Genomic DNA, 123,347 nt, shown 5'->3' with positions numbered 1-123,347 from the left:
AAATGAAATTAAAAGCCCTTTGTAGGGAGCGGGTTAGTTTGGTTGCTGTACGCGGTTCATTTTGGTGTGTGTAGACAGAGCCCACAGATGGTTGTACCTGAAGGAGAAACAGCACATCGGAGCGGTGAGAGAGGATCTGCTGGAGCAAACATCTGCAAAGGGAAGATCCACCATCAGGAACTGTAACGATGGTTTTAGTGGCCAACCTCTCTTAATACTTAAAGGGAAATCTTTAGTTTGTACTTCACTGTTTTATTATGCCTCCTGATAAGACCTGCGTGGCCTCATTAACTTTGATCTCCTCTTTTAGAGCAGTTTCATGTTTGTGTTTTCTTTTTCACTTCTCACCTGCCCGTCCCTCAGCACAAACATTCCTTTCTTGTCTTTGAGCTATAACACAATATTTTTGCCAAACCACAAAGCATGTCTGCTGCCTTGGAAAAATAAAAAAAAAAAAAGTAAGCTGTCTAAGTCTTTGCAGACACACAACACATTTGCTTCTTCTAATAAAAAAATAGGATTTCCGTCATTCAGTGGAACAAAATTAGCTAAACCTCCAAGCTCCCGGCGAAGGAGTGTCAGCTGTTTGTCTTCATAAAAACCTGAGATACCGGTGCTTAGGTCAACTCCTGAGGTTGCTTGTCAAAATAACTTTAAATCTGAAACACCTCATCCAGGCAAGAATTTGGTCCAGAATAAAGTAAAAGACCAGATGTGGTGTTGTAGGAGCTTTGTTCAACAGCTTTCCGGAGAACAGTGGTATTTTTTTTCAGTCGGTGCTCAGAGCAACAAATAACAATTCCCTCTTTAACCGAGGAAACAAGCCCCACGTTGTTTAGCTCCGAAACTTAGGGAAAGCTGTCAAGCCATCGTTTAATTAAAACCTGAAGGAAGGCGAGAGGCTGACTGGCTGCACGCCTGGGCTCCGATAGTATCACCAAATTACTCTGTAAAGGGAGCCTTTAGCGAGGCTGCAGCCCCGCGTGTGTTACTTACACGGGCCTCGCGACTCTCCTGTAAGGACACGCAGAAGCTGCGCCGCTGCCTCGGGGCATGCAGCCTGCGTAAACCTGGCTGGATTTTTGCAACTTAGCAGTGAAAACAATTGCCACGCATGAATTAATACCGACGTGTGACACAAGTGCAGGTAGCAAAACGTCAGTGCCGTGGCTTTGAACGAGGCTTAGCGTCCCCGTGTCGGCTGCAGACGGGCCTGGGGAGGCTGCGGAGGTGCAGGGCCCAGGAAGGAGGCAGGCCGAGGAGCCCCTCCGGTGAAGCAGCCAGATGGGAAGTCTGAGAAGGGAGAAGTTTCAAAGGGTACAGCTTGACAGGAGGTTGTGGGGCTACCCATACTCACTTCTAGCAGTTTTAATGATAATCACTTCGATAATACGCATACAGCATCCTTGCATTTCTTCAGCGTTGGACCTTCAGCCAGCCCTCTTCCCCCTCCTGCCTTCGACCTACTCACTAAAGCCACCAAATTTCATTTGTTACGGGGCACTTTCAGCCCAAAAACATAAACTAACCTCTTAAAAATTTAGGTTAGAAATGCAATTTGCTTGCCGAAAGGAAAGAAATGCCAACACAGTCTTCAGCTGGGGAGGTTTTATCCACATCCGACCAGGCCCATGTGGATTCATCACCTGTGACAGCAGAGCCTCGTTGCTGTCTCAGACACACTACTGCAGATACTCAGTCTCCAAAACAACTGATCTTTTGTCTCTGCTAGCGATGGTGTGGACAGTCTTTGTCCAGGAAACTGGAGAACAAACTGCTTGCAGCAGGCAACCACAAGAATTTGTATTCTCTTGTGCTTATTTGTTTGAACTGATAAGAGGTTTATGAAAAGAAAAGCGAGAGTGAAAACTTCCTCGTCTAAGATCTCGCAGCAGGAAAATCAGGAGTAACTCCACAGAACATGTTGGTGTTAGACCCTCATCGCTCTGCATGCTTACCACGCTAATAATGTTATTTCAGACAATATTGCATTCTGTGTTTTAAAAGAGAGATTATTCTGAAAAGGGAGGAGTGAACATAATGTTAATATAGTGTTGTCACAGATATTACCCTGGTACTGCTTACTGTGCTGAAGTTGGTGAGTCTAGCTGTTATTTATAGAAAAAATGAGGAAATCCTGCCAGAGTAATTTCCTTGATTGTGAACATATTTCAAACCCATTACATTTTTTCTCCAGCTATGTAATTGAAGGTTCTCGGGTCCATTCCTGTACAGTGTCAATCACCTACAATTGCCACTGACTTCAAGCGATGCTAGAAGATGCAGGTGATCATGGATAACTTGTGGTTTGAGTTATTCATGTAACTATTTAAAAATCTTAGAGCAAGGACTTCATAGAGAACAGCACGTTGCTTACCTTTTCTTTCTATTCATTGAATCTCTTCTGAATAATAGTTGTTTTCTTCTCTGGAAATCATTAAGGCTTGATTTCAGGAGGGATACACTTCTATTTTTGTAAAGCTCCCAAGTGAACACCACGCACTAGTTTCCAGAGCATTTGTTTTGATCCTGAGAACTGCAGGCGCCAAGTAATCACGCAGCCCACTAGTTCAAAAACATTGCTATCTCAGTCTTGAATCATTAGAAATACTATAAACTGTGTTATTGTACTTTAATACTACAAGCTGGAGAATGAACAAAGTAACTGAGACGAAAACAAGAGTCAAAAATTACTCAGGTGGTCAAGAAACCATTTTCTTGTATTTTAGGTAATTATTTTAAAAGCTGAAGCATCCTTCCTCTTAGTGTTTCTGCCTGCAATTTTAAGGGCTTTTACACTTAACATGTTGCTACAGTAGATGAGTTAAATTGGCCAACTGAGTGAACAATAGCACCTAATTTTCAGCTGTGAGAAGTAATAACAATAAGATAAATGATGGGATAAAGAACTGGGGGAGAGAAGAACATTGTGGCTTGCAGTGCCCTGGACAAATTGCTGCCACTAAAAGCATAACAAAAATGCATTTGAGTATCTTAAGGTTCAGATTATTTTAAAATGTATGTATATATATGTATATATTTTGGAAAGTGAATGAACCTAGAAGCTGTTTTTCTTAAGATTAAAAAAAAAAACGCATTCACAATATACATTCTCCAGATTTTAGCATAGTGGCTCAGCGGTAATATATTATTCAAAACATAGTATTAACACTGCAAATCAGCATCCTGAAGTGTCAGGTAACCAACATTTATATAGGCAGTAGAGGTCAACAACCACTCTTCACATTGGTTTTGGAGGCAACCAACAGCTTGAGCAGCATTCCTCTAAAATGGGAGCAGAGGTGGACAGCTTTTCAGTCTCTGCGTTGTTCTTGCAGATGGAGGGAGACAGGAGAAGGACGAAGTCCCACGCTTTGCTGTAGCAGGTCAAGCAGCGTGTCCCCACGGATCCATTTGTGCGCTGCTCAAATGAGTCTTGCTCTTGTTTTTCCAGTGCAGCATTTGGGCAGTGGCTTAAAGAAAACAAGAAATAGACCTCACAGAGTAAATTGCTGGCTCCCGAGTATGAAACTGCTTGCATTTTAATACCCTTTCAATGGGTAAGGAACAAGTAGGTAGTCACAGGAGTGACCTTAGAGGTGCTACCGGCAAACCCTGCTCAGCAGACACCACTGGAAGAGACCAGGGTCCCTTCACCACAGGGGCATCTGCTCAGTGGTCTCACCTGCTGTCTTGAGAGCACAGAACGCCTTCCGGATGTCAGCTTAACAAGAAGGTACCTACTAGGGATATATTTCACATTTTGTGTTTGGAAGGGCTTTGGCTGAGATGGGGAAGGGATGCAGCTTAAGCCCTTCACAGAAGTACATCTGCTGGGGCTTCCAGGCTGCTTTGCAGCTCCAGAGCTGCCCTGGCATCCCACGCTCCTCTGACCAGCCACGGCTGATCAAAGGCTGCCAGTGCCACCTCGGGCATGCGGGGTTGTGGAGAAGCAAAAAAGCTGCAGTGCTGATGCTGTAAATACAAGCCCGGTGGTGGCAGGGGCGCCTGGAGTGGCCAGCCACCCAAAGAAGCTGCATACAGCTAATGAGGCTGGGAGCTAACGAGCAAAGAGTCGCTTTTTGAGAGGTGGCAAAGGGAAGACCAACATCCCACCAGCCGGAGTAGCAGTCTGTGCTATTCCTGTTGCTTTCTCCAGACTTATCTGTACAATTACAGGTGAGCAGATGATTCCCCCCTCCTAGCCCAGTATCACTAGATGAAAATGCAGCCTCGGGGTCCGGATCCGCCCATCATCAATGCCGCTTCATTTTGAAGTGAACACACGTGGAAGCCAGGAGGGCAGCTCGAGGCCTTTGCCAAGGCCTGAGACAAGCTTTGGGTGCTGTTTCCCAGAGCAATACCAAGGAAAATGCTCATCCTAATCAGGGAGTTACTGCAATGCCCAATTACCTTACCTTTATTTCTGCTTTCATAGTTATACAAGTTAATGAAAATAAATCTGGGAAAGACAGTAGCAGTGTCAGATTCTTCTTGGTGCTTGAGATAGCTATGTTTGCGTTATTTCATCATGCTGTATTAGCTCTGCACGTTACCAGAAAATATTACATGCTAACTTTGTTAACAACTTATGGTTTCATTATAATATGTAGTTTAGTGTTTTAGTCTGAATTCTGTTTTGGTTGTTCTCTGACACTCACTCCTGTTTTGCAAATCACTTTTATTAAAGTACACTGAAAGAAAAATCCTTTCATCCATTCATGAAAATCCGTTTATGGATCATTGCTGTAGTCTTTTTTTCTTGCTGCTTCTTAGAGCTTCATCCTCAAATGCTTTACAGCAGCAAAACTCTACAAAGGACGTGGATGAATCACTAGCGATCTTCCAGCACAGTTCCAAGGCCACCAACAAATTAAAAATAAAGCTCTCTGGGCAGATTTAAATTACAGCAGCAAATGTTAATATTGATACAAAGGATTTGTATCACCTAAAGCAAAAAATGGGAGCAATTTAACCCCTCAACTAACAGTACTTGCCCCAGATATTCAAACAATTCTTTAAGGTTTCATTTGAAAGCAGATATAAAAGAAAATACACATGGCCTTTCTTTATAACTACAGACCTAGCATACATCCTTTAATCTTAGTAATCAACTGAGTGGGCAGATCACATGAATGATTCAAGAGTTATTAAGAGCAAGATGAACTGTCACTATGGAAAATATTAATATACTTCGTTATAAAGTACATTTTCTAATTTTTTAAATTTTCACCAAAGTTATGATTTTAAAAAATGTATCTGCAGAATGTTTTCCCTCATGTTTCACAAGAATACTGCAACTCCAAGCAGGTCACTTTCCAGGTAGCAGCACGTGCATTTAGCTTGGAGAGAAGATGAGCATTTATGTTACGGGTAGGTTACAGAACACATCTCACACACTCAGCAGAACAGTGTCTACTGGCCATGGCTCAAGTTCTCTTTTCCTCATTTTCTTTCTCTTTGCCAAGTAATACCCCAGAGAGCTGAGGCCACACACTGGTTTATATGCCGTCACTAGTGTTTTGGATGTCATAGTCTGGATGCCCTCACCTTATGGCTTTTCTACCACTGGCCTACATTTCTTCTATGTATTGGCAAGACCTCAGAAAGCGCATTAGTGTATGGCAAAGGAAGCAATGGTGCAATGTTTTAAGGCTCTGAGAATTCCTTCGTTCACTATTTCTGAAGAAGCCTGTAAACATCTCAGCACAAATTAACACATAGGTATTTTTAAAATTAGCCTTATTTTTTTTTGCTAGGAATAAAAAAAGCTAAGAAACAAACATTAAATTCAGAAATGAAAATGTATTTCACCTTTATACATGCTATACATGTCATGCAAATAAAGAAATCTACAGGTTATACAATGACACCATAAAATATCATGTGACATTTGTCAAATACAATGTATCACAGCAAACCAAATGGTTTTGTTTGTTTATCGTTTAAGAAATAAATGTAGGACTAATTTGGAAGACACAGTACCATGCTACAGCTTACTGCACAGTCAAAAGAAATTATTTTTCTGAAGTACACCAACATAAATAACTGGATTGCTGTAGGTATGCTTCCTGTATACATCGCACATAATTTCATTGGTTACATCCCCACTGCTGGCTTTAAAGAGCGCAAGAATGGGTCTACAATTGAGCTCAAGCTACATTTTGAACTCCCTTGCACAGGAAAAAAAACAAAACAAAAAAAAACAAGTTTTCACTTCTTTTCATGTTAGTTTCCAAAGAGAGATGTATTTATAATTTATTTTTTATAAGGAACTGGACAAAAGCGTCCTCAAAGCAGCACAGAGTCTAGCATAAAGTTATCATAGTTTACCAACAGAAATAAAGTTAATGCTGTATGGCACGTAATGTCTACACATTATACATCTTGATGTGAATTCTTCCATACAGATGCTTATAGGATATTAAGTAGGCTAGCAGTGTTCACTGTGTGTCTCCCAGCCTTTGTATTTCTGCTGCAATGTTTGAATATTATTTTGCTGCTGACTGTACCTTGTTTTGTTGAGCCTCTAAGGAAGACAAAATGCTTCTCCACATGACAGCAAGCCTGCTGGTATTTATCAAATGTCCACATCCTCAAAGGTTAACATGTTATCTGCCCCCCAACATACTCATTTGCATCTACTACAGTTATACTATATGTATTAAAGGATTATACTAGGCATTCTGCCTATGTTGTTCACAGGTGTTACACAAGTATGTTTTTAAACACATAACTGATAGTCGCTCCAGGACTATAAGTATTGACCAACAAGTGCCACTAGTGACTAAAACTGCCAACATAACCGCAACGTGATAACTTCCACACTCCACAGTCAGTAAGAAGGCTCTTCCAATTCCAGTAATTCTGTATTTTTCAAGCCTTTTCACTTATAGATTTGAATTATACACCTGCATAAATGTTGCCAATAATTCCTTATTAAAAAGGAAACAAAAAAAGATAGGCACAAAACTAAAGTACAGTAGATTATTTCATTTCAATGCACCGTGGGCAAATTTCTTCACTATTTACAAGAAAAAGACATCTAAATATATGTATGATAAAATTAAGGAAGAATGATTTTAAAATAAAACGCACAAGTAAAAATCACAGTGAAGTGTTCAGATGGATTTTAAATTAAAGGAAATTTTAAGTGCTTTACTAGCAGCTAAAGCTCAGATTCTAATGCATAGTCTTCCCTGAAACCATCGAGGTTCTAGATCACTGTTTGCCACCAAAAGCAGACAGTTATTCAACATATTCCCTGGGAAGACGAAGTTCTATTCAGCTCCGATTATTTGAGATCCAGTGTTCAAGGACTGCAGAAGCTTTTCCAAGTGACAAGCTCGTATTTTACCGTCAGTAGCATCACAGGAATATGTATCCTCCACAGATCGCTACCTCTGTCAATTAAAAAACAAAAGAAGAAAACCAAGTCAGCTATGCAAGTTATATGACCTCAGTTCTGTAATTTAGAACACACACTTAATAAAATTAGCTGTGGAAACGTACTTTGAAATTGCCATTAAAGTCTACCATTTTTCTTCCCCACGTAGTTTGTCAGCTTTCCAGGATAAGTGACTCTACATCATGCTGCAAGTCTTTACAGCAGCAGAAAAAAAGCAAGCAGCAACAATAACTACTATTTTCTAGGTTGGCCCCACTTTTAACTGTTTTTTGTTGTTGTTGTTGTTAATGTGCTCCGAAGACTTACAGGAAAGGTATTTTATTAATGTTGAAAATGAGCAGCTCTCTTCACACTACATTCTGAATGGAAAAAGGGAAATGTTTCAATTTACCAGATACTTTCAGTTGCTATGATACATGCAGTTTACATATGATGCCCATTTAAAAAGAGCTGCAAATGTGAAAGATTATGCTACATTTAAATATCTCAGAGACCATATGTGAAGAGAGGAAGAAAGCTGGTGTTTACAACTGCTCTATCTTCTGGGAAGCTCATAAGTAATCACAGCAATTTATCACATCTAAGTTGTTTATCACAATACTGTACCTTTTTTTGTTCTGCTGAAAAGCGAGGTTGTCAACAGATGGAATTAAGTGTATTTTCCTGTCCTGGGCTGTTAAACCCCTCAATCAAGTTTTTGTTACAGTCATCTAGGCTAATGGTATCACTGGACGTCTTGGAGTAAGTAGCTTGGCCTGTGAAATCCAAGAGATCTTCAAGAGCCTTGGCATTACTTGTCCCGTTTTGGTCCAAAGAAACACCGGGCATGAGTTCATTCATGGGTGAATATTCAGGGATGGAGATAAGTTCTTCTTTTGAAACCGGGCTATAGAAAAGATATATGAAAAGATGATGCAGAACAACAGCTGTGTAAATTTTCATTAAGCAACAAATTAATCTTCTGACCATCTAAAACCTACTACTAATCTTAGGGCCAGCTGCAGTAAGCCTTTACCTAGAATATGTCCCAATCCAAACAAAAAGAGATCATCCTGTTCAGGAAGAAAGGTCACACTTAATTTACACTCCTTAAAGATTAAGGTTTGTGGTACCTGTGGGACATGAACACTCATCCCTAAAAAACACATCTCTGGTAGTTTACTGAACTGAGTTTACTGACCGCTCATTACAGCACCTGCACCCTTCCATTACCTAAATATTAATCGCATCTTGCAAATTTCTGTCCCGCCCCTGCAAGTATTTACCTAAAGCAATTCACAATTTAAATAAAAGGATATTTCTTAATACTTTATGACATAGGTCAGACATAGAAATGACAGAATTTAATTTAAGCAGCACTGCAATCAGCTGATGCTTTACAGAGACTACAACAGCAAGTACCTCTCAGTTCAGAGAAGAAAAGGCAGAACTTCTGTGCCTCAGGTTCAGTAACACCAAATCTAGGTGGTGCTCAATGATACTGGTAAGAGACTGGGTTTAACACAGCTCAAAGAATATAATTTACCTCAGAGGGACTGAGCTGTAGAATTTGCTGCCAGATGAGGTCATAGAAGCAAATATTATTAGCAGGTTGAAAAAGGAGTTAGATAAACACATGAGGAACAGACTGATCTGTGGATATTAAACATGGTAACGCAGACTTCTACCCTGCAGCGTCCCTAATATACTTCTGTGTGGTATTGGATTGCAGGAAGTGGTTTAGGCTCAGGTGCTCTCCCTAACTAGATTTTCCTATTCATACTTGCTCAGACAGAACAATGGCTTAGGTGGACTTTTGGTCTGGCCCAGTAGGGCACTTATGTATTTATGCAGATTTACTGGAAATATGTAAACTGTTTGAGAGGTTAATTTACCTGATTGGTTAATGAAATGTAGTAAAATTTTAAATGTTTAAAATTCAGAGCTAGCTTTCTCATAACAACCTTAAAATTACCAACTTCCTTCTTTCCTGAGTCCTTCAACCAAAATCCAAACAGTATTTAATAATTACTCATTTTGATAGACTTGTTCCAATAAAGTACTTAAAACTCTGAATTCACAATTTTACGTTATTCTGTTTGTATGGGCAGAGAAAATCTTGTACCATCCAGTCTTGATACAAATAAAAGTATAATGGTGGCATCTGAATAATATTTATTGTATCCATTTTCACAGTAAGACATTCTGGGTTCTGGGGTCTATCTGAAAGGTTTGGGAAAATTTGTATGGAATCCATACAACAATGGTAGAAAGGTTTTGAAGTTCCCCTACCCCCAAATATGTGAGAGTAAGATGAGAGTCAGACTCTTGTCTGAAACAACCAATTTGTATCTTGACAGAACTGGAAGACACCACAGCAGTTACCACTATCCTGATGCATTGTGGAGTAGGTGAGAAGTAAAGGAATAAGTATTAACAAATGAAACAGGAAACTGTTTGTGTCTAATATGAATTTCACAAATTCTGTTTGTAGATATGGTCTGTACCTCACGTCCATAGACTGAACCTCATCTGTTGAGTCTTCCATGCTGTTAGACTTCCCATCAACAGCTTCCAGCTGAATAAGTCCTGGAACTGACTTTAGTCCATTAGCAACTACATCTTGGGAAGGGACTACAGAGGCAGCACTTTCTAAGCTTTTATTTTTTAGGCAGGTTGCCAGTCCATTGATCTCTATAAAAGAAGGTTAGAAATTATGACAATAGCAATATTTTATTATTATTATTATTTAATCAGAAACGCTTTTAAGTTACAGAGTAGAAAGGAGAACTGACAACGAAGGAGGGACTCAAGTTCATCTATGATTCACACTACACTTTCAATCCTCCTTTCCACTCTAAAATTGTGCTTTATGTTACAACTTTTAATGAAACAGGAAGAGGATGTATCATCTTTTACGCCATTTACTAAAAGCCTTTAACATAGGAAAGTAAACAAAACATAGATAAATGCCACAACTATTTTTTTTAAATTAATTCTTAAAAATACGTGCTGTTTTCAACAAGTCAAATTAAATCTTACTTTCATCAAGACTCTGAGCAATGCTATAAAAAGCTTGCAAGCCTGGTTGCGTGCTGAATTTTTATTTATTTTTTTTAACCAACAAAACTCCAATGTAGGTTGCAGCAGCCAAACCAACTAGCAGACTGGAACTTTTCATTTACAGAAATGCTATGTCAGATCAGAAATGCTATGTCAGATACTAAACGGAGAAGAAACTTTCTTCTGCTTCTGTTTACGTGGCTAAACAAGGGTGAGTTCCCAGTCTCTAACATTTGTGACTGACATAAACCTAGCTATTCTTTTTGAGATAAAAAGAACGAACCTGTGGTAATACACAGTGTTATGTCTGAGAAAAACTCTGAAAAGAGACAGTTATTAAAAGAGGTCAGAAAAATACAGCAAGCCTCACCTGGCTGGTTGAGAACAAGGACTTTTGGTTGCTTTTCCACATTCAAAGTTGATGGTATCTCCAGTTTTGGCTCTTCCTTCTGTAATCAAGTAACAAATCAACTGTATTAGACAAAGTAGTGTAATCTTCATGGAACTGATTGTGTTCCAAACCTGTGGGAGTACCCCCAGGGCCAGGGGGTAGTCAAAGTTCATCAACAGTATTAGAGAAGTGTTTTTTTTTTTCTTTTAATATTGGGCTTAAAAAAAAACAAAAAAAACCTTCAAATATTCTCTGAAAGTAACTGAACAAATTATTTTCTTAGTAGAAAGTTTACATTTTAAGTGAAAACTTAACTGTTCATAACTTTCTAGCTGCACACACCTGCCTTGTTCTCAAAAACTACATTCCTGATAGGCTTAACATGGAGAGCTTAATAACTAATTCACTGGCTGATACAAAGCAGAAGATACAACACATCAGCAAACACTACAGCTCCAGCATTCAGTACTACCACCAAAGGATGGGTTCTTCCCACCTCACTAGGAGGTACAACACTTGCATAAAGCTGTGTCTCTGTTGCAGTTGCACAACAGTAAGTCATTCTCAATTCTAAAATGCAACTAAAATTTGGGTGTAGGGCATATCTAAGTATACTTACTATCATAGAACAATGCTAGGGTTTAATTTTCACGAGTTATAAACCAAAATAAATCCTGAAAAAATAATTTCATACCTTTATTTCTGGTGTTTCACTCCTCCTTGTTCTCTTCATTATTTCATCTATTCTCTAGAAATCAAAATAAAATGGTGTATGAGAAGGCAGGCAGAATATTTAACACAAAAGACAAAGGAAGAAAAGAAGATAAAAAGTTGTGTCTCTTCACGACTTCATCCCTGCCTCTCCTGAAAAAGGGAGGATAAATAAGTAAATAAAAGATAGCAAACAGCTGGTAGCTGGCTTTCACATACCAGAGCTCACAAAACAGGACTTTCTCACTAGATGGAATTTATAGGCAGACAGATATTTTAAATACAAGGTGTTCGTAGTTTTGAGTTGTGCTCAGCTTTAGACAAAGAGATTTATTTTAAAACAACAGCTATTATTTTAATCTAGTTGCTTTTCCTATTTTCAAATTGTTGCTTTAAAAATAGTTAGGGTTTTTGGGATGGAGTAAATGAAACATCTGAAGTTATTCTTGCTAGGAATGTGCAAGGAGCTACCCTAAAACCTCTTTTTTCATTAAAAATAATGAAAACCCACACAACAACAACTCCCAGCAAGCCTTGTTTCTTTGCACTACTGTGAAAGGAAACTATTTCAGATGTAAAGACATTTTGCTTTGGTATTCTAATCTGCAACTGCAACATGCCTCCAGCTCGGTGGTAAACTGTTAAAAATAACATATTGGAATAACATATATGGAAAGAAAGCTTTCTATAACCAGAAAGAGGCTCAGCAGCTCTGCAGCTGTTGTCTCTTGCCACAGAGCTGTAGGTAAAGCTAAGCTATGCAGTTCCAGCCTTGCTTGTGCAAAAACAGTTGCGGAAGACAGCCCTGCTGCCTCTGCATAATGTAACCAGAGACAAGCCAGGTGGGAAGAAACCTGTTTATCCTATTAGCTTTCTCAATTAAGAACACAGAGCTTTTGTTGAGTAAGTTTTAAAACAAAGTCACTCATGTTCCTCAATAGTCTGTGATGTCCTGGGCTGGGTGGCAATCAACATTTGCCTTGGCATGCCATTCCCTGTTTGTCTCAGGCATTTAATTTTGTGGGTTGAGGCTAATTCTGTGTTTGCTACTTAGAGGAAAGTAATTTCTTCTAAGTTGCCTTAGGCAACTCCACTTTGTTATATATGCTGATGCAGACATTCCCCTAACCTGTAAGAAGAATACTAAATTAAGCATAAACACTAATCTGTAATCCCCCTCCCCCCCGCAGTGTTATTTCTGGATTCTACTGAGTACTTCCCAGGTTATATATTTAAACAGGACCTGAAATAAGCATCTTAAACAAGACACAAATACCTACCTTCTTCCGCTCCAGTCTTTCTTGCTCAATTTGCTGCATGATTTGCTCCCTTTCAAGACGAAGTTGTTCAGCTGCCTCACGGGCTTTGATTTCCGCTTCTTCCCTCTAATCAAAACGTGCAAAACATGATAGGTCCACTATTTATTTCAGGATGATTAGTGGATAGTGTAAAATATTTTATTTCTATGTATATATAAATATATGTATACATATCTGTGTTTGAGATTATACCTGTTTCTCAATTTTGGCCTGGAGCTCCTTTTCTTGCTTTTCTTTCAGCATTTGTTCTTCCTCAGCTCTTCTCTTGGCTTCCTCTTCTGCCTTTTTTCTAGCTGCTTCTTCTTCACGTCTTCTCTCCTCCTCTTTCTTACGAGCCTCCTCCTCGAGACGAAGTCTTTCTTCTTCTGCCTTTCTTTTCTGTTCTTCTCTTTCAAGCCTGCAAATATACATGAGAACATTTAAAAGGTTTCATCTTGTTTAGCATGAATCTTGTGGTATGTATGGCATACAGTCATCATTAGCTGTCTCTGCATCGGTGGACATCTTCTTGAAAAATACCAAGAATACAAGGAAGAGGTTGAGCACGTGCCCAGAATATCAAAGGTTTATTCCAACCTTAAATATAATAAATATATTAAATATAATGTCTCATAGAAATTATATTTCCCTTTAAAAAAAACACAAACAGGTTTGATCAAAGAAAAAACAAATCATTTCCATTCTAGTTTCCAATGGAATATAAAGAAATAATGTTCTGTAAGCTTCAATAATAAAAGACATCCCTCTTCCCCAGCACTTCACTTAGCTCCCAGAACACTGGTATCTATACACAAGCATATATTTCCGTCCTTCATTTTAGCTAAAGATAAACACATTGGATAAGTAGCAGCAAACAAAATCCACTGAACAGTGATATGCTCAAAAGAGTGGGTCTAAATATTCCACCTGTGCTGTTCACTGGCCCACTCAAGGACAGCATGTTCCTTCACCATCACAATCAAGTGCTGTTTTAAGAACTGAACAATCTTATCCCTGCATATTGGGGATATGGGAAATATTTCTGCTGGGCCAAACTGGCAGACACTAGCGATTTTTTTCCCCAAACATTCTCAGTAAGAACAGGCACAGTTGCATTTAGACATGTAGAGAGAGTTAGAGATTTAGTATTAGGGAAGGAAGGCATGATTAGTTGACATATGCAACCAGTGTCCAATATGGAGAACAACTCAAAAACTTGCTCCAGGAACAGAGCTGGAAATCCACTGTTTAGCCACAGCAATGTTCATTGTGCCCACACTCTTAAAGCCCTCAAGTGTACTGGGCAGGGAGATGAACTTCAGGTAATTTTTCTGAACACAAGCCTTGCAGTTTAAGGCATAAACTGTTACCACACGACGATTTCTTCTACATGAACTAGCTCATTTAAAAACTGCCTCAGATGTTTTTACAAGGTACTGCACACTGCAGTGTGGACATACCTGAAGTATTTGGATGAGTCAGTTTCTTCAGGCTTCTTGAAGGGGCAAAATTGCTATTTTCTAACTTCACTAGTCATAAAGACACTAATGAATTATGGATCCAAATTTAAATAAATTAACACTTAAATGTAAGCTTCTGCCTTGACTCTAAAAACATCACAGTTTCAAGCACCGTCAGTGATACAAGTCAAATTATTAGCTAATAAATTTTCACAAATCAGCAGTGATACCTTTCCCGTTCTTCTCTTTCTTGTCTCTCCCTTTCTTCTTGTTCTTTTTGCAGTCGGGCCTGTCGTCTTTTTTCAGCTAGAATTTTTGCAGCTTCTTCTGCATCAGTTGTTCCTGCTGTGATCTTCCCTGGAAGAAGACCAAGGGTGGAAATCAAAAAGGGAAATGAGAGAGTGCCCAGTGCTTCCTCACTGGCACAGCAGCTAAAATGGGCCAGGTTTACACTGTTATGCCACCTTTGCTTTTCAAAGCACACATCAGCATTTTCTGAAGATAGAATATGAGACAGGTAAGGGCATCCCTGTATTGCAACATTTTCACATTCGTGTTAACAGACATTTTTCATACAGGGGTAACCCTGGTGAAAACTATACATTACTGGTTCCAGCACGTGCTTTTAAACTTATTCATAAACCCATAGCCAAATACCTTCACAAGAACAGTTCTTCACTGTTTGAATGCCTGCCCCATCGACCCGCAATACCTTGCAATGTGTTCTTGCATTAAATCTCACCTTCACTGCTTTCAGTCTTCCCTGCAGAAGGCACGTGCTTTTCAGAAGCCACCTGGCCTGCCTCATCGGGGCGTGCTCCTGGGGATTTTTGATGACTGGCATTTTCTTTCTCTTTATCTGCTTTCTTTTTAGGAGTTTCCTGGTTGAGATTAGAAGTGGCACGATGCTTCACAGGAGAAGCTGGATATTGTTTGGCATTTTTAGGAGACTGAGGATAAGTCTTTGCAACTGTCCTGATGAGGGAAGACAAAAATCAAAAACTGTCCACACATTGTGCAACTTCAAATCAAGTTCCATCTTTACATAGATCTTTCTTCCTTCTTCTTGGCTCTGGTTACATAGGAGTATCAGCTGTTTTGCACAATGCTGCATAGAAATTACCTGGATGCAAGCAATCAGAACCTGAAATGCAGGGAATTGGCAAGCAAGTGCAAATGACTACAGACTCCTTTAGTAAGACCAGTAATACTGTCTGAGTTGTAGGAAAGCAACCACAGACTACCTAAAAACAATTATTTTCATAATTCCATAATCATTTTATCAACACTACTGTATTCCAGAGCCTACCTCAACATTTAAAGTGAAGCTATGACTACTTTCTGTCTGCAGCAATGATGATGAGCCGCAAGGTGCTGCTTTCCTCAGAATACAGCCTTCTCAAACACCACCTTTCACTAAGTAGTATCTTTAAAATGCTTTTTTTTTTAAATAGCACCAAATATTATTATATACCAAGGTAAAGCGAGGCAGTGCAAGAGAGACAGAACTGACCAAACCGTTCCACAGCCCGTTCCACTATTTCAGCTGGTGCTTTCTTCAGCACCAAAAAGCAGGACTCAAGGCTCAAAGCCCAGACCGTGTAACCTGCTAGATGGCCACACTTGTGGAGATGGGATGGCACAGCAGCAGTGCTGCCAATGGATAGCTCATTTGGCTGCTGCATGCCTTAGATTACCTGATAACCCTGAAGTCAATTGCGGGAAAATGAAAGGGCAAGGACACACATTTTCAGTAAATAAGAGAAGAAATTACGAGGAAACAAAACTACACAAAAGAATCCTTCATTATTTATCTAACAGCAGTAACTAGCACTAAACACTTCTAACATTCAGAAACGCCGGGCTGTGTGGCTAAGTGTTATGGAAGTAAGGAGATTACAATCTTAAAAAAGTGATTTATGCGAGCCCCATTAGAGGAAGCAAACCTATATTAAAGCAAGCATTACACAAGCAGTTTTAACCTTCCTTATGGATATATACAATTACGATATAAACACATTATCCCCTATCACTTTTTTTAATCTGCACAGTATACAGTTTCAAATGCTACAGCCTATTTTCTGTACTATACACTCATTCTGGCAGACCACAGGCATGAAGAGCATGGGCAATGCCTTAAAATTAATGGACTAGAGTGCGAAGCTCTGTATAAACTTAACTATAGTATTGCGTGGCCAGAGACTATTACAACCGGAACAGGATTTGCATTACAGAGCAGATGATAAAAATTACAAGTCTTTCAACTCCCCCTCAATTTGTGAATTCAGGAAAAGAAATTTATGTTGCACTTGAAAAAGGCTGAGCCACCAGAACACAGGGAGCTCACTTTAAGTTGCCCAATTTATGAGGGAAAGACTGTAGAGCACTGCCTGCACGCTCTTGTTCCCATGAAGAGCCACTGCAGACTGCAAAAGCCCTTGGGCTAGCGGAACAGTAGCACCCAACTAAATGTGAAGTTCAGCTCAGGTACCCTCTGCCCTCGGGTCCAGGAACTCCCTGTAAGCTCAGCTCCTTGACCTTGCTCCTCCCGTGAGCTAAGCTGCACAACTGCACCCAGCCTCGTACCCTGATGATCCTGATGTCCTGGTTTGTCCTTAGACCTGAATAATTATTAAGGCCTTTGCTGTCCGTCACTGGACTCTTAGCTGACTGGTCACCAACACCTGACATGCCCCGGTCACCTTTTTTGGGTGCTGTGGGATGGGGCCCTGTGAGTGAGCTCCCTGTCCCTCCCTGCCCTGCTGCCACCCACAGCTCCTGGATTGCCTGCCATGCGGTGCAGCCCGCTCCTGCTGGACAGAAACAGGCATTGGAAGATGCAGAGAGGCAAGTCAGCATTTCCATCCCTTGCAATAAAGAGCAATGGAAAAAGGTGATTAATATTGGTTGGTGTTAGTCTAGTCTGCTTTTATCATTGCCTTTAGTTTTCTCTTCATGATACAAATGCAATTCCCAAAGAGATGCCAAAGTCCCTACCTACTTACGAACAGTCTCAAAGAAGCGCCTCACCATTACACCATTTCATTTCATAAAAATATAATGTGTAAGTAGAAAGCAAACAACCTTTATGTTTCTCCAGAGCACAGAAGATGCTTCTTGCCAATCAGACACATCAAAGCACAGTCCCATCTTGCTGTCTTACATTTGACTTTGCCATGTATTTCCTGCAAGGCTTTCTATTTAACTTGTTTTGACAGGAGCAGCAAAACAGTCGTAACTAAGGCTGAGTCATTTTCAGTATTAGCACAGAAATAAGTAATTGCTCTCTAATAAAGACGTGACAATCAAATTAAAGAGGCTGGTAGGAAGGAGTCTACTCGTGACAGCTATGTATCTTGGACTGCATAGGAATTAGTGCAAACTGACTGTACAACTTACCTGTTGGACTAGAAATGTGCCCTAAATGCATGAAGTAAAACATCTTGAACTTTAAGACCTACAAGATTTTTCCATATAACTGTTTGGCCAAAAGAACACCTATGGCTTCGCTTGTTTTAAAAGAAACTAAAAGGGAGAAGCATATAAACACCAGATTACTGTAAGGACAACAAGAGCGTACTGTGAGGAGTGAAAAGCTGAGAAAGCCCATCAGGAACAAAAAATCTTTTTTTTTCCAGAAGCTTAAGATCATTTATTTGATGCCAGAATGAATTATTAAATATAGTTTTTCCCCCTTGTATTTAAACATTGTCAAGTTAGCATTTTTAACATTCCTAAGCACAGGCAGAACTGTTAACGTGTAAAGCTTTCCTACTACTAGTATTTAGATTGATGCCACTTTTTTTTTTTTCCTCCACCAGAAAGGGACGAACTGATTGTGAAGACAGAGAACAGGATCATTAAGACAAACAGATCAATGCTTGCACTGGGGTCTGCCCGGGTTTAAAAATCATTCACTTTTTTTTTGCCTTGGGAGAAAGGGAAGGGAATGGAATGAAATGCTGGTAAGACTGTGGGAGCACAGGAAGCATACCAGATGAAGATTAATTAATTAAATAGACTCCTGAAAATCCAAGAAGTGGTAACACATCAGTTGTGTAGAAGTTAGCTAATCTGAGCCACAAGATTTTACAGGTGAATGCAGAAGCACAAGAAGCATCTTCCTGCCTCCATGAAGCCTTACCCTTCTCCTCTTGCCCCCATGTTGACGCAGGGGAAGCCATTTGCACCATGACCCCAATGTGCACTGCAAGAATCTCTACCATGTCTGAGAACCCACTGGTGCTTATGTTAGAGAGGCCCTTATTTCAGTTAAAGAGAAGTAGTAGCAGCCCGTAATGCAGAATAATGTCCCATGAACAAGTAAGCCCAGCAGAGGAGTTCTGACCTTATTCTGGCTAAGCACAGAAAACAAAGCACATGTAGCACATGAGTCAGAGGTCACAACCAATTTTGTCCATAAGAGGCATGAGAAAGAACAGCATGCTTTCTTTAAAAGCCAGGTACATGGCAGGTCATCGGTTATGGTAGTTAAGGAGGCTATCTTTAAATCAGAGATCAGCAGAGATCAATGCCAGTGCTGCCTTTTTCTTTTTTTTTTTTTTTTTTTTTTTTCTTTTTCTCTCCTATCTCCCTATTAACTCAACAAAAGCTCTGCTGGAACCATACCAAGGACTTTCATGTTCTCAAACTTTTCTTCTTAGATTACTCTGATCAAACACTGTTCCTGGGTTCTGACATTTTTGCTCTATCATTTGCAATGCTCTCTCAAAAGCAGTTCCTTTTTACTCTTAATTTTGATCTTTTCTAGCCACAGACAGATTTATTTCTCTTAGATTCCTTAAAAGAGCATAAACTCAGCATAGGTCTATTAAATATTACTGTTTGATAGCTGCATTATTACCAGTTTTCAAAACCTTCAGCTGGCCCATCCTTTAGGCTAGCTGCTGAAAAAAGAACTCCAAATAATCGCAATCTAACGTTTTAACAATAGTTTTCATCTTTGCAATGCAAACCAAAGATTGATACAAATAAATATAGTGGGTATCAAATAAAAAAATTAGATCTAGGTTAGTGGGGTCATAGAAGCTAGTTCTATAAGGAATTCACCACAAAATATATATCTTGCTAATGGGCCATTTTAAAAACTTTTAAAAGTCTGGGTATTTTTGTAATACCATACATTCATATTTAATCACTTTTCCGTAATTTGATTGCACAGATGTATTTCTTTAGTCACAGCGATGTCCCAGTGGCTGCAATGGGATGTCACTTACCTGAAAGAACCAGCAAGTTGCAGGTTCAGTTAGTGAAACTCTCAGCAAAGGGTAGTGGTACAAACAGAGCTGGAAACTAACAAGAATGACTAGCAGGGTTGCATTCCTCTTTCCCTCCCCCTCCCCTTTTTTCTCCTTCTCACATGAGATAATGGTTTGGCATAGTAATCTAATGTAGGGGCCTGTCAGAGCTTTCCATTTCTATTTGCTATGGCTTATCTGAAGGCACTTAAAACTAAAACCTACTTCCTCGATTCAGTCAAGTCCCATTGATTTTGAAGGGACTATTTACCCAAAGACATGCGAAGGACACAAGCATTATTGCTTTGCCAATCTATAAGATGGGACACTTACCAATTCTCTGAGGGACGCTGCAAGAATAAACTGATTAATGTATAGATCTTTGAAGATGAAACAACCCGGGGGAAAAAAACACTCTAAAATCTACGTATTATTGAACTTGTGAATAGATCTGAAGAACAGAAGCATTTTACACAATTGTGTATTCAATAGCAATTGTAAAAATTAAAGATCATTTATCTATTTTCCTAGCTCTCTAATGCATTAACTGTCATCTTTGTCAGCTGATCTACACTGGATTCAAAGCAATAGCTTTGTGTTTCTTTCTTGTGTGGCGCCTCTTAATATCTTTATTAAAGATAAATTTGTCAAATTTCTTCATCCTTTGAAGTCCTTCCTTGCTTGTAATTATTCTTCACCATATACCTTTTTCTTTCTTTCCTCTTTTTATGTCTGTACTCGTTTACTCATTTTTTCTTGTGTATTATGCTTTGAGTTCATCTTTTTTTGCACCTTCATAAACATTTTTATTTTATTTATGCAATTACTGCAAATCCATTCTGCCATCAATCACTCTCTCTGTTCAAGTTACAGCTTTACTGTCTCCTTTGAGCCTATTTCAGTTACTCTACCATGACAAAGAAAGCTGTTTAATTAATAAATAATGAAACAAGATATCAAGAAGAGAAGACAGGCAACAACCACTCCCGAACCAAGATGACAACTGTAAAGAGCTAACAACTAGCACAATACCAAGTAAACTGGAACGTCAAGTCACATGTTTTTGAGAAGAAAAATGCCTACATCTAATTATCACCTAAATCACTGGCCATTCTTGATTCTTTACTCAAAAACTTTCAAAGTTAAGGTGCTATACAGGATCACTAACTACTAATGCTGTTGAATACATATTCTTGTTTCTTCCACATGTAGCTTTTGGCCACATGGTGTGCTGGATGGAAAAAGATTAAACTTGTAAAAGTTTTCAACAAGAATGAGTATTTGTGTACATATTTACATTAAAATCATTCTTAAGCTCCACAGTTAGCTTTAAAGGAAAAGCTAACATTATACAATCTAAAAGAAGGTTCCTATGCTTAAATCCACTGACTAGCCAGATCATCTGGCACTTGAGTTGCATGAAGAACTGCATATCTTTATATAATACTACAATATGCTGAATGGGATACTTTGTTTTGTTTTTTAATTTCTGAAGGGACAGTTCAAGAGTGCTGAAGCAGAACTGTCTTTCTGCAATCAGTAACAAACATGGATTTAAACTCTATTTGCTGCATCTCTCGTAAGGTCAAGAAGGGTGTTCAAACTGGGCCACGCTGAGATTAAACTCTCTGTAATACACTGGTAGCAGTGATCAGAATCAGATTCTCTTGAAGAAGAGAGGAAGAAAAAAAAAGGGTAACTATCTGGGGCTTACAATCACAGAGAAACCCACTAGAAGGCATCTTAATTCCTCCATATGGCATCTGCTTCTTCCTTTAAAAAGCAGAGTCTATATTCCTTATAGGAAAAAAAAATATTTTCCTGTAAAAAAGTTCTCATAATTTGCATTTGCATATCTGAGGAAAAAAATAAAACACCTCAAATGTTTGCCTAACTTTTTATGGAAGCCAGTTCTACAAATTAAGACTGGATATATTCTTTTCATGGAGAACGAAGCACCTGTTTCACAAAAACTCTTCCCCACCTCCATGTCTCTAGAACGAGCTGTACCAACCTTTTCAGTATCTGCCCATCACGACACGCTTCACACTCAGCAACCCATTTTCTGCAAATCATTTTAACTACACGTTTCTTGGTATGTCTTTTATACTGGTTAACCAAACTGAAAAACGCATTCTGAAGAGAAAATATCAGCAATCTCTAGAATAATATACATTTTTAGTGTGACCTTTTCTCTGTACATTTTTGAGTGCCAACTGTAGCATGATCTGCTCAAAATTTTACTGAAAAAGCCATTCACCATTAACATTTCCTATCGTTACATTCTTTACAAAATTATATAGTTCAGAACGTGATGATATTCTAGATACAATATTGAAAGTTTGAGCATTTGTGGCCCATAATATGAACTAAGAATTGTAATTTCACATTGCATGCAAGGGGATATCTGAAACAGAAAGAACGTCCATAGTCTGATGATTTCCTGCATTTTGTTTAACACCAGATGAACACACACAAAATCTTTCCTCCATTAAATGACCGTGCACACCGAGATGAAGCAGAGAAGGAATGCTAGCTAGCTCTTGAAGCAGAAATTTGTCAGGAAGATCACCAAGAGTGGTCCAGAACATAGCCAGATTCAGACAAAAAATATTTATAACCAGACCAGAGGAGATCATTTCCAACACAGGACCCATGAACAGGGTCTAGAAAAGAAAAAAGCAGACCACTACTGCTGACGGTTAGGCCTTAGAGAATTTCTGCATTTGAGCCAGACTTAATATCTTGTTCAAAGAAAGCCGAAGAGACATTTGGTAAGACCTGGGATTTGTAAGCTGTACACACAAGACTACAGATTTGAGAGAGTGCAAAAGAGAACTAAGAAAAGCAACACAGTTGGCAGTAAGGCCACACATGCCATAGGCCTACAGCTCTGCATGGTGCAGGGTGGGGGAAAGAGGTATGTAAGTAAACAAAGATTAAAACTGATGGTTTAGATGACACACAGTTAAGTATATTGATGGATCCAGATGGCAATGCCAGCAATAGGAAACGCATTTTAAATGCTGAAATTTCTATTTAGTAATTGTGCTCTATGCATTTGCTCAAAATCATATAAAACAAAAAGCATTCTTAAAAACAAATGCTTAGTAAAATTTCACAGGAACTATTAATTAGACAAGGATAATTTGAAATGACTGCGAAAAGGCAGCATATCTCCAGTGACTATTAACACAATTTTACATATATTGTATCTGCTCATCTACTTCTCTCTACATAGCAATATATATAGATAAAATTAACTGGATTATATACAATACTACAAAGGAAGTTCCTCAGGAATCTGTCTCTTTTATAGGTAAAAAGAAACTCAAAGTGTATGAGACCAGAGGCATACTTAGGTGTTGCAGGTGAGGCAGATCTCCTGGACATGGCAGCTGGAGAATCAGACCTTCTCAGAGGAGATCCCATACCAGATGAAGAACTGGGTGTGGAGGGTCGCTTCTCTTTCTTTATTTTCTCAGTCTAGAAACACCATTCATTTTAGGTTCCATAATTATGAGCAACATTTCAAAAATGTGTTTGATAGTTAATAGTAAAAAGATGGCATAAACAAAAAACTTATGTATGTTACACAAATCTGAACATCAGCTCACAATTGACATGACTTTTTTTTTCCCATATACATGAAAAATTATCATGTCTTGCATGGACATAGTATACAAGTTGCAAATAAAAAAAAAAAAAACACATCAGAGACAAACACGTCTCCAGGAGTTCTTGAGGGGAGAGGGTTTAAATCAAAATCAGACTGCAAGTTCTCTTAGACACCGTCAGTAGTACAAACCACATAAATGATGCTGGATGTAACAATGTGAATTGCACCTAAGTCAGATTACACAAAACATCATCTCCCAGCTCTGGTCCCTTCACTTGCACCCCATTCACATAGCATGAAACCCCTTACCATTTGATATTAACTATTCCAAGACACAGGATCTTATATAACACAAATTTACAACCCTAGAGTAAGTTTCCTAGAACTTGTCTTATGTTGTGTAAACTGAGTGAAGGTGAAAGATTTATTTGCCTGTGGTTATCTGGAAACGACAGTGGATCAATAATGCAACTTCTACGTAAACAGCATCTAAAACATCTACAAGAGCAACATGAATAAGAGACAGGCATGGCCAATACTTCTGGCAAGTTACCAAAATATGTGAAGCTTGCTAATTAACCAGCAAGACTGGACCGACTTAGAGTCAGTCATATGCGGTAGAGAGATCCTGTTTGTCATCCCCATTCCCAGAGGTTACAGGCAATTCTAAATGTATGCACTTCAGCGCCAGAAATCTCACTCCCCTGAAAATAAAGGTGTTGTTCCAAATACCACTGCTTAACATTGACTCCCAGGAGGAGGAAAACATTAAAATGTAACTAAGCAGGAATGTGAAAACAGCAATGTGAAAACATGCAAGACTTACTTTCTTACAAAAAGGGGCATCACTTTATTGTTATGAACACAAAGTGAAAGCCAACAAGCAGAAGCCACGTCAGTTTACCCAGAAGTGAAATCAAGAACGTTCTAAACCCACCTGAGTAGCTTCAGCTGCAGCCGCCCCTTTCATGGCATCCGAAGTGGAGGGTGAAGTTGCCTTCTTTCTGTCTGTGCTTCGGGTGGGGGAAGGCTTGTAGGGAGATTTAAGAGGACTAGCTGGTGCTACACGAGGACAGATATGGAATACTAAAGAGTTATAGTACAATAGCAAGAGTAAAAGGGAGCACAGACAGAGGAGGCAAAGGAGAGGAGAAAACAGCATACTTCTATGTTATAATATTCAAAGGTTGTTTTAAAGTTTTTAAAAAAGCATTTACAAACATCACATTATGTAACACATTCAACATAGCCCCGTATTTGCTAAAAATGCCTCAACTAGAAGTAACATTCTATAAGACTTTTTTTAAAAAAATTATCTCTAACATACCACTCCCATATACTTTTTGAATCACTTCACTGTGACTATGATTCTTTTCTCTTTTGAAAACTCTGGCTTCCTGTCAATATGATTAAAAAGTGTAATAAAATAATTCTATCTGGGTTACTTTTGAACAAATACTGTGAATCAGGAAAGGGAATAAAAGAATAAAGTTTGTTTTTTTTTTTATACATATTTTTAAAAAGCCTAAATGCGGCCAAGGCTCCTAAACACCTCAGCTGCTCTTCAGAATAATACTTAAATTATTTCAATAAATTCTAAATAAATGCTGCTGTAGGTATTTCAGTTATTGTCATTAGTGGTAAATATGAGGATTGAATAGGACACATGCACTGCAGTTTACAAGGCAACTCTTTCTGGATTATTTCTTTTTTACCTGCAATATGAACAGGGTTTTTAAAAAAATGAGATATTTTACTCTTTTTTCATTCATATTGCTTTCTAAGATGAAGCTTTCACAGACATATAGAACAATCAACAGACTATATGCTCTATTAATACGAAACATGCAAATTGTAACCATGTGACAGTGTTTACAGCCTTACTTTATTCCACCGAGGTCACGAAGGATATTGACTTTGGAAAAAATGTTAATTACACACAAATTTTAAGGAGAGCACTTTTTTTTTTCTTTCAAATATCGAGGGCATTCCTATATAATCTGTTATGATGCCTCTTTGCATGCTTTCCAGTTTAAGCGGATCTGTGTTTTCCTTGACTGACTTTGCAGCAACTGGACAAAACTTTGTTGGATGTTAATAAAAATGTTCAGAAACTTGATTGCTGCTTAAGGTATTTCTACTTCAACCATTAAAAAAATGAATTATTATAATCTTCCAATAAAAACTGTTTGCCTGAATATCTTGAGTTATGTTAATAATGTTTTGCCTTAAAGAAAGAGTCTCAGAAGTGAGAACCCTCATTTCTAAACTTATAGAAAATGCAGGAGCAGAGTAATTTTGACCCAAACATGATCTCAGGGGGCATGGTATCCACTATGAAAAATAAAGACCTGTTCTGGAAGTTACTTCTGTTGAGAGAAGTACACCTCAAATAAGAGATCCTCCTTCACCCTTTTTGCTGACAACTGCTGTCAAAACCATCAATGGACACTGGGTATCGATGTTCTTTGCAATCTGTGCTACGGGTCGATCGCCTTGCAAAGAAATGACAAGAGGACGCTGGTTCAGAGCTATTCCCAGACTCAGCATTCTAATTTCAGCTCAGGGAAAAGGCGATCTGCAGGCCAAATTGCATCCTTGTCAGACATGCCAGCGTGCTACTTTAAAAACTCTGTGATGACGAGGGAGATAAGGCTGAGAGTTTACAAACAAAATGACTGGAGAAGGACAAAGAAAGTCCCTATTGATTTCTTCAATATCAAACACAACATAGAAAACATCCAAGCAATGGATGGTCCGAACAATTTACTTCAAAATTTCCAGCAGACTATTCTGATCTAGTTTTGAGTAGGCTTTTTTTTTTTCCTTCAGTCTTGGTAGTAGTTGCTCCCTGAACAGTAAGGAAACTGGGAATTTTCTCATGGGCAAAGTACTGTATGACAACATTTCTACTCCTAGCAGGTGCTACCTTTAATTTAAAACTGAGGGAAGTAATTTCAGGGTCATTCAAAACCAACATCCTTATGCACTACAACAAGAAGTAACGCAAAAGGAAAGTACAATTACTTTGTAATTAATTTTTAAAATGTTTTGTATTAAAAAAATCACAGATGTAGGACCTGAGCCTACTGCAATTACAACAAATGAAAATATAGAACATGAAAATGGTAATCTACTGTCTAACCAGTTTTATCCTTAAAAAGTTTCCTTTGGCAGACAGGTGTTTGTGGTTTTTTTTTTTTTTTTTTGGTTGCTTTTCTGCTTTTGAATAAAAGTGTGGGAAAAGCTATTAAACCTTTTTTCTTGTTTCTGCGAACACTATGACAGCAGGCATAACTTTTTAACTAGGAATTACTCAAAGTCAGGCCTGTGACTCAGTATTAGCAGGACTAGAAACATTAATTTTTCATGTTTGCAAAATAAGGATTTTATTAAGACCGCCATTTACATACAGGAAGAGCAATTATCTTTCTTAACTTTTAGTTTCTTAAAGATAAATATTTTCTAGAACTTATACCTTCCAAATCAATGTGTCTACATTTTTTCCTTTAAGCAAATATAATTTGTGTATTTGTATGTATATACAAAATGTATGTATGCCTACAAAAATAATAGACATACACACAGAGTTAAAGACAAAAAGTGATTTAACAGCAAAGAGCTGTAACCCTGATAAAAATATTAAAGGCTCAAATGGTACACTGGGAATTTTGCTCTGCATACTATTTGGATGTAAAAGATGACAACACTACTAACAAGAGCAGCTTAGTTAATAGTCTATTTTGTGCTACCACAGAAATTGTCATTTGGTTCATAGTACTCCACTTTCTTTAGACAACTACTCCAATGCAACCCAAAACACACCTTAATGGTTTCAAAAATTCGCATTTTTACCTGGATTATTGTACTGCTCAGAAAGCACTAATGTACTTCTGCTTCTGGCTAAAGACGACTGTGTGGGAGTCAGCAGCCGAGAAACAATAAAGTTTTCCATTGGACTAAGATGCATGCGGTGAGCTGAAGGATGGGAGCAAATAAAATAAAATTTAAAATGCAACAAAACAAAAACTATGTTAAAATAACAGAAACAAAACAATGAAATGATTAAATGAAATGAAAGTCTTGAAGTGTTTGAGATTTTAAGTATTTAAAGATAATTTTCATTCCCTCTGAAAAGCAGTTTCTTGTTCCTCCACCACTTTAAATTATTTTTCAACCTGTACAATAAATACAGTAAGGTTAAGACTATGTTGAATTTTGTTCTCACACAGAGCAGTGTTCCATTCCACAAAATGGTGGCTTTCGTGACTCAGCATGAGAAACACTTGCTGTCTTCCCCAGTAGAAAGGTGAAATAGTTGGTGTAACAGTGCAGCTACACTCTAGTGTGCCAACCATACTGGAATGCATTTAAAATTTGCAGTCTCACTGCATTATATAAATCTTACTTATACAATATGCCTGCATTCCCTTCTACCCTCTAAATATAAGCACCAGCTATATAAGAAAGATATTTATAGATGTTCTTATCGCATGCATATGTAAAGCCACATATCACAATAATCTCAAAGCTATTGATGAGTTTTCACTAAGCAATTCAGAAACAAAAGCAAATTTATTTTCACTTTTCATTTTAGAAATGAGCCTTTACTGTCTCTTATTTCAGTCAGCATTTTGTTTCTGAATTAAAAAAAGGCAGAAGGAAGGTGGGAAGAGGAAAAAAATACAAAAAACAAAACAGAAAAGATCCAAACAGTTCACAGAGGGATAAATCCTTCAGTCCCCTAGTCAGTGTTTAGCAACCACTAATCCTGCAAGATGATCATCTTTTGCTGAGTGTCTCATGGATCAGGGCATCAAACCAAATTAAAGGGCTCTGAACCTCTGGTCACCAGGCTGAGGTCTCCCAAGTGACTCATCGGACGTACTTCTGCCAATGGTATCTATTGTCCAGCCTTGTTTGCTTTGCTTTGTTTTTAATTACTTGGCTAAAAGATTACAAACTGTAGAGTTATGGGAAATCGCTGCAGTCACAGCATGTACAATCTTGTTTGCTACAGTATCAAAAGTTGAAAAAAGAATCCGTAAACAAAAAAAAGAACACCAAAAAAAGCCAACACCACAGCATTTGTCCCTGGCCTAGGATCTCCAGCAAGGCAGCACAGTCTTGGGACAGGCTATTGAACTGTTTTATCGTATTCCATATCAATAGTTAACTTACAGCCCCCCAAGTGTTTAATGGCTTTTGAATCATAGACATAAGAGAGTTGCATAGATATATGGACAGAAAGAATTGCTTTTAAGCAGGAGAGTTTATGCTGGCAGGAGACCAGCATTTTCACTTGCCTCTGTCGGGGGAATGTGTTATTGCCGCTGTGGAGGAGGAGAGGCGCTTACTGATTGGCGATTCCATTTGCTTTGGCAGGTTCATTGTAGAAGCTGAAAGTTTGTCACATGCTGCAGAGAGACGCATTGAAGATATTTGTATTCTTATCACAGCGTTGATAAACTCCCCAAATTAACCTTGCATTTGTACTCATGGCCCTTGCCACTGGATCACAGCGCTGGATGACTAAGGCATGAGGTATGCTTCGTCTGGCTGCCAAATGACCAGCGTCTTTTAAGACGTGCTTTGGGATGCAACTTTTCTGCTTGTGAATTTAACATTTCAGGTACATAACAGCCTGTGTTTTACAGTGCCACAGGCAAATAGCTATGTATCAGGTCTGAATGAGGGAAGCCATTCTGATACAAGACAATCAGTATCAGCACAAGCAGAAAGTTACGTAAAGAGAGGGGGGGGAGAACTTTTTGGTACTACCCCAAGTGTGTGTGTTTGTTTTTTTTTTCTGTTACTTCTTCTCACTGCTTGACAAAGCTTGTTTGAGCACATCCCTTTTCCTACCTTGCCATTTATTCAACAGAATGATTGGAAAATGCTGTTCAACAAATGTTATTACCAGAGTGCACTCCTCTATGATGATCACTGCATGGTGCTCAGAAGCACAGCAAAGCACAAATGCTTTGCCCTTTAAATTTGTTTCTTTCAAAAACAAAAACTTTCAACTAAAGACATATATGTGGCCCCAATCTGCAGCACCTCAATTACTGCATTCCCTATAACATCCCCAGAAACCCCCTCAGTGGGGTCTGCAAGATTTGCCTCCACTTATTACAGTAAACTACAATTCTCTACATATACAAAGCAGACAACGCTTTGTAAAGCAGGTAGCTCACACCAGCTGCACATCCAAATCTTTGTGCATGAGCAACAATCAGTACAAAAATTCGAATGTTTGTGCAGAAATAGTTCTGCAAGAGCACGGGCCCAGCAATCAATAGGCTGTGTTTTGCAGAAGGAATAGTCAAGCCTCGCTCCTCCTCCTGGGGGAGAGAAGGAACCGAGCTCTTAAAGCACTGGCTGCATTACATTTTCAAAATGTCATGCACATTTTAAATCAAAATTAGAAGTCCTATACGTAATTTGTTCTTAATCTTGGAGTGCTGCCCTTTAATGGGGAATACTTAAAAATACTAAGATAGATAAAACTGAAAGGCACAAAAGAAAACAAAACGTGATTGCCTAAACACAAAGTCAACTATTGGAGTTTGTTACAAACAGCAGCATGGCCAAAACCTACTTCAAGAGGCTGAAAACATAGCATGGCTGTTTATACCATGTGTGCTTTATACCATGAGTGTGCTCATTCTGAAAATACTGCAGAAAAAGGCCCTTGAGATTTGAAAAGAGGACTGCTCTGACGAAACGCTGACTCCGTAACACGTTTTCTCCTACTGATTTTTTTCAAAACAGCACCTGCACACATACATTTGAACTGTAATATATGCATATTTACATTTACACACACACTCAAAAACACAGCGGACCCACAGAATTAACAGAGATGAGAATCTGGGCTGTAGAAGCCTACAGTTAGTGAGAAAATCATGAAATGCCTCTACTGTGTCGGAATGTGAGGCATGCACTGCTCCACATGAGAAAATTAAAAGGAAATTAAAAAAGACACTTGGTCCACATCACTAAGGGTAATGCTGGAGAGTATCAGACTGAAATAATAAGAAAACAGTGGTTAGGGAGGACAAGATCAGTGGATGGGTTACGGTGATTAGAACAGTTATAAACGAGACATGATGGTACTGTGATTCTCTGAAATACCATTGAAGGAATCAGCAGGAGCGGTAGAGGTCACAGGGTCTGGAGGAAGGGTGTTGGCAGCTAAACCTAGAACAGGGGGTGGGGTATTTTCTGATTCACCTACACAGCAGAAAAATCAGAGCAAAAAGAGGTGAAAGAAATTACTGAATAAGTTGGGGGAGGTGGAAGTAAGCATAAACTGCATCACAAAGACAAACCGGATTCTTTCTCAGAGTATGAAAGACTTTTTATTATCATGTATATTTAATTTTCTGGCTTTTTTGATGGCATTCCATGAAAATTAAGACATGAAACAGTTTGCCATTTTAGAGTTAAATATACTTACACACTGTTTTAAAAAAAGGTCATTACCACGCAAACATGGAAATGTTTCCCTATAACTACAATTTACTAAAACCTGGCAAATTAAAACAAATTATGATTTAAAACAGAAAACATGCATATTTTCAAAATATAAAAGCAGTACATGACTGATCATGAAAAAAAAGTATTTTTTCTGAAGTCAAATCAAAAAGAGCGACAGCAAAAGTATGCGGGAGAAAAAAAAATTGACCTGAAGATGCTGCATAGTCATCTAGAAATTCCCGTTAGGTTTTTAGAAGTACCAAACAATGACAGATCGTCTTCTGCAAGGCTTGGACAGCACTTAGTCCTTTAGTGAATATTAAATTTGCTAACTGCATGTGTGGGAAGACAATGAGGGGGAAGAGAATAAGGGAAAAACAGCACTAATTTTGATTTTAGCATCTGTCATCCTCAAAACAGATTCTGATTACTCTATTAAAAAAGATTTGCATTCCTAAAGTTAGGAGTGACCTTTTTTCCCCAGCAACTGTTAGAGAGAGGGAGCCTGGTGAGCAATTACAAAGCATTTATTCACGCCCCGAGGCAGTAGCCCCTGCAGCACCACACTACCTATAAAACGCACCCTCCTTGCTATCTCCAGCACCTCATGCATTTTGCACTTCAGGATCTGCAATGCAGGCAGCCCGTTTCCCTTACCGTCTCTCCCTCCTGAGCCTGCAGCCAGTGCTCCTCCCCACGACCATCGCTTCTGCTTCTGTTCCAGCTGCTGGCTGCGTTCAAGGGACCGCCGCATCATGGCTTCTAAACGTTCCTGGGTACAATCGTACAAAAACAGAGAAAAACTGAAATCAGTTCTTTCAGGGCTTTTTTTATTTTAGTTCCCATTCCGAAACCATGCTAAAAATAAGCTGTTCCTCTGATGCTCGATGAAGGATGTTTGCAGGAGCTTGTTTCCAACAGGAGAAAAAGGGCTGAATAAAGCAGATATCAGCATGCTACCTACCTCCAGATATGTGTATCCTTTGTCTGCAAGCCACCGAGGTCACTACAGAGGCCTAAGTAAATAACACAGGTTGCATCACTGCCTAGCATCTGCTCCTGCTGGTGATGCTGCTGCTGTGCCCTGGACTTAATTTGTATAAGAATAATGCTCGACAAGCATTAACTCCTTCTTGTCTATGCAGAACTCGGGATTTCTCCCATCCCCTTTCTGAGTACAGCTAAATTGCTGCAATGCCAGTGGCTCCTCCTAGCCACGCGGATAAATGATCCCTTCAAACCCAAAGTAGGTTACTTTGCAGGATGGCCAATTTATTTATTTATTTTGGGGAACACTCCCTTTTTTCTTCCACTATCTTCTTTACAGTCTAGCCGCAGGCGTTTAAAAGCTGCTTCTTTTTCCTTTTTTTCTCCCGTGTATTTTTTTAGTACATGCCCAGATCACCCTGCTCTGAGCTATCTTTTTTTGTGAACCTCCATATTCCTCTCCAAGGCTTGATGAGTTAGGATTTTCAGATTGGAAAGAACAAGAAGTCTCCTTCCCTCTCCAAATCCTGCTCTACCTTTAACTAACAGCTAGGTATGGTCTTGTTTCAACTCCACCACCTCCTAACTCTCATGGACCTCTACTCAGTTTTGTTGCCACCTCCTCTCCCTACTAGATTCTCCACAACTTTTTGGGGCAACTCTCTCTGCACCTGTCTTCCTCCTTTCAAGCCCATAAAACCTGGATCGTCCCCACCCACCATTCCATCACCTACCACCTTCCTTCCTTCCTTCCTCCTCTTGGTACCTTGCTCACTTCTGGCAACCTCTTCATTCTCCTGGTTCAGGAAGACAGTCTTTACTCGTGCCTCCAGCTCCTGCCCCAATCATTTTTAACCCTTTGATGCTATTAGTAGTTCTCGTCCTATTGCTTACTTACTACCTTTGCTATGTCCTTCCCATCCTGTATAAAACTCCCATTCTATTTACTTCAAGCTCTCTCTTGCAGGCTTCTCACCCCAGAAGCACAGTTTCTGTGGTTACATCACAGCCCCTTCCATTTCTACCAATCCCCTGCACCACCTCCTGCATCTTTTGATAGCTCAGCTCAACTGCACTGAAAGCCTTTCTGCATCTCTTGGCCAGATTATTTCTTCTCACCGACTCGTGACTTTGGTCTAGGTCTCCTATACCCCTCCCTGCCACATTTTCATCACAAAATCTCAGTCATTGTTCAAGCACATCTCTTTCAGTCTCTACAAAAGCCCTGTATTCTCCAACAGAGCAGACACGAACACCAGGCACCTCCAGTAACTACAATGTTGGGAACCTTTATGTACACCATCCATAAACTTTGTTACCTTCCTGCAATCACCTGTAGTCACTGGCTTTCAGTAACAGCTGATACCCCAAAGCTGTTGGGAGTGTATCTTCCACGTGTTTGAGGAATCTCTTCTACCACCACGACTTCCAGTATTTTATTTCTGACCAGGATTTCCCACCTCAGCCAGCCCCACTACCAACTACCCACTGATTCCAACAGCCAACCGCTACCTTTTTGTCCTCAAGTTTTCTTAATTTTCTCACCTATCACTTACACCATAAATTCCATCACAGATTGCTCCAGACAAGGAATGAAAAGAGGCGCTCAGCTCTCCGTTACCTTTTGGCCAGTTGACCCACCCTGCTTTTACCATTTCTGGTGCCATCTCCAGGAAGACAATCTTCTGGTCCCCTGTTCCGAACTCACTTTTTTACCTTCCTTCTGTATCTTTAGCTTACGGTGTATCAGGTAGAAAGAAAGCAGCTGCTTCCTCCTTTACACCCCTTTTTTTTTCTTTCCTCCTATCTAGTCAGTGGCATCAGTGTTCAGGCAGGCAGGAATGCAAATCATTGTCCTTCCTCCCACCCTTTTTTTTTAAACCCCCTTAAGAGAACATGCACGAAGCATCACAAAGCTCAAGCACAGACCTTTCCATAATAGCATAGGAAAAAAAAAGAAGAAAACACGCATGGCTTTGAATGCTCTATTACTTCTTGTCCATAGTTTGGATATGTAAAGAAAGTAATCTTCCAATCTCAGGAATCCAAAGTTACTGTCCTGTAGCTAGCTACGATCTTTATTTCCTTACTACTAAATGATGCAATTTTCTTATTTAAAACCTGTGTGCTGGCTCACTATTTCAACTTCATATTTTCCACTTTTAACAACACACCTCTCAACATTAATTTCATTCTATTTCAGGCCCTTTTCTGTACTCTTTTCAAACCTGTTATTTCAGTACCTGTTCTCTGCAGTTCACTTTCTTTCATTACTTTTTTTTCTACTATGGCTCTTACCCCAAAATACCTTTCTAGCAACAAAATAAAACAACCCTCCTACTCCTTTCCTATTAAAGGATACAATTCTACAGAATCTTTCTTTCCATATCTAATTAATATCATTGCACATTAATAAAAGAGATGGTGTGAAAGCAGACAAGCTTCAATTATCTGGGTGATTTATGACCTTTTTAAATGCTGCTCGGAGCAAAGGCCAGCACTATGTTCCAGCTTGGAAACCACCGAATACACTTACACCACCTACCATGAGGGCATTGTTCTAAGAATCAAACAATGTATATGATGAAATAATATAAAGAAAATAAATGATTTTTCATTTCATACATATATGAAAGCTCAAACCACACACATCCTGAGGTTGAAATCTTCAATTACTCAACGTGGAGAAGCCATCATTTATTCTCATTTGCAAAGAGCCTTTCATTAAAGTGCTACAGAACATAATGATTAAGCCACATGAAACCCTGCAGATATATCTTAGATAAAGAACAATATGAAGACCTTCTGCACAAAGAAAGGTCTGTTATTAAAAAGCATTAAGTTAGCACAAGGCTGAATGCTAAAATTAAAAAGCCAAACAAAGCCAAAAAGACAAAGAGAACAACTGAGATGCACAGAAGCATAGCATAAACAGCTCATACATTAATAATCTTTTTGCGACAAAAACTAAACAGCAAGACAAAGTGTTTCTTCATCAGCAAACACTGTGGAAAACCCCTCCTGTGTTATAGACATGGAAACTTCTTAATGACATACCCAACTGTCTGACCCTTGTTTGGGAATTCTAATTGCTATAGATTGAGAAAAATCTCTGCACTGGGTATATAGTTATCTTCCACAAAAAAACATGTAACGTACAAGCTTCACACGTGGGTTAACTTAAGAATGAGGAAAAGCATAAAAAGAGAGCCATCTACTGCTAGTAACTAAACAAACATGTTGCTTTCCAAAGCCCATATAGTTATTCATGCGTGTTTTTCTCAGACTAAACAACAGAACAAACATTTGGGCTGCCTGAATTAAAATACAAAACAAAAAAAGAACTGTGAATACAAATAATTTGACTGAAGTACTTTCCTTTTACTTATGTAAAACATGATGCAGATGCGAAAACAAAGAAAAAATAATTTTACAAGTATTATGACTCATTTTGTGCAAACAATGCTAAACCGATCTTCCTTAAACCTGCAATAAAACATCTAAAAGACCCAAACGTAAGATTAGAGAGGAAAACCTCTTCCTTTTCTTTTCTATATTCATCAGTGCCGTATGTGAGTAGCTGTCTCCTGATCTTATCAGTTGGCCTCATCTTCTATTAGAGAGGCTCCTCCATGTAACAACAAAAAAGCTATTGTTTTCTACTTAAAGAAAGGAAAAAGATTTAAAAAAAATCATTTTTTAACTACCCCTTCTGAATATAACTCATTTCTACCCCCAGCAATTTAAAATTATGGGTGTGTATAAAGAGAAGACTTACACAGAAAAAGGGCGTGTGCATCAGAGAATAAAAGGAGGGGACAAATGAAGGCTCTGCATTACTGTACGTACGTGTGGAGCTGGAGCAGCACTAATGGCAGAGGGGGAGCACACAGCAGCAGAGAGGATGCTCATTATTACACGGAGGACTAAATTCTCCTCATGTCCACTGCAGAGCAATCAAGAGACTGCTTGCATAGCAATCTCAACCAGCTTGCAGCAAAATTTCTGTGTTACTTGTGCAACTGAATTCCACTTGTTATATGAGCTGCTACCAGATTTTGAAAGGTGTTTATTAATTACATATATTATAATTAGAAAAGTAAGTAATTGTCACTATACCATCCACCTTGGTTTTTCCACCTTGTGTTTAAGCGCATACTTTTTTCAAATGTAACAAGCACTGGACATATGCCAAAATAAACATCTAACTAAAAAAAAAATCTTCCCTGTGCTGTAGGATGCTCTTTTCCTTTTAACATTGATCTGTTTAAGTTGGCATGCTGGCCTAGATTTGATGCTGTCTAGCTTTTTACTAGTAGCCATTCATTTAAATATTAATATATTGGTAGGATCAGTACTAATATTATCAGTTCCCTTCTTAACAATATTGGATAGTTTTAATTAAAACTAATTTTGACTATATGGGTGCTCTCACTCCTATTCATACTACTACCCTTAACAAACATCACTTGTATAGGCCATGTATTGTTTCATGGACTACATGAACACTGCTTCTAAAGAGACTTCCCAATACACTACGTGTAGGAAGGCATTTATTTACAGTGCACTTCCAAAGCACATGGAAGCTTCAAGGTGGGAAAAGGGGAAAAAAATTAAGCAAACGAGGACCAGCTCTGCTTTTATTCAGCCCCAACTCCAACTGGCTGCTTGCTGTTTAAAACAACTCGTTGATACCTTCAAGTTGAACACCACCACTCTTCTTTCCTCAAGGCTCAGGGATTGCTTACGCTAAGGAGAAGGCAGCTTTAAAAAGAACGTGGAGGGAGCAGCACTGCTACTGAATACCTCTCTAGATATGAAAGTTGCAGTAAATGTAGAGCAAAGACTTTCAGCAAGGATTCTCAGGCCCATTTATTCACTTTCTGCCTGAGGAACTGGAAACACTTCCATTTTACTCTGAGGGAGCTCCAGTTGCCCTGGAGAATAACTCTGCTAGAATACCTCTCTTTCCATTAATACAAAATTGCCACCTCTTATCTGGCAGTGGAGAGGGAATAAAAGCAAAATAAATCAAATTTTGGTCACCTCCTCTTTGACAAGGCCTTTGCATACAAAGCAGCTGAGCATAGAAAGCTCTAATGTACGAAATGAACCAGAGCCATTCACTTCTCAAACTCTTACAGACACAACAATATTTTTAGAGTGAGATTTATATAACCTGTTCCTGTCACAGATACGCGCTGCCTTCTGCTGTGCTAAAAAGCCAAAAAAAAAAAAAAAAAAAAAGGACCCAAGGAAGATACGAAGGATAACCAATAACACAGGCAGCAAGGAACAAAATCTCTATTGGGCACATCAGACACCTGATGGGCAGGTAACATCGGTGCTCCAGTCTCCACCCAAGTAAACCAGTCTTAAAAGAAGAAACACCGAGCACATGCTGTAGTATGCTGGCTCACTGGCCAGGTCACAAACCCACAGGGTGTGGGAAACACAGGCTTCAAGCTCTTCCAGTAAAGACAACCTCAAATGTCCAGAATGATTCAGGTGCAGTGAGTGATTTGCAATGCCCATGGAGCTGTGACTTCATCGCCGTCCTTACTCAGACCTCCACTACTACTGCATATATGGGATTAGAGGGGAGAAACCCGTGGCTCATCAGAGCTGGGGGGTGGATTTGGCAGATCCTTTAGTAAATTTCAAGTTTGAGAAATGAAGGAATGACAAGTAGCTGTGAAGCAATACCAGGATGTGGTGGTGTCTCCTCTTCCTAATCCCTTTCTTCCCTCATCCTCCTCTTCTCTACAGATTATTACTCCATGTACCCTTCCCTCCTTCAGAAACTCCTGGATCTTCCCATCCATCAGGGATAATCCAACCCCAAACATGCACCCACCCTCCCCTGTCCTCCTGCCCCCAGTAGCCCTTCCTCAGCTTCCTCAGCCCATGCAAGGTGTTGGACAGTTTAAGCTTGAAGGATGGGCTGAATGAGCAGATCTTTGAGCGCTGGTATTCATTCAATGATCACAGACTTGGAGGCAACAACCCTTTCTTCAGTCATTAAAGAAGTCTCCCAGTATGGGAACTCTCATGTTCCACAACCCACCCTTCCATTTCTCCAGTGTGGGTAAACCATGCAGGCAGGCAAAGCAGGCAAGTTGCTCACTTTGCCCATACCCCTCCCCTTCCCTGCCCACCTCCAGTGCAATTTTTGAGGACAGGGATTTGGAAGTGTTTGTACTTGCCACTTTCCTTTACATCCCCCATGAAGGAGATCGATTTTGCTTAGCTGCAAAAGGTTATCACAGCTGGAAGTACTGGGGAAGGAGAACATCAGGTCAATGATGTTACTGAGGAAGGAGATAGATCTCCTAAGCCTTTGTTTCCGTTTTTGTCATCCTTCTTAACAAAATTTTAAACTATTCACATGACAAAACATTTTAAAATGAATTCTCAGCTAATTATGCAGAAGCCAGAAACACTATGTTACAGTTGAAAGAGGAATGGCAGGATATAATTTACTGTAACCTGAAAAGAAAATTTAGAGAAGAATCAAACACAGGAGGAAAAAAAATACACACACACAAAGAAGTCTGTTATTCTGATCCCACGTGGAAGTGTTTCATCTCTTTTGCAAAGACACTTGATCAAAAGGTGTGGGGGGGAAGGCTAATAACTGCAGATTTCTAGGGCATTTTTTCTACAGAAACTAAGGAAATACCTTCTCTTGCCTTTTTTTTTTTTTTTCTCTAAACCACTGTCCCCTTTTCCTAAAATCATTAATTCTTTATCAGTTGCAGTCGCAGTGCTGATGTTTTCTACAGAATGTGGTGAAGGCAGACACATACACACACTGCAATCAGAGATCAGCATTAGAAATTGGACTCACTGGAGGAAAAAAAAAAAAAAGACCTTAAATGATCTCAGTGGAGAGAATAGAAGAGAGAGGTATGGTTATTTCTGTTCTACAAATTTAAGTCAGACTAGATTCTTCACTACTTTAAGAATTCCTCATTATATGTTACCGGGGAAAGAAAAATACTCATTTCTTTATGCTGCCTGTGCAACTGAAATTGCATTTATGGAAGTGTAAACAAAATCTTGCCAATTTATGGAAACACTCATCTTTAAAAGCTACCTTCCAGGACATTGCTGCTTTACCATCTGACAATCAGAAACACAGATATATTAGTATAAGTAGATGACTGTTTTGTGAGATCAGACAAAAATCAAGAGACAAAAAAGCTTGGGAAAATGTTTTTGATGTACAAGCAGTAGTATTTATGGCTGTGGTGATTCATGGAGTTCACAAAGTAATGTCCATATGTCTCTGGGACAAGAAAAAGAGAAAGAAACCTGCTGTGCATGTCAATATTCTGCTATCTGTAATGCTAACAGATACAGTTGCTCTGTTGTATGAATCCCAGCGGACCTTACCTCCTCCTCTTTAAGCTTTTGCCTCCTCTTTTCTTCAACAGCTGCTCTCTTCTGCTCCTCTCTCTGCCTCTGTTCCTCCAGTCTTCTCCATCGTTCCTCCACATGCTTTTCATATTGAAGTTTTGCTCTCCTCTCCTTCTCCAGTATCTGCTGCTCCCTAGCAGCTTAGGCAGAAAAAAAACCATGTGTTTCACTTAATGCAAATTTTCTCCTACTTTAAAATTACTTGATAGCATGACACAATAGAGTAAAATAACAAACACAAGCACACAGGCTCTTTTAGTGCACTAAGATCAAAAGTACAGTGCATAGAAATGCATGAATGACTAATAAATTCAACTGATATACTATTTAATATGGAAGCCCTTTGTACATAGGTGACAGTTTGTCCCCCCACTTGTGTAAAAACAGCGTGCAGAATAGTTAACGATTCTTTTATCTATATAAATCTATATAAATCCTTCTAATCCCTCTGTAGCTTAAAGCCATTTTTTTTTTTCAGACATAACAAACGCTCCCACTAGGTTTTGAAGTGAATCAATTTCTTATATTGAAGCAAAAGCCCTTGGAATTTTTTTAAAACTATGTTTCTCTTTGCAGGGCTACCTTCAAAATAAATACATAAAAATAGAAGCTAAACTTTCCATGAAGCTTTGAAAATACACCATTCTGCTCATAATTTGATGCTATGCTGTTATAGGCTCCAAGCACTAAAAAGAAAACATTTTTATTATTGAAAGTTTGTTCAGTTGCTTCTTCAAACTGGAGTCATAATCCTCTTGAGACATTACCTTGTTGTTTCAGAAATTCAGACTGCAACATTACACACAGGACTGTTGCTTCAGGTTTACACAGGGGGCATAAGTAACAGAAGTTAATGTGACAAATGGTGAAGAAAAACCCAGTTCTCATGCAAGTGCATTCCATAGAAGGCATGAAGGAGGTCAGTAAGCATGCCTTCATACACGCTGACCTGTAACATCATACCAACATACATACAGCCACTATGTAAGAGTATTAGCACAGCTGCCGGGCTAAGAACTTGACAGCTATGGAAATCCTGAATTAGCATGATTTATACAAGAGCTGGTCCTTCATTCTGCTCACCTGTTCAGCCCCAGTCGACTTTTTCAGTCACTGCTTCCCTGTCCAGCAAATTATCACCCTTCAAGCATTCTCACTTTTAGCTTCTTCCCATCAGTCCTAGGCTCTTACTGAGCTATCTCAATTCCCTCTTCATAGATCAGCCTTTTCTCCTCAGCTCCTTGCCCCCCAGCTCTTTAACCACAGCTGTGGCCTTCAGCCCTTCTAGTATCGCTCTGTCACCAAGCCAGAGTCCCTCATAACACCAGATGCTTTCCCAACAGATGCATTTCTTCCTCTTGAATACCAGACCCTTGTAAGATACTTCCTCCAGGTGTCCAACCTGCCTTACAGAATGCCTTCTGCCTTATTCCTGTTAGTATTATGGTTGTTGCTGTCTTCCCCTTTTGTCTTGGGACAACTCACTATTTTTCTTCCACTGCAGGGCAGGTCAATGTGAGAGGGGTGTTAGTGCTGTAGGTGAGCCTGGACTCTTAAGAATGAAGGCTTGGATTTTTCAACAAGTAGTTACCTCAGAGACGGTGCAAAACAAGTGACCGGTCACTAATTATTGATGACTACTAGCCACGTTATGTAGAACATGTGAAAAGAACATGCTGGAGTTGATAGAAAACCAAAAACAGAGTGAGATGTCCAGAGATGGTGCTAAAATTACCTTTTGATTACGTAGCTGAAACCTGGGACAGATTCTGGACAGAGAAGCAAACCATTCTGTCATCACAGACATAAATACAATTCTTTTTTTTTTCTCTTGATTTAGGGATACTAAGCCACTACTTAATGAATTTTGGCTTTCATGAGAAGGTTATTCTATATTTGTGCAAAGTACCTGCTGGCAGCGTAAATACATGTATTTGTCCTTCTGGGGAACTCAATGTGTTTTCTTTCTGAAATAAACCTGCTGCAAGACAAAGAGCTACTGAGGCCAAAATCCAGAGGTTCCTATTCTAGAATTGGTCTCTCTCTCTCTATATAGGTTAATATATATATATATATATACATACACACACACCTTTCCAGAAGGCATGTACAGATGTACAGTGTCTGGATATAAGAACCACAACCAACACCTTTCAAATGCCCTACGCCAGCCACTCCCAGATTCTCCAGTTTTCCTCCCATCTTCTCTTCTGCTTTTTAATCCAAGTCCTTTCCAATCTACTACTCATATCGCTTACTCAGGAGCCAGCAAAGCAAGGATAATAAAGAAGAAAGAAGAGGTAGTTGGGACTGAATATAGCCATAGGAGATAAAACCTTAGGCTGGTGCATGCCCCATGTGGACAAAACCTCCAGGGAGATTAACTACTAAAACCTAAGTCCTCACTAAGCAGATTTGCACAGGAACTACAAAAAGAAATCTTGCTCACCAAGCTCTCTGAACTAAAAAACATCAAATCTCAGGCCTCAGGTTTTACCAAAAAATTGTCAACAGTTTAGTTACTTACTGCAAAGAAAACAGTACTTTCCTGTGATTCTTTCCCCAGGTGCCCACAGTATTTCAGTTACCATTGCCTTGAAATATATGGCAAACCTAAATTTTACAAAATCAAAATATTGGCAATTCCCTTTGAGAGGTAGCATCAGGTAACCTTAAGGAACAGTGCTACTGGCCTTTCTGGTTACTGCACTGAGGAAAAATCTTTTATTTTTTTTATTTTAAAAGCTTTATATATGCACGCACACACATTAAAAAAGTTTAAACAGTTCATTTTTCTCTCTTAAAAAATTACCCTGACATTCTCTTGGAGGTGTTAGTACATTAAAAAACACTGATGCTTTAAAACACAATGAATTGATAGATTTTTTCATTCCCTTGAAAGAAGATTAATCCTTTTAAAACTGACAGAAAAATATTCAGCTTTATGCCACACTGAACAGCTCCATATCATCTTTTAATATGTCTAAAACTTAATAGACTAAAACTGAGGCTGTTTCAGCAAATCGTCCTACATATTATCATAAATACTACACAAGGATTATTTGTTTTGTTTGTTTTGTTTTTTTCTTTTACAAATCATAAATCTAACAGTTAGTATCTTGCACGTTAACCTTAGAATGGAAATCAAAGAAGGCATGGACTAGTTTTGAAGAAGTAATACAAGCAATAAAGACTAGCAATAGGCAGCATTTAGAATTCAGAACAGACAAAATGTCACATAAGTAACTTAAGCCTATTAGCACATATACATAAATAATACATGCACCTCCTGCCATCTTACCAAGGTATTTTTCCCTTTCTTCTCTTCTCTCCTTTGCGAGTCTTTGTCTCTCATCAGTTTTTAGAAATCCATCAATGGCTGAAATCAGAAAGAGAACAAAAACAAAAGTGTTAATCAAATTAAAGCATACAAGAGAACTCAAAAAACCACCAAATTAAATCTAATGCGTTTAACAACCCAAACAAAAACACGATTTTGCACTTGGCAGGGGGTGGGGGGGCAACAAATTGGAATTTGGATACATCCAGAGCAGTCTCCTACCTACTGCTGAAGTCCAAGCACGGCTCATCCGTGTAAATACCTGACTCCTCTCCTCAGAGCGAACAAGCATGCTGCTCTTGCTTGTTTAAAAGTTTGTAACTTTCTTGGGAAACACCATAAGGATGCGATTAGTATCTATTCAGTCTTGTTAATAAGCTCATTTTCAAGTTTTCGGCTAAAAGAAAAGGCGGTTCAGGCAAGCAGTAAAAGCGGTACACAGCTCTCTCATAGTTTAATGCTTTGTGGAAGTCCCAGCCTTGGTATTTATGGCTTAACCCAGGCACACAACTTCCCTGCCCACAGGAAACCACGAGCACCAGCTCACTGCAACAACCAGTAATTAGCGCTGGATGAGGCTAGGGAGGCAGCTGCCCTCCTACCCCCTTCTCCAGGTAGGAAACACAGTTTCCTCCTGCAGCCGGTACCTAAAAGCAGGTTACCTGCTTGGGAGGAGGTCGCCTAAGGATGTTTTGCACCGGGATGCAGACACCGCAGCTCTTTGTGCAGCCTGATCCACTAAACAGCGCGATTTAACCAGGCAGACGGAGCGAGACGCATGGGGCACCCGGGAGTTACCTGCCTTCCCCCGTGCCCTGTGATGGGCAGACAGCTGAACCCGTGCAGGCTCCTCCACCTGCACAGCAGCCCCTGCTTTCTGGGCAGGCTTCAGCTGCTGACTTGAGAGATGCTAGAGGATGGGAGCCTTGTCCAACAGCCTACAGGGTGCAGAAACGGTGCCCTCGTTTCTCCCTCTGCTTTCAGGATCTCCTGGGGTCTTTGCAGGGCTGCAGCACAAACAGGCACAGGGTTTCACATCCTTAACAATCATCATTTGGGCTCCTCTGTCTCTTGTGGCCAGGGAAAATGCAGCTCTCAGCTGCTCTGCATTGGAGTAACAGCTTGCTTTTACCCACACAGCACCTTGCAGCTCCATCTCCGAGCCTCCCCTGCCGACACACGCAGACAGAGACTCCCCGATGGCAGTCAGGCCCCTGGAAAATTGCGACGACAGCTGCCGGCTGGTTAATTACACCCAAAAGTTGTGGGTCAGATAAACAGCTATTTATTACCAAAGACTCATCCACTTGTTTGTTCACTCGGTGAACATTTATGGTCAGATCTGGCAAGCAGTGGGAACAGCAAGTGGCTCGGTAAAGCAGCCGTGGCAGTGCTGTGCCACTGCTTTGAGAGGTCCTGCAGGAAGGAGCTAGGAAGGAAATCCCTGTTGTCAGCACGGTTAAATTACAGCTCCCATCCATGGCAAGTTTTTCAGAGATCTGAAAGTCAAAACGGCTTGAAAGCTACAATGGGACTCTGTGATTCAGACTCGAGGTAGCAGAGGTTAAATCAAGACTGGAACAAGAGCCTGAGGAAGGAAGAGTGGGCTTGGGAGCAAGCAGGGGCTTAAACAACGAAGGAAGCAAGCTGAGGCAGAAAACAAGGGCTTCTGAGGCAAGGATGGAGCTGGGATGGAGAAATGTGGCACTTGTGAAATGGAAACCAGGATGCAGATAAGCTGGAAGGATTGTAAGAGCCCCTCGATCGTGTTCACAAAACCCTGCACTGCCTTTCATCGCTCTCTTGCATTGATCTCTGAAACTCACTGCCAAATATATGTCCCGCAATGATCGCCAATAAAATTAGAGTGAATTTATCTCCACCTTGACTGCTTTATGAATGCAGCTGGCAGAAGTGGATCTGCAAGCCCTGGCCTTGCTCACAGCTGCCATAGCTGTCCAAAGCTGAGGTGCGATGAGATGGGATGAAATTTCTGATGTTTTAGGCTGGCTTTCTCAAGACTTCAGGCGTCTCGATCTCATCCAGGTAATGCAAAAAGAATACAAAGATTGTAATGCCAGATACTTCAGAAACCAGAACTGAAGCAGTCCGTGTGATCCTCGTTTCTCTTCCATCCACACGTATATTAAGCGTTTTTTCCTTTTACGTCCCTTATGTAGCGCATCGGATGAAGCTCCTCAAGGGGTGAACCAAGTTCACAGCAAAACAACTGTGATTTATGCTTCCTGCTTCGTTTCCTTCTGACACTGGGAAGTGGTTAGAAAGAGAAAGGTCTGTCATCTGAAGGCTGCCTTGGAGAAGAGCACTCCAGAGGTGGCTACGTCACAGGGCAAACAAGTGTATAGGATGACTGCTCATTACGTGTGCAACATTAAAAAAAACTACGTGGAGGAAAATCCCATGCAATCTAATTAAGTGCAGACATCATAAATGCATATGCATGCAGCAGGGGTAGCATTAAAGTTGCACAGGCATCCTCAGTACCGGCATTTCTTAACTCAAACACTTGACTTCATGAATCAGCTTGCCTGCCAAAAAGCAGAAATTTGCTTGCCTTCTGACAGTAAACATGGCTTTGAAGGATGGAATAACCATTCCTTGGATAACAACTTGTACTCTGTACACTAAGGCCAAAATTAGTGCATTTACTACACATCTTCATGCAGCATACATTATAAAGGCAATGGGTGCAGCAGTAACCTGTGGTGAAAAATTTGATTAATGATAGGAATTCAAATTCTGTTTCATACAGCAGACTACAGCAGCAAGCCAGCACAGACAACTCTACCATGAAAGTAACATAACGTCATTTCTATCTCATACTACGAACTACCAACAGAGGGCAGAACAAGGTTTGAATGAAAAAGAAAACCCCACAGCGAAAGATCAGCTTTCACTGTGACGTAGGAAGTGACCTCAGGTTAATATCTTGTACACTCAGCTTTATCCTGAGCTTTCCTCGTATTTACAACCACACAAGGCTAAAAGCTCTGCAGCAGTCAGTGCAACGTTTAAGAGTCAGGACACCAACACAGAGTGGTTGTGCCTTCTGCCAACCAGGATAATAAATACAAAGAAGCACCAGCAGAAAATTCTCTTACAGTCACAGAATCACAGAATTTCTAGGTTGGAAGAGACCTCAAGATCATCGAGTCCAACCTCTAACCTAACACTAACAGTCCCCACTAAACCATATCCCTAAGCTCTACATCTAAACGTCTTTTGAAGACTTCCAGGGATGGTGACTCCACCACTTCCCTGAGCAGCCTGTTCCAGAGTCTAACAACCCTTTCGGTAAAGAAGTTCTTACTGAAGTCCAACCTAATCTTTTATTCCCAGTCTTGGGGAATAAGGAAAACGCCCAATTAACAACAACAAAGATTTTATTGCAAGGAAACCACCCTCCTTGCCCTCCCAACTACTACTTATATTTAATTTCCCTGCCCTCCTCCAAAAAACCTTTTCCAAGGAGTCCCCACTCTCAGAGAAGTGAGTCTGACCGCTGGGCTAATCCCTCGAGATCATGCCTCATTTTCTGACTGAGCAGGGCCTGCTGCTGCTCTGGGGCTTGGTTACAACAAGCACTTCCACAGAAAAAGAAGGTGACTTAAACCAGTGATAATGTCGGCGGTCCTGCAGCAGTCACCTATCACCTTATGCTGAAGGACTCCTCGGACACCTTGTTACTCTGAAATAAATACATACAGAACTGAAAGCTGGCATGTTAATCGGGGCTTCAACCCTTTTAGACGGGCAACATAAATCTACTTTTACAGATGAAAGAGGCCCATACCACGAGCACACGCTCTGCACCATGTACTGTTACATAAACATCTCGGCTCCTGCTGCAGACGGAAAGGAAGGTCGCTGCGTCCTGACCTGCAAGGCCAGCTCTGTCTCGTGAAACCCATACCCTGCTTTGGGTTGAGAAAATGAGCACTTGAGCAGGTCAATCAGGTTACTGGAAGCTGAGGATGGTTCACTAGGATCAAGCAGCTGCTTGGACACCTCTTCTGAAATTTGCACTTGAGTAGCTGCCAGCAGCTAGCACCTCCATCCATTTTTTTTTCCTTATTTTGTTTTTAAACCCACGTACTCTTCTGAGCTCCGTAACATCCTGTGGTGTTTGGTTTCACAGCGTGTTTTTGGGTAGCAGATACCCAAACCTTTGACAGCAGGCATCCCAATGGAGAAGAAGAGTCAGCTGGGGCTCCAAGGCCAGCTCTACACAACCACGTCCAACACATTCAGACCTTTGGCCAGCCTGCATGGCCGCGTTCAATGCCTTCAGACCTTTGCCCACTCTGCACAACCACAGTCAATGTCATTTAGACCTTTGCCACAGTGCGTGTGCCCTAAAGTGATGTTGCTGCATTGGTGAAATTCCTGGTCCAGGTGCAGGTCTGTCAGTGCGAAAGCATTTTTCTTCCATGTTGTTTATGGTGATCAGGGAGATGACACAGCTGAGCGCTCATAAAATAGACATTTGCCAGCACAGAGGTGGCCTTGCATGGGATGTGACACGGAGGTCTGTAGAGAAGATCAGACAGAGGCATCACTGCACTTACCACCCACCCTTTGCTGGCAGTCTCCCTCGTTTCAAATAATTTAATCCCAGTCCATAAAATCAATGCTTTACTCCCTGGAATCTGGTTTCTGTCCTTTGAGGCTGTTCCTGGAAATAATAAAGAACACACTGCTTCCCTCTGGGTACTGCTGAATGAAGAAATGTTATATTCTTCAAGTTTTCAGGGACTGACTACACTCTGAAGGGAAAAATGGTTTAAGACTGCATGGGACTGGACCTGGATGACTGTTTACATCAAGAAAAAGTGCTTTTCCTAAACTTTAATTACAGGGTATTGCTGAGAGGCTTTCAGGTAGAGTCAACAAGCAAACAGCAGACAGGCTTTGCAGATATATTCAATAAAATCCAATGAATCTGCCTCTTCTTCAATAATTGCCTTTTTAGAAGTTTTCTTTAATTAAAAAAAAAAAAAAAAAAAAGAAGCTTGCAGCTACTTAATTTTATTGTTGTGTTTGCCAGGCTGGATGTCAAATATCACTATGAAAAAAAAAAGGCACTTTCTATTATGCCTAATTAAGATACCAGGATAGGTATCTGTTGTTATAAAGATGTTAAGCAGATGAAGTCATTAAGGGCATACTCAGCTGCCAGACACAGGGGCATTTCAGACACCCTGGGCTAATTGTCTAAGACGTGGCCTGGCAGATAGCAGAGAAAGCCTGCCAGGGACCTGCACGCTCCAGTTAAACAGCTGGGACACTGGGACACACAGTGTCACAAGGTGCCAGCCTTCTGCTCCTGACCCCCATCTGAAACATTCAAGTTACTCATGTAAATCAAGAGCTCCAGCTGCATCCCATATTCACACCAAAGTGTCAGTAGCAAGGTATATCCTACTGGTATGTTTACGTAAGATAAAATGATCCCAAGGTGCTGGCCAAATAGCTTTTAAAAGATACATAAAGTAGGTTCAGGTTGTTTGCTGATCATCTTCAATCTTAAAAATATCTTAATTACTGTACTGGAAAGAAAAAAAAAATGCTAGAACAGAAAAGGCAGATCTCTGCGGTTCTGCATGAGCCCACAAACACCTCATCATCACTGACCAGAGCAGCCACAGCTCTACGGCTAGCTCCGAGGCAGAGCTGCAGCTGGGGGCTTGACCACGCACTCATTCCACTTCTGCTCCCCTTGAGAATTTTATCTTTTGCACAATACCAGCAGTAGCAGTATTTTTATCAAGGTATTTCTTACAAAAATGTAAGAGTTGACTAAAAATTCTGAATTTTGCAAAGTTAGATAAAGAAAAGGAAAGCAGCAAAAAAAAAAAAAAAAAAGAGGCTTGAAAATTCTTTTTTTTTTTTTTTTATAAATGCTACCAAAATGTTTAATACTTTTGTACTTAATTGCAGCTCATTTTAGTTCAACATTTGCAGTAGGTCTAAGCAATTTCTGGAGCTGTTTTATCAAAAAAGAGGACATTATACAGTATCAAAATTGCAAGCATGAATGATTTTTAACACGTCTTAAAACAACTTTAGCGGTTTGTAATTTTGTTGTTTATTTAAAACAGAACTTGCTTCTTAAAATTTTTTTTTCCTTCTACTAAACGTAGAAATTTTCAGTGTAAAAGAGAATCGAATTTGAAGACGCGCTGACTGAGATGTGGGAAAATTGGTCTCTTTAAAATTAATCCAGTCACAACTTTTTCTTATGATTGAGAAGGTACCATAATTAAAATTCTCAAGAATATTAACCTAAAGTGATAACGTAGCCCTTTCCCCCTTCAGTGAGCTAACTATGCAGAGGGTCTAGAGTAAGAAGCAGAACAGAAGATGACTATAATCCCAAAGGAGTTTTTGCATTCCTGACACTACCTTGATAACAGTTTCATTCCGTGCACACTGTGTCCAAGGAGAAGCCATCCTTCCCAAACCTGCTCCCCAGGCAACTAAATAATCTTAAAATTCTGTGCACAGTTATGTGCTACTCTTTCAGCACACCTGATGAATGGAAAAAAAAAGTCCTTCTGGAAAGAAAAATATGCATTCTGGAATGGATTAAAAAAAAGGGAGAAAAACATAAATACTACTTCTAATTCACAATTAATATTTTTAACATAAGCAATGGTAGAGTTCACTAAGGAATAATTGTTGGTAGCAGCTGGAAATAGGCTAAAACAACAAACCAACCCTAAACTCCCAAATTCATAAATATTAAAACTGTAGCATTTTTCCCCTCTTCTGTGAAAGTTTTTTTTTTTTCTTCCACTGCATTTCTCTTTAATTAGCAATAGTCCTGGCACATATTTAGTAGTCTCAATGCATTTGCTAACTTGCACAGACAAGTTTCACTGAGCCCAGCAGAACGGCTCTGTTAGAACAGGTGGAAATACCTCGTCAGGGAGCACTCACGTACTCCACCCAAGGCTGCAAGAGGCCCCATCACTCATGTGCTGCCATAATTAATAACCTGATGAAAAAATACAGTTACTGGAAAGAGCTTCTATAAATACCCAAATACCGCTTGGCTAGTTGACTTCATCTCCCAGCCTTTACAAGAAAAACCATTCTCATAGGACAGTAAGCCTATGAGTCAGAGTCATTTTCTCAAATTATCTAAGAGAAATGCTCTAGCATTACACCCAGCTGTTTATCAATCTCAGTGACTTCAGCCTAAACAGCAGCATTTCAGGAACATGCACATCAATACAAAAGAAATTCAAGTCTCTTTCCAGAAACTTTCGTCCTTTTTTTTTTTTTTTAAGCCAGGTATCACTCATTATTACTAACTGGAATAAACCAGAAACAAAAACTTTGCATTTGCACTGTAGTTTAATACACTGCTACTCCTCATTAAAAGTTGGTTTCTGGACGTGTGGTACACATTTGTATGCCAACACCTGCAGGTGTTACGTACTTATTATTATGCATTAGACAACCTGAGCCGAGCAAAAACCAGCATTGCACCAAGACACGCTGGTATTTTAAGCATCAGCAAGCGAGATGGAAAGGGTAGGCATCCATTTCCCCCACCTCCAGTTAGCATCTAATCCCCAAGCGCACATTAAAACCCACTTCCTATTCAAGTTAATTGGCTTTCCTGGTGGGTAGCACTGAGCGGTGATCTCATGCTTCAGCTGTTTTACAGTGTTCATTGCTGTGTTGTGCTCTCAGATGACAGCTGAAGTGCATGAAGACGGCACAAGCGAAGGGAGAGCACAGACCTGCTTTTCTAAGTCCAGATACCAGGAGTTTTAGCGGTGTCCTTGCAGCCAGCGCAGTCTTGCATAGCCCCCACGTGGACAAGGAGCTGATCTGCAGCTGGAGCTCCATCCCTGCTGCTTCAGTGTGCTTTTTTTTTTTTCCTTTGCTGACGATGACAACACTCACTCAAACCTTCACAGCAACTTCCAACGCTGTAATTTAACACCAAGGGGTGCAGGGATCTGAAAAGATGGTTATTTGGAGAAAATTGCTAGCTTTTCCCACACGAGCACCTGGAAAAGTTACTGCATCCAGCTTCACAGCAAAGAGAAAAAGAAAAGGTGAGGTGATTTTCCCACCATGGCAATAGCCTGAAGCGTGGGTCAAGCTGCAAGGGCAGAGCAGACTCCCGTAGCCCTCTACAGCGCATCAAATGCTTACAGCTGGTAGGGATTAAAAAAAAAAAAAAAAGAAGTCCTATAATCTAACTCCTGATTAACCTCTACGTCAAGGTACCCACACAAAAGCTTGACACAGCAAAACTAGCTTGCTCCTAAACCACCTAAGCCAGAGGGCATCCTTCTGGAGCCTGGAGTAAAAATGACAACACAGATTTGTTTTCTCATTAGCCATCATTAAAAAAAGATAGTCACTGATGAAATGATAAAATAATGTTTTGATCTACGGACAAAGGAAAGTAGTCGCCCAGGGGAGATAGAGGCTTGGTGAATGAGTATATAAGCCATGGGAATTTGTGCAGTGTAACACTGACCTTAAACAATCCACTCCACACGTACGTATTAGGGTAACTCTAAAATCCTTTAACTAACATTTTTTCATTTCAAGTCTAATTTTCTTGAGACTGCAACTATGGTTTTAGATTTTATGAGTTTTAGAAAAAGTATATTTACAGAATCAAGAATATATATTTAACTTCCAACAACACTTACAAAAAGGCTGCTATCAGCATGCCTTTCATTCCCAAGATACTTTTTTTTTTTTTGCTAGACAATACAGTTCACTTTTGAATATTACCTTCATTTTTCATAATACCCTGTCCTTCATCATTAAGTCAGTGATGACTAAAGATTTGGAGAAGACTTCAGAATGTTCCTCTTCTTTTCTTTGTGGTGAGCAAAATGAATATGAAGCATTTCACAGGAGAAGAATCTGTTTGCCATTTGCCATTTATACATCATCCCATAAAAAACTACACAAAGTGCTGATGACTTACTAACATGGCATGCTCCTGTCAATGACTAATCCACATGATTTCCACTTTCCTATGCCCCAGGCTGATGCAATACCGAAACTTCACGTTATTCCCCACAGAAGAAACTAATGTTTCCCAACAGAGAAAATATATTTTCCCCCTGATTTGGCAAAAGCTTCAAAAAAGAAGCAAAGCTGATTAATCCAGAGTGGATATTATCAAGTGAACTTTATCCTCTGGGGACTTGACTACGATTAGGAGCAGGAATTAAAGCGTTGCTTTTACTGGGCTTCACACTAATAATAATTCCCACAGATATATTTAAGAGAAAGGAAGAACGTCCACTGACATACCACAACCAAAACAACGCATTCTAGGAACAAGCACGGCCAATACTCACAGGGAAGAAAATCTTACAGGATTTGACATCTTTCTTTACCCTTTTCTCTTGCATTCTGGTAGGTGTATTTATTTGGCCAATGTACTTCACCATGGGAGATGATCAGTCTCATCCACCTTGCCTAAATCCTGCTCCATTTTTATGGAAAGACATTACCATTTTGCAAAAACAGCCAAAGAGCATTAGATCTATTCTATTATTATTTAGAAGAATGTTTTTCAAGGATAAAACACAGTATGTAGACAGAGTCGCTAACACAAATAAAGGTGAAAAAATTACGTGAACCTATTTTCTTAAATACTAATTTCAGTAGAATTTTTGCACTTGAAATAGCGTTAAAAAGATTAAGTCTACCTTGTTACCGCTGCAAAAGATAAATCTTCCTTTAATCTGTAATTTCTCAGAGGATTATTCACTGAGTTTCCGCTGTAAATCTTCTTATCTGTTTACGTAAATTCAGAACACGAGACACATTATACATGAGCTCTTAACCTGAGGAATAAGTAAGATATTTTACCACAACAAAACTTTTCTACACAGGAGAGGGGCGGATTGTGCTTCCACAGAGTTTTCAAGTCTTAAAAAGAGGAAGTTTTATTTCAGCGTAAGAATTTGGAACTTTCAATGGGATTTAAAAAGCTGCGAAACACTAAAGGATGAAACAGAAATGAAAGCTATCTGCAGAAAGTGACTTAACAAGAAGTGATTAAAATATGTGCAAAGATGAACACACATACACTGAATCCAGAATTCATGGCACACATGCCAACAGAAAAAAGCCAATTAAAACACAGTGGGTCCCCAAACTCTGCAGCAAGTAGCACTTAGCACAGTAACAAGGTCCTGTATTCAGCACCTTCTGTCGAAGTTCATCTCAGCCTCCAGACACCCAAGGAACGCAGTGATACGCACCAAAACTACTTAGGATGGAGAGAGACTCCAGTTGCCATGTACTCCAGGCTACAGGCATGGCACTTGCTTTTGACTATTACACAAATTGACTTCAGAGATCTGAGACACTGGCCCAAAACATTATTTTTAAGAAAATACAAACATATCCACGAAATGCCAGTCTTTATTATTTCTGTATGAATACTGATGACAGGACAGAGGGTTGGACAGACAGGTGGGTGACAACTGAAATCTTGAAACTGGAGCCAGACACTTAAGACCCAAATTAAAATCCTTATTCCTTTGCACACCCTGAGAAAGTGAACAAGGACACTACACCACTCAGGGTCTTCTACCTCCAAGGTCCCAGTTACTCACACAGGATGACCTTGGAAGAAAAGGACACCCATGACAACTTAGGAGAATCTATCATAAGTTACGCAAGTTGCATAAAACAATAAACACCAAAACCTTTATGTTCTTTTTATATAATAAAGTTTCAGAAGAATATTGATACCTCTTCTGCACATTATTTTCTTAGTAATATATGAAATAACAGTATTGGAAAAAAAAAACAAAAAAACTTCTATTAGCCAAAAAGAGCTGTGAAATTTAAAACAGTTTAAATATTCTAGGAAACAAACGCGTGATATTACACTGTACTGATTTTCAGAGCGTCTATTTCCCTGACACACTGAAACTGGCAAGTTTAAAGGAAGGCAGGGGGAAACAGATAAAATGAGCACTTTGAAAGAAGTTTAATCCAGCATCATGACATTAAATTGCCAACATAAATTGACCAACAATAATGGAAGAATAACTTCCAGTGGAAACTTTTTTGCTTATTTATAAAAAGCAGAATGAGAAACTGTTTGTGCTTGCACTTTATCAAAACAGCACTGTCTGCTAAAAACTGGATGGTAACAGATGAGCTTAGATGTTTTGTGCCAAGCAAAACAAGCTCTAAATGGAAACAAAGATAATTATTTGCACAAGTAAACAGTGGCACAAACTGTCACTAAGACTGAAAAGTGAATTCACACTCATTTTTTCCTGTGGGAGATGCCACACTAAATACATGGTAATCATGCAGTCATATTTCTTTTTTTTTTTCTTTTTGTGTAAAGATCAGCCTAGTAGCACATGGTACGCATGTGTTTGGAAATAAAACAAAGCTCTTCAATAAAGATAAACGCATGGTGAATACAAGAAATTAAAGGTCACGTATGCTTGGCATGTGATACCTTGTTCTAATTGATTTTGGAAAAACTTGAATGGTGAGTTAGCAGTTAAAGGATCTACTTAGAGCACAATGTAAGTGTACATTTTGGAAGACAAACACTAGTGAGCTCAACTTCTTAGATTTTTCTCTGTAAGCCTGTGATGAGCCTCTATGTGGATTAAGAGGTATTTTCTATTTAAAATTTCCTTTGCAATTTTCTCTGGTTCATTGTTCCTCCCTCTCCCTTCTCTTCTGATGCGTCATAATTTTGGCTTTACTAAAACAATTTCTTGGCAGGAAATTCAACCTGGCTGACCCTGCAAATAAAACAAACATAGCTTTATTTGGCCCCACAGTGTAGGTGTTTGAAGTCAAAAGCTCAGGATCTACCTTGCACCAAGAAGATGGCACAATAATCCTGTTTTAAGCATTAAAACATCTGCTGTGTCATTGTCTCCCCCCCCCTCAATCTCAACACTAAGTCTCAAACTAAGTTTATTTCCTACGCAATTACTTGTATGCCACCAAACCTGTAGGACAGAAAAGTCTAGTTTTATGGAGTCCTTCAGTTATGATGACACTTGTACCAATAAAACTTCCTCTCCGGTCATTCTGTAACTTAATATCTATTTACATTTCCTTCCTTATCTATGTTAATATCTCTCTGAGGTTTCTACTGAGACAACCAGACTGTCCACCTTGCATGGGCTGCCAAGAGCTCACATTACAGCTACTGAGCAGAGAGATACGCAACTTTTCCCATTCCAATACTGTCAGCTATGTCGATACACAATTCCTACACTGGATCCTATAAAACTGAACAGGTTTTCACAAAAAAACATCCTCTCAGCAATACTGCAGGCACAAACTGGCAGTCCAGCAGCCTGACCAGCACAACTGCACAACACAATTATAGAAATACCACAAAATTATCAGTGGATTTTTTCTTCTTCCAGCAGGCAACCAATTTCAGTACATTCATAGATTCAAATCAGGATGTCTTTTCATCACCCTTCTTTTGGTTTGTTATAAAGTTATTTAGGATCAACCAGATATAAAAAAAACATCTACTGCTGGGGGGGAAAAACTGCTTTCGTCTACCCCAAAGTGGCTGGTCTCTAACAGAAGATGAGTTTCACATAGGGTTGTTTGAAATAACCTTGCATGAATTATGCAATATCAACCACGTTACAAATGATAAAGAATTGCTAGAAATATTGATTGGAACCCTTAATTAAAAATTTGCCCTGTTTACAAGCTGCACAGACACAGAGCAACAGAAAGGGCTAATCCAAAGAAGGCAAAACCTAAAACACTATTTAATGACCTCAGTGGTCTCCACAGCAGCCAAGGTCCAAGCACTCATCTGCGTAGTAAAAGACCTACTGGACAGCATGAGAAGTTTTGGGCAAACAGTGAAACTACCCTGTAACCACCTGCCCTTTCTGTTTCACCAGTGAACTCGTTTATTTTAGAGGGTTTACACAGGAGACTGCCCCCTTAAAAGACATCTCTGGCATAGCAAAGGGACTAATGCCATACTGGTAGGTTTTTTCTTTGTTTGGGTTTTTGATTGTTTGGTTTTTGGTAAATTTTAAGTTGGAGTATTGGGTAAGCGTAAGCTGCAACTGCTCAGCAGCCCTCCACAACTCACCGTGTATTCCTCACCAGCAGCAAAGCCACCCGGAGCTGCTGGTTGCCCTGAGCAGCCTGGAAGACATTACTAATTTGTTGCACATGGAAAAACCAAACCGCTCAGCCCTGTGTGGCTGGTTATCTGCAGCCCACGGGCTGCGGCAGCTGTGCATGGACAGCACTACTCGTGCATTGGAACCACATCATTTACAGGGAGGCTTATAAACTGTTAAATGCATTCAACAAAAAAAAAAATCAAAAAAAAAAAAAATCAAGTGTTCAAAGCTGGCAGTGTTACACTTCTGTTTTAGTCCTAAAAAAAACCACACATACCTCACTACCCAAGCCTATGATCAGGCTAGGCCAAATGCTCTATACATAAAAGATGTTCACAATAAATGATTCATTTAATGTACAGAAACAACTGCTGGTGCACAGACAACCAGAAGCCACCAAACCACCCATGTGCTGACTGCACAGAGGGCTGTCAGATGCTCAGAGAGAGGGAGGAAAAGCTGCTCTGGTCCATAACCCTCCCCTGGAGAAGCCAGCAGCCACCTCCTGCCCAATGAGTGACAAGCCAGGAGGAGTTAAACAAAAGCTTAGTTAGAAGTTAAATAAAGCTTTGGGGGAAAAGAAAAAGGCTGATACCTACACCAAAGCAATGTTAGTTCCCCTGACCTCATATTACCATTTCTTCTTCCTAAATTGTAGGATGTACTGCTAATGAACCTGTTCTCAGACCAACGGCTACAAGGACAACTAGAGTCACTAGGTATTGAGTGCTGAAATGGAAGCATTTTTGTTTTGAGACCTTAAAAAACAAGTCTTAGAAGGAAGGGCATCTGAAAAGCACACTTACTGAAGGGGAGACTCCTACTGCCTGTAATCCATCAGGGCAGTTCAACAAGGTCAGGGCCATTTGCATATTAAATCCTGGGACTCAAAAGGACCAAGGTGAATTCTTTACTAAAGCCCCCTTAAAGAAAATTCACATAATTTAAAATAAATAAGGAGATAAGCAAGACCCCATACATACATATAGCACAACTGCAGCAAGTTCTGAAATTGATAAAAGTAGACCCGGGAGGAAAAATCACAAGTTTCAGTTTGAAAAAAGGAAGTTTTCAAGATGAAAACAAGTAACTAATTTGCCTGCTGTGCCAACAGCTTTTGATTATTAATACTATCTATGTCTAGACAGATAGGAGACAATATCTTGCATGGTGCAGCTGCCATCACCAGCAGTAAAATCATTCTTTTAAACTGCAATACCACAGCTAATTCCAGAAATTATTTTCAGAAAATATTCTGTAGGGTTTCTGTAGTGTTTTGTTTTTTTTTTTTTTTTTGAAATAGTGCAAAGTGCTCTATTGAACAGTATTTGAAGAGAGAATAACTCCCCCCCCCCCCTTTAGAAATATTAAAAATATAGGTAAATCGGTCATTCAATTTCACTCTCAAAATGACTCTGCCAAAGACATCTACCAGATGATGTAAGAAACTGAGATTCCTTCCTCTCACTGGAAGAAGATCCAGGCTTTTTCTAAGGACTTTCCATCTTTTAAGGGTATAAAAAAAGTAATAGGTCTACTACTGTAGTTTATGCAAAGCTAACTTCTACAGGAAGATCAGTGCACAGAGCTCTGTTAGTACTGTCTTTTTAAACACAAATACACAGCACTTTACACAGTGAATACATTGTTATTTCAAGATTACATTTCTTGCTGGCAAAGAGTTCAGCTGGAAGTGTTGTTTATTGTATGAACAATCAAAGATTGGATTAGTCCTTACATTTTTGCACGTGTGTTTTGTTTAGACCATGTTAGACTGATTTGCAGGATTAAAAATGCGCAGTAAGATTTAGGAAAAAAAATATATTTCTGTGAATAGATATATGCCCTTCATAAATATATACAGCAGAATGGGGGAAGGCAGGAAATGAAAACAAGATGTAAAAATGTGTCCCAGTTTTCACAAGCAGAGTGATAAACAGTAGCACCTTTCAAAACAATGCAAGATTGTACTGCAGGCTTTATCTTTTTTGTCCTTAACACCATTCCCAAGCAGTGATCCTCACCATTTTACAAGGTTATCTCAAAGCAGGAAAACTGCTGCTACAGCTTCCATATGCAGGGCAGACCAGGAAGGATCACATCAAAACCCGTTTCTGCAACACAGCAGTGCCCTGGCAGTTCTCACCTCAGGACCAGGATCTCTGCCCAGAGGCGGAGTTACAGCCAAGCGAACAGCTTTGTGGTGTGAAGGACAATGTGCAAGTTATGCTTCACTGGTGACAGATGTTACACAATGTTGATTCTTACACTGTATTTACCAAAGAAAACAAGCTGTATTTATACGTACCTGGGTAATAGGGCTGTATAGATAACACTGCCATGATGACACGTGATGACAGTGTGATTAGGCTAATTACCTGTTTCTACCTTAGCAGACTACTGCTACAGAGAGGATCAGTACCTCAGGCTCTGTTTCTCCTGATCTCATGCAGTTTTCCTCACTCATTTTACTTAAAAGAGAACAAATGGTTATGGGAATCTCTCCCTTCTCTGCCTTTTTTTTTTCCCCTGGAATAATTCAGCTTCCACCTAAAATGAAGCCCTGCTGTTGGGCCCTGCCTGTGCGTGCATGCCCTTCTTTAGCCCGCCCTACAGGTCCTCACCTGCCTTCCCACTTCTTGGACTCCATCCACATGAACTCTTTTCCCTCAAAACCTCACAGCTGAAAATAAAACCGTGCCTTGCTGCCACAGCCCCAAGGCTTCCAGCACAAGCACCCTGCACCCCACCGCCGTGCCCACTTCCCCAGTGTGTGTGATCAGCCAGAGGAGGCTCCTGAGTTGCCACAGGGCTCTCTGGCAGGACACACAGACAAGTTTTACTTATGCAATCACGTTACGTCTCACCCCCAAAAATTTGTCTGGGCTGAACAAACAGATAGGCTGCACCACAACATGGAGGGATGAGCTCCAGTGAGAGGCGAGCCTTGGCTGCCTCACGACATGGCGGCACAGGCCTGCAGCACGCCAGGCACAGCCACCCAGGGAGCCACATTACCTGAGGCGAGGCTGCCAAGTACAGGCAGCCCAGACTGCTCACATTTTCATTTTTCAGTCATTAAGGTAGAGCAGACTTAAAACCACAGTAAAGAAGAGCATTTGTTGCCTTGCTGTAGCTGACTGATATTTTTCTTCTCATGAACTATTTAGAAGAGTTGCAAGGCCGTAAAGCAGCACTTACTGCAGTACACCTTACAGTAAAAGTTCCTCTCACTTCCAGTAGTAGTAAAAAAGAGAATCAATGCAAATCAAATGGGTTACTAAAATAGAAATATTTCAAAGTTGACATCTTCTTTTATAGAACTTCACCTAGGGGCTCTCTGACAAAAAAAATAATAAAAATGCTTTGTATATGCTTTGTATTCAATTTACTGTTGAAACAGGTCTACTCCATCTCTTTTTTCAAGGAATTTTGTCCAGAAATATCTGAAATATTTGATGAAAAATGACATTCTAGTTCTTAATCAGTATCAATATACTACCAATATACTGCTTTCAGAACAACTTTAATTAAAGTTGTGCTATTACTATTGTGTTATTAGAGATAGAATATGAAACCTCAAGTGATCTGTTCCTCTTACAAGGAGTTTAAAAGTTGTTCAACTTTCCCCTTTCTTTCCTCTGAATTATCTGAATAGTTTTTGGCATGTATGAATATCCTTGCAAGTGACCTGACCCAAACTAAACAAGGTCAGCAGGGTTTTTATCTGAAAGGATTCAAGGATCCAAGTGCAAGATTCAGTGCGTCCACACTGATACGTCTGATATACACAATGACAATGCATGGGGCATTCCTTTTGTTATGACTAAAATTAGCTTAACTTGTGCTAATACTCATAAAGCTCAATTTTTGGTTCATTTTCCTTGAGAAATGGAAAAGTGCAGAGACAGATCTGGCTTAAAGAACTGTAACCTCATTTAAAGTTGGATCCTCCCAAGTTTGTTCACCCCTACGAGCGACAGAAGGATTCTCAGCTTATTTTTAGCTACACAATCAGCATTACCAATATCTTTTTATGAAACATTGTGTATTTTTGGTAATAGAAAAATAAAAAAATCACTGACAAAAATTCCTACTGCAAGCAGTTAAGTATGGCAGATTCAGAAATACTCAAGCAAGGACAAACCATTAAGTCTGTAACAAAGAAACACTGAAAAATCTCATCCTTAGCTAAAATTTTGGCCCAGCAGCCTCAGAACCCCCGTAAGGAACATTTCTTCCATTCCCATCCCCACACATACCTGTCTACAAAGACGTAGATTTCCGCATAACTACCATTTCTGAATCCTCAGACAAATCTCTCTGCTTTAAAGTTTTAAAGAATTATTTGCCACATTTTAAGTAACAGCATCTCGTCACACTACTCAGATGAAGCAATCGCAATTTCTGTTTGATACACCACTTTTCCAAATAAGTCTTTGGGTTTCACAGACACTTCAATGCGATGCTCAGAAACCGAGGGCAAAGGTCTGAGTGCAAAAGCTCTGTATAGATGTAAAAAAAATTTCAAGTGATGACAAATAGGGAAGGGTGAAGGTGATGGCTCAGTCTTCAAGGGCAGGCTGGGGGCACTGTAGGCTTTTCTTGTCAGCTGCGGGTATTCAGTGAGCAGAACAATTTTGGAAGCTTGTTACTGGTTCAGTGAGCAAAGGAAGCTAACGAACACTTAGCAGAGCCCCACGTTACCAGCCAATTAAAAGCTTTACGTTACCGCACCACCTCACTGAAAGCAATAGGCAGGAAAATCATCAGCTTCACAGATCTGCTCCCTCTTTATAAAAAGACCAGACAAAGAAAAAATAATACACAAGAGTCTATACAGTCATTCTTCCCACAGCTATTATTGCAGCACAAACAAAGGCATGTCCCCGAGCTGCTGTACTCAAAACATAGGCTGTTTTTATTTGGTGAATACTGTGATTACCTTAATATAACTAATTTGGGGTGAGCCTGTACACAATTCTTTAAAAAGAAAATTGCCTCTTTGCTAAGTAATGTTTTCATACCACTAAGTAGCCAATTTCCACACAACCTCCGTTTTGCAGAGAGTAGTACTATGCTCTCATCTATTATACATAATTATAGCAGAGACGATCACTTGGATACTAGCACTTCTATACTATAACAGCTCTGAATTCAGTGACAAAAATAGCTGCCTAGAATACTCAGGGCATTATTTTCCCATGGTAATAAGGCAATTAAAGCTAAGCACATTTAAGTATTAATAATCAACGCAGCTATATATGCGGTTAGCATCGTAGCTGGGTGAGTAGCAGTTGCATCGCGATCATTTCTTGAGAATCCAAGCAGGGGGAGATGAACTGGGCCAGCTTACAACAGCTGAACAAGGTTGTATTTTTGATAACTGCCTTCTGGTGCTACAGAATCTAATTTCCATACAGGAAAAAAAAATGTTTTTTGGCAAATGGAAAATATCTCTGTAATTTTCTACATATGCCTCAGTCAATGGGCTTGAGGATGTGTGGATCGCACCTGTTGTTTCACGAGCTGTGGAGTACTGATTTAGGCACGAGGAGCCTGCCTTGTTCTTCCACCCCCTATCAAACAAACAAAAAACATGAAATCTCCTCCAATTCTTCCATTATTCATTACATCAGAAGTAAGCAGCTTGACATAAATAAATTCCCTAACAGCTTGAATGCCTCATTTGTAAATGGCAAACAAATCTCTGTCTCAGTATAACAGCTTTTCCTGGGGAGTCAGTTTATTTTAAAAATAAATTCAGACATTATCATACCAAGACATAATTACGGGATTTCATGTCTGAAGTACCAAAGCTGTGCAATTAGACTTCTGTAGCAAAAAAAAATAATCAATAAATTAACAGCTACATTGGAGGCCCTATCAGATTTGCTTCTAGGAGTGGAGGAATCCTTATACTGCATTGCTGTACACCTTGATCCTGCTATGGATATGTACACCTACATTCCCCATACCAATAGCTTATACCAGTGGCTGTGTCCACACACAGAAATCCAGTGGCCACCAGCACAGCTGTGTCTCAGAGAAGACAGGCTTTTTGAGGCAGCACAGCTAGAAGTACCTCTACGTTGCTGCAACGATGCTCCCATTAAGATTGCCCTCATGAAAGGTAGTTCAATGAATTCACCCATTTGATCTAGGGTTTCGGCATTATGCACACACACTATTGGCACCACCGAAATGAGGAACAGCATGAGGCATCGCAGTCTCTAAGGACAAAGTCCACATATCCAAGACTACCTACGACCGAGTGCTTTGGTGCCAAGGCGATGGATGTTACACAGAGACCTGATGGAGATTACTCACCCAGCAAGTCTCACACACTCAAGTGGGGTATTTGAAAACACGACTTTTGTTTCCGAATTACTTTTTAAGGCTTATCATGGAAATTTTCATCCTACTCACTATATCAAAATAGTGAGAAATAACACCAGAGGATGCCTAACCAAAGCATCTCAAACCTGCAGACAGCAGATTACATTTGGGGATTTCTGTTCCAACGTGCACACGAGCACAGCACATCTCTCACCTTTTCCACCTACCCACCACATGAGACCATGCACTGGCTTGCAAGGGTGTAGGGGGACCACTCCATGCAGTGGGAAAACAGGGATAGCAGGGGAATGCTTTGAAGGCAGGACACCCAGCTCCACCACAGCTTGGCACCACCGCCTCTCCCACGCCACGACTGCTGAATAAAACGTGGGGAGTCTGGCAGAGTGCAGCTCGAGCAGGCAGCTACGTCTGGCAGGTGGGAGGGAGGTGACAGCACAGCTCTTTAAAGCTAGTGGCAGGTGCTGACCTGCCTGAACGAGGGGATTTCATGCTTTATCTGCACAACCTGATGGGTCTGACTTTGGATTTTGACTAGCACTTGAATTTGTTCTAAAATACAGTACTGTGTCTGAGCATGACAACGAGCTTCTTTTCAGTATTCTGACTGTAGCTATCTAAATACACACTTGCTTACAAAGGTCATTAGGTAAATCAAAATCAAGGGCTTGCATGACACCACAAGGCAAGGAAGAAGGGCTGTCATTTGAGATCCACTTTATTTTACATGCTTATCTTTTTTGTAAAGATAATCAAGGCAATGTTTGAGGACATGGGGGAGCATGATAATACAACATACAGAAGCATCCTCTGACATCTGCACACACAAAATCAGACCAAGCTAAATATTTTGACATAGGGAACCTAGGGAAGAAAGAGCATCACTTTGATAGTCTCCAGAGGCAAAAAAAGCTTTTAAAAAGGAAAACAGACGCAAATAGTCTGTGTGGGAAGACTGAGTTAAGGCATTATGAAGGTTTAACTACAGCCTCTTAAAATTTTTGTTTTTATTCTTTGCAATCACTCAAGCCCTAGTTCAGAATATTTTACCAAGCAAGTCAATCTTTCAGAGCAGTACAGTGAAAATTCCCTTAATGTGCACATCTCAGAGCCCTGAAGGGCTTCAGAAAGCTGTGACCCTGCTTAAGGGTGAAAACTTCACTTCTTTTATATGGCTCCACTCTTAACTGTGTTGTTAACAGTGATTCTTTGGTAGCTTAACAAAAAAAAGTTCAAGAAATAGTCTGCAGCACCATAAAAGAAGCCTGATTTAACAGAGGAGAAGGCACACAGCTCCAGACTACTAGGGTCACTCCAAAGTCAGACCAGGGCTGAGAGCAGGCGGCTTTCTCAGGGCTGCAAAGCGAGACAAATGGGATACCCCACACGGAGGGTGTGAAAGGTGGCCGTCTGAGACATGGCAAAGCAGGGAAGGGATCCCCCTTGCTCCTCATCTTGCGTGAGCAGACATTCCCAAACCAAACCAGGACCACCACCAGAAACCCTTGCACTTCAGGCTATGTTTTCCAGCCCTATCCGATGGACAGACCTGCTAGAAGGTAACTTCTGTACGTCACAGGGATATCGGAAGGAAAAACAGGAGCTTGGTCTAATCTATGTAAACATGAGATTTCACTAAGAAATCACCTCATGAAACAAAGGTCAGAATTTAAAGAGGGCAATACATTTGCAACACAGCGTGCTCCTGGTTTAAACTTGAAACCAACAGAGCCAAGCTTGTATGTTGTAGGTGTACATTGGTCTCCTTTGCAGAGACCAGTTCTGAACAACTAGGTCATATTAAAACAGCATAGAGAGGAGATAAAGATGTGGATATTTTTGAAAAAGATGGAAAACAAGCAACTACAATAATGCCAATGCACTCCTGAAGGCGTTATCTTATAATCTTAAAGATAAAAAATCATATTAGGACATGCCTGTGAGTTTACAAACACGGTAAGATCCACAATGGAAAGCTAGAACACTTTTGGTGGTGTTACATTTTCAATCTACTTACCCTGGAATTTGGTAAGAAGTGGACCATTTACAATAAAACCCATGATATTTGAACCCCATCAGAAACACTGCTTGCCTTATTTGACTTATAAAGGCAATATAGTAAGAATAAATGGCCTTCCAAAATGAAAGCAGGAGCCAAGAACTCTGAATTTGCTTTGTGAGCAGACTGTTGCTGTGTTCATGCACACAACAAGGCCCACTGCTGAACTAGAGGACAAATGTCATGCTTATCTGCTCAGGAGCATCAGACAACTTTGTTTCAGAAACAGCACTACTGTAGGTGCTTTGAGATAAGACTATTAATAGGAACAGCAGCAACATCCTCAAAATCAAACAATTTCCTAGCTTCTGAGTACTTTCTAACTTCATATCCTTATCTTGATTAAACCACTCTAGGATTTTAAAGGACAACCTATGAAGTTCCTTTGATCAAAAGACAACAGTAAGTCATGATTTTGCTGTGGAGGATGACGTGTATCTGATTAAAATGTAAAGCTCAGAGCAAGGAATAAGACAGCAGTCTCTATACAACTCAATTTTCATTCTGAAGATTACTGCTAGTTTTCATGGAGAACTGAAAAATCTCAAGTCTACATTAGGGTTATGTACTTATGAAACTGGATGATTAACCTCAAATAGGAAAAAAAGCACAAAAATACACAGCAGTCTTGTAGATTTTACAAAGGCAGTAGAGTTGGCAACGTTTTCCTTGCTGCATATTTTCTGCAGAAAGTTCAAACAGAATTGGGACTTCATGGTGCAAATATCTGATAATGGCATTGAGAAACAGAAACTCATTCCACATATGCCGAATTGTGGACAGAGCTGAAGTTTCTTAAAATATTTGAAATTATCATTAATACTTCTAACACGAACTATACAGTTATCTTCCACATACTACACATAATTTAATAGACAAACTGCAAGTAGCCAGCCTCTGAATGACCATTAAGAATGCCAATCAATTAGAAAAAAAGACTGTCACATCTCCAGACAGCGACATAGCCCTCTGAAGGACACAAGGGGCATGGGGCTGCTTGCTTAGCCCACCCTGGCCAGAGCCAGCAGTTTAGGGGCGTCCTGCACAGACATCCCTAATAAGAAAATACCCCCTCACCCCATTGGACATGCCATACGGGTCCATCCTCTACGAACTGTCACTCTTACACATTCAACATCAAGATCGTGTGACGGTAAATTTTATGATTTTCCTTATAATGCCTTCTGGAAAGGCTTTTTTTTTCCTCTCCCTACTTACACTTGCCTCCTGCAGACACTCCTCCCCATGGAGGCTTGCATCTAATGAGGATGTAATTCTGTCTGCCTTTCTATTGCTCAATTACTCAGTATAATTTCTCTAATAAACTTCAGTAAATGACAACTCTCTGCCTGACTGTTCTTAGCACCTTATCAACACAAACCACCATTGCTGTATCCACACTTTTCCCACATCATTTATGAATTCAGCAGGTAGTGCAGGGCTTTCTTTATGTTTAGCATCTGATGAATACTACTACCACCTTTTAGAAAATCCAAGTATACCTCTTCATCCGGACCACTTCACATATCTGATGACCTCCTGTGAGAAGGCCAATTACTATAATACATGCAGGTAGAATATATATAACTTCTCCATAGACTCTTTCCAGTATATGTTGTCTATTAAGTTTTATGCTTGAAAACTTTGATTTGCCACTCTTCAGTTCTCTGCATCACTTTGAAGTCTTTGTATGGAGGATAATTTCCTCTGGCATCAAAAATAATTTCAGGAATAGATTAAACTATATTCCTTTGCAAGAAAAACTTAGATAAGAAACATCCCTTAAGCTCTTCCACACTGAACACTGATTCAAATAACTAAACTTGAATGGTACAGCCTTATGTTTCTCGACTGTTCCCTTCACACATTCACCATTTAGCCACCTGCCACAAAGTCTGGCAGGCTTGGTGTGATGGGGGGGCTGAGAGGGGGCTACGTTCACAGTCCTTTTTATGTCTTTATTGATTTGCTCCTCAAAAACATCCGTCTTGTAATGCTATCCTTTTAACTTCCCAAAGATCATGCTTTCTTCCATATTCTCATTTGGATATATTTTCCCTCCTGTACTTTTATTTCCAGCATCTTCCTTCCTTTAGTCTGCTACTTAACCGTGCTTTGTGTGTCCATGGAGAAAGAACGAACTATTTTTAGATGCATACATGTAGATGTTTTTCTGCACCTAAAGAAAAGAAAGAAAGAAGGACACAACAACAGATCTATTAAGCATCCTGTAAAATCTGCCTGCCTTCTTACATCAAGAGGTGATTTAAATGAAACCATTATCAGCAATTAACCCAGTGGTGCCAAACCAGCTGCCTCCTGGCTGTGTGCTTGTTGCCCAACATACAACAGGTGGCTGTCCCATGCCTAGACAGGGCATCTCCTGCCACATGGGACAGCCACCAGCACAGCAAGGAAGATGAGAGCTGAACGCAAACTGCCACTGCTCTACAAGCTTTGTTGGCTTCATGAGGGCAGCCTCTAACTTGCCAGGGAGGTCGAGATCCATCTGAAATTCAGTGGTCCTATTTAGACACCTATCTCTGGGTAGTGGCTCTTGGCTTCTCTCTTCCCCACCTTCTGGAGGGGAGCAAGGTGCTTTTGGGAGTAGCCACCTCCTCCTGAGGCAGTTAGCATTTAATGGTGACTTCCCAGCTAGGGATCAAAGGCTTCTAACAGAACATGCTGAACTTGGGTTTTCCAAGAGATTAGACGAAAGCTCTTATTTTTCAATTTCATTACATAAAGCCATAGCCTACATCATCAGCCTTTGCAGTCTTGAACCAAGGCTGCATTTCTTCACTGCAAGAGAAACAGACCTTGAGGCAAAGACGGTATCAAAGCTTTGAAAAGAATGGAAGAAAAGCCAGTTAAAGCATCCCAGCTTAAGGAGGAACTAAAATATTAGGCACTTAATTTCATAATTATCTCCTTGGACTGGCAAAGAGATAAAAACATAGCCTCAAAACCAATTTCAGCAAAACTAAAGCATTTAAGAACGTAGAAAGCCCAAAACAGATGAAGAGAACCTAGCTCTTGATGTAATGTTGACAAGTTCACATTTGATGATTATTTCCCCCTGGCAAACCTGTGTAAATGCTCATTAGAAGGTATCATTTCCCAGGAAAGTGTCTCTTTACAAGAAATTAGCACAACAGTAGTACCAGCCTTTCACTATATAGTTTCAGGTTCAGGACTTGCTCAAGCTGAATGCTCAGAGCAGCATGAAATAGAGAGCACGAGCGCTCTGTTAACCTTAGAGATAAGAAATAAACCCAAGGAGACCTCAGAGTTTTCACAGTTAAATGAAAGCACAGCAAGAATGATTACTGAAAAAGGTCACTGGGAAACAACAGCAGTGCAGTAATGCTAACGTAAAATAAAACTTTTATTTAATCTTAATCCCATTAGCCTTTTTCTCCATCACAGAAATAAATCCCACTCACAGCAAAAGGGATGCATGGCATGCTTTTTCCTTCCTGTGACTGGCTGTAAAAGAACTTGAAGGAAAGCATAGGTTGCTTCCAAAGATGACTTACAAAATTTGTACGTATCTGATGCACAAAATCTGCAACAATTAAATCCATTGTAAGAGAATGAAAAAGAATAAACAGTAAGAATAAAGCAATAACCTCACTGAACTGCATTTTTCTTTCTACTTATATGCAGGATGACAGATTTTAAAATCAACATATCTAGCAGATGTTCCGGTACACAGCCTCACACATTGATTTCCTTGCAGGGTCATCCATCAGGAGCAAGATGCTCCTTAAAAAAAAAAAAAGTCTTTAATCAGATCTCTTCTTTTGTGAAAGAAATCAATGCACAAAACCCTTACCTGTTTCCACATTTATAAATGCATGTGTAACAGGACCATGAGGAAAATCAATGAGTTCCTCTCTAATGTAATGATGTTTCTTCACAGAATGAAAATATAGGGAGACTATTTATTCTTTAATTAGCTTGTCATTCTTTCTTAAGCCTGCTTTTACTCTGTTTTTGCCAACTGTCTAGAATGCAATATCCAATTCTGTAAAAGAAAAATATTAGCAATAATAGTGTTGATATCTTCTGCTAAGAAACACATTAGAAAAAGCAGAAAGAGAGGGGGGGGAAAAGCAATTTTGTCAGAGAATTCCCACATTCTGTACTATTCATCAGAGTTAAGTATGTCCATGCCCAAGTGCTTCCAAGATGAATTTCTTTGTTCTACGTGGATGACTGCATTCTGTCTTCATAATAAACTAAATGGTAGGAAGAACAAACTGTAGAAAACAAAGGAACTTGCAAAAAGAAACATTATGAGGGCAGATTTCACTGCAGATCTTTTGTCGCTGACATGAAAAACAGGGAACAGGAACACCTTCTCACCATCTTCCCTTTGGTCTTCAGCTCATACGTGACATAGATGAAGTGAAACGCATTGATCAAAGTTATCTTCCTCAATATTTTTCCCATGCCAACTACAGCTAAACCTTGAAAGAAATTCAATCCTTCTGACAGCAAAGGAGGCAAACTTCTGAGACCAGAAGAAATTGTATTAGTTTCTCCAAGTGAACAACCTACGTGTTTTGTATTGTACTCAGTCTTTTAAAAGCACTATAAAATTGATTATTTCAACTTGAGAAACTGGTTTTGCAACAGTTGAGGGAAGAAGGGAGGAAAGATACAGAAATGGCACAGAGGTGAGATTAACGTTGGAGAAATTCAGGCTTATACTGCCATGTTTCACCCCTGATATCACACTATCTGAACAAGATAGCTATGCGCAGATGTATATTCTTAATTCGGTTGCAAGAAGCATGGCAGATAAGCACTATGAAATGTTAACACTTTCACTGCTTATGCATTCCTCCACAATTTTGCAGAGCTTTGACATTGAAAATCATGAGCTTCATTCTCACTTTTTAATCAACAACTTAAAAACAGATAAATCCATCTACTCTCCAAAGTCCTTCCCCCGCTGCTTATTTATTTTAATTCAAGCCATTTGAAAATCTTGTATTTCTGTCCTTCTACAGGAGTCAAGTCATGGTCACTAATTAACAAATATATCTTCTTTGCAAAACGCAAGCCTCACTAAGTAACCTAAGAGGTAACACCAGTACCAGAACATCAGAGCAAATGCTATGAGTCAGTGACTTCCAATAATAATGAACTTTCACAGTACTCAAGCTGGGTGAAAAAATGTCAGAGTACCATAGGAACCTCTAAGGAAAGCAATGCAATTGCTCATTACTGGTAATACAGATGACTAAAGCCATGTCCTAGTAGCATCAGCTAAATAAAAGAAAATACTAGTGCAAATAAGTGTTCCAGTGTGTGCAGTTTCACACAAAACCCACCAGTGTGAGCTTCCTACCACCTTCATTCACTGCCACTGCTCTTCAGGGAACATGCAGCTGTACAGAAAAAAAAATAAATTGCTAAACGATCTACCAGAACTTGTCCATCCATATCTGAAGCACAGGCTTCATTGCTTGTTTTCAGGAGGACCTAAAAGCTCCTACAGAAGAAAGCAGAACAAATGGATTTCTGCCTCACTTCTGAACTTGAAGCTGCCAATGCTATGCACGTTGGCTCACCCGTGGCATGCATGAAGTTAAAATAGCATTAACACTGGCATACGGAGAAGTATCACTCACATGTAATATGAAATAGCTCAAATACAGAGAAAGCTTTTAAAGATACCAGTTTTCCATGAGCTGCCTCCCCGAAGCCAGGCCCACTGCAAGTGGGTGATGCTCTGCCTCCCAGCCCTGAACTGCAGGTAGTCCACCTCATCACCTCCCTGAAGTCAAGCCTAAAATGTGCCTTTGCTAAGGCACATAAACTGTCTCCATTTATCTCCTTCCAAGAGCAATCAGGACTCTGAGGGAGGTGTCAACTGCCTTCAGCTTTAGGATCCTTCCAGAGGAAGGGGAAAAAAAAAGTATAGTTTGCTATTACTACCTTTTATACCTATACCTACCTATTATGCCTATTACTTCCACCTCTAAAATAAAGCAGACTGCTTTCACTGTCCTTGTCAATACACACCTCTTTGGCGTAACTTTTGGTCCATCCCTGCCTCTACACACACATACAAGGTCACAATTTAAAAGACTTCTGCAGACCTCTCCCCCCTGCCCACATTTCTCTACTACCGTTACCAACTTACAAGACACGAAAGTAGTAAAGGAAGTGTCCACCTTTCTCAGCAGCTTACCGTGTCCTCCTGGATCAGCTTCCCACCTCCTCCACGTGTCTGTGCTGCACACAAGCCTTCTCGCTCCTCCTGGCTGCGATTTACTGTTCTGCCAAACATTTTTAAAAAGCACATGCCCTCACGCTGCAAGCACGGTGCTACGAGAGCTGCTACTTCTCTAGACCTAGCAAGCAATCTGTGTAGGAGATGAAAACACACAATTTTCGAAGGCAAAAAGCTTTGAAGGATATTCTACACAACGTTCATGGCAGGATCTTAATTTTCCATTTTTAATTTTCACTCACCTGAGCTTTTTGTCACTAGGAACAAAGCAAGGCTAAAACGAAGAACAATCTTATAATAACTTTGAAAGCTCTTTAATCCAAAACTAAGCAGTTGTACACGGCCTCATACATTCACTTCCCTTCAAGTGAAGTGGAAAAAAAAAAAAAATCACCCTCAGGCACCTAAGGTTTTGACAGTGGGTCCCAGTTACAGCTCCTGATGGGAAGCACAGCTTGGCTAAATAATAGGGAAGCTGGCCTTCCAGCTAACCGTGCAGGTCCCTCATATCTTAACAACTGGAACCCTAAAACGCTGAAGGACAGCATGGAGGCGTGAGGGACAGAGCTGGTGTTTGGCACGAGGGAGAGCCAGGCTGTTTGGTGATGCTGTAGCTGGCAGCACAATCTCTTCTGCTCTCTCCTAACCCTAACCCCTTCCATAAAAGCCTTATGGAGAACCAGCAAAACTCCTGCTGAACTCCTTGCTGCTAAATGAGTGTCCAAAGCCTGTGCTGGCCGAACCCCTGGGCATACCTGCAGCACTGGGCCTACCACAACCCTGACAAAAAATAAAAAAATAAACAAAAAAACCAACAGCACTATGGATGATGTTTTTGCCAGCCAGCACACACCTGCCATTTATTCCTTGACAAAGGGAGCTGCCTAGGCAAGGCAAGTGGAGGCTGTGTCATGCTTTCCATGGAAGCTCTCCAGCAGCGTCATTTGTCTCTTCACGCACTGCACAGTGCAAAGAGGTGAAAACCCGAGGTAACAAATTACCTGCAGGACACAAAACATGAGCCCTGCCTGCTTAAATACACTTATGGGATTTAGAAATTGGTAAATATTTAGCAGTCAGTGCAAGAGAGGAAATATGCTTGCTGCAGCATTATTTACAAGAATCTGCAAAAATGCATGCATACAGCAATGGTGCGAGTCAGTGCTTCTCTCGTTTCCACTACCCTACCAAAAAAAATAAATCACAAAAACGTGTCCTGGACAAGAAGGGTATGTCAAAAACCTATGTTTGCACCAGTTCTACTTGCCTTTGCTAATCTAGAATTGCACCAATTAAACTGCAGTTAACAAACCTACTAATCAGGGTTGCTACAGCAGGCAGAAGTGAACAAGAGCAGCAGTAGTTTGGGCGTTAAGCACAAAAGAAGAAAAACAAAACAAAAAACAACAACAACAAACATCTCGGGTAATAGCAGAGCAGCAGCAGCTGCTTATGCCGCACTTTGATCTGCACCCCCAGGGGCTTGGCTTGGCTTCCCCTCGCTGCTACCTCGTGAAGCGTAATGGCAACACCCGCCCTGCAAATCCGGAACACCTTCCAAAATAAATGTCACACCTCAACTCCAACTCCCTCCCCCTCGATTAGCTTTTACCTGCAGCCTGCCCTGAGCTGGGCACGGCTGCCCTGCTGCAGCACAGCCCCGTGCAAAAGCCTGGGGCACGGCATGGTGGGGAGCCTCAAGGCTCCTGCACCCACCTGCTTTGTGATTTTGGCCTCTGGATGCTCCCATGTGCCACGAACCGGGACGCAGTTGCTCCTTTTCCAGGGGAGGAAGCTGCTTGTTTATGCTACAATTCATGGGTGCAATAAAACGAGAGCGCCTGCCCACCGGCCGTGCCTCACCAGGAGCGATTAGGCTCAGGTGAGGACGTTCAGAGCAAAGTTCAGGACGCACCTGCACACGGGGAGGCTGCCGTGCGCTCGTGCCAACAGGACGGGGTTCTACCCAACACAGCACCATGCACCGAGCTCATGGGGGGACCCGCATGTGCTCCTCCAGCAACGTAGGAGGATGTCCCTTCTGCATGCCCAAACTGGCAGCAGCAAGAGGGACCGGTCTGTCTGGGACAGCAGGTGAGGCGACAAGAAGGCAGAGGCAGGTAAGACACGCAGCCGACCATTTGGACCTCCTCTGCCTCTCCAGGGTTGGTGCCACCAAAGAGTTAGCAGCAAAACTCGGCATCCAAGCTTGTTACACGGGAACGTAACAGCCAGACTCGATGGTCTTTGAGGTCTTTGCCAACCTAAAAACTAAGTGTTTGAAGACTCGGGGCAAACTCCTTCAGCACAACGTGCACGGCCAAACCTGGAACCAGGAGCCCAGTCCTACACCACCCTGTGTACGCTGTGCTGGCTGACACACACCAGGAAAGGTTTTTGCTCTGCAAAGCTGACACGATGAGCCCTTACAAGCTTCCGTAAGCTACACCAAACCCAGCTCCCAAAGACTGCAGGCTGCGTGCTAAATGGCAGCCCTTCAAATCCACCTACATATTCTGCTCTACCCCAATCTCTACCTACACAGAAGAAGGATAAATTGGGTTTATTCTGGCAAGACATAAAATAATGGAGTAGATTATCTAGCTGGAAACAAAAGACTGGAGTTGAGCGCATTCAGATCTAGTTGGAAGTAGAGCTAGCTTTTGGCTGCTGAACAGTTAGCTCTTCCCGATTCCTTCAAGGGTTTTCTTTCTTGGGACCTTTTCAGCTGTCTGATTTTATGAAGGACTGCACAATACAATCTGCCTGAAACGCTACTGCTTCGAACCAGCTCCAGCAGCTCTCGGCCAGCAGGGCTGGAGGCCAAAATCTAAGAATTACGTCTTCCAAGAGCTACGCCGCCCGTAGTAGTTTTGACTGGAGCTCCTCGAGAAGCGTGCATCACCGGGAGCTATCTGGATGGATTTCAGTGCCAAATTGCCGTTCAAATACCGTGTGGAGGACTCCTCCCTCTCCTCCTCTCAGCCTCTAACTCCAGGAAACACCTCATACAGCAACTTTGGGTAGCTGACAGCTGCTCTGAAGGCCAGGGAAACATTCCTCAGCCTGCATGTTGTTTGTTACCTTTGATTTTCAAAGGGTTCTTTGATACGGTGATTCTCCATTTTTGAGCTGTGATGCCTGGAGCAGGAGGTTAGATAGCAAGGAATGTGATCTCTTTTCCTTTCTGCCCAGCCTCCTCGCCTCCCCTGCAGCTGCCACAAGACAAAATGAAGAGTGACTTCAGCCCTGTGGGCTCCCACTGCTGAAAGGCAGGTGGGCTGGATGAGGTCAGCTCCTACCAGAGGCCACCCGATGGGCTCAGCCTCCTCCTCGGCCTCACACTTACTGCTCCCAAGGCTGGGTGGCGTGGAGTCAACTCCACGGGAGCACAAGAATGGATTAATGTGCTGGGTACAGCTATGGAGCCAGAGAGAGGAGCAGGACAGAGGATGGGAATGTATCCAAGTCCTCTGGATACGTCTCCAGCTCCGGGACTGCAATCTGTGGGACGCTAGGAAGCATATTGCGTGCTTGCTGCAATCTTACCCTCTGCCCTCAGCGTCATCTTCTGGCCACCAGGGAAGAGAGCAGTGAGGGAGACACCTGCTCTGACTAAGCCTGTCCATCCTTACGACCCTGTAGGCAGAGGTGAATGGATCAGAATGGGGAAGAAAGAAAGGACCATTAAATAGAGAGGAAAAAGAGCCATCCTACAAGAAGTTCAGGAGTTAACCCAGTAGGACGCCAGTTTATCAACAGCATGGGTGCACCAGCACCTACCTTGGCAGCAGAAGATTTGAATGCTGCAGTGTTTTTACCTCAACAGAGAGCCCTTCTGAGTTGCTACAGGGCCTGTGAGCCTGTCAGCATGCTTCAGGGAGCACCCATCTCAAGGAGCGCTGGCTGCACGGAGACTTTCCTTACACTCTTTGGTTCGTCTTCAGTGACAAAAATTGGATTTGAAAGTGGATGTGCTCGTGCTGCGTAACGTGACTTTCAGCTTTTTCACACATCATTTAGGCAACTTCATCACAGACTAAATGTATTAGGATTCAAAGACAGGCTGCCTATTCTTTTTGAGACACCCTTCAGCAATGAGACTTAAAGGGGATAGTCAGTGACTGTGGTGCAAGAAAAAAAAAAAAAAAGAGTACTTTTGGGCAGGGGGGGATCATGATACAGGGAAAACATACCACAAGGGGCAATGCAAACCTGCCCTTTGATTCCAAAAGGTACCATGAAAAAACAAACCCTTCCTTTTATTTGTAAATAACTGCAGAGTTTACATGAGGCATTTCTGTTTCGCTTTCGTTCAGTTCTATAACTTGTCAGTGTCCTAAAATCTGTCCTCCCTGCAAAATGCCTTCTCTAAACAGCATCTCCCCGTGCATCACTCAGGCATTTTCACTCAGTGCCATAACCTGGCCTCTGAGAGCCGCAGCCCTGAGACCCTGCAGCCCGGCGCCCTCTTCCACAACCAGCCCCTTCAGTCACGGGAAGGTCACCCCTTTATTTCACTGCACCATTAAACCGCTTCCCATGGCTGCTGAAAATTGCCCTGTTTACATGTAACCACAGCACTTAGTGTTACTAAACCCGGGAAGCATAATGGAAATACTTCCATCTATGAATAGGCCATTAAGGGTGAGGGAAAAGATGCCCGCTGGCTGGAGCACAATACTTAAAGTCAAGGAACTAAGAATAAGTCAGGCCCGACTCCCACTCCCCTTTAGGACGGGGAAAGGAGAACCGGTCCATCTACCATTTATTTTGGAAACAGTAATTGGCCTATCTTTTTGATCAACATCTCAAGAACCCCAGCAACGCGTCTCCAGCCCTCTCCCCGAGGTTTCTGCCTGCACGCACGCAGAGGCGAGTGCCAGGCTCCACACAAGCAAGGGCGAGAGCAACGTGGGCCTCCAGGAGGGAGGGAGAAGGAGGGGACTGCAGGAAGGGAAATTAAAAGCCCTTGCTTCAAGTAGGTAGAAATTACAGCAGTGATTTATTCCAATTAAATAATTGAGGCAAGAGTACTGACACTAGAGCATGCTTGGTTTTCTGCTGAAGCCACGAGGCAGCGGCGCTCTCCCTGCCTGTGCAGGGGAAGACCACTTGGGCGCTCCTTCTGTAGCCAGCAAACCCAGGCTTGCTGCACAGCCATCAGCAAAATTTGTCTCTCTCTTTCATGATCAAAGCCACATGAAGAAGTGCAGCCTACCACCACGCCTGCAACCCAAATTAATTGCAAACCAGAAACATTTCAATGAGCGCTTTGCTGAAATAAAGAATAGCTCTGCGAGCTTCTGCTCGGCATGAGACGAGTAATTTGATAATTCGTACGGATTGAACCAAGCAAGGCATCCTTCCAGGTCCTACCTAATTGAAACATAACCACAACGTGCCCTCCAGCATCTGGCAGTACAACAGACAAAACAATCAGGTATACTAATGTTACTATCGTTTTCCTGGAGATTTCTAAGGTGCTTTTACAGAGGTATCCACAGACTGATACACGCTTCCAAGGTATTTTTGTTCAACACTTCCTATCCCGTCCCATCAAGGCCTCAGGTATTAATGATTAATAAATAAAATGGGGTTCTAGAGCGTAGGTCGATGTAAGAAAGAGGAATTTGCAAAAGAAACCTTTCAACAAACAAAGGTAATCAGATTTATGAAAGTGCCTCAGATTTAGAAGCCCATCATACAAAACCAAGTTAACGTGTATTTGCCTCTTGGAAGGCAAGTGCAAACACAAGGGATGACTGTACAAAACACGGAATTATTAGTAAAGGGGCTGACTTCAAAGGTTTGACTGGTTTCATCTATTTCTGTACTCTGTACACAGAGAAAAGAGCATTTACAGGTTTCCAGCACACTGAAAAAAAAAAAAAGATCTGATTGCCTACGACAGCTCCAAACATGTGGTTACACTTGTAATAGAAAAAAAAAAGTTCAAAAAAGGTAAATACTGTGCTGCAGAAGAAACGATCTCTTCTGTTGAATCATTACAAGAAATTTGGCTCGACACTACAGCTTTTAAATGATCCCAACCGACAGAAGCACGTACGCATAACACTGGAGTACAAAAAGCTGCACTTCCCATATTGTAAAGGAATTAATTTAACCCAAGCAAAGACATCAGTAGGAGATGTTTGCTAGTGGCACCCTATTTACACCAACAAAATAACCCGCAAGCAGTGAAAGGAGAAAATTTGGCACACGGAGAAGTGCTCGCATTGCTCTCGCCGAGAGAGCGTAACACAGAGGTGAGCCCGCCCCTTGTGCAACCAAAGCTCAAGCAAAGGTCACGGGAAGGCTTTATCGATCGCCACGAAGCCAACGTTTGGCTGCGGCCCCGTAACTCCACAAGGCGGATCGGCGTCCTGCTGGGCAGGGAAGAGCCAACACGTACTCACAAGGAAGCCTCCAGGTGCTCGGGGGCAAACCAGAAGCCCAGGTCCCAGTGTTTGGTCCAAACACTTCCACGCGGGTTGATCCTGGCGTTCAGTGAGCACACGTGGCACGTGCAAACAGTGCGGTGAATGAAACCAAGCACCTGCTTCACAAGATTTCATATCACAGAGGGGATAGATTGTTTGGGAGAAGTGGATCATTCATTTAAGACAAAAACTGTGTATTATTTGAATGACAGGCACAAAGTCTGTCAGGTGTTACAGTATTTGAACTAGTAAAACTGCAATCTTGCTTTTCTTTCCTTTTTTTTTTTTTCCAGCTTAATGGTAAGATAGATTCCCACTGTGTGAAAACCACTTGCCTCCTGTCTATACACCCCCACACATCAGCATTGCTCATCATCATTAAGGAAATAAAGCACAGCAAAAGGTATTTGCACATCTCCCATCTAAAGTCAGTCCCAGGTAATACCGCGTGGTAAAATAAATCTTTGATTAGTCCAGATTTCCTGTCACCTTTTCCATCAACTTGATAAGCAGACCACCACACGACTTACGTAGCACTAATTCACCAGCTAAGCTGTCTGAACGCCAGCAGGAAATATACCACACAACATACCCTTACATGCACTGCTTTCAATCAGAGGAAATACAGGGGTAATATAACAAGTTGTGACAGAAATACCAAACAAGCCAATTACAGCAAAATAACTCGGAAATTATCTACACCTCATAAACTATGTAGGTTTAAAAAAAAAAAAAATCCACTGCAGTACTGCAAGGACTTTGTTTTTTTATGACTGCAATAACCTTAACTAGTTACAGCGTTATTTAGAAGTGCTACTCATATTTTTCTCCCAGCCAGTACGAGAGATTCACAGGGAAATTAAGCTTGGGTGTGCAACACAAACAAGTGTATTTAAGAGACTTACTGGCCCATGTCACAGTACCACAGGACACAGAGATGAATTATGAAAGGTCCCAGTATTAAACAAGATCTAGAAGATGCACAAACCACCCAAAACCTGAGGTTACCAGGCTGAGAACAACTGAGAGAGCCAACTAAAGGAGGAAGATGGTAAACAGGGAGGAGGTGACTCGAGTAGGTCATTGCTCAATGCAGTTCGCATTCCCACAATTTGCATTAGTTTCCTGATCAGCTGTGCTCCTTTCCCCATGTTGTAACATCCATTTATTTATAGAAGTCCCATGCAAACAACACTTTTTTTATTTTTATTGTCTGAACCCTATAAGAACAATTCAGAATTAAAAGCCTTGCTCTTACTTTTCTGTAGCCTTAAAATGCATGAGGCAATGAATGACAGATAAGAGTAAGATATTAAAAGCATTTCCCCTGCTGGTTTTTCTCCCCACACATTAAAAGACTAATAACTAAGAAAGTTATAATTGTATTTTATTTATTCATGAGAGGCAAGAAAGCTTTACTTCATAAATCTTCACACAATACCAACACGCAGGATGTGTAGTTTCATTTACATGAAATATGTATACGCTCCCTCAATTAGCATACCTAGAAATGATTACTTCATACAAAAAAAAGCATCCCTGATGCATTTCCACCAGCCACCAAAGCACAGGGAGGTATGTGGCACTACACAACAGCATCTTGCAAGCACTCTGAAATTTTTGGGCGTCTCACCTTCCTACCACGCATGTTTCAAGGCATCGATATGCCTTCTCTTTAATTCTCCAGTCTTGTAATTCCAAGGTAAGTTGTTTTTCTCTTAAAATTTAACAAAAATTAGTTGGAAAAGACTCTGAAATTTTTTTTTTTTGGAACAGAGGCAAAGCCTGCAAGAAAGATGCTATTTAAAAATTTAAACAATACCTTGAAAGCATGCAGAGTATTCAACTCCTTTGAACTAAAACCAATACTTGCAAATAGTAACATCACACAGAGAGCAGCACAGCAATTAAACCTGAGGGTAAACAACCTTAAACATCCATACGTGAGAGAAAATGATGTAATACAACAAGAATATACTAATGACTTAGAGAAATCAGTTGGAAAAACACTGCTAAGAAAAAAAACATACAGTATTTTGAAAGAAATACATGTATGTATTCCTTTCACCTAAATGTTTTTTTATGATATGCAGTCTAGGTTGATTTAACATGCAATTTTTTCTTAAACCCTCTTGGTCTGAAAACCAAAGTGTTCAATATTTCAGTCTCTCAGAACATACATTAAGCCAATTTAACTAGGTAGCAAAAGGGAAGATGAGTGATCCAATACCGAGCAGCTTGTCCTTCAAATGCTATTTAGTCATTACTGTTACTACAGATGGTAGCAGCAATAACGCCTACCTTTTGGTCACCCAGCGCTTTCCCTGACAAAAAAGATTCCTGCAACATCTCAGGTTGCAGCATCTCTGTTTGTTTGCTGCATGGGCTTAGATTTTCAGCAAAGGAAAACAGTTGAACTCCACAACTATTAATTGCTTGAGCCTCAGGATTTTGCTCCTTTTTGCAGCGTTATATACCACTGATCTCTTCCCTAACAGCCAAGAGATGCATACAGCCTCCTGTACTGCAGGCTTGTTTGTTCAGCTCGATCTTGGCAGAGCCTGAAGTGATGGACGACTAAATCTGGCGCCTCGCTTTCACTGTCATCCCAGCAGCATCCTCAGCACTGGAGGGCCCTAGGGAGCAAGACTTGGATGCTGCCAGAGTACCTCCCAGTTTGGGAAGGAGGACCAGGCTGCCGCCACCACCTGTCACAGGACAGCACCCCGCTGGGAACAGCTCCTGGGAGCAGCTTTGCTTTGGGATACAGAGGTAGGACCCTCCCCATCCCTGTGAGCCAGGAGGACTCCAGGAGCTGACGTACGCACAAACGTGTGAATTAAGAGAGGATGAGCTCTGTGCTCCCTCCCAGCGATTTGTGTGAGTAGCTGTTCCCACTGCCACAGAATTGGTCGAGTCCCAGAGAAGTGTCTTGTTCTCTGCTGCAACAGATGCAAACCCCATCCACGCTGCTGCCTATAAAACACACCATGCACACATCCACAACCTTCTCCCAGCACACTGTGTTATTTTCTACCAGCTTACTCAAAGAAAACAACACATTTGGCTGAGAGCACTCCACACCGCGGTGCTCAGGCACTGGTGCTCAAACACCAGCGCCTGGCCACTCGCGGTGACACCTGCCCGTGCCTCATTTAATACTATCTTTAATTACACCACATGCTGCGTTTTCTATCGATTCTCAGTCTCACGAAAAGCGGTCTCCATAACGAGTGAAGCTCTTTTGCAACGTTCATCTCTGAAGTTAGAGGGTAGAAAACAGGAAAACACCAGAAGAAAAAACCTCCGTTAACAGGGCACGTGAATACTGGGCAGACTTTCTTCGATTTCAGAGTGGGGGAAGAAATCAGAAATATGAATTCTCAGCATTAGTTGTTTTTCTCCCATGTGAGACACGGGGAATTGGAGACCCAAGAACTACAAGCGCACAACTGCTCAGCTGCAATGGATTACAGCAGGAGCTGCGGCTGCTGAGCACAGGAGGAGAGCGAGGGGCAGAAAAACGGAGATGGTCCTGGCTCCGTCCCTGGCTGCTGACATGGTGTGACCCTGGGGTAAATCCAAAGGCTTGGATTCACCTTCCCACTCCCCAAGTTTGGGAGAGTAACACATATCCCCCAGAGCAACTGTAACGCTACTTTCAGAAGTTACAGCAGCCTAGGACAAAAAGGAAATCGGTTCTTCCAACGCCTGGGCTGCGGACGGGTTGCTCGCCACAACGCCAAGGCCCCGTATCAGGCGATGGAGGTAAAAGTACAAGGAGGAGCTCGTTCCTCAGTCGCCACTCACCTCACGCCTCGGACGGGGGAAGCGGGAGCAGAGCAGTGGTGGCCACCAGCCCAGCACCAAGGCGGTGACCCCAGCACCGACACCTCGCGCTGCCGGGGGTCCCTGCCCCACATTTTGGAGGGGAGCGGTGCGGAGGCTCCCACCCCACCTCCAGGAAGGCTCGGCACCAGCTCAACCAGTTCGCCTGGCAGCGCAGGCAGGCCCGGGCAGGGCACGGCACAGACCCAGGCTCACCCACAGCCCTGCTCCACTGCAGGGCAGCCCCGAGCTGCCTCCCTCCCTGCCTCTCTCCCTCCCTCCCTGCCGGCACCGCCGCCGGCCGCGGATTTCGCCTCAGCCCCGAGATGGCGGCGGGCACCTGCCGGGCGGGCAGCGACCCTCACCGGGGGGGGGGCGAGGCGGGACGGGGACGGGACGGCTGCCGCTGGAGGCTGTGGCACCGCCATCCCGTCCCGTCCCGTCCCATCCCGTCCCGTCTCATTTCATTTCATTCCACCCCATCCCACCCCGTCCCATCCCGTGCCGGCTCCCACCTGCCGCCCTCGGGGAGCCGCGCGCGGCCCCCGGCTCCGCCATCTTCTCGCTCTGGCCGCCGCCCGGTTCTCCGCCAGCCCGGCCCGGCCCTGCCCGGCCCCGCTCCCCTCCGCTCCGCTCCGCTCCGCTCCGCTGCTGGGCGGCCGCACAGGCGCACTGCCCGCCCCGCGGCACCTGACGCCGGGCGGGGAGGAGCGGGGCCGCGGATACCGGCAGCCCCCAGCGGCTCCCGGCCCGCCAGGTGCTGCCGCCCCGCTCCGCCCCGCCCCGCCGGCAGCGGCTCTGAGGGGCAGCCGGGGCGCCTTTGTTTGGGGCTGGAGGAGACAGGGAAGCGAGGAAACGCCAGCTTTATTTCCCTTAAATGTCTGCATGCTAAGCGCAAAACGGAACAATGCCACTTATGGCACGCGTTTTGGTCCCCCCCATCCCGTTTCGGCAGGCTCTGGGTGGTGTGGGGGTGCTGTCAGCATGTGGCGATGTGCGGGGCCTCGGGCACGGGGATCCGCTCGCTCCCACTCCACCGCCCCAAAGCCTCGGTAGAACTGATGCTACAGCCACAGACCGCCTCACCTCCCGTCCCACTTCACCAAAACTGGCGTTTAAGACCTATTCAGTCCTCCTAGTTTCCATTCCTGGTCTTTCTGTTCTGTTCTTTTTGCCTGCCAATGTTGTCCCCATTACATTCTCTCATTAGCTGAAAATTCAGACCAAAATCAATGCAAGGTGGTGGAGGAAGAACCTTCCCTTCCCTTCCCTTCCCTTCCCTTCCCTTCCCTTCCCTTCCCTTCCCTTCCCTTCCCTTCCCTTCCCTTCCCTTCCCTTCCCTTCCCTTCCCTTCCCTTCCCTTCCCTTCCCTTCCCTTCCCTTCCCTTCCCTTCCCTTCCCTTCCCTTCCCTTCCCTTCCCTTCCCTTCCCTTCCCTTCCCTTCCCTTCCCTTCCCTTCCCTTTCCCTTCCCATTGGTTTTCCTTCTGCGTCTCCCAAGCGAATTGAAGTTTCTTACTAATTGCAAATTACACTGTCGGGAGGCTTGCTGGTCAACAATTTGCCTTTCATCTGTACATTCAAATGCTGTCCTCGTGTTTGGGTTTGCACACCGCGATAGAATGTTTAACGAGGCAGATCTAGTTTTTGTTGGTGCATAGAGCACTGACTATTCCTAATGCCGCCTTATCGGTTTCAGACTTTATTGATGTTCATAACTCTGCCAAATTTAAGCAATTTCAATTGGCATTTTCACACCAGCTGTTTCTCAGGCTAGACTGTTATCCAGGGGTTTCCCTTACTGTGATTCTACCCATCTAGGGATGACATTGCAGTGTTGCGTTCATGTTACAAAACATATTTCTTATATGTCTTATTGTAGCAGCGCCTCCTACTTTCCAGAGGCTCCTTTGGCAATGCCACCAGAAGAAAGAAGACTCTCCGGTAATCTCATTTGTCTCTACCCTACTGGTGTCTGACAAACACACAGGAAGTAACATCTGGTCTCAGTGTGAATTACATGGGCTTGAGAGAGAGGAACCAGAGGGTTTGGGACTGGGAGAACAGGGCATGGATAAGGGGAATACAAAGGCATGGGAAAAGATGGAGGAGTGTAGCCAGAAGTTGAAGACAGGGATATTAGGGTATCTGCTGGGATATTTGGGCAGGAGCTGGGGACTGGGAGGAGAAGGACAGGCAGGACCACAGGAGAATGTGTCCTGGAGAGCATGAGCCAGCTCGTGCTGGATCCCAAGTGGCCGTGAAGCCCTTCAGCATAGTACATCCCATGGAAAAATAACTACTCTCCTACCACTGTAATATCCCGTGAGAGCTGGCTCACAACCAGCTAGTATTCAGCCTGGGAGTCATGCGATGAAAATAGTTTTTAAACTAAATGTAAGGAAACTGTACTGAAAACACTAAGGATCCAAAGACAAAAAGCTCCCCTTTGGTATTGTATGTAGCGTGTAATATGATTCCACCTTTAAATCACTTTCAGAGTATTTTTTCTGCAAGACTCCTGCCTCATTCAATGCAAAGGATGGTGTTTAATTAATGTATAGTTCTTCAATGTTTGTCTTCATTTCCATCATGTAAAGTGGAACCTTTCATGTCATATTTACCGTACATTCTTCAAACCCTGCCTTGAAGACAGGTTAATTAATTTCCGTGATGGCTTTTCTGTGATACTCTCATTGTACCATCTTAACTCCTTCAAACATTAATAAATTTAACTTTATAACATCCTTCTAAGTTGAAGTAGTACTATTATCATATTTTATGCATGTGGAAGAAATTAGAGAAGGTAATGGATCTGGGGTTGCCAGTAGATAGATGCTTGTTAAATCCTTTACGTGCTAAAGGCTGACAGGTTGTTTTAAAGCAGGGAATTTAACACAGCAAGCACTTAGCAGCACCTAAAAGACAAGACCATAAACATCCCTGCTCAGGTTATACTTTGAATACTTTACAGATCTTTAAGTACCAAACCTAGGGCAACTTACAACTTACAAGCTTTGCTATGTATTGAGCACCCAGGAGTCAGGAGCTGGTTTCAGATGCATTTTTTGTGGAAAACATTTTTGCCTCTTACCACAAGTTTTCAGCAGGTGCTGTTGACGGGCTTGTCCGGATATTCATACATGAGCTGCAATGAGTATAGATCAATGTAGGGCTGGGAAGATCTCAGAGGTAAATCTGCAGAGAGGTAGTGGAAAAGTCCTAAAGTCTGCTCAGGATGTAGGCAGGAAGAAGCTGGCAGGACTGCCAATTTTGCCACGTTAACAGACATTAAAGTAAAAATTGTCAAAAGCATAAACTAATTTTGAAAAGCTTGGCATCTCCTGAGTTCCTGCTCTGTTCTGCCATTTTGAATCAAGTGGCCTAGCGTCATTCAAACACTGCATGTCAGACACATAAAATCCAGTTTTCTAAAGCGGTTCTTGCCTGCTCTAGCTTCAAAATTATCCTTTCCTTTCTAATAGTCCTGGAAGTCCAATGCCTCATTTGTAACGCTTTGTGCCTTATAACTTCTGAATAAAATTGAGTGCTTGCAACAAAGTGTTATTGCAGACAATATAAATTCACTTGAAGACAATCACTTCTCTTCATTGGATAAGTTAGTGTCCTCTGAGAGACAAAACATGACTGGGAAGCTAAAAAGAGTGTTGTAACACTTACATCAAAAACTGAAGAAAGGTGGCAGGTATAGCTAATTATAGTTAACCCTGACTCTTGAATGATTAATTAACTTAGATGCAGTATGATAATAGAGAAAAACTTTTTTTTTTTTTTTTTTTTTTTTTTTTTTGCAGTTGCTTGAAATCTTTCTATAAAATGTGCTGATTGTGTCAGTCTTGAAGCTACATATCAACAGGAAAATAGCATTCTGTTTCAAAAATGGCTTTGAAATCAAAAGTCATAGTGGTATTTCTAAAGGACCTCTACCTTTTAGTTGTGAATACTAAAACAAAACAAAACAAAACAAAGCAAAACAAAAACAGTCATATATGCCCTGGTGAAATGGCTTCTAATAATGTTTGTCTTTCTCACTGCCTGAGAAGCCAAGGGCAGAATATCTGCAGGAATTAAACTATCTTTTAATTTCCCTTGGTTGAAGAGCAGGACCAGGGTGCAGCTCAGTCTGGTGAAGATTGAACTGCATCTGCCTGCTTTATTTTTAAGTACTTACATAGCTAGGAAGTGCCATTCAATGAATAATATCAGCCTAATGTTAAAATAATTTTTAGGATGAATCATAATGGATTGCTTTTGTATTTGGCACGCAAAAAGTATATTAGTTCTTCTCCACATAAAAATACATATTTGAAAGACTGCATTATGCTAATCACGGATCTCCTACCCTAATATCCTATGCCATATGTGATTTTTCTTTATGCTCCCGGAATGCCTCATCCTAGGGGCAAGTTCTCACACATTTATGGTACCTTTTGAAGTTCAGTTGAAACTATTTGACTTGGATCAGGCTGACACTGCTGGTGTTGTCTTCACAAAAATAAGTGAAAGCACAGAGAAAGAGACAACTTCCCTCATCACCTCGTCCTGCATTATTTACTGTTGGCACAGGCATTTTAAGTCATGTACAAACACAGAACTGCCTACACACCCTGCTTTCCTGAGCTCAGCAGTGGGAGAAACAGTGGTGGAATGCAGCACAGACCTATTTCACACCTGATTTAAACTGAGTATTTTTTCATCAATGTTTCATTAAAAGGGTGATATATGTTATTCCTCCAGTTCTACCATAAACAAGCCCATCCTTATTTACCACCAAACACGTGTTCTTCTCCTCCAGATTCAAAACCTTGTGAGCCATGGATTCCAGGAGCTCTGTTATTTATTGCTTTGCATATTACCGGCCAGGAATCACTCAGGGGAGGAAAGGGGGGTGAACAAGTGAGATTTTGATGAATTTTGGATTACTTTTGATTGTGGGATTAAACTAAAGGTTATTAACTGCACTATTAGGCAAAGAAAAGGCAAAAGCTCTGTTTGCTTTTCATGCTTTAACAGGATGTGACACAGTCATCGCATTTGCTGGGAGAGGCAAGAGTAGATAAGCCTTGCCGAGGAAGGAAAGAATGTCTGCCCTGCAGCCATAGAAACGCTTTTTATTTTTTACATTTCTCTTCACCACCTGCCGAAGTGATTGATATTTGCCTGCAGTTATTTGTAGTATTTTTGTTTAACTGCACCAGTGTACTTTGCCAGGAATAGGAGCACTCTGTCCCCAGCTGTACATCTATTCATTTAGAGGAAGACTGTGCATGGACAGGAACAGATCTTCTCCAGTTTGACATGTTCTCAAGGTTATGGAATACCAAATCCTAAGATACTTCAGCTCTGATTGAATGCCCAAAATAGCATTAAACTAATTAAGTTTTGTTATCATTGAATAATAATTATACTGCATTGAATGGCAGTCAGTAGAGAATTCATTTTTGTTTGACTTTTTTGATTAAACTAGCATCCTGTCTATGAGAAAGTAAATCATCTTGGAGGGAAGTCATGGCTACAGTGGGGACGCAAACCTCTCAAACATAGACCAGGTATGTCCATGAGATAAATTCATGAGCTGTACAGCACGTGCAGGGAGAGCTCTGCCTTGCACCCACAGTGAGACCATCTGCCTGCTCCAGGGGAACTTCACTGCATACAGCAAGTAAGTCTAGTATCTCATCCTTTCTGAGCACTGTCAATAAGGTATACATATAATAAAAAGAGGAGAGAAGTCAGAATAGTTTAGGTACGCTTTCAGAACCATGGAATTTTTACCATACGAATCTATGACAGAGCCAGATGCATCAAGAGAAAGATCAGTGACTTGCAGATACACTTCAAACGTGCACAGTTTAGGGAAACAGAATTTGAATCCTGAGTGCTTTTGCTGAAAGAGAAGGAAAGAACATTGCAAATGATGAGGATTTCATTTACTTTCATGATCAATTCTCATTCTTCCTTAACTTCCACAGACCAGGATGTTTATTCATCCACGTGACTTGGTGCACTCAAACATAAAGACCACGAAACTGGTCACGGTGCTTCTGCGGTTGCTTCAAAGCACGATAAATCAGGATATGCCTATAGATACAGTCTAAAGGTCTCCTGATGATTAAAATGAGATCAGTAATTTTGAAGCAAGCAGTGTTTGAAAAAAGGTAGCTGAGCCTCAAATCAATGGGTATGAAATATTATAGAGAACATTTTAACACAAAAGGGGGAGGTTTCTATTGACAAAACTTGTTCATCAGGAATGAAATAGATCCTCAGGCTGAGCTCCACTAACTTCAGCCTGGTTACAACAAATTACACAATCCACCTCTGAACAGAAAAATCAGATACTTTGTTTTATAATGTATAAATGATCCACAAAGAAATCTGAAATATATATGCTAAAAAAAGTCAAATAATTCTACATGCTTCACAGAAATGTATTTAGGTAGTTGTACATCTCAAAATTTGAGTAAACATCAGAGGTTAATCAAACATTAACTTAATTCCACAGGTGAAAGATCACTCTCATATATAATTAGGCATCATGTACAATCCTCACTGAAAAGCAGCAATTCATGGAACATGTCACTTCCACTAGCTTTGAATTATATAGGAGTTATAGCTAAGCAAACATAGCGAATGCAGTGTGTAAATGTTTATGAACACAATTGAAGACCTCTCTAGCTAACATAAAAGAGATCAAAATACAAAAAGGTCTGGTAATTTGTACCGAGTTAAAATAGGTATTACAGATTCTGTGTAAATAATGCAAAGAACTCTATACCAAATCCATAAGGTTTTATTTTGCAGTTACTTAGTATATTTTCTGAATTCTAGATCTTGGATAATTTAGTGGTTTTTGTTTGTTTGCTTTTGTCTTGAACTTATATTGTCATTAAATGAGCCTTTCCCAACTTTGTTCCCTACTTGTAATTTTAAGCTCTTATCAAATTAGCCTTGATCCCAGTCCAGAACTCAAACTATTTGTTGCATGATCCTCTTCCCCAAATGGCAGACCAACCCATAACCTTCATGTAGGATGATCTGTTGGATCTTCATTGTCCAGTTGCATTTTTCCTCTAATTTGTCAAAGTCCAGGTGAATTTCATTCCATTTTTATTGATATTTTTATTAATCACAGTTAGATTGTGTTGTAATTAGACATCTTTTTCATGTCTTCCTATTGGCACACAATTACTTCTGCAAGTGGAGCAATTTGTCCATGTTCATTCATGAGTCCTGTTCAGATGCCCAGTAAAAGTGGGCAATAGTTAGAAAGACTATCTTCTATGCAATTTAGATAATCAAAAGTAGCTAAAACTATTGTATTATCTTAAGTAAACCACTATGACTTGACAGACATCACTTAAATAGGCAGAAATAGAAGAACAAGGAAGAATTTTGGCTAAGGCACATGTATTGTATCAAGAACTGCATCCCCTTCATGAGAAATAGCAAGAGAGCAGGCAATGGATACAGGCAACATCATACTGAAGTATATATTTCTGATAACAATTTGTAAAGGGTATTGGATTGTTTTTTCCATTTTTCTTTAGTCAGCAGAAGTTACATGAAGTAGAAACTTTTGCCTCTAAAAATCTTGTTCCTTTTAATGATTCTTACACTACAGGGAGCGCTTTTTGTAGTAAGCCTCTCTGAAAACTACTGTCACTGAGGAAAGATAAAGGAGTATGTGTGCAGAAGAGGGAGTGAAGCTGCACAGCACAGTCATAATTTCTTACCTCTGAAGACTCACAGTGAATTCCAGCTACAGACATATTTAAAAAGTATTCTCCAGAAGCTAAAAATATAATGAACTCAGTTTACAGCTTTCTCACCCTCATGTGAAACTTGAAACTATATATCCATACTTCCAGTCAAAACTAGAAAGTGCATTGCTTCCATTTATTGCTTTAAAAGCTCCTTACCCATTGTAAGTGCAAAGAAGGCTCTCAGCTGAAGGTGATGTGTCTGAGATGTGCCAGAGGCTGGGGTTGAAAGGAAGGGCTGGAAGGTGAGCAGCAGAGTGGGGACCCTGGGCTGTGGAGAAGCAAACAGGGCCTTGCTCAGGCGTTGCAAAGCAGGATCCCCCGTGGAGCTGCTGTGAAGGGGAACGATGCCCAAGGGAGTTTCCAGGGAGAGATTTACTGAGAGCCTGGTAATGAACCATCTAGTAATGCATGAAGCCTGGGCATTTCAGGAGAAGGCCTGCATGGCTGCAAGGGGAGTTTCTTGGTGAACTAGCACAAAACAGGGAGTGGAGAAGAGTCAAAACCAAGAACAGGCAGCAAACAGGAGTATAAAAGCAGTGCTAGGTACTTTGTGTCAAAATCAGGAAGGACAAAGCCCAGCTGGAGCTGGGACTGCCCAGGGCCACTGATGAGAACAAGGCAGAATCTGTAGGCATGATATTTAGAAAAGCAAGTTCAAGGAAAACAGGGCTCTGCTTCTTTTTCCTGCTGCCTTCACAACTATAAGCTTGCTCCCATACTGCCTGTATGAGCACAGCTGGGAAAGGAAAAGGGCAACCAGCAATGGAGGACCAAGTTAGAGGCTAAGTAGAGAAACTGAGTCTATTAAGACCCATTAGGTTTCCTTTACAAGCTGCTGGAAGGTCTTCCTTGTCTTGTGGGCATGACTGTGAGGCCATTATCAATCTTTAAAAAAGGCCAGGAGGATGACTCAGGGAACTCTGCAGCAGTCAACTTCACCTCAATCAATACAAAGGTCATGGAGCACAACCAGTCATAGTCAGCCCAGCACAGCACATCATGTGTGACCTGCTTGGTATGACAGAATGACTGGCTCTGTGGGCAAGGGCAGAGCTGAGGGTGTAACACACCTTGATTAGAGTATGGCTGTTGACAGAACCTCCAGCATCCTCCAGCCTTCCCCTCTGAAAACTGAAGAAGGATGGATTGGACAAACAGACTGTTAGAGGGATTGAAACCTGACCGGACCATCAGGCTGTAAGGGGAGCAGTCAATAACTCAAAATTTGGCAGGTAAACAGCAGAACATCCTGGGGTCAGTATTGGCACCCATGCTCACTGCCTTCGTTAGCAACGTGGCTGCTACGCAGAATTCATCCTCAGCAGATCTGCAGATAACACTACATTAGGGGAAGTGGCTGACGATTCAACCCGGCAGGCCCTGAGAAACTTAAGGATTGGTCAGAGACCTCATGGTCTGTATGAAGTTCCAGCTTCATAGCTGGACAGCTGGAATAACTCCCTTGGATGGGTACAGGCTGGGAAGAGACTGGCTGGGTGGTCCTGAGGGGCATGGTGTGCCCTGGGTTGAATGTGAATGTGCAGCATGTTCTCGTAAAAGAAGCTGCATACTGGGTTAGGTTAGAAGCGTGGCCAACACATCCAGAGAGCTTTGCTGATAATCTCTACTTGGTACTGGTGAGGCCACACCTGTAATACCAATACTGTGCTCAGGTTTGGATAACTCTGGTCAAGAGGGACATGGAGAAATTGGAGAGAGTTCAGTGAAGGACTTGTAAGAAGGCTATGGAGGAGAGGCTGAAGGAGACAAACTTAATTAGTTTGCTAAAAGGGAGGTTAAGAAATGATATAACATCAGTCTACAACTGTTTGAAGGATTATTATAGAAGCAACAGGGCCAAATTCTTCTTTCAGCTAGCTAATCTAAGAAAGCAATTGCCACAATTTACAGCTCAGGGGGTTCAGGCTGGATATCAGAAAACAAAATCAACATGAGAGTAGCTGGGCACTAGAATGGAGAGGTGGAGGAACCTCTGCCACTGGGCCTTTTCAAGATTCAGACAAAGCCACAAGGAACATAATCCGGTGTAGAGCTAGTCAAATTCAAAGATATCCTCCAGAGGTGCCTTCCAACAAACATTTTTATGATCTTGCAGCAGGCCTTAGGTCTTCACAATGCCTTATTATTAAAACCCTATTATTAAAATAATCTGTTTATTAACTTGTTTGGTTTCATGAGTGCTGGTAGAAGATTGTCACCCAGCCTGTTTGCAGAGAGATGATTTTATGGAAGGGAAACACCTTGGTGAGTTATGTAACTGAGACAACACCTCTCATCAACCCACTTTATGGAGATGGTAGAAGCATAGTCAGAAACTTCAGCTAAAGAACAGCATTAAATCCACATCCCTCACTCCCTTGCCACGGCACCCATTCATCTTTCTGGCTTAGTCCCATACTTCATTAAAATGGAATGACTGAGTCTAGATTCACTTCTGTCATGTCTGGAGCATAACCTAAATTACTAATTAGTCTGGCCTTCTGTTTGCAAAGCATTATCCCCCTTCTTTGCTGTGTGGGAAATGCTTTGGTATAAATAGACACATTTTTCTGTGAACTATATTAATTCTATGACATTTCAGCCCCATAATTTCCCATGCTGCATGATACAGAAAACAAGTCTCTCAACTGCATTATATTTTTCTTGCTCTGTAAGGAAATATTGAAGATTATAATTTGCCTGTAAATCCGTGGACTGTCATAGCCTTTATCACTTAGGAATGAGGTGCATAGAAACGACAATCCCTCCTGAATAAAATATAATTTTTCCATATTTTTCAATACAGCTTGACATGATGGAGCAGGTGAAATCGGAACAGTGCATTTGATGCTTAAATCTCAACAAAATATTTTTTTTAAAAAAAGACTCTATCCTCATTAAACTGGAGTTATAGATCATCCTCTGAAGAAGAGGAAATTGAAGCAACTAGACCTACGAGAGAATCCTAGTCCTACTGCTATGACACTCTACGTGGCCACAGACTTGTTCTAGCAATGCCTGATGGTGCAGAAGAGAAAGCTGGACCTGTATACTTTGGATCTACAAATTGGACTTAATACTTGCAAGAAGCAAGTTGCCATGCTAATGAGAGTCCACGTGATTTCTATCATCGTAGGCAAGTGACAATAAGGTCATTTATACTCAACAGGATTTTCATGTGTCACTTTTTCAGGTGTCACAGGTAGAACTTGTTTTACCGTATTCAGGGGAACACTGTAATTTGCTAGTCTCTTGACTAGAGGTGTGGGGTGGTTGGTTTTTTCTTACCAAAAAAAAATAATCTCCAGAGAGGGTAATATATATGCATATATCCTACACATACAAATTCTTCCTTTTGTTTTGGATTTGGCTTTAGATCCAGTATTCTAGGTTTCCATGGAGAAATGGTAGGGCATAGCGCGTCCCTAGGAGAGGAGCAGAGCAGCCATGCTAGGAGAAACTAGAACCAGAAGACACTTGATGAGATGCACGTTATACACTCCCAAGTTCTGAGGCACCTGGCTGATGTCATTGTGAGGCCACTCTCGTTAATCTCTGAAGGATGACAGCGACCACGGCAGGTTCCTAAGGACTGGGAAAAAGCAAATGTCGTTCCTATTGTCAAGAAAGGCAAAAAGGAAGATTCAACAAACTACAGGGCAGGTGGCCTCACCCCTCACCTCAGTCCCTGGGAAGGTGGTATTGGAAATCATTTCTAGGAGGATTTGCAAACATAGTAAGAATGAGAAGGTGTCTGGGAGTAGTCAGAACTGGTATACAAAGTGGAGATCCTGCCTACCCTATGTCAAGGTGATATGAGTGGCTTGGTGGAGGAAAGGAGAGCAGTATGTGTGGTTTATGTTGACTTGAACAAGACTTTCAGTACTGTCTCTCATAACATCCTCAGACAAGATGATGAAATATAGACTAGATAAATGGACAGTAGTGTGGACAGCAAACCAACCGAGCTGCCAGGCTCAAAGGGTTGTGATCAGTGCCATGAGGTCCATCTGGAGGCCAGTCACTAGTGGTGTACAGAAGGCAGTATCGCTCAACATCTTCACCAGTGACCTGGATAATGTGACAGAGTGTACTCTGAGCAAGTTTGCAAGATGACAAAACTGGGAGGAGTAGTTGACACCTCAGATGGGTGTGCTGCCATTAAAGGGGACCTTCACAAGCTGGAGAAATGGGTCAACAGAATCCTCATGAAGGTCAGCAAGGGGAAACGCCAAGTGCTGCATCTGGGGAGTAATAAACCCATGCACCAGTACAGGTGTTGGGGCTTGACCTGGCAGGCAGCTAAGCACCACATGATCTTACAGAATGAACACTCGAACTGATTATATACTTAAGAATAATGCTCTCTATAAACACGAACTTAAAACTAATTCCAAACAAACCTCAAAAAAGTGTAAGTGTACCTGTGAAGGCCATTCTGGCATGAGAACTCTATCCTACCCTCTGTACTTTTACTTTTACTCTTACTTTTCTCAGCTGGGATTCAGTAGATTCAAAACTGATCATTGAATCTTACCCCTGAGTTAACAAACTGAAATCACTGAAATAACAGATAAAAGGCTTTCCACATTCATGCTATGCAGCCAATCCCTTTTGGCAAGCATGTAGTTCTGAAAGAAAACAAAATGAAAAACAAACAAAAACCACTTTAATAGATTGAGCTGAACCTTGACAACTTAAAGTTGAAAAAATCTTAGAAGCATAGCCTCGAGACAAAATAACTTGAATTTAACAAAAGTCCCAATCTAAGCTCAAGACATGGGTGCATCTAAGAACTGTCTTCTTGTGGAACATGTACTTGTTTCAGAAATCCACAGTGACAGTCTGAATCTCATTTATTCTCCCAAGTCAACGGCTATTAACAAAACCAGCTTTAAGAGCACACAATTGAAAACTTTTTCAAAAATAATTCACAGGGAATCATTGAAACATGAGAATTGTTTTATTTTCCCAAAGGTTTTCAGGTCTATGTGACTGTGGATATGAGAGTAACCAATACTGCAGTCTGTGGTGCACTTTTCACCAAAGATAGAGGCACATCTGGTTGCACCAAAGATGAAAGGTAGCCTCAAAAAAAAAAAAAAAAAAAGTGAATCTATACACTTATTCTGCAGTATCTACCAATCATATTTTTTTTCCACTTCACACAACTCCTCCGCCGAGACAGAGTCCCTCAGTTACCTTCTCTAACAGGGAGGTCAGTCAGGAGTTCTCGGAGTCAAGTTTATGTCCTGTGTTTCAGAGCCAGCGAATGCTCCAAGGGCTCAACAGTGGACAAGCCTTCCAGGGAAACCTGAGACTTGACTCCTGAACATAAAGGCAATCTGTACAGAAGAATGAGCAAGCTAGAGAACAGTGAATGCTTTAGAAACTTCAGGCACTGGTAACGCTTAGCCAATACAAATGCAGCTGATTAAAGTTATACTCCCTTTGGTAAAACAAAGTATTAGATTGATAATAAGCTTCAAAGAAACATATTCATTTTCAAATGAAGTTATTGTTAGCCAGAGTAAATATGGAGCAATGCTGCAGGGAGCAGAGCAGAAAGCTAGTTGCCTACTAGATCAGCAGGCAGATGGAAATGAAGGTAGCGTTCAGTGCATCTGAACAGGAGACTGATGAGTCCTGCCAGTACTTCTGGTTTTGTGAGAGCCACAGGTCTTCTGAAGCAAGACAAGAAAAGAAAGTACCATACAGTATGATATTACAATTATAGGGAGAATAATCACCAGCACGCTTTAAAATCATACACCAGATGCTTGTTTCAGACTGCAGTGAAGAACGTAGTTACGCTGAAACTGCATCTAAAACACCACGTCCGTTTTTGGGCACACAAACACCCGCTTCATAAAGTGCCCAATATTCAACTCTATACTAATCAATGGAAAAGTGGCCTTCAGCACCATTAAGGGAATAGTTTCACAGTAGAACTACAGTGGGGGAAGTTTAGTTGAAAAGACTCCTGTGCCAACACTAATTCAGCTCAGCTCAAGAAAGAACAAAGTTTCTGTAGCTTCTGACTTCTTACTGTATAATTTAATAATATTGTCTGAAGAAATTGCATGGATATAATACTTCAGTTAAGTAAGCTACGTGCATTATTATTACTGTGAAAATTAATAATAAAAATATAATAATAAAAAACAAGAGGTTCAGAGAATCCCCATGCAGCTCCACCACTACCACAGGAAGCGATTCTGTCCATGGCAGCAGGCTGCTAGCAAGTGAGGCAGACACCACTGTACCTTTATGGAGAGAACAAAGATGTGAAGTCTTTTCAGATGGGGTGTGGGGAGTGCCCATCAGGGGCAGATATCAGGGGAGAGAGTCTGGATTTAGATCTGAAAGTCTAGCACTTTCCTAGTAGGTGATGAAAATAACTGACCCAAAGTTTTTTCTCAGTCCTGAAAGAGGAATCTGTTTTTCCCTTTGTAACCTACTCTTTAAATATTCTTGTAGTACATACAGTGCTCTCAGTGATTTGCAGCTGTTTGTAACAGAAGAACAGATTCCAAGGGGAAATCACTTTTTCACCAAAAAGAACAAATCTTGAGCCGCTGTCCTGAAGCGATGCCACTGAAATTTGTATTTCTGCGTACTTGAAGACTATGACCTGAAGTTCAAGGGGAATGCCCAGCCCAGATTCCTGATACAGCCCCAAAGCACACATGCAACCCCGGTCACTTATAGAATCAAAAATCTGTTCCCGGTCTTCTTCTGAACAACTCCCTTCCTTGCTCCCCATTTTCCTATCTGAGAAGGGAAGGCTGTGACATGACAAAGTGAGCTCCAGCTGGGGAATCCCCTAACTGGTAAGTGTTGGCAGTGGGAAGCTACAGAATAAGAAAGACTTCATTGCATACCACCTGTTTCCTACATTCTTCTCTACCTGCTTTTGGTAATCACAAACAGGATGACAGGGCCTAGACTACCCTTTCAATTGTACACAGACTGGCTAATTCTCCATGTTTATGAAATACTTTGTTGATATTCCGAAGCTGAAACATTCCAAGATACTGCAAGAGATGCAATGCGTTTTACTTAGAGACCTGTTACTTAAGATTCAAATGGGACTAATGGGGAAGTGCAATAAAATGTGGTGGAGACGGGAGGTGGAACATTACTCTGTCTGCCACCTCTGGATTTCTGAATGCAGAGGTTGGACTTGAATGGAAACAGCTACATAGTGGTGTGGGTGGAAAATCCATGCTCAGTACATTCCAAATCTACTTACTGTGCTGGTGATTTCCCTTGGGCACTCCATCTCTTATCACATATAAGCAACAGACTGCTGCTAGAAGAAAGATTTCAGTCTAACAGAAAAGTAACCGTAGACTTCAGCAAATTGTGTCAAGATAAGATACCTCTAACTGAATTATGGTTAGCGAGTTATGTACACTCTTTGATGTAGTTGCCATACAAATCAGTTCTGAAAATATTTCTGAATAATATTAAATTGCCCGTGGCTTGACAAAACATTTAGCTACAGTATGCACACCAAGTTATTTTGAAACAGACAATTAGCTATGCGTTACGGTTAACAAACAGTCCTTGATCGTTTGAAATTGCTGGAATAAGACAGGAGATCAGCTAAACACCTTTGGTTTGTATGCCTAAGATCAAGTTACACATGAATGCACTCCATTTGAGGAAAGTATACTTTTTGGAGGGAGAAAAAATAAAACTTGCTTAGGTATCTATTGGAAGGACCATTAAGTGTCATCCATTGTAACCATGTCATTAGGAAAATTGGTAACTGAGTTCCTACCAAGGTCACCCATGGTACGTTGAGGTAAAAAAATCAAAAGAATATTTTTAAAGGGAGGACACAGGAAGGTAAATTACTAAGGCATATTAAGCTATTAGGAACAATGCTGCATCCCCATGATGGCAATACTTCTCATGATAAAGATACCTGGAAAAGTTCCTCATGAAATCTCAACGATGAACAGTATGAGACAACCAGTCTGTGAAGTGTGGATAGCAAAAATATATGAACCAAAAGAAATGCATGCACAGAACAAGGATATAGAGTCTTACGACTCTTCTGATCTGAATAAACATTTGTTATCAGGAGAACATGGTTTCTGTCCATTTCCCTTGCAAGAGTTGGGCAGAAATAAGGCCTCAGAGAAGATTTTTCCCTGTTTTAGCATATTCAGACCTAGAGAAAGCTATAACAAGACACCTTTTGAAGAACACAGTAGTCCCAGCTGGGTTAGTGGTAGCACTGAGGGAATGTTGGCAGAGCCTCCTAGTGGGGATGTGGCACAGAGACATAAGACTGCTGCTGCTGACCCAGGGCCATGTAATGGAAGAGTGGTCTCGTCAACTTTCATTACCAGCACAGCTGTCCCCGTAGGAAGATTTTGCTATGACACTTAACTAGGCCACCAGACATTATGTGGGAAAAATTACAGGTTCAAGAACTTCAAGCCAGAAGAAACAGGTTTTCACAGGAAAATGAAAACAGATTTACTTAGCCTTATTGTGCAAAATGAAGAATATGAAAACTGTAAAACAACGTTTATATGCTACCATAATTGATTATAAAAGTTCAGAAAAAAAGTGAATGAAAAAATCCTCTTGAAACAAGCATAAAGATCATTTTGAAGGCTGAAAAACTAAAGATTAAGTCAGAAGATATCAATCTACAGAAAACGATCAGAAATAGTCATGCTTTCTTCTCAGTCTAAATCAAATTATTCGATACTTGGCACTCAAGCTGTTTCTTCTAACTGTTTCCCCATGCCCTAAATCAGACTCACATTTTCAGTGTTTCTTTTCCCCTCGATTCTCTAACATTGCATAGGTAAGGCTGCCTATAACATCTATATATTCAGTTACTGGCTATATTCTTCTCTTTCATAATTGTGTATTATTTCCCGTATTATCATACACTAAATACTACAGTTAATGTTGACTTTCACAAGTTTACAGCAGTTTCAGTCAAAATACTGTTTTTCCTCTCACAGATCAAGCCAACGTATCGGTAAAGCAACAGATTAGATCAAAACCTAAAGCAACCTTTTATGAAGCATGAGATCACTCTTCCCACCTTTGTAGACGAAAAGTATGCCTAGCAAGACAATGGCATCAATTCAAATTGGGGACAGGAGGGAAAGAGGAGGAGGCAGTCTGTTGAGGTTTACAGCTTAAATAGAGGAGCACCAGCTGTTTGTGTTACCCCTCTCCCAACTGTCCAGTTCTTTCATAGTCGATAGTTGTATTCGAATACACTCGTACCATCATTTGTTCCACTTACAGGTGGCATACTAACATTTTTAGTGAGTGTTGGATAATAGGAAAAGGTTCTTTGCTGAGAGGGTGGTCAAGCAGCACAGGTTACCCAGGGAACTGGTCATGGCATCCTAACCTGTTCACATATCCAGGGTTGCCCCATCCCAGGTACAGAATTTGCTTGTTAAATCTCACATAGTTGGTGGTTGCTCAGCCCTCCAATTTGTCAAAATCTTTCTGCAAGGCTACTCTACCTTCAAGGGTGTCAACAGCTCCTCCTAATTTAGTGTCATCCACAAACTTATTTAGTATGAAGTCCTGCATCCAGATCTTTTACAAAAGCATCGATGCTTTTATATTTATTTTTATATTTATAAAAGCACTGATGCTTTGACTGCCCCTAACATGGAGCTCTGAGGGGAAACCCAGTGGTGACTGGCCGCCAGTCTGATGTAACCCCATTTACTATAACCCTGTGAGCCTGACCCATCAGCCCGTTGTTCGCCCATCATGTTATGTATTTGTCTAGTTGTATGCTGGACATCTTGTCCAGAAGGATACTGTGAGAAAAAGCATCTAAAGCTTTGCTGAAATCCAAAAAGATCACATCAACTGGCACTCTGCAGGCACTACACTTCCCTTCTTTGCAGATTTCATGCATCTGTAAAGCCTCCTGTCACTAGCTCAAGGGTTGTCACAAAATTGAACCCTCTCTGGAGGAACCACGTACAACACAGGCAGGCCCGGGTGCCGCAGGGGAATCCTCTTGTCTCTGCTGATCTTCACTGCACCTACTACAAATGGGGGCAGCAGCATCCATCAAGCGTTGCTGCCAGTGACAGGTTTGCATCCTTAGCCCATGCCTGTGTGCTTCCATCAGCTTGTTCTTTAGAAAGAAGGCGAACTACTTCAAGGGTCTGGAAGAAAAAAAAATTTCAACTCTTGGCAATAGTTATTGCAGACACTAGGCACCTCAAAGTCCCCAAACCCTGTGACGGAAAACTAAAGTTGAAGCAATTCGGTCACCGCAACATGCCAAGTTTTAGTCGTTGTTGTTGTTGTTGATGGTTTTTGGGTAGCTCATCTGCTCCCTCCACAGGCTGAACACGTAAGGGTATTTTGCCAATGATCATCTTCAAGCTGGAATAAAATTAACCAACCATAAAGAAGAGTATGGCTGGTAAAGTAGTATAGATGCTACTGACAACACAAAAGACTCCTAACAACGTAACAGCCTAGACACACAATTAACAGGCACTGGACTTGAGCTACCCACTGCTACAATCAGGAAGAGTGAATGTGTAAGAATACCCAGTAAAAGCATTTCAAAAAAAGGATTTACTGTTAGGCACGTGATGCAGTAATAGGTCCCTCAGCTGTTACTGAGTCTCTTTCGGCTTCTGATTAAACTTCCTCTTCTTGAGCTGACAGCCTGAATATAAACCAAATTGCTCTGCAACTGTCCTTTCTGTCTACACATTTAATAAAATGAAGAAAATCTAATTCATGGGACAGAAAATACAAAGCGCTAGAGGCAAGGCCTACCACAGCAGCACTGAAGAAAACGTGCAAACTACTAGAACCATTGCCTGTTTTGACAACCTACACATTATATATGCAATTGAAAAGAAAAAAACCCTGGTCACTCAACTTGTCTCTATCTTAGCTATAAACATTTAAAAGTATTGAAAGGAAAAGCCCCCCCAAAATACATTTAGCATAATTAAAACATACGGATCCCAAACGCAGCCCAGGAGCAAACAAGCTCTTGAAAGGAGAAACACATTTTTAGACACTTCTAGTGGTACCCTGCTGTTAATACCTACCTTCCTAGATGGAGTTTATGAAAGTACTCATTGTTTTCAGATAGTTTCTCTGTTTGTTTGAGACGGATTATAAAAGTTGATCTTCAACACTAAATTTGATGGGCAAGATACAGCACAAGCAACCTCAATTAGTCAACAGGAATGCTGACTCATGCTTGGTGTGATGAGTGTGTGTGTATCCTCCCTGGCATCCTCCCTGCTCATCTCTTCTCCCACCTTTCCCAAAGGGCATGAACATCGATAGAAATAAATTAAGCTTCGTTTTGCTTTGTGTCAGAATGAGAAAGCATTGCCAACAATGACCTTCACAAAAGCAAGAGGCATCAAATTTAAAGGTACAAATGAAATTGCAATCAGACTACTCCATTATTTCAGACAGTACTTGCCTCTTCCCACAGCTCTTCCAAAAGGCTGTGCTTATTTTAATTTTCAAGTCCTAATTTCTAATATTCACTCATAGTGTTCACAGGCAAAAAACTAGGCTCGAGCTACTGAGCCAGTAGAGACTCAGGTCCCATAACATTCGTGTTCAGTAATAGCAAATGATCATGGTTTAGGTTGACTGCTCCTGTTATTGAGCAAGCTTCAGCAACCCATCTCACCTGAAAACGAGACTTACCTCATAGCCATGGGGAGAAGCAGTGGTTCACAACTTACATAGCCCACAAGTCCAATCAGTTTGTCACGAAGAACCTGGTTAGGAGCACTGCTAGGTACCACACTGAGCAAACTGTCACCTTTAGTTAGTCATCACTGTATTTTCATTGATGGCCACAGTGTGCAGTACCACATACAGGCACAGTAGCACATACAGCACACAGTCATATGTTATACATAACCTATCAGTAGTAACAAGTAAATGGCACACAGCCAAGCAATCATGGGTCACCCGTTCCTCCTCCTCCTTTTGAGGAAGGAAAGGATAATTTATTTCTTTTAAAAACATATATATATTTTTTTTTTTTTTTTTTTTTAGAACTTTGTGTCTGGACTATACCTGCAAAGAATTAGGGTGGAAAAGCATTAGGGCTGTCCAAAGAAGCATGCAGCTGCCACCATTATGAGGCATAGAGACAAAGAATATAAAATCTGGAACAATGAACAAAAATCGTGTTTCAAAGTTTTAATCACAAAATGATCTTAAAATGTGAAACATCCTGGAGAACACAAAGTTTACACTTCAGTAGCAGAAAATTCATCTTTGAATCTCTACTTTCAATTTTACACTACAGGTGAAAAGCCAGCATCAATTCCAAATATTGAAAGCCTTATTAAAAACTTATTTTGAAAATACTGTTACAGATGGAGCACCTTTCGTGGTTTTAGTCAGTAATCTTGTAATCCTCCACCTGGCAGCTACTGTTTTACCTCCTTCTTCGCATGGAGACACTGAAAAGGGAGCTACTTGTACAAGCCGTTTCGCCACCCCAAAAAAAGACAGTATAAAGCTGCCCAGATTGCTCTGTGAAAGAAGCTCTAGCTGAGAATGAGGGAATGTATTCGACAAAGACAATGCAGCCTAGCATGAAAACATCAATGAGGTGGTGTTGAGCCAGAGCACTAATAAATAGGAAATTTCCTTAAAAGCTCTGAAGAGTTTTGGGTGAGCCAGACACAAGCCTGTCACTGACAAGGACTGGAACCAATTCTGCCAGGAACAGAGTTTAGAATTTCATCTTTGCTCCAGAGCTGAAGTATCTATTATACCAGAGAACTCTGGTACATAGAAAGAAGTTCCTTGCAACAGCAACGTATTTATCTGTGTTTCTTCTTAGCAGTGACCATGTACTTTACATTTTTCCGCTATGTACAATACTATTTTTGGCAAGATAAATCCCATAGTATTTTAATCTTCAGTAACATTCACTGGATTTTAATCATTAACCTTTCTGCTAGCACAACTGAACAGAAATCTTCTGCACTTGGACCTCAAGCCCAGTTTTGAAAGCTTTTAACCATTTTCAGATCTGCTCAATAGTCTGAGGACACCAGTAAGCTAGGGAATGATTTATAAACCTTATCCTGAAACTTTACTGTTTTTATGTTGATTCACAATTGAACTCTATAGACATAGAAAGACCTTATACACTTTAACAACAGGGAACTAAGAATGCTGTGTCTATAGCATCTTTTCCCAATATTTAGCAAGTTTTTACAATGATTATTTAAAACCCATGAAACATTTGGCAAAACTACTCAATACTAAGAAATAGTCATCCCTAGAATAAGATCAGATCCAATACAGGATAGAGATGCTATGAAGAAGTAAAGATATAAGAGAGAGGACATGATCTTAAAAGCTCTGGAAGCTCTAGCACAGAACTTCTCAAAAATCATGTAAAGCAATGAGGCCACTCGATATTTAAAGCCATTTTGTTTTTATCTATTGGGGTAGTCACTTTACATCATACCAAAAAGACTGTATAACGAATACAAGTGTCAAGAATCAGATTTTTATGGCACAAAAGGAAGTTTTGCATTAACCTGCTTTCAGAGTTGTTAAATACATAATTGAAGACAAACTAAGGCTACCACAAAATAATATTTGCATGATGATGTTAGTCTTTATTCAGCTTTTTGACTGACTCCTCCAGTCCAAAGGTGGAGAAGAATCTTTCCATTAATTTGTTTCAGTGATTCATCCTGGATGAAAAGATTCTTTTCCTACGTTTGACACAAGTGTAATTTCTCTTTTACGTCGTTATTCAAGGTTCACATAATCTTTAATGTTGTACCTTACACTGCATGGAGTTTAAGATTAAAATAAAACTCTACTCTTAACATAACCCTTTTCTATAATGTAAAAATATTCTACATGTTTAACGTATCAAAAATGTTAAGCATTCACTTTGGGGAAAAAACTGCTTTACGTATTTTTCAGTACAAACCCAACTGCTAATGTTTTTTTATCAGGGTATCCCTGTTAAGTTGGTTGCCACCCAGTGTTCATCTTCTGCAACTACAGCTTAACTACTGTACTTAAAATACAGAAGAGCTATGCACACAAGACAGTTTTTAACAACTGCAAATTTAAGATGCTGCTTACTTTTCTTTGTTACTTCCCTCTGCCTCTCCACTATGGCAAATTTACATCTTCATAATAATGAGTGTTTTTAATTATCAAAATCAGTATAAAAATAGCAGCATGCTAGTAGACATGAAAAGCAGATTCACGCATTATGAATTTAAATGCAGCTTTCTGCCTTCCCTTTATATTATCAAAATCTTTTAAAAGTTAACGTCAAGGAAAGGGGTATAAGGACAGACACTGCATAGTATGTTTTGATACTAATCTGAACTGGGTATTTAATCAAAATCCATGATAATTACAGGGTAAACAATTTTTATTTCAAAATACAAGATTAACTGCATTGTAGTGATGAAAGCAGAAGAGGGAAAAATGCAGTCTTTTACAGCCCATGTCATTGTATTTCACTTACATCCAGAGGTAAAAGCTCTAATTGGTGAAGAGACAAAATATTTGTGGCAATTCATTTAGCCTTTGTGATAATCCAGCATTATCCATCTCTAAAGAAATATAAATACTTTAAAACAAACATTGAAAATAAATCCTTTTGATGTAACAAACTACACTCTTTACCGAGAATTTTCAGTCTTCTTAAAAGAAAGGGACTTCACCCAAAAAATAATCGAAATATCAATGTAGAACAATCCTTGGAGGAAGGAAGTTGGAATGTAAACCTCTGTTCCAAATTAGATCTGGAAAAAAAAAAAAAAAAAAAAAAATTTTCTTCATATGACTTTTAATCAATCAGTTCTGTCTTTAAGCTATTTTTTTTAACAGTCAAAACAGGAAGCCTCCTGAACTCACTACAATAATGTTTTTACCTCAGCTTGTATCCCACTTTCTCAATAAGCAAACATCCACTTTCCTCTTACGTCCCCACCACTGATGTTACGCTACTACTGTTATATAAGGGAGCAATTATGCCAATATGCTTACATATAAACAGTACAGACATAAATAAGCGCTCAATTCTCAAGAAAAAAAGCCAAAACTGAGTTTAAGGGTAAGGTTCCTAAGTATTGACTATCAACAGAAGTTTAGTGGCAAAACAGTTTTCTAACGATTCTTCTAACATGAGCAGCCAAGCAAAGGCTCCACCACATTAACTCTGACTTTCAAAGCCACACTTCATTCTAAGTGGGCTGCAACGATCCTCAGAGATTACTCATATTTTGTTACACTTGCTCCTTTCTTAAAGGATATTGTAATATTGCATAGCTGAATAAATTAAAAACAATCCTAGCTGCTCACATTAATATATTATCATCCCACACAAAGATGGATGTTTGGAAATTTTAGTCTTGCAATATTCATACAGCAATTTAGCACTTCAAGTAGCTTCGTTATTAAAAGCATGCAGTACTAGAAAGCATTTCTAGCTAAACATTCATATGTTATGAAAATATGTGATCGAAACTGAGAGCCTCAATAAGGTCAAAATAATACAAGCATTTAGAGAATTAGCCATATCACCAGCTCAGAGAAACGACTAAAAAGCTGACGAGTTAAAGCATCAGGAGGTAATTACAACAGTCTATCCAATTAAGTTAACTCACAGGCTCAGTAAGTTTCTACTTATCCTCTGAGCCTGCTGACTGTGTACACGTTCATCTCTCTACTGCAAAATAAAGTAAATCATAGAAAAGATTTCACAGCAGATTCTAATTTGAATTATAATACATTTTACTACTGTAAGAATGTGCACAGTCAGTTACTACGGTTAGTGACAAGCAGTAACACAGCTGAATGTGACAATCTGCAAATTCACGATTATGATTAGCACGACTAAGGTGAAGCTTTTTATGATCTTATGGAATTCACAGCATGCAACAAAAACAGAGATTTAAGGTATTAAAAAAAAACCACAAATCCTTCAACTGTTTCTGTACTTCTTATTAGATGGTGAGATTTTTAAAGCTACAGAGAAACTAGGGAGTTGAAACCTACAAGGTTATGTAAGTCCTCAAAACACCTACGTAACCTGTGACCTATTCCAGCAATTGGAATCCAATGTAATTAGGGTCAACATTTCTATGGCTCATCTTGGTTCAAATGAACTGGCCAAATCTGCCCCACATGACATGGGAATTGACCCACAGGTCTTTGTGCAGGTTCCCTGAGTGGTATTTCCAGACTACTTTGCAGGAGATGCCAGGAAATCCTACTAGTCTGCTAAACCTTCCTGTATCATCTACTTTGCTTTCCAACACGAGCCCCTTGTAAGGAGCTTACAGGAGCAGTACTTAGGGAGATGGTCCACTCCTTCAGCATCCAGCTACATCCAAGTATCTAACTGGTGAATTTTGTAACTGCAATTCCTCCCCCATGTGTGCACACATACACAATCACTCAAATAGACACTGCAACATAAATCTGAGTCTTTGGGGTCAATCTACTTTGATTTTGAGCATCTTAAAGTTAATGAGAAGACTGCTCTTCATTAAAGTTTTAATAGTACGACACTAAGCATACATGCTTTGCACAGAGGCGAACTAGAAGAGGACTGTAGGACAGAAAAGAGAACGGAACCCTTTTCTGAAGCAGTAATCTCAAACAACTACGAGGATTGTCTGAGGTGAAGCTTTATTCTGAAAAGAATTCCAGGAGCTGATGAAGTGAAACAACAGGTCCTCGAAGCAGTGCAAACTGAGAATGCAAATACACTATCATAAATTTATTTTAAGAATAAAATCCTTGACAAGGTAAGCTATTCTGAACGTTAATGTATTGTTTTATTTGTTCTAAAAAACACTGAAAAACGGCTTATTGCCAAAGATGACAAACGTGATACAAAATACATGTCTACTACTTACATCATCAATATCTTCATCATCATCTCCAATATCATCAAACTGGATTTCATCATCATCTCCGGGACCAAATGTGTCTGTTTCATTGATTTTAGCTAAAAAAGCATTTAGAGAAGTTAAGGAATGCAATTATACCAAGTCAAGACACACTGCATATTCTTATCCAATATGAACTTTGAATTTAAACTGAGAAGATTCTTACCATGTTCTGGAAGCTCCCCATATGCTTTCAGACTTCTGGCTTCATCTGCATTGTACTTTAGAATAACATCAGCCTTGTTATCCTAAATAAAGATTTATTAGACTTCATTAGTCATCTGTGAAGGAGAAAAAAACTTCCCTACTAACTACATTTAACTAGTAACACCTATATTATTTATGGAAGAGCCGTATCTTGTTCCTCTAGTTTTCTTTAATTCTGAGCTTAAAAAAAAAAAAAAAAAAGCAGCTCATTTGTAGAATATCTTCATCTCTGCTGGGTGATATTTAATTTTGTCCTATTCTAAGTCACTTGAGAAGTTCAGTTCCATGCCTTTAACATTAATCTTTCTTCAGAAATAAGTGAGGTGTTTGGTGGTCACTGCAAAAGTTTTAAGCAATTCAATATATGCAGTAAATGACAACACCTTAAATAATTTACAATTTTATAACGTACGTTTCAGAAGCAGAATCTATCTTTGACTAAATGATGACAATACTGGAATTCATGAAAAAACATTTACCTAATGAAAGTTTGACAATTGTTTTCCATTAACCTTTACATTAGGTAAAGTTAAATTACTCTTTCCAGAAATTTAAGTACAAACTATTCAGCAATTAATTGGTCTCTTAAGGTAAAAAGCCTAAACACCAAAGATCCAAAATTCTGATTACCACAATAAAGAGTTTGGTGCTTGGCTCCATCTTCCTTATATCACAAGACCCAAGCATCAAACAGCTACACCTGGAAAAAATAAAAGTTCAGGTGTGATGTCATTAAGGACAGTAAGATGCCAACAAAGTCTCAGAGTGCAATTAAATTTGGAAGAACAAGTTGTACTGGGTATTTGTCATCTAGTCATAACGATCCTTCTGTAATACAAGGAAAGTAAAAATCATGATTTAGAATAACTACACACAAATTCAAAAAAAAATTAGATGGGAATTCACTCAGTATACCTGCTGCAACTTAACATTAAATAAAGCTGCCTGAAAGTTATTTTTCAGGAGCTAATTACAGGGAATTTTTACCTGGTAGTCTCGTAAGCCAACCAGTATGATATCTGATGTATTAATCCAAACCTGAAAGAGTAAGCATTTGTTGTATTTATTTATACACACACACACACACACATATATATATACACTGAAAGACATGAAAATTACACTACAGTTACCATTTCTACCTTCTAACCAATTAACTGGAAATATCCAATGTCATATTTTAACAGCAAAATCAACCTTATAAATATCTGTAGATTTATTAGTAATAGCTCCATAATATGCTACACAAGGTAAACCAAACTTCCATGAAGGGCTTCTAGCCAGCAGGGTGGTTATTAGGTCATAGCTTTTGGGAGAACAACAGAAATACTGCACCAAGCCACCTCTGTGAACTGAGCTCCGGAACAGCAAAAAAATAAAGAAAGGAAGAGCTGGTGAAGGGGGTGATGGACAAGCACAGTGATGATCCCAAGGAAATGAATGGGGCTGCTTCTAGTAACTGACTATGCTCATCAGTCAAACCAAAGCCAGAAGCCTGCAGAATAGGACACGCGGACATAAATGCACCTGACAGTTCTAGTCCATGCTAGCTTGGTTGTTGTAGAAGGAGCCTATTTCAGTTAAGACTTCATTTTGACACGAGGAATAGTGAAGTGATGCTTTCCGTAGTGAGAAATTAATTCTGCAGTGCCTAGCTTTTATCTGTGAGCCTTCTTCATTACTCTCAACAGTTCAAGTAACAAATGTATTGCTGGCATCTAGCGGGGCTCACAATGACACCAAGATACATGCATTTACTGGTCTCTAAAAACTAACAGGTAGAAAATCCACAATGAGCACATTGTGGACCATCTGTTTTTATTGAGACCCTTCAGCACCATGCACCATAAAGGACAGAAAGTTGTTAACATCTGAAAAGGGTAAGAGATGAAACCATCCAAAGATGGCAGAGTTATGACAGCAAATGTAACTTCCCTGAAGGTACAAAGTTTTGCAGATCAGCTCTGCATTTTGTCTTTCTAGGAATTGATGAAGTGGACAACGAAGTGATGGCATTTGGGGTGCCTGCAGGAAGCTGTACATTTTTCCCCAATTGCCCTACCAGAACTATTCCCAGATAAGTCACCAGTGAGAAGATGAAAATACATAGCCAGTTCCTCCCAAGTTCAAACAATAAACTAAGAAGGATACCAAAACATGATTCTTAATGGTTTTAGGAAATAGCATACAAAAAAAATGGCTTCAGACAACCCTTTTACACTTCCATTTTCCTCTGCTGGATGTCACTCATATAAAGAGAACTTCTCCTGCTAAGCTAAGAACTGATCTAGTCTCTAGTCTCGCACACTGATCACGTTCCCTAAGCCTCATCCCCTATTAGACACCCCCCACCAGACCAGGCTGCCCAAAGCCCCATCCAGCCTGGCCTTGAACACCTCCAGGGATGGGGCAGCCACAGCTTCTCTGGGCAGCCCGTGCCAGTTAGAAATACGAACTGTATTTTGTAAAGAGCTATACACAGATTTTTTTACAACTGCTTATCATGCATAATGCCACTCTTTTCTATTGCAATGCTTCCAAATTACCTTTTTTCTTAGTTTCCCTCTGATATGACATAACCTCTTCACACCATCGAAACACAATGCCTCCAGTCTTCCATTGCCTAACATCTTGATCACCTGGGCATATTCTGAAAGAGACAGGAAGTTTGAGCAAAGCTACAATAAAAGAACAGCTTCATAAAACAAGTGGTAACTTTTGTCCCTGTAACCAAAATCTGCTGTAACAATTCAGCAAACACGAACTCCTGAGAGGACAATTATTCAGCCACATGAGCTGATGGAATTTCGTTGTTGACATTAATGTTTGCAAACATTGGTCCTTCTTGGTTGTATTCATGCTTTTGCTTTCATTACATGCTTACTGAAGATGATTCTTACAGTTACCAGGTTATGCTCAGAGTTTAAGTTAATTATAGCAACACAGTTCCTGTCCCGACAAAATCATGTGTTACTACCAAGGGAAGAGGAGGAAGTGGCACGTTCTGTGTATCCCGCCAACACTCTGAATCCCTTCTACAGAAAAAAAAACAAACACATTCTGCTTGCAAGGACAATTTTTGATGATGTCAGGAACTGTCTGAAAGACACCCCCGTACTTACCAGGCTTCAGCTGTGGAAGCTTCTCTCCAGCATCCCTCCCATCCTTGCCATCTCTCACATTATTTTTAATCTCCTTCCCTCACTCAGATGCAGAAATCACTACTGAAGTTCTTTACTCATAGTATTAAAGTTTGCAGTGTAACATATCACCACTTAACTGAAAGAAATATAGCTTCTGAGAATTATAACATTCTCTGACCACCCACACTTGCCAGGAAATGGAATTGTCTTAATTAGCCAGAGCTGTATTTCAATATTCTACAACCTTGCCATAGCACAACCTAGACAGTGCAACAAACCTCATCATAATATTAAAAACGGAGTGGATTTCATTAAACAGATTTTGCTTGGGAGTTGAAACAGACTTTGAGTTTTATAGGCGCATCAAAATCAACTTGTTTTACTTACAACTGCCCCAGAATTCTAGCAAAATGTTAAAAAAATGCATTAAGATGGTGCTGTCTTTACAGCCTTTAAGATCAGCACTCTGCCAGTATTTCTAACAAGCCTTAGCTCTTCTTGCTCAGCTGGGGAAGCACTCACGTGTATGCAAGCCACTACAAGAGTGTGACACGCAGGCCAGGGTAAACCAAAAGGCAGGTGAGATCACTGCCACCAGAAGGCAGAGGACAGGGGAACCCCAGCCATCACCCTCCAGCTGAATACTCCTGTTGCTTGTTTTGCCTGAACCTGTCCAAGTAAGGACCTTCTGATAGTTCCCATTTTAATACCTGTTGAGCATCCCACACCTCCAACCCAGCAGGCAATTCATCTAAGCCGAGAGGGGAAGTGGAAGAACGCTGAGGTTAGGTTACTTTCCAGCCAGTGACTTCAGAGATCTCAGAGAAGGACCCAGGAAACGCTGCAGTTGGTATAAAACAGGGAGCAGGACCACGCATCCAAGGGACAGCCAGCAACTGCTTGAAAGAGCAGCTAGGCTGGGTGCTTACAGCCCCTCACGCAGAGCAGCCCAAGGGATCCCCAGAGAACATTTACATACGTGCTGTATTACACATCAAATAATGTCAGGGAGGAGCAAGCTTCATTCTTAAGTGGTGAAGCTATTTAACATCTCCCTTTTCCTAACGTCACCCTTCTACTCTCAGTCTGTAATTTAGAGTTCCAATACAACCCCAGTGAGAATCCCTTTTTTCCTTCCAGAATAACTCTGTATTTCCCAGACATCCAGATGTTTTGTGTCTGTCGCTGACACACCTGACTGAAACCAATGGCACTGAAAAAAATGTAGCTGAGAACTCACCTTGCCCGTCCTCCTTGAACACCAGCTCTCTTTTTTCTGATTCATTCTCATTCTTACCTCGTCGCCTGTTTTTACCTCCTTTTCCTGCATTTTAAAAGGGGAGAAACCAGCATGTGTTATTACTTGCGAAGGGCCTGGGACACAAATCCTGTGAGGAGTGGCTCCTCCTCCCTTCCAGCTCCCCACCCGCCCTCACCACCCTTCCTACCCCCAAACCCCAAACCCCAAACCCCAGCCCCCCCAACCCCCCCAACCCCCCCTTTACCCCCCCAACCCCCCCCCAGCCTCTGGGCCCGGCCGGGCTCGGCGCAGGAGCCCCACACGTGGCAGGCCCCGGGCGGCCCCGCTCCCCCGCATCGGGCTCGGGGCTCAGGGTTGGGGGCCGGGGGGGAAGGGAAGGACCCGGGGGGGCCTCACCTTTGTTCTTGGGCATGGCGCCGGGCGCGGGGCGGCGGAGGGCGGCGGGCGGGCCTGGGGGCTCGGCGGGCGGCGGCTGCGCGGGGTGCGGGGAGCGGCGGCGGAAGGCGCGGGGAGGCGGAGGCACGGCCGGGGGGGGGGCGCCCCCTGGAGGAGCGGAGGAGCCGCAGCAGCGGGGATGGGGATGGGGATGGGGATGGGTGGGGGTTAGAGACCCTGAAGCAGCCCCCTCAGTGCTGGGCTCTGCGCTTGGGGCTAGCACAGCGCTGGTATCACACTGCTTCTATGCCTGCTGCTGAGCAGTGCTGGCACCGCATCAGGACGCCCTACAAACCCCCAGAGCCAGCAGGCTGCGTGTGGGCAGAGAGACCAAGGGACATCACCAGGGCGGCTGAGCTAACCCCAAGCAAAGGGGTGTCCCATACCATGGGGTGTGACACAATAAAGGAAGCACAGCTCCTCTGGGCCCCACGGCTGCCTGTGTTCCATTGGGTGTTCAAAGGGAAAATCCCCACTGCACACCCTGCTGCTACCTGGAGTAAGTGGGAAGCACCAATTTCGCAGCGGGCTGGAACCCGCCTGAACCCAACCACCAAGCAATCCTGGAAGAGATCATGGACTGGCCAGAGGGCAGGGATTTCAGAGTGCCAACAAAAAGGTATCGCGTGCCAAAGGGGCACCACCATCACCACCGAGAGTTGCCAGAAGACAGAAAGCAGCAGGTGCTGTTCACTGCCGGATCCTGCCGTGTGGTAGGGAGCCGTCGGAAATGGCAAGCTGCTGTGTGGAGTCCCACACGGTGAGTTGTGGAGGCCGTGGAAGGGGAAGGGGAGTCGAGTCAGTATGCAGAAATGAAAGCCGTACAACTGGCCCTACAGATTGCCAAAGGAGAAAATTGGCCGGCACTGTACCTCCACACTGACTCATGGATGGTGGCAAATGCTCTGCGGGGGTGGCTGCAGCAATGGAAACCGAGCAACTGGCAGAGCAGAGGTAAACCTCCGTGGGCTGCTACCCTGTGGCAAGATATTGCTGCTCAGGTAGAAAAAATGGGTGTAAAGGTACGTCAGGTAGGTGCCCACGTGCCCAAGAGTCGCCTTACGGAAGAACATCAGAACAACACAGAGATGGATCGAGCTTCAAAAATTGAAGTGGCTCAGGTGGACCTGGACTGGGAATGTAAGGGTGAGCTGTTTGTAGCTCGATGGGCCCATGAAACATCAGGACATCTGGGGAGAGATGCCACTTACAGATGGGCTCGTGATCGAGGCGGGGACCTGACCACTGAGGCCATCACACAGGTTACCCATGAGTGTGAGACCTGTGCTGCAATCAAGACAGCCATGAAGGTAAAATCTCCCTGGAACAGGGGGAGATGGCTAGGGTTTCAATATGGTAAGGCCTGGCAAATTAACTATATCGGACCACTCCCACGTACCCTCCAAGGCAAACGGTACATACTCACCATGGTAGAAGCAAATACTGGGTGGCTGGAAATATACCCTGTAAACCATGCCACGGCCCGAAGCACTATCTTGGGCCTGGAAAGGCAAGTGCTGTGGCATCATGGTACACCAGAGAGAATTGAGTCTGACAATGGGAGTCATTTCTGAAACAATCTTGTCACCTCCTGGACCAAGAGGCATGGCATTGAGTGGGTGTGTTAGAAATGGCTCAATCTTCAAAATAGGATTAAAAAAAAAATAGGATTTATTAAAAGAATAGAGGTAAGCAAACAGCGCTGGGTGCACCGGGAGTCTCTGCTCCACCAGGACGCACACCAGTTACAACAAGTAGCTGATTTTTATGCTCCTAGACTAATACATATTCATTACTACTTCTAAAAAAAAAAAAAAGGTTATTATAATTAGCTTCCGGGGTCCAGTCCCTCCTACTGGAGCATGCGCATCAGTCTCCGGTGGTCCCTCTGGGGGTCTCTAGGGGTCTTTCATGCTGAAGGCTCGTAGTCTTCCTCTCCAAGTTTTTTTCTCATCCTTCCCCTTTGTACTCCTTTGGCACCGTATCAAGTTTATAGAACATCCCCTGCAGGTCTTGTCTCCCAGCCGTCCTTCAGCTTCTTTTTTCTTCTTCTTCTTTATCTCTTGGCCACCTGGCCAGATATCAGAGGCTTGCATAGTATCCCATAACAGTCACTAGTTGTTCTGAAACCCCCAGACATCAAAGACTTCATACAAACACAAATAGCTTTCTTATTGACACTTCACCAGTAATTAAAACATTCTTCACCAGCCATTCACAGGGACAGTCACACCTATAGCAGTGTTAAGTTAATCTCGAAGAAGACAAAAAAAAGGCTGTAACTGTTAGAAATAGAAGTCCGGAATAACAAAAGTAAACAGATTCATAAATTTGAGCAGTATTTTCTGAAGACTTGATAAATTGACTAGAATGAGGGGGAGACTGGGACACACTGCATCTGTGGTTCAAGAATTAAATTGCCAGTGCAGCGCCCAGAGGCAGACAGGACTGTTCTTTATGGACACAAATTGTTAAAACATTCCTAACAATCCCTTATCTTCTTTTTAATATCAACAATTCGTGTCTCTTCTGTCGTTAATAACTGGATTTCATCAGTCTGTTTTTGGAGGGTCCAATTCTTAAGCATCATAATTGACATATCTCCTTCCTTTTTAATGAAGTTATGTTCTATTTATCACCCGGTGTATTAATAATGTAAGGCAAGGTATCATACAAGGTATAAACAATTACATCACATAACAATAAAAAAATAACATTCTTTTAACCCATGGTCCACCAGGCAGCCATGAAAATAAATCCCATTCCATATCCTTCCAGGTTTGTGCTCGCTCACTCACCTCCCCCCCCTCCTTCTCTGGGATGGGAGAAAGAAATGGGAAACTGAAGCCTGTGAGTAGAGATAAAAACAAGAAGATAATAACAATAATAATAATAACAATAATGATGATAATAGTACCACTAGTAATAATGTGTACGAAACAAGTGATGCACAATGCAATTGCTCACCACCTGCTGTCCGATGCCCAGCCTAACCTAGAGCAGTCTGGCCCTCCTCCCAGCCTGCCTGCTGGCAGGACGGTGAGAAGTTGAAACATCCTTGGCTTGGTGTAAGCACTGCTCTGTAACAATTAAAACATCAGCATATTATTAGCATTCTTCTCATCCTAAACCAGAACATAACATTCTATCAGCTACTAGGAAGAAACACCCTTTTAATCAATCTTTAAACAGCAATTACTAAAGTTAAATTTTCCACAGACTTCTCCTTCTTGTGCTAGTAAATAATCCAAAGCTAGGCAATTTTGATACAAAGCAGTTCTCATCTTGGTATTTTGCTTTGCAATTAATCCAAGTGCATCTCCGGTTTTATTTATAACTATTTCTATTAAAGCTAATAACCTAATTATTCTATTAAGTATATATACTGGGGTCCTATAGCCCCAGGATCTGTCTTCTGCCCACGTAGCTGGATCATAATAGGCAAACACCTTCAATCAAGGGGTTGGGCCTGCTTTCAGAGTCGATTCAGGCTTGTGTTACCGTTCGGCCTGTCAGGGTGATCCAGCTCCTGGAAAACAAATCACAATTTTATATAGGTTAAAAAAAGGTTCTTACATTATTTTCTCGGGACAACCTGACCTTAGTGTGGGAGAAGTCCAGTCGAGGCCATCTCACTCGGCAGTCAATACCCATAGGGGTTGCCTCCCTCGGTAGACCATGTACACTGCAGTGGAGGGTCCTGCCCCGGTCTTGCCTTCTCTCTTTCCTCCCTTCAGGCTTGTCCCCTTTATTTGGCATCCTTAATTCATGCAGAGCCTTGTTGCCAGAATATTAGTTCTTCCCTAGCTTGAGTTTCAGTTTCCCAGGAGCGGACTCAACCCTCCAAGTTTCAGTAGTTACTGGTCCTTTTATTCTGGATGCGTGGGTCCCTTTCTGCAGTTCTCACAGTTGTTTCAGTAGTCAGTAAAACAAGGTACAGTCCCTCACATCGGGGGTTCAGTGATTCTTCCCTCCCATGGCTGCTTGTTGAAACACTCTTTTTTATCTTCTGACAAGTTAAATAACAGTTATCTAATTTACTTTGCCGTATGGCCCTTTCCAGGTTCCTGTAGCAGGATTCATCTGATAGCCACGGCTACATTCACATTTGTAGCCACCTTTCAGGTTGATACAGATTTGACTACAGATACCAGGGTTTTGGCATTCATCAATATCTCCACAGTTTCTCTTGTCTACAAACTCAAACCCAGCTGGACAGTCACATTCATTTATGTTGCATTCCTTCAGGGGCTCATCGCCCCAGTCCTTGCAGTCTCTCTGCTGGTTACACACTTTATTGATATCTATGCATTCTCCACTTCTACACTTGAATTTGCCAGGTCCAGAGCACTGAATAACATTGTTATAGTTTGCTTCATCAGTGCCATCCAGACAGTCTCTCACACCACTGCACTGCCTACTCCTATGGACACAGTTCCCATCTTCACATCTGAACTGGTCCAAGAAGGGCAGTTAATTTCATCCCTTCCATCCTTGCAATAAGGATCTCTGTCACATCGCGGCCACACTGCTCCAAAGATTGGAGCATCCGAATGGTCAGAGCGGTCACCTTGACCATTGCAGACAAAGCTTTTGGAAATACATTGCCCACTACTGCATGTGAACTCTGCTGCACTACAAGTCACATTGCCACAATTCTCTTCATCTTCTCCACTGCCACAGTCTTTTTCACCATCACATTTCCAGGACACGGGGATACACTGGGTTGACACAGCTCAGCACTCTCATCAGACCCATTTTCACAATCCGGATCCCCATCATAGTGCCATCTGTTTGGCACACACTAACCACTGTTGCACACAAAGTCAGATTCAGCACACATCTTCTTCACACAAGCACTCTCATCACTGCCATCTGAGCAGTCTTCACCTTTTGCTCTAGCACCGTCGGCAGCAGTGCACAGTCAGGCGAGGGCGAGCAGCAGGCAGAGCGCCCCGCAGCATGGCAGCGCTCACTGCTGCCCCGCACCGTCACCTGTGTCACTTATACTACTCCTATTACCCATGCTGTTAGTGTCAGTGGCGTCCTGGTACTGTTTCTGTCTTTGTCACCCCTTACTCTCCCCCTTCTCTTTTTGTCACTGACCATTCACCACAAATGGATGAGACACATGATTACTAGTTAGGAAAGAGAGTGTAACGTCTGCTATACGGCTGCAGGCAGTGCCAGCTGCAACCTTAGAAGCTGTTTGTGAAAGAGCCTGCCGGTGGGCATTTGGCAGTGTGATCTGCGTCTCTGCACTCCTGCCCTGCAATAGAGCTAAGTTGTCATTAGTAATCTGTAGAATGTGGCAACCCCACGGAATGTTATCCAGAAACATAGTTATAACACCGATCTGGGGACGAAGAGTCTTTTTGCATTGCAAGATAAACCTCTTAAAAAAGAATGCCAGAGAGAAGCAGCACAGCTGCCGCTGCCTCCATGGTTACGTCTGACAGGCTGCAGGGTCCTGGTGTCTGTCCGCCCCTCTGCTCTGTGCCGACTCGCCACACGCTGAGGGTCGGCTGCCGTTGTCCACTGACGCCTCTGGTCTCCCGTAGCAACTCGATCTCGGGTCTCCCGGTGCCGCTCCGGGCTCTCGGCCTGTTCAGGTCTCAGCGAGTCCGGGTCTCAGCGAGTCCAGGTCTCGGCCTGTGCGGGCCTCAGCCTGTTCGGGTCAAGTCCCTGCTCGGGCACCATATGTTGCAGGAAGCACGGCACAAACGGCAGCCCCCAGGGTGGTTTCTAAGGCTGGGATGAGGGCGCAGCCCCTCTGGGGAGGGCCTTGGGCTGGGCACAGAGGTGCCCCAGCCAGGGCAAGTGCCCAGAGGCTTCGGGGATGAGGCAGGCACCCGTGGCTCCAGGAGACGCTGCTGCCCCACAGGGGCTGGGGCCTGGGAGAGCCTCCTGTGGTGCCCCCTGCCTTGTCAGCACCCCTGCGTGGGGCAAAGCCCAGCCCAGGGCTGCTCATGGGCACAGCTTGGCAGGACGGTCCCCACGCCACCTCTGGCCAGGGCTCGCAGCCCTGTTGGGCACCCGACAGCTGTGCACAAACACCTGCCTGGGGGGGCCTGCAGCCCTGGACGTGCAGCGCTCCCAAACCCTGCCCTTGCTGCCTCCAAGCTCCACTGCCCCCTCTCCTACCTACCCTCGTGTCTCTCTGGCTCCTGTCCCTTCTCCCCCAGCCACCAGCTCCCTCGCACCCAGCCCTGCTGAGCCCCTTCTCTCCCATCCCTTCCAGACCATGGCTATCATTATTGTTTGCATGCTGTCAGTGCTGAGCCTCCTACAGCTCATGCTTCAGGTTGGGGACCAGCCTGACAAGGTCACCCGGGACCTCATGAAAGAGCGAGAGGCGATGATGAGGTAGGAGATGTCGCAGCTGCTGCAGAAGCTCGAGGAGGGGAGCAAGCTGCAGAGTGGGAACAGCGCAGTATTCGTAATCCTCGCCTTATGCCACCACTGGCAGTTCTGGGAACTTTGTGAAGTGCTTCTGATACTGTTTGGCATGTACTGGCTGCCCAGGCAGAGAAAAGCTGAGGGCAATGCTGACGCTGACTATTGGAGCTCAAGCAACGAGGATGAGAGTGTAGGAGAGGAAGATGATGAAGTAGAGGAGGAGTTGAGCGTGGAAGAAGAGTGGAAAGAAGAGGACCTCAATAGCCAATGTGATCTGGGCCTGCTCGTGGGTCAGCTGGGGGAGTCTCTGCTGCTGAAGCTGCTCAAGATGCAGAACATCATGGAAGAGACGGCAGGGGCGAACCGTGCAGCAGCAAATACCCTTCGAAGAAGCACCCTCCTGATGGAGCTGCAGGCAGAGATGGGTTTGTTTGCAACCCTGGTTGAGAACAACCTGGCTGTTTCTTCCCTCAGTTGCTCCAATGCCTGACTTAATGGTTCTCCTCATAGTTCCCTTCAAGCTTCCCCTGAGGAATACCTAGAACGATTAGATGCATAGGAATAGTCAGATAGTTCAGGTTGTTTTTTTACAAGATGACTTCTCTGATACAGAAGAGTTACCTCAATAGAAATAGATGTGTAGTTTATAAGGACAACGCTGCAGCTGGGTTTCGGGATTCCAACAAACCTATGAATTGAAGACTCTCACCTGATCCATCTGAAGATGCTGCTGCCACGAGTCCTGCAGCAGAGGCTGCCATTACGACCAGCACAGCAACTGCCCACACTGCCAGGGGAGTGGACCCCTCTAGAAGCATTAGTTCAAGTAAAAAGACAATAAATTATGTTGTTTAACACCATCCCTGAGTGTCTTCTCTTGAGCATCTAAGAGAAACTTTGTTGGGCGATGCTAGCCTTTGGTTCCATCGCTTCTCTCTAATAAAGAGATGATCTTTGGGCTTGGTTGTATGTTAGCAGTGGCTACGTTTCTGACAAGTCATTTGGGAACAGCAGGATTTCTGCAGCCTGCTGCTAGTAGAGGTAAGTGCAAAGAGCACTGCTGCCTCTTGCAGCCGCTGCTGCTCAGGAGTGCTGCTGCCCAGCTGCAGGGACTCAGCACGGAGCCTGGGTGTCCTGATTTCAGTTAGGACAGAGTTAATTTCCTTTCTAGTAGCTGGTAGAATGCTGTGTTTTGATTTAGGATGAGAAGAGTGCTGATAACACCTCAATGTTTTAATTGTTTCAGAGCAGTGCTTACACCAACTCAAGGGCATCTCATCTTCACGTTTTACCAACGTGACCATGCAGAGGACGTGAGAGAAAAGGATGGAAAATCGAAGCTTTCCTTAAAGGCATGGGTAACTGAGTTATAAATAGAAACAATGGGGGGGAAAGGGGTTCTCTGAGAATCGTGCTACTCCAAATTCCCCAGATCTGGTCCCAAGATCTGGCACTTTGTGGGGCTTAACTGCGCTTCAGTGAGAAGAATGTCTTCTGGTGTGAACTGAAATTATACCTCTATGCCACAACGTTTTTTTTTTTTTTTTTTTTTTTTTTTTTTTTTTTTTTTTTTTTTTCCTTTGGGGGAGTTTGGGGGCAGGGGCAAAATTTCTTGTGGACACCTGCAGGAGTTGCAAAATAATAATAAACTTTAGGTGAAGGAAAACTTCCTTCTCTGTTGTTGTTGTTTCTGTTTCCTTTTCCATGCAGTCTTAAAATGAAGGTCCCATTTTCTGGCCTTTGGCAGAGCGTAAGCACGCCAGAACACTTCACATTACATAGATTAAATTTGTCTGCAATGATAATATCATACCTATAGTCTGCTGCCGGCTGCAAAGTAGCCTATGCCTCAGGTACTGTTTCCTGCCCTTGTAACTTTTGTTAGGACATCCTCGTAAGTCTTCAAAAGGGAAATGAAGTTACCCTATTCAGAAAAAAAACACCACCCAGAAGAAACTTCGGTTGTTTTCAGGGCCTGAATTCTCACTGAAACCAAAGGCGGGTATAGAATCATAGATTATCCCGAGTTGGAAGGGCCCCATAAGGATCATCGAGTCCAACTCCTGGCACCACACAGGTGTACCCAAAAATTCAGGCCGCGTGACCAAGTGCGCAGTCCAAATACTTCTTGAATGCTGACAGGCTTAGTGCAGCGACTACTTCCCTGAGGAGCCTGTTCCAGTGTGCGACCACCCTCTCCGTGAAGAACCTCTTCCTGATGTCTAGCCTAAAGCTCCCCTGCCTCAGGCTGACACCGTTGCCGTGGGTCCTATCAGTGGTGACTGAAGAGAATAGATCGGTCCCTGCCCCTCCACTCCCCCTCTCGAGGAAGCCGTAGACTGCGACGAGGCCTCCCCTCAGCCACCTCTTTTCCAGGATGAACAGGCCCAGTGACCTCAGCCGCTCCTCATACGACTTCCCCTCTAGGCCCTTGTAATATTTATAAAACAATCATTTCTAAAAGGTATAAAAGCTATAAAAAGCATAAAAGGCAAGTAAACAGCGCTGGGTGTGTGGGGAGTCTACGCTCCACCAACACTCACACACAAACATCAAACGTTTTAAATATACAGAACATTGCTTTACATACTAAACGCAAGTATGCCTCTACATATGTACAATCAGGAAAGGTAGCAAACAATCCTCTAAGTTTCATAATTTAATAAAAATCGAGTACGCCTATACATATGCACGATCAGAAAAGGTAACAAACAATCCTTTAAGTTCCATGCCTTAACAGTCTCCATTTTCCATTCCTTTTGAGCGATGTGTCTCGCTTTAAGTTGTCAAGCAACTCGGTCTTCAGGCCTTATGTATCTCGTTCTTCCCAGATCGAAGAAAAGCATATCCATCTCCTTTTCAAGGCCAATAGGCCTGGGTCAAAAGGCACGTTCAGGTCAGCAGGGGGCGAAACAGCAAAAGCCTTCGATGGCTGTAACAGCAGAGGGGCCCATGGCGTAGCAGTCGGATCAGTAAAGGGGCCTGCAGCTCCCTCACTATCTGGCAAGCCACACGTTTGTGATTGTGGCTCCACGTGGCTCTTTAAGGCCTCAGAGACTGCTCGCCAGGTGCCGATAAATCCCACTGCAACTTTGTCATTTTTAGTTGCAGAGACCCACACCTTAACCTCAGTTTGGTCCCATATTTGAGGCTCATAAACTGTCCAATTGTTAATAAGGAGAATAAGCTGTAAGGTTACCAGGACGGTCTTTGTTCCTAAGGACGAATGATTCCCCATAACGCGCAACTGCTTACCAGCGAGAGGCAGTTGTGTGCACAGCTCCGCTTCTCTCAGCTCGAGCTTCTCTCCAGCTCCAGTGCGCCTATTTCCAGCGACTTTATGTACGAGCTTCTCTGAGCAGTTTGCTGAGTTTGGCCAAACCTATCTTCATGAGGCAATCAAAGTGCCTGTTCCCGTCTTGGTCTCCATTCTGCCAGCCTGTTCCTTTTCATTCCTTCTTTCTACTTCTTTATTGATGACATAGCTTCATTACATCGTGTTGCCTTCTTTTTTTTTTTTTTTTTTTTTATCTTGAGGGCAGGCTCCCCTCTTATACCCTCCTCCCCACAGCAGTTCTTTTCAAAAACTTTTAATTGGTCAAACAACTTTGCAAATAACAGCAATGGCAAACACCCAGAAACTTCCATGCCTTAACGGCTGGAGAACAAGCAACTGGAGACTGCATGGAGTCTCCTGAATCACCCTTCTTTGTTCCATTTACATTCCTGATGGCCTCATCGTTAAGAGTCTGATGTTATCATCAACCGCGGGGCTTTCAGACCCCCATGGACATGCTCCCAAATCTCCCCCTTCTTTATTAATATCAACCATTTTCTCGACATGAATTACCACTCCATATATAACATACCTCAGGCCCTGGAGACGATAACCCCTTGAGCATGGCACTGAACCAGGCTCTTGGTGCAGCTATAGAGCCTCCAACCTGAGAGACACCACCAGATACTCACTCAGGGATCACAGCTCACTGCTGCCTGACATGGGACAGGCTTCCCAAATCATCATTCAGGTGCAGTGGTGTTGAGGATAATCATTCACTCAGGCACTTCAAAAAAACTAATATCCTCTTCTTTGTCCGTCAATATTCATGTTGTGATGCTTCTGAAAACATTCAGTTTTTTTCTTTGTATTTGATATCTTTAAGGACAATGATTCTTCCACTGACTTTATGTACAAACTTCATTTCATTTAAACACAGAAAATCATATGAATAGGATAAACACGTTTGGGTTGTGTCATTTTTCCCCTTCAAGAATCCCTGTTCCCAGGTATAGAGATGTTTAAACTTTTCAGTTAAATGGATGTCATTTTTTCGCTTAACATTAGCAAAACAAACATTTTTTTTTTGCTATTTCTTCCTTTATGAAATATTCACAGTGCTTCTCTGATCCCTTTTCCAAATAAGATAAATAATAATAATAAAATAGCAGACATTACATGGAAGATTTGAACATAAAAGGCTAAAGTCTGGTGAAATTATAAGCCTTGAAAAATAATATTAACAAGTTAAAGCATAAATTAGATTTTGCCAGACCAGGAGTCACGGCCCCAGATGAGACCATGACAGCTAAATTAGCTTTCAGAAGCTAAACAGATATATGACTCTTGGAGGTCACCAGCTTGATGAAAGCAGGGCTGATATGCAGAAGATCCATCTTACTCCTGTGGGAATAGAAATGTTGTTTTTGCAGAGTTACATTGTTTAGAAGGAGGGAATGTGGTACTGAGATATGCTTACAGTGATAAGAAAGTTTAGCAGGCGACCTAGTAAAATGCAGACAACCAGACTCCTTAGGACAATTAGGTGAAAATCACGGTGTCAAGTCAAGTCAGATAAGTGAAGTAACATTACCACTTCAAGCAGTAAAAATGTCAAAAGAAATTTGAAATTTAACAGGCCGGCAACTGAAGGCCATGCATTGTTTGTGAAGCATCAGATAGATTGTGAACCTGGATTACCCACTCAGTGGGGAAACAGGGGAGGGTCCTGCCATCAAAAGGTATATAAACTGTGTTTTGGAACTAGTAGATGCGCTCTCTCCTGCTTGTGGGGCACCCGCCATTGCAATCGCGAATAAATTACTACTTCACTGAGATCCTCGCCTGAGCCTAACTTATTGGCTACGGAGTGTTTCTCACACTCCCAGGAAAGATCGGGAACTGTGGTGTCCTGGTTTCAGTTAGCACAGAATTAATTTTCTTCCTAGTAGCTGGTGGAATGCTGTGTTTTGGCTTAGGATGAGAAGAGTGCTGATAACACCCCGATGCTTTAATTGTTGCAGAGCAGTGCTTATACTAAGCCAAGGACATCTCAGCCTTTTGCTCTGTCCTGCCAACGGGCAGGCTGGGGGTGCAGTAAGAGCTGGGAGGGGACAGACCCCGGACAGGTGACCCAAACTAGCCAAAGGGGTATTCCATGCCATCTGACGTCATGCTAAACAATATATAGGGGTGGCTAGCCGGGGGGAGGGGGCCGGACTGCTCGGGGTGAGGCTGGACATCGGTCAGCGATTGGTGAGCAATTGCATTGTGCATCACTTGTTTGTAAATATTATTATTAGTTTCCTATTATCACCATTGTATTATTATTATTACTATTGTTATTATTATTATTGTTATTATTATTTTCCTGTCTTATTAAACTGTCTTTATCTCAACTCACGGGCTTCACTTTCCATTTCTCTCCCCCGTCCCAGAGAGGGAGGGGGGAGGGTGAGCGAACGGCTGTGTGGTATTTAGCTGCCGGCCGGGTTAAACCACGACAAAAGTCCTGGTTGAGTTCACAGAGGTGACAGGTAGAAAAACCTGCTTGTAAACTTATAAATGGCATTAAGCCTAGAAGTTCTTTATCAGAATATTTATGTTTCTGGACAGTTTTTAGTAACATTCAGATAGAAGCACCTCCCTGAACGTACTAAATGGCATCCAAACCTAAGTGTTACAGTCCCTTCCCTAAGATTTAAACTCTAATTATTGGTTTCCAGGCAGGCTTTTCTTTAATGCATGCGGTATAGTTTCTAAGCTCACAGTAAGGATTAGCTTCTTTTCCTGGACCTTAAAGATAGTTTGATATTACATAGAGAGTGAGGTATTAGTTTTACTTATCACTTCCTCCTGTTTGCCACCTAATGGAAGACTTCCTTTCAGTGAAGTTCTGTGCTTCAAGCTGTGGGCGTTTAGCCTTCTTGCCAAACACCCATCCCCCTAAAATTAATAGCAGATAAGAGCAGGCTGCATCTTGTAAAACTGCATGCTGTGCTATCTGACCCTGTGTGTCCTCAGAAACACTCTCTCCTACTTTGCAGTGTCAGTTCAGGAGAGCTCTGCACACACGTGCTCAGGAATTCAGAGAGTGCATGATCAAGCCCTAGTAGTTCAGTCCCCCTCTGTCACAGTCAGCCACAGGCAATGGCGATGTGATTGTGGTAATGAAATGTAGTTAATGAATAACTTTACAGACAAGATCACTAGAGCTGCTGGGTTCTGATTGTTGTGTTTTGTTTTGTTTTGTTTTGTTTTAATGTGTGTTTTTTTTTTTTTTTTTTCTTTTTCATTTGTTTTAACCAGAATTATATAACGAACTGTGTACCTGTTCCACACAAGGGGAAGC

At 41.6% G+C, this 123,347-nt stretch overlaps 3 protein-coding genes across 9 annotated transcripts in view; 1 reads left to right on the top strand and 2 right to left on the bottom strand.

The window, feature by feature from the left end:
• Positions 1–5,785: 5,785 nt before the first annotated feature.
• On the bottom strand, positions 5,786–81,251 carry MAP7D2 (MAP7 domain containing 2). Of its 7 annotated transcripts, none has more exons than XM_072028765.1 (18): positions 81,043–81,251; positions 42,380–42,457; positions 39,055–39,218; positions 31,327–31,441; positions 30,325–30,423; positions 28,494–28,604; positions 27,043–27,165; positions 24,125–24,273; positions 22,927–23,054; positions 15,053–15,285; positions 14,541–14,667; positions 13,064–13,268; positions 12,833–12,937; positions 11,536–11,589; positions 10,821–10,899; positions 9,895–10,081; positions 8,015–8,294; positions 5,786–7,403 (listed from the first exon to the last, which is right to left on the bottom strand). In XM_072028765.1, exons 1-17 carry the CDS (start codon positions 81,083–81,085, stop codon positions 8,045–8,047), a joined length of 2,250 nt encoding a protein of 749 aa, XP_071884866.1. In that variant the 5' UTR covers positions 81,086–81,251; the 3' UTR covers positions 5,786–7,403; positions 8,015–8,044. The 7 variants fall into 7 exon arrangements, with proteins under 7 accessions (XP_071884866.1, XP_038028829.2, XP_071884853.1 ...); XM_038172901.2 differs by lacking the exon at positions 81,043–81,251 and adding an exon at positions 71,973–72,090; XM_072028752.1 differs by lacking the exon at positions 81,043–81,251 and adding an exon at positions 71,973–72,090 and having other exon boundaries at positions 24,125–24,249.
• A 19,256-nt stretch (positions 81,252–100,507) lies between these two features.
• Positions 100,508–110,431, bottom strand: EIF1AX (eukaryotic translation initiation factor 1A X-linked). The gene is made up of 7 exons (XM_038172896.2): positions 110,281–110,431; positions 109,864–109,947; positions 108,027–108,130; positions 106,468–106,518; positions 105,440–105,521; positions 105,241–105,332; positions 100,508–103,119 (listed from the first exon to the last, which is right to left on the bottom strand). The coding sequence occupies exons 1-7, from the start codon at positions 110,294–110,296 to the stop codon at positions 103,114–103,116; spliced, it is 435 nt and encodes a 144-aa protein (XP_038028824.1). The 5' UTR covers positions 110,297–110,431; the 3' UTR covers positions 100,508–103,113.
• Positions 110,432–122,215: 11,784 nt separating this feature from the next.
• LOC113842844 (uncharacterized) overlaps positions 122,216–123,347 on the top strand; it is an 8,627-nt gene continuing 7,495 nt past the window's right edge. Inside the window, exons 1-2 of the mRNA XM_072028731.1 lie at positions 122,216–122,251; positions 123,305–123,347. The exon at positions 123,305–123,347 is cut by the window's right edge and continues 36 nt beyond it. The gene's annotated coding sequence lies outside the window, so the exon portion shown is untranslated. The remainder of the gene's footprint in view (positions 122,252–123,304) is intronic.

The sequence above is a fragment of the Anas platyrhynchos genome, chromosome 1, assembly GCF_047663525.1.
Source record: "Anas platyrhynchos isolate ZD024472 breed Pekin duck chromosome 1, IASCAAS_PekinDuck_T2T, whole genome shotgun sequence".
In the NCBI taxonomy this organism is placed as follows: Eukaryota; Metazoa; Chordata; class Aves; order Anseriformes; family Anatidae; genus Anas; species Anas platyrhynchos.
Note: the sequence above shows the minus strand (reverse complement) of the source record. Positions and strands in the feature narration are given on the sequence as shown.

What these genes read in the sequence shown, in the direction of transcription:
- MAP7D2 (XM_038172901.2), bottom strand. Translation starts at nt 72,075, where the DNA reads ATGAATTGTAGCATAAACAAGCAGCTTCCTCCCCTGGAAAAGGAGCAA. An exon ending in AAAAGCTTAAAGAGGAGGAG is followed by an intron (nt 31,442 to 39,054) that starts GTAAGGTCCGCT and finishes GATTGTACCCAG; the next exon opens with GAACGTTTAGAAGCCATGAT. An exon ending in GAAAGAGAAGAACGGGAAAG is followed by an intron (nt 13,269 to 14,540) that starts GTATCACTGCTG and finishes GTATATTTGCAG; the next exon opens with GCTTGAAAGAGAAGAACAGA.
- EIF1AX (XM_038172896.2), bottom strand. An exon ending in GTTCAAGGAGGACGGGCAAG is followed by an intron (nt 108,131 to 109,863) that starts GTGAGTTCTCAG and finishes TGTCTCTTTCAG; the next exon opens with AATATGCCCAGGTGATCAAG. An exon ending in GAGGGAAACTAAGAAAAAAG is followed by an intron (nt 106,519 to 108,026) that starts GTAATTTGGAAG and finishes TTACTCTTTCAG; the next exon opens with GTTTGGATTAATACATCAGA.